The sequence below is a fragment of the Argentina silus genome (assembly GCF_951799395.1).
Source record: "Argentina silus genome assembly, chromosome: X".
Classification (NCBI taxonomy): domain Eukaryota; kingdom Metazoa; phylum Chordata; class Actinopteri; order Argentiniformes; family Argentinidae; genus Argentina; species Argentina silus.
Genome location: NC_139653.1, coordinates 33,398,146 through 33,516,118, shown reverse-complemented (window position 1 = coordinate 33,516,118; position 117,973 = coordinate 33,398,146). Strand labels below are relative to the sequence as shown.

The 117,973-nt window shown below is 40.8% G+C and overlaps 9 protein-coding genes across 13 annotated transcripts; 6 read left to right on the top strand and 3 right to left on the bottom strand.

Moving 5' to 3' along the window:
* The first annotated feature begins 7,991 nt into the window (after positions 1-7,991).
* On the top strand, positions 7,992-12,434 carry serpinh1b (serpin peptidase inhibitor, clade H (heat shock protein 47), member 1b). Of its 4 annotated transcripts, XM_083694476.1 has the most exons (6): positions 7,999-8,087; positions 9,766-9,803; positions 10,199-10,812; positions 10,932-11,030; positions 11,126-11,358; positions 11,472-12,434. In XM_083694476.1, the coding sequence occupies exons 3-6, from the start codon at positions 10,230-10,232 to the stop codon at positions 11,772-11,774; spliced, it is 1,218 nt and encodes a 405-aa protein (XP_083550602.1). In that variant the 5' UTR covers positions 7,999-8,087; positions 9,766-9,803; positions 10,199-10,229; the 3' UTR covers positions 11,775-12,434. The 4 variants fall into 4 exon arrangements, with proteins under 4 accessions (XP_083550601.1, XP_083550604.1, XP_083550602.1 ...); XM_083694475.1 differs by having other exon boundaries at positions 7,992-8,087; positions 9,766-10,812; XM_083694478.1 differs by lacking the exon at positions 9,766-9,803 and having other exon boundaries at positions 7,994-8,087.
* A 9,080-nt stretch (positions 12,435-21,514) lies between these two features.
* On the bottom strand, positions 21,515-32,619 carry gucy2f (guanylate cyclase 2F, retinal; the record flags this gene model as incomplete). Its single annotated transcript, XM_083695104.1, has 18 exons — positions 21,515-21,599; positions 22,333-22,418; positions 22,527-22,621; positions 22,885-22,983; positions 23,192-23,366; positions 23,663-23,855; positions 26,600-26,763; positions 27,008-27,156; positions 27,306-27,455; positions 27,769-27,925; positions 28,211-28,387; positions 28,957-29,037; positions 29,148-29,276; positions 29,410-29,506; positions 29,718-29,802; positions 30,067-30,421; positions 30,601-30,902; positions 31,878-32,619. 18 exons carry the CDS (start codon positions 32,617-32,619, stop codon positions 21,515-21,517), a joined length of 3,321 nt encoding a protein of 1,106 aa, XP_083551230.1.
* An 8,079-nt stretch (positions 32,620-40,698) lies between these two features.
* On the top strand, positions 40,699-50,538 carry tsku (tsukushi small leucine rich proteoglycan homolog). Its single transcript, XM_083695124.1, has 2 exons — positions 40,699-40,996; positions 48,202-50,538. The coding sequence occupies exon 2, from the start codon at positions 48,208-48,210 to the stop codon at positions 49,246-49,248; it is 1,041 nt and encodes a 346-aa protein (XP_083551250.1). The 5' UTR covers positions 40,699-40,996; positions 48,202-48,207; the 3' UTR covers positions 49,249-50,538.
* Positions 50,539-56,955: 6,417 nt separating this feature from the next.
* Positions 56,956-60,617, bottom strand: mmp13b (matrix metallopeptidase 13b; the record flags this gene model as incomplete). Its single annotated transcript, XM_083694547.1, has 10 exons — positions 56,956-57,536; positions 57,702-57,805; positions 57,939-58,098; positions 58,286-58,419; positions 58,692-58,812; positions 58,948-59,103; positions 59,192-59,317; positions 59,521-59,669; positions 59,873-60,111; positions 60,522-60,617. The coding sequence occupies 10 exons, from the start codon at positions 60,615-60,617 to the stop codon at positions 57,436-57,438; spliced, it is 1,386 nt and encodes a 461-aa protein (XP_083550673.1). The 3' UTR covers positions 56,956-57,435.
* Positions 60,618-64,075: 3,458 nt separating this feature from the next.
* Positions 64,076-77,665, top strand: mmp20b (matrix metallopeptidase 20b (enamelysin); the record flags this gene model as incomplete). Its single annotated transcript, XM_083694689.1, has 11 exons — positions 64,076-64,127; positions 71,844-71,923; positions 72,647-72,885; positions 74,282-74,430; positions 74,616-74,741; positions 75,026-75,184; positions 76,257-76,428; positions 76,567-76,700; positions 76,837-76,993; positions 77,119-77,222; positions 77,565-77,665. 11 exons carry the CDS (start codon positions 64,076-64,078, stop codon positions 77,663-77,665), a joined length of 1,473 nt encoding a protein of 490 aa, XP_083550815.1.
* A 1,847-nt stretch (positions 77,666-79,512) lies between these two features.
* mmp20a (matrix metallopeptidase 20a (enamelysin)) lies at positions 79,513-82,991 on the top strand (the record flags this gene model as incomplete). Its single annotated transcript, XM_083694688.1, has 9 exons — positions 79,513-79,836; positions 80,091-80,282; positions 80,703-80,834; positions 80,937-81,098; positions 81,285-81,390; positions 81,894-82,036; positions 82,214-82,370; positions 82,614-82,717; positions 82,891-82,991. The coding sequence occupies exons 1-9, from the start codon at positions 79,662-79,664 to the stop codon at positions 82,989-82,991; spliced, it is 1,272 nt and encodes a 423-aa protein (XP_083550814.1). The 5' UTR covers positions 79,513-79,661.
* Positions 82,992-83,778: 787 nt separating this feature from the next.
* LOC310822906 (collagenase 3-like) lies at positions 83,779-87,845 on the top strand. 2 transcript variants are annotated; one of them, XM_083695481.1, is made up of 10 exons: positions 83,779-84,031; positions 84,324-84,568; positions 84,807-84,955; positions 85,042-85,167; positions 85,252-85,413; positions 86,035-86,233; positions 86,354-86,484; positions 86,590-86,755; positions 86,874-86,977; positions 87,173-87,845. In XM_083695481.1, exons 1-10 carry the CDS (start codon positions 83,909-83,911, stop codon positions 87,274-87,276), a joined length of 1,509 nt encoding a protein of 502 aa, XP_083551607.1. In that variant the 5' UTR covers positions 83,779-83,908; the 3' UTR covers positions 87,277-87,845. The 2 variants fall into 2 exon arrangements, with proteins under 2 accessions (XP_083551607.1, XP_083551608.1); XM_083695482.1 differs by having other exon boundaries at positions 83,846-83,900.
* A 3,982-nt stretch (positions 87,846-91,827) lies between these two features.
* Positions 91,828-95,684, top strand: siae (sialic acid acetylesterase). The gene is made up of 10 exons (XM_083696148.1): positions 91,828-92,296; positions 92,633-92,794; positions 93,007-93,164; positions 93,264-93,402; positions 93,530-93,713; positions 94,034-94,152; positions 94,283-94,416; positions 94,610-94,764; positions 94,889-95,075; positions 95,199-95,684. Exons 1-10 carry the CDS (start codon positions 92,239-92,241, stop codon positions 95,445-95,447), a joined length of 1,545 nt encoding a protein of 514 aa, XP_083552274.1. The 5' UTR covers positions 91,828-92,238; the 3' UTR covers positions 95,448-95,684.
* Positions 95,448-102,347, bottom strand: tbrg1 (transforming growth factor beta regulator 1). The gene is made up of 15 exons (XM_083696147.1): positions 102,065-102,347; positions 101,666-101,838; positions 101,420-101,477; positions 101,229-101,311; positions 100,962-100,998; positions 100,459-100,521; positions 99,917-100,153; positions 99,494-99,564; positions 99,064-99,296; positions 98,766-98,905; positions 98,383-98,529; positions 98,157-98,254; positions 97,954-98,064; positions 96,215-96,363; positions 95,448-95,939 (listed from the first exon to the last, which is right to left on the bottom strand). The coding sequence occupies exons 1-15, from the start codon at positions 102,146-102,148 to the stop codon at positions 95,845-95,847; spliced, it is 1,779 nt and encodes a 592-aa protein (XP_083552273.1). The 5' UTR covers positions 102,149-102,347; the 3' UTR covers positions 95,448-95,844.
* Positions 102,348-117,973: the final 15,626 nt, after the last annotated feature.

The following is a 117,973-nucleotide window of genomic DNA, read 5'->3' as shown; positions in this document are numbered from 1 at the left end:
ATGGTTAATAAACGATTGGGTTGCAGTGATGGTACAAACATCATACAACATACCATTCCAAGTTCTAAACAAAATGTGGCCAAGTACTACAGGCATCTTGAGGGTATGGTGAGTAGGCTACCATTAATAATGATGTGAGTTCTCCCACTCATTCAGAGAGGCCACCCAAGCTGACAGTATTTCAATTTGTAAACCAAACTTTCAACAGAGTGGCCATTACCTTTTCCCAAATTGATTAATGCAAATTGTACACATCCAAAGAAAGCCAAATTATAATAGCTTTCTGAAAAGTATCAAATACATTGTGTTCATAGTGTTTTATTTTCCTCCATCATAATGCATTTCTATCTGAGTGGCTATGGTTGGCATGGCAGTGGATTGTTATTTCAAGCGGATTGTGTCAAAACTCAATATCTATTCACATTGATCTCTTAGGAAACAGCAGATGCATCTATTTTTTGTAGCATTCTGGAGGCAATCTAATTTGGCAGAGGGGGAACCTTGAATCAGATTTAACTTTACTGTGATGTTTGTGAAGATGTTAGCAGTGGATTAAATGGATGGCGCCCAAGATGACTGAACATCATGTTAGCACTAAAAGATACTCTTGATGCATTCATCTGTTAATGTATGCTGTTTAATTCTCAAACAGGCAGAGAATGTGGACAATTCATGAAAATCATGGTAAATTAATAATTGAAATCCAATAAATCCTCACATTAAATTATGTGTGTGAGTGGATCCATCTGCATTTCAAACACAGACTCAACCCCCGGTTCCGAGCACGGTGGGGAAGGGAGGCATCATGTTCAGAAGACTTCCTGTGACATTTCATGACTGACAAAGCTGAAGCAGACCCCCTGCCCTCCCCAAGCAGGCATTAATCAACAACTCCAGCTGGTTTGTTCATTCTGTACTTCCCCCTCCAAAATGCCAACCAGCACAGAGGGTGAGGAAGGCACTGGGGAGGTGACTGACTGGAGGTTCATGTGAATGGAGATGTGGGTGTGTGGGTGTGTTGAGGGAGAGCCTAGCTGTTACAGTAGGTAACACATAGGCAAGGAGCAGCTTGTGACCACTCATGGGATGGAGGACAAGAATGGTCCTGGACCAGAAGAGGAGAAGAAAGGCAAAAGAGCAGGAGTAATGAGAAGCTACCAGTTATGTTGCCTAAACACCCACACAAAACCAAGCCATTAAACACTTTGCCAGTGATTGTGTAATCACTACATTCCTCATAGAGAATACTGGGAAATATCCCTATTCCATGCAGACTAGCCTACATGTTATGTGTTGACCCAAGTGCAAACAACTCTCATACCTAAATAACATTATTTAAACAAGTATTTATTTATTTTGCACACCATCTAGTGGTTATGAATAGAATACCATGGGATCAGTCTATTCTATTCTAAACGTTTTAGAAATTAATTCTGAGACCTTTAGACATTAACTTATGAATTAATGCGCGTATGTAGACAGGAATAAAAATAGATTAATGAGTTAGAGACTAAAAGATTAAGTCTTTGGCAATAAAGACAGTCCAAACAGAGCCAACCTCAGGATTGCATTAAAAACTTAAGATTATGAAAACGTCTTAAACAAATTTGACCTCAATTAAAACAATCAAGACGTAAGTCTGCCTCAATTATACCACTTGCCCTGTGAGGAGGAAACTTCGCCATTCGGAACAAGGCAAACCACCAGGGGGCATGTCAATCCAATAGCTAAAAAAAGTATCCAGATACAATCATTAGCACACTGCGCCAAGTCAACACGGTCAAAGGGGCAAAAGTTAATTAAACTTTGATTAAGACAAATTAGGTTTGATATTCCAAGCTGAGCAAAAGAGTGACAAATAAACATATATATATATATATGGAACATTGGGTAAAGGAATTACTGTATAAGCCAAGGAAGTTTATATGTTTATCTTCTTCAACTTGAATGAGTATACTGTCGATGTAATGTAGGTCAAAAGCTTGTGATAGAATGTAATCACCAACTTTCACAAACAGTATTCAAATGTGTTGACAAGGCAGGAAAAAACTTTTAGTCTTGTCAAATTCCTGCTCCAGACAAAGAATATCTGTTTTGTAGACCTCAATAAAAAAAAGAATGATTGCACACCTTTGTTTCATTTAAATTATTTTGCTTACTTTAAATGTTCTATGCAAATGTATGCTTCATAAAGTTATATCATACAGCAGAGTTGAAATATTACTGAGGTCTTACATCATACAGGCAGCACAAGTGTGTCTATCATCTTAGTGAGTGCAATGTATGGAATCATGGATTTGGCAGTGTTTTCCATGTCACCTCTTGTAAAACAACATAACAGCCCTCATAGTACACAGTGGTATTTAACATCAGGCATGGGAGCAATGTTGCAGTTCAGCTGAAGAATACATAAGTGATATTTGTACACTGATTGAGAAGGAAGTTTTAACAGGAAGTGGTTTGTTTAGTAAACTTCTCCATTAGCAGTAACAACAGCAGTTGTTTAGAGAGCTTTACACAGATGGTCATAAGAGGGAGTCTAAACACAGTTTGTCATGCACAGATTCTGGAACAGGCTAGGCATGATCGATAACCTCATAGTCACCTTTACATTACATTTACGGCATTTAGCAGACGCCTTTATCCAAAGTGACTTACAGCAATCATCTATCCATCAGTCATCATAAGATAAAGTAATCAATGCTCAGACCAGGGGCCATTGGCAGTCACAATGCTAGAAGAAGATTTCTTTTTTTTTAACATGAGAAAGGTACAAGGGGGGAGTGGGGGTGAAGAGGTCTCTAGGGTTAGGGTTGAAGTTAGTACAGGGGGGTAGTGGGGGTGAAGAGGTCTTTAGGAGGGACTGTTAAGATGTAGCCTGAAGAGATGGGTTTTCAATCTACGGCGGAAGATTGGTAGTCACCAGAGCTTCATAATATTGCAATGCATAGGTCAGGTATAATTTACTTTATCATAACATTATTCTGTATTGATTGATATGGTGTCAAATCAAAAGTTTTTAAAAGCTTAAAGTTAAAACTTGTCTTGACTAACTTTTCCACTTTTTACCAACAGCTGCTGTATTTAGATATTTAATTGTCAAATTGAGCAAAGCAATTATATTGAACGTTGAGAAAATGTAGCTTGTATAACAAATCGTACAATTTGAACCCGATGTAGGAATCTGTTACTTTATTTAGGTGAGACTCCACCCTATGAGACCTGTCATTTATGCTTTTACATCTGGATCTCGTGCAGTAAGCTGTGTTCTCTGAGCTCCAACTAGCTCCATCAGGCTCCATTAAGATTTCCGGTTTCGCTTTTCGCCGTATTCGTGTCTTCAAAATAAAAGCGCGAGTTAAAACATGAATGGAAAGTGATGGGATTACAATATTTTCTCTTATTTTTCCTGAAATAAGGTTTCAGCAATACAAATTACCCAACAGAAAGTATATACAATTGTGAAAAAGTATTTGGGATCCTTAAAATGTACATATTGGTGCAATTACATGTAATTTTACACATGTACACTGGACTGACAATAGCCTTGTCTAGATTGCATAGGGAACACATTATGGACTGTACATTAAAAAAAATTAAAGGCTAAACATGATTTTTACTATCACTGGAGTACCACCCAATCAGAGACATGGGCCACCTGTATCCCAATCGAATGTGTTCATTGGTAATGCAAATTATATTGTTACCATTTGCATTACGAAGATCTAGGCCACTTGATCCTAACATTGGAAATTAAAAATATATATATTATCAAGAATTTGATTGTGTGCTTGTCTTTCTCTTCATAAATACATTTTAGCCCTGCTATAAATAATAATGATAATAATAATAATATTATTATTATTATTATTAATAATAATAATAATCAGAGGTTCACATATTACTTTTGAAAAATCTTATTTCAAATAAACAATACTGGCTGTTGAGAGAGTCATCATGGAAATGGGCAGAAATTAGCAAAAATTGTTACCCATATGTAATTATGGATATTCTTCACATTTGGGAAGGAAATTCATTCAACAGTACACATAAAAGAAAACAAAAAACTGTGGAATTTAACTTTTATTCCAGTCCTTGAACTTCAATTTCCCTACTATTTCTTCTTTTACTGCCTCCGGCTTCCCCACTTTGCTCCACTTCACCATTTTTATCTCTCCCAGTGATTTCAGTCACACGATTTCTGTCAATTGGACTGGTAGCTCTAGTTTGACAAACTACAGTATATTTCTCTAAAGGGTAGTTTTAGTGTAGTTAAACTTTTTTCCTTGTAAAGTTATTGGTAATCTAGTTAAATATATTTTCAGAATAGCTTCCACAACACTGCTAAATTATTACTCTAATTATGTATGGCTAGCCATGGCAATGATGCCAACTATTCACACTATCACACAGGCCTATTCATATTCAGATTGGTCCAATTCATTAGTAAGTCATTAAGTCAAGAGTAGTGATAATTCCCAATAATAGCCAATAGCTAATAGACAATCAATCTTTGTATGACACCCCTCATGGTTGAAACTCATATGTATACTAGAAGTGTTGTGGAGTACAGTGGTAGTGAAAATCATGTTTCGCCTTTGATTTTTTTTGTACAGTCCATAATGTGTTCCTTATGCAATTTAGAGGTGTCACTTTTAACTGTTGGGACACAATAAAATGGCAATAATTGTTTGTATGACATCCCTCATGGTTGAAACTCACCTGATATGTATACTAGAACTGTTGTTGCTCTCTATCCACAGGATCTGTTCCAGCTGCCTTCAAGACAGCCAGAGTCAACCCTCTTCTCAAGAAACCAACTCTTGACCCATCTGCTGTCCATAAATGCAGACCGGTATCCCTTCTCTTCTTCTTATCTAAAACCCTTGAACGTGCTGTCTCTAACCACGTGCTGTCCTAAAGACCGCTTCACCCTCACTACCCCACCTATACTAACCCAAACCCCGAGACCTCTTCTCCCCTGTTACCCCCCTGTACAAGTTCTCTCCTGCTAATAAAATATATTTTTAAAAATAAATAAAAAGAATTAGCCTACTGGCATTACGACAGCCAATGGCCCCTGGTGTAAGCATTGATTACTTTGTCTTATGATGACTGTTGGATAGATGATTCACTTACTTAAACAAATGTATTTGTCGCTTTGGATAAAAGTGTCTGCTAAATGCCATAACTGTCAATGTAAATGTAACCAACTGTCTCACTACCTCCTTCAGAACAACCTCCTTGACCCTCACCAATCTGGCTTTAAGGCTGGGAACTCTACTGAGACTGCTCTCCTTGCTGTCACGAAGGCCCTCCACTCTGCTTGAGCTTCCTCCCTCTCCTCTGTTCTCATTCTTCTGGACCTGTCCGCTGCATTCGACACAGTAAACCACCCGATCCTTCTCTCCACCCTCTCAGAATTGGGCATCTCTGGCTCTGCACTCTCCTGGTTTGCATCCGATCGCTTGTACCAGGTGACGTGGAGAGGATCGCTGTCCTCTTCACAAGTCCTCCCCACTGGGGTCGCCCAGGGCTCTGTCCTAGGGCCCTTACTGTTCTCACTCTATACCAAATCTCTTGGCTCTGTAATTTCTTCACATAGTTTCTCTCTTCACCACAGCTACGCAGATAACAGAGTTGAGCTCTTTCTCTCTTTCCCTCCTTCTGACTCACAGGTGGCAACACGTGTCTCTGCCCACCACCTCAAGCTCAACCTTAACAAGACTGAGCTCCTCTTCCTCCCAGGAAAAGCCTGCCCTCTCCAAGACTTCTCCATCACAGTAGAGAACTCTACTGTGACCTCCTCCCATACAGCCAAGAACCTTGGGGTGATCCTTGACAACCACTTATCCTGTGTGGTGAACATCACAGCAACAGCACGCTCCTGTAGATTCTTCCTCTACATCCGAAGGATACGTCCATTCCTTACCAGAGAAGCAGCACAACTTTTGGTTCAAACACTTGTATTCTCTCGCCTTGACTACTGCAACGCACTCTTGGCCGGAGTCCCCACCTCCACCATCAGGCCTCTGCAGCTCATCCAGAATGCTGCTGCTCGTCTGGTGTTCAATCTCCCCAAATTCTCCCATGTCACTCCCCTCCTCTGCACCCTTCACTGGCTCCCGGTAGCAGCTTGCATCAGATTCAAGACCCTGGTGCTTGCCTACCGGGCAGCAAAGGGAACAGCACCTCCCTACTTTCAAGCAATGGTCAGCCCCCAAACCCCTGCAAGATCACTCCGCTCTTCCACCTCGGCTGGCCGCCTGGCACCGCCACCTCTACGCGGATGCAGCAGTCGCACTACTCGGTCACAGCTTTTCACTGTCCTGGTGCCCCCCCTGGTGGAATGAGCTTACCACTGTTGTCATGACTGCAGAGTCACTACCAATCTTCTGCCGTAGATTGAAGATCCATCTCTTCAGGCTATATCTTAACGGTCCCTTCAAAGACCTCTTCACCCCCACTACCCCCCTGTACAAGTTTCTCTCCTGTTAATAAAATAAATAACAAATATTAAAAACTCCTTCTTCTAGCATTGTGGCTGCCTATGGCCCCTGGTCCGAGCATTGATTACTTTATCTTATTATGTCTGATGGATAGATGATTCACTTACTTACTTACTAAGTCACTTTGGATAAAGGCGTCTGCTAAATGCCATAAATGTAAAATGTAAATGTTGTTGAGTACAGTGGTAGGGAAAATCATGATATTTTTTTTGTGTACAGTCCATTATGTATTCCCTATGCAATCTAGATAAGGCACTTTTAACTGTTGGGCCACAGTAAAGTGGCAATAATTGTTCGTATGACATCCCTCATGGTTGAAACTCAGCTGATATGTACACTAGAAGTGTTGTTGAATACAGTCGTAGCAAAAATCATGTTTAGCCTTGGAAAATATATTTATATTTTTGTGTACAGTCTATTATGTGTCCGCTATACAGTGCAGCAAGGTTAATTTGGACATTAGAAGGATTACGAACCCTTAAAAACACAAATAATACATTGATATGATTAAATGTTTATTCCCAGATGTAGATACATATCATTTGTGGTACCTTTATCCAATTCTTAAACAAGTTTAACGTGGGCGCTTTTATTTTGAAGTAATCGTCATTTACATAAAGTTGCATCAACCGGAAATAGGTGGGCGGAGTTCCACTATTGGAGCTCAGAGAAGACAGATAGTAAACTGGACTAGAAGGGATACAGGACCTTTTCTCATGTCACCCTGTACTTCATTATTTCTCTGGGAATTCTGCTAAGAAGGTAGACAACTGTAAATATCACAAATGAGAAAATATTATTTTATTGAGTGACAGAAATGTGTGACATGCCTGTCCTTGTCCCATTGCTACATCTTTCAAGTGGAAGAATACATTGGTGTGCTGAATTCAGATATGAATATGTCTGAGACCCTTTCCAAAAATGCAAATCGCTTACAACTCTTGGAGCCAGTTTGCATGTAGATGACTTCCATAGAGGATGGTGCAATTTACACACACACATGCCAGCTGATGATGATGATGAGGAGAAATAAGGAGTAACAAAGAGGAAAGACCCTAGGCTCGGAAATACATACATGCAGCACATATCTATTGAACACACTTGCATTTACCTAGTGTGAGAATGGGATAGAATAAATACTGAGACAACTTTCTTTGGGTTTTGATTTCAAAACTGAAACTATTAGTTTCTTTATGACACAGTCTTGTCTTAAATTAATTTCAGCATCCAAGAAGTGCCAATCAAAACCTATGGCAATAGTGGGATTTATTACTCTATCTCAGTCATATAACCAACAGTTTGAATGATGCAAGACGCTTGTGTGGGGACTAGGGAGGGTCTATCCAGGACATGACATGATCCATAGCTGGTTTATAGCTCTATACTCTGGCTCTAACGCCCCCATATGGAATAACCCTGCAACCAGCTGCTCAGCCAGAAGACGTGGCACTCATTTGAATAGCCCATTCCCAACTTCTAGAAGTTTCTTTTCCAGGGTATATAAGCCAGAGGAAAGAGTCGGAACACTAGTCAACAGAACACATAACTCAGAGGAGAGACCGTATCAATCTGTACCAGGTAAGGGCTGGGAAATAGTGGGAGATGACGCTATGTTTTGACCAGGAATGTAGAGGAAAAATGTGTTGTTTTTCTTTTGTGTAGAGAAACAGTACAATACATCTGCATTTAGAGACTGAATAGCTCTCATATCAGCATAATTCCCTGTAAACTCATCATACACTGTTAACTGGAAGAAGACATTAGGATGCATGAGGATATTACACTGTTTTAAGACAACTTATATCATGCAGTTATACCAGTGCGTGTTACCATATTTTCTTGCTATTTTCTTTCTATTTTCTTTGAAATGGGTGAACTACAATCTGTTATTCAATTGAAAAGAGAAAACTATGAAACACTGCATTCATTTGATTAGGGAAATTATTTGGTTGTGGTGGGAGGTTCAAATGAAATCACTCTTTTGGAATGTTGTTGCTGCTCCACTGTGGCACTTTTGATTGTATATACGTTTTATTCTGGGATACACACTAGCCAATGAGAGGTTTGTCTGTATGACTGCATGATGTACAAATAAATAATCTTGCTTGAAACCATAATCAATGCATTAAGCAATGGCCCCTGTGGTGAGGGAAGATGCAGTGAATATACAGAATATACATAAATTAAATGAGACAAATATTTCTCCATATGGGCATGACATGTTTTATTACCTGCTCAATGTTGATTGCCCCATGCACCTTTCATATTGCAGACATCAATATGAAAAGCTTTCAAAGTATCCCAAGATGATGCAAAGTGAAAATACCATGAGTGAACCAATATACAGCCAGCGTAGGGCATTAAGTTATCAACATGCAGTGATATCAGAAGCTGGATCAGATGCCACTCCTGATTTTTAGATGTTGTTCCTGGGCATACACATTTGGTCCTTTGTTTGAACAAGTGGGATGCTGCTCCTTTGCCTGTTGGTTCACGTCCACTGCTGGCAAAAGATACATCAGAAGGTTCTAGAACTGTTCAGTACTACAGATACTATAAACACATGGCATCATATTCAAACGCACTGATGATACAGTATTGATGCCAATGCAACAATAGACACACATGCACACACAATGCAAATGTGATAGCTGTGAACAAAAACAGGAATTTCTATTAAGGTTAATACAGTTTCCTGATTCCCTGTAAACTCATTGTACACTATAACTGGAAGAAGACATTTGAGGATATTACACTGTTTTAAGGCAACTTAAATCATGCAGTTATACCAGTGCTTGTTACCATCTTTGCTTACTGATGCATTATTTGAAATGGGTGAACTACAATCATTGATTCAATTGAAAAGAGAAAATTATGAAACACTGCATTCATTTGAGTAGGAAAATGATTTGGTTGTGGTGGGAGGTTCAAGTGAAATCACTCTTTTGGAATGTTGATGCTGCTCCACTGTGGAACTTTTGATTGGATATACATTTTATGGGGTATGCACTAGCCAATGAGAGAGGTTTGTCTGTGTATGATTGCATGAAGTACTTACTGTATGTATCCATATCAAAGAAATAATCTTAACAAATACAAAACAATAACCATAACCAATGTGTTAAGCAATGGACCCTGTGGTAAGGGAAGATGCAGAGAATATACATAAGTTCAATGAGACAAATTTCTCCATATGGGCATGACATGTTTTATTACCTGCTCAATGGAGATTACCCCATGCACCTTTGTCTTTCAGAATGAAAAACGCAGACATCAATATGAAAAGCTTTCGAGGTATCCCAAGATGATGATACAACAGCAAAGAAAGTCATATAATAACTTCCATGGGCATAGAGCACACACTGGATGGCTGGCTGCTGATACAGCTCAAGTGTGCTGCTGATGTGGCAGGATAAATGGCTGCCTTTGATTGGAAACTCTTGATTTTACACAGATCTTGCCCTCTTATTCTACAAGGGTTTAACATTTGTAGTTCTTGTGGTGGTTATTTTCATACATTATCTAATCATAAAGTGTCAGTCAATCATGCTCTAACAACACAGTAAAGATCGTTCTGTCTTTAGCAGACAAAAAATATTTTGAATTATGTGCCTTTGGGTTTCATGACCAACACAAGATAATCAACATCAATAACATAATTCCTCTGTTATTTTCTATTTTTCTCTTAGGCTTCCATAGCTGCACATGTAGACGGAAAGGATGTGGGTGACCAACCTCGTAGCTCTGTGTCTGCTGGCCCTGGCTGCCTCCAGCCAGGACCAGAAACTGAGCAGCCATGCAACCACCATGGCTGAAAGCAGTGCCAACCTGGCTTTCAGTCTCTACCACACGGTGGCCAAGGAGAAGGGCCTGGACAATATCCTCATCTCACCAGTGGTGGTGGCCTCTGCCCTGGGGATAGTGGCCCTTGGGGGCAAGGCCTCCACTGCCTCTCAGGTGAAGTCCGTCCTCAGTGTTTATGCCCTGAGAGATGAGCATCTGCACTCTGGTCTCTCTGAGCTCCTGACTGAGGTAAGAGACGTCAAAGCGCGTAACACCACCTGGAAGATCAGCAACCGTCTATATGGCCCCAGCTCAGTCAGCTTCACAGATGACTTTGTGAAGAGCAGCAAGAAGCACTACGACTATGACCACTCTAAGATCAACTTCAGGGACAAGCGGAGTGCGGTGAACTCCATCAATGAGTGGGCTGCCAAATCTACAGACGGCAAGCTACCAGAGATTACCAAGGATGTACAGAACGCTGATGGTGCCATAATTGTCAACGCTATGTTCCTCAAGCGTAAGTTCCGTTAAAGGTACATTATATACTGTAACTAGTTATTTTAGGGGTAATACAGTGTGAATTGATAGACTCATTTGATTATGTTTCAGTTAACAAATTCCATTCTCTCTCCACAGCTCACTGGGATGAGAAATTTCATGAAAAAATGGTGGACAACCGTGGCTTCCAGGTGACTCATTCGTTCACCATTGCTGTTCCAATGATGCATCGCACAGGTGGGTTTTGCTTTATACCATTTAGATATCAAATGATTATTTACAACACCATTGAAATGATCTCATCTCATTTCATTGCTGTATTCATTTCATAGGTTTGTATGACTTCCATGAAGACACTGAGAACAGGCTGTATGTACTGAGCATGCCCCTGGGCCAGAAGCAGTCCACCATGGTGATCATCATGCCTTACCACCTGGAGCCCCTGGAGAGGCTGGAGAAGTTGCTAACCCGCAACCAGCTGGCCAACTGGATGAGCAAGATGGAGCAGAAGGCTATAGCAATTTCCCTGCCCAAAGTCAGCATGGAAGTCAGCCACAACCTTCAGGTAAACACCACAATAATTAGGACACATTTGCATTAGGTTTGATGACCTACAGGACTTCACTTCACTAGATAGACTTTATAAAAACTCATTCACTCTCTGTCTGCTTCTTCTAGAAACATCTAGGTGAGCTTGGTCTGACTGAGGCTGTGGACAAAGCTAAAGCTGACCTGTCCAAGATCTCTGGTAAGAAAGACCTGTACCTGTCAAATGTCTTCCATGCCTCTGCCCTGGAGTTGGACACAGAGGGAAACCCCTTTGACACCGACATCTTTGGCACAGACAAGTTGAGAAACCCCAAGCTGTTCTACGCTGATCATCCCTTCATCTTCATGGTGATTGACAACAAGACCAACTCCATCCTCGTCATTGGCAGAATGGTCCGACCCAATGGCGACAAGATGCGTGATGAGCTATAATATTGTAATTAGCTGTGGTTAGTTTGCCAATAACAATTGAAACTTGGCAGGAAAGAGTATATGTACATGAGTGTATGTGCATTATGGTATGACTGTTACCGCTATGACATTCTAATAAACTATCTGAATATCTGGGCCTATTGATAGATCACATACAAAGGGAACATGTGTGTATACGTTTGAATGCATGACGTTTTGCCTCGCTATGTCAAACCCCCATTACGTGCCTTGTCAGAGAATTTAATACAAAAATGGCAGATGGCACGACAGCATGCTTATATCAAGCGTGATCTCACCAATTTTTGCCTTCATTGTAAAACATGGTGTGGTATAAGTTGGATACTTCCTGTGGGCCTTTTCTTGCACTATCTTCAACATTTGTAGAAATAAAAAATAATAAAAAATTGCACAAGTTTATTTTATGGTGCTTTCTTCCACCCTGCAAAACCCATTCCCCATGCTTTCACAGTTGTTTTTGCCACCCATCTGTACTGTAGTGTAATTGTTGCTCTACACTAGCTAGACTTACAATAGAGAAGCAATGCATATCAGCTGCATTGATTGAATGAACTACACTGTTGCTGTAGGGTTTTGTTTTTAATGGTGTGATAATTCAGTATTGTGTACCTTTGTCTCTTTTTGAATAAAAAATAAATAAAATCTAAATTAGTTTTTGAGTTTTATATATATTGTTGATATAGTAAGGCCCGCCCGTTAGCAGCTCCGCCAAAGAGTTAACTGTTGGTGTTGTAGCTATCACAGCTGGTTTGTAAGTGAAAAAATTGAGAGTTCAATACTTGCTTAGGGCAAGCTACTCTACCCCGCGTTCGCTACATTGGTGTTAGCAGTAGGATGGCGCCCGTGAGGCCATCGGAGAGACGTGTCCATGTGAGGCACTTGGTATAGTGAAGTGTGTGTGTGTGAAGTGAAGTGAGGGCACACTCCCGAATGGAGGGGATAGTGTAACAACCATGTGTAAGGCCTCTTAGCAGCTCCACCAAGGGAGTTAACTCTGAGTAAGCTAAAGATTGTGAGTTCGACACCCACTTAGGGGCAAGCTACCCTGCCGTTCTCTACAATACACACACACACACACACACACACACACACACACACACACACACACACACACACACATATATATTTCATCTTTGCCATTTATCAACATTGTTAATCCACTGTAGACATCTGAATAGTTTTTATCAAAGAAGTGAACCTTAAATTATCAACAAAAGGTTTTGCATAATAATCAGCAAGTCCTCTTCAGAGTTGAAAGTTGTGCAGTGTTCTGTCTAACCAGAGTTCAATGAGGAAAGTGATAACAATCTTTCCAGTTGGCAGGATGGCTAACATTCAGGCATGTAGGGACTGACAATGAGGGCTTTTCCTCCCTGGGGACCCAATGTTATAAACCTTTTGCCTTTTAGTTGGTATGGCCCAGAAGGAGTTATTGTTCGGAGGGATCTAGGGGTTACATCCTTGGTAGTAAAGGCTGGAGTGCAGAGGTAACATGGTGAGACAGAGAAAAGCAAATGCAACATTTCAAATCCAGTAATAAGGATAAACCTATGATAATGATAAACCTATCACCAAACCTTGAATCTATTGTAAATGTAATGTCTTGTAAATGTAAATGTAAATGTAAATGTTCAGTCTGAGACTAACATAATATGAATAGGGAATGCTATCTTATTAGAAACAGTTAAACAATTTTGATGAAGATGCTTTAAAAGGCAACATATGTAAATTAAAACTTACTTGCAAAAGCACCTGCAGTGACAATATCAGGTATGCAGACATTTTTTTTTATTCATTGACCCCATTTCAGTTAAAATGAAAGTCTTCATCACAATATTACAAAAGAAACAGTCGAGTGATAAGAAGAGAGAGGGGAGAGAGAGGACAGAAAGATCAAGAGATATGTTCTTAGCACCATCTTCTGGTTCATTGTGGAACAATTATTCGGACTCAATAGCTGATTTCAATGAATTTCCTCCTATTTTGTCTTGGGAACGATTACAAACAGGCACATGCACATGCACATCATCATTCATCATCACTAAAAACGGACAGAAAAAAAGGCAACTCACTTAAAAAAAAGGAACCTCCCCCTCCGCTAGATGGTTGCGCCGATTTTCACCTCAACCAATCTCCAGAGAAAATAACATCTCTCGCGACTCATGCAGTTACCGAGTGTTATTGAAAGTTTCCGACCAGCAGTGCCGATCAGCGTCTTTCAATATTGCGCGATCAGGATTGAGTCGCGAGATCGATGCTCGCAGTTTTTGGAGCGAGGCACAGTGGATACCCGCAGTTACTTCTCATAGACTGCGTGAAACATTGTGGAAGGCATTTTTCATGGCCAATCATGAATGTTTTCTTGACGCATGTGTAACTGAATAAGGAAAAGCCCTATATGCTGCGATGTGTCGATTGTGGTATGATATAAATCCTTATGGTATTTGAGAGATCTGTTGATTGCACATACAGTAGAGTGCCCTGCGAAAGTTGGCTATCTCCACTGAAATAGGAACTATTTGTTTAAGTGTTTTTCCAGCCAATCAACGCTATTTGATAACATCATGCCTTGTTTTGTTAGACTTTGTACTCCATAAACTATAGTGCCCTGCCAAAGTAATGGGACAGTGAAGCATTTTTTCTTCTTTTGCCTCTACACAAAGTAGAGATTATTCGCTTTTATTTGATGGTATTTGTGTACATTTTGGTTTCACCATTCAGAAATTACAACACTTTGAATGCATAGTCCCCCTATTTCAGGGTACAATTGGCTTGATGTGTTTCTGGTTCAGGTGTGTTCCGTCACATAATTTGTGCAGTCATAAGAGGGCTCTCAATGTCTAGTATTGATTGCAGGCTTTGCGTTTGCCTTTGGAGTCTGCTATTGGTGTCTGTCAATATGAGGACCAAAGAGATGTTAATGTAAATCAGAGAAGATTATTAGGCTGAAATATCAGGAAAAAAACAATCAGAAACAAAAACCTTAAAGCTAACCAAAATCAACGGAGTGAGCTCAGAAATCTCAAATGGTCTGGTAGGCCAAGGAATAATTCTACAGTAGATGACCGAAGAATGCTCAACATGATTAAGAAGATTAGATTAGATTAGATTAGATTCAACTTTATTGTCATTGTGCAGAGTACAAGTACAGAGACAACGAAATGCAGTTAGCGTCTAACCAGAAGTGCAAAAAAGCAGAAAGTGCAGTGTGAGCAGTATGTACAGGTAGTGCAGTATATGAGCAGTCTAGTAGTGCAGTATAGTAGTGCAGTATAGTATAAGTAGTGCAGTATATGAATTAGCAGTAGCATTATAAGCAGAATAAATAAATAGGATGCAGTATGAACAGTGTAGCAGCGTATGAGCTGTATAGGCAATACAGTCTAGCAGTATGTATGTATGAACAGTAACATTAGGGTAATAGCAGAATAAATATGGAATACAGTATAAACAGGTATGTACAGATATGTGCAGTGTATTAACAGTAGTATTAAAGAAAATATAGGGATATGTGCAATATGAACAGTATAGACAGATTATGTACAGTATAGACAGATATGCACAGAAGAGCAGTGGTATGGAGTAGGAGCAGTTTGTACAAGTGTGGATGCAGTATGTACAGTTTATAGGAGGGTAGTGCAATTGTCCGGGGGGGAGGGGGGGGGAGATGCAGTGGTTGGTAGGCTGTCACCTAGGTGCAGAGTTCGAGTTCAGTAGGGTGACAGCCGCAGGGAAGAAGCTACCTCTGAACCTGCTGGTTCGGGTGTGGAGAGACCTGTAGCGCCTCCCGGAGGGGAGTGGGGTGAACAGTCTGTGGTTGGGGTGAGAAATGTCCTTGACGATGCTGCGTGCCTTACGCAAGCATCGTTTGCCCTGGACAGCCTCAATGGAGGGGAGTGAGGAACCGGTTATGCGTTGGGCAGTTTTCACCACTGAAATCTTGCCAAAACCCCCAAAACAACTGTCCCACAGGTCAGGAAGACTCCAGGATGTAGGAGTGAATGTGTCAGACACTACCATCTGCAAAATACTTCACCAGCAGATCTACAGAGGCTACACTGCAAGATACAAACCACAGGATGGCCAGGTTACAGTTTGCTAAGAAGTACCTAAAAGAGCCTGCAAAGTTCTGGAAAAAGGTCTTGTAGAGACAAAGAGACAAAGATTATCATGTACCATAGTGATGGCAAAAATAAAGTGTGGAGAAAAAAATCCAAATCTCCACAGCATAACACCTCATCTGTGAAATATGGTGGAGGGGGTGTTATGGCTTGGGCATGTATGGCTTCCACTGGAACTGGCTCACTTGTCTTCATTGATGTATGGCATCAGCAGGATGACTTCTGAAGTATATAGAAACATCTTGTCAGCCCAAGTACAAGCAAATGCCTAATTGGACGGCGCTTCATCATACAGCAGGACAATTACACAAAGCAGACTGCCATAGCAACTAGGGATTTAAATCTTATTGAACATGCATTTCATTTGCTGAAGAGGAGACTTAAGGCAAAACGTCCTCAAAAGAAACAACAATTGAAGATGGCTGTAGTACAGGCCTGCCAGAGCATCACCAGAGAAAGAAACAGAAAATCTGATCAGCTGTTTTCATTAACAGATTGTGTGAAAATCTAGCATTTTTTATAGCAAAAGTTTTGCGGACCAATAAAAAAACCCTAAAAATATTTGCTTACAACAAGAGGCCACTAGAAAATGTGGTAGTAACAAAAACACTGCAGTGCATAACCCTGTCTATGCTAACATGGGACTGAATGGACTGGAAAATCTACTGGAAACTAATTATGTTTCTATGACAACAAATGCCACCATATCTAGGTTGCACAACTCGGAAGTTGGTGCTATCTAGTCAACTCCAAGGTTATAACCATTGGTTACAACAATAGCCAACCATCTAACTCATGAGATATCAGCAAAAATTACAGTGACTGTTGTTGGCAATTATCAACTTAATTTCCATGGCTTCCCACCATAACAGGGACCATATTGGCAGTGGTCTTAGGTGTGTTAGCTACAATTTAAGCTAGCAACAATGTAGCTAACCAGAGGTCAACTACTTCCAGTTGAGATTTGCCATAGCCAGCAAATGATATGAATGGAGAGATTACAGCTAGTATTGGCCAAATATGCTACAGCCTAGATCTGCCTAAAACATCCAGTATGGCAGTACACCGTTGCAGCCAGCATAGTAGTCCCAGGCTTTATATGATCAAACTAGAATTACTGGTCCTACCTGTAACCTGGCAACCTTTTCTAATCCACACATGTTGGGTTGTTGAAGTTTGTCGTTCAGTTTTAGCTTTCTGAGGTTTACATTGTCATGAGGCAGTACTCTTTGGTTTTCTGTCTAATTAGGGTTAGGATTAGGGTCTTATTTGAGGTGATGTAAAATGGTCTTTTAATCACATTATCAGTTCTCCTTATACTCCCTTAGTCATTAGTTTTGCCCACCTGAATTAGTTTTAGTAAGAACCAAGGTTCTCTAATTTGCCCAATTCACATGATGCACTACTGACTCTGTCGAGCAAAGATTCAGGTGTTATTGGACAAATAGTAGGGTATCCATTTACAAATATAACAGTACACAGTATCACTGTGTGGGTATTGACCACATTTGGAGTGTTACAGAGTCAATCGATAGAGCCAAGTAATTGTCAAGTCAAAGCAATTGTTAACTCTCTATACACAGGCAATTTAGTAAACAAATCAATTTTTTATATGCATTCTCCTAAGAATCTGAGGGGCCATGAGTTTATTAAAGACTTCAGATGGTCTGCCACAGAGAGTTTTAATGATCTTAAAAAGAATGCTGCCAACGAGGGCTGGGCAGAATGTCAGGGAAAAGATAAATGGAATCAGTGGTGGTCTGGGTTGAGAGAGAGTATAGGTAAGAGCACATTCGCAATAATGTTAGTGACCCTGGAATATAAAAGGAAAATTAGGGATTATGATGAATTGAAAGGCAAATTTAATAACAGGTAGAAGTGTTCTCAAGTGTCAGGGGTGAGTTCAGAGTTGGCCGAATCTCATTCCAATAAACCTATCCTAATGGACCTTACTGCAACCCCTGTGCTTGTGCCTGTGGTCCCTGTGAAAGTGGTGTATGTCCCAAACACCCAGGCTGCAGTAGAGGGACAGACTATCATTCAGCTTCAACATTCCCCATGCCTACAGTGCATTCGGAAAGTATTCAGACCCGTTCATTTTTTCCACATTATGTTATGTTACAGCCTTATTCTAAAATGGATTAAATTAATTGTTTTCCTCATTAATCTACACACAATACACAATAATGACAAAGTGAAAACAGGTTTTTAGAAATTGTTGCAAATTTATTAAAAATAAAAAATTTAAATATCACATTTACATAAGTTCAGACCCTTTACTCACTACTTTGTTGAAGCACTTTTGGCTGCGATTACAGCCTCGAGTCTTCTTGGGTATGACTCTGCAAGCTTGGCACCTGTATTTTGGGAGTTTCTCCCATTCTTCTCTGCAGATCCTCTCAAGCTCTGTCAGGTTGGATGGGGAGCATTGGTGCACAGCTATTTTCAGGTCTCTCCAGAGATGTTCGATCGGGTTCAAGTCCGGGCTCTAGCTGGGCCACTCAAGGACATTCAGAGACATGTCCTGAAGCCACTCCTGCGTTGTCTTGGCTGTGTGCTTAGGGTCGTTGTCCTGTTGGAAGGTGAACCTTCGCCCCAGTCTGAGGTCCTGAGCACTCTAGAGCAGGTTTTCATCAAGGATCTCTTTGTACTTTGCTCTGTTCATCAATCCTGACTAGTCTCCCAGTCCCTGCCGCTGAAAAACATCCCCACAGCATGATGCTGCCACCACTACGCATCACCGTAGCGATGGTATTGGCCAGGTGATGAGCGGTGCCTAGTTTCCTCCAGACGTGACACTTGGCATTCAGGCCAAAGAGTACAATCTTGGTTTCATCAGACCAGAGAATCTTGTTTCTGATGGTCTGAGAGTCCTTTAGGTGCCTTTTGGCAAACTCCAAGCGGGCTGTCATGTGCTTTTTACTGAGGAGTGGCTTCTGTCTGGCCACTCTACCATAATGGCCTGATTGGTGGAGTGCTGCAGAGACGTTGTCTTTCTGGAAGGTTCTCCCATCTCCACAGAGGAACTCTGGAGCTCTGTCAGAGTGACTATCGGGTTCTTTGTCAACTCCCTGACCATTGCCCTTCTCCTTCTTGCTAATTTTAGCTGGGCTCATTTTGGCTGGGCTCAATTTAGATTTTTGGGACATGATAAGGGGGTTTAGTGTGGAAAATAATCTCCATCCCTATGATGTCGTTATTTTGACCAAAGCCAAGCGCCCTCCCACTTCATGGGCACAAGTCTCTGATAACTACAATCAGAGTGAATGGTCAGTGGCTGCTTTTCTGAGCACCGCTGAAGCAAAAAAGGAAATATACATTTCTGGAGGGCAACTGAATTTCCAGTCTTTTACAGCTATGCAATCTTATATGTCACTTAAAACATAGTTTTTTGCAATTAATATCATCAAAGGCATTGTGGCAACGTCAGGTGACATTATCCTATTACCAGTCTTGTAACAATGAGTAATGAGTGGGTGAGCTGTAACATGAGTGAGTTGTCTTTGCATGTCCAATTCATTACCTGTCCTGTAGCAGCATGGTCATTCCATGTAATATATACAAACTCTGCACGGCCCTGATTACAGATAATCACACATTCCAAATAAATAGGACAGCTTCATTACAAATTCATGTTTTATTTAATTCAACATACCATATTTACATTAATATTTTTGTGTCTTATAAATATCAAGACAAATGTGAGACAAATTACAACATGAAATGCATCTTAACAATTTAGTTGCATTCTGTATATGTTCTGAATTCACCCTGTCCTTTATGGTCAATGCCATTTCAAGAACTAAACTATATACTTGTACATGTGCTCTGACTCCCATAAGACAAGAAGAACTCAACAATGTTATTTGATCAAACATCCGCATGTATCATTGCTCTGTAATGTTTCTACTAATGTTTTGCATTGTGCAGTTTATTCTACGAGCTCATTCTGCCAATGCACTCTTTAAAGACAGATAAAGGACATTCAATTAATTCACACAAGTAATAACTTCAACTGATCAAGAGATGGTGCTCTTGTCTATGAAGGCAGCAATAAGGAGGGGTGACAGCTCTTCACTCATTCTGTATGCAGCCTTATCTCTGGGCATTGGCCACACCTACCCAATATCCTCCTCCACCTGTTCCCTCTCTTCCTGACATCTTCTGATGAATAACAACATACCCTGCAGCCCTGCTAAACCATGACAAGGTTTGAATGGATCCTATTCACACATTTCACAGAAATATTTATAGAATCTACAAAAAGCCAATAAAATATGTATATAAGAACAATATCTACAGGTCAATGTAACGTAGAATTCCACAATTCCAATGAAACATTGAACATACAGTACAAGCTATAGCATGTGCGTGTCTGACCTTAATTGTATTTCAATTCAAGTGTTATTCTGATAATATCATATCATTTGCCCCATATGCACTCATTTCACTCATACAAATACAATATACGGTAACACTTTACATTAAGTTGCCCTTAAATGTATATAACAACCTAGTAATGACTGTGGTATAAACATTATACTTAAATAGTAACTACTATGTAAGTGCTATGTAATTACATTCTAGCAGTATGTTATTACACAAGTGGTTATACAATTGGCCAGAGTCTGCTAGATCAATGTCAAAACTCTCTCCCTGGCAATAAATAGTATAACAGTATAACTCACTTCAACATGTTAAAAATGGTCAAATATCCCAGTGTATTCCCTGTGTGTAATAACTGATACAGCTACACAGTAATTACATACAGTAGTAACTATGTAAGTACAATGTTGATACTACAGTTATTACTACGCAACTACATACATTTAAGGGCAACTTAATATAAAGTGTTGCCCAATAGACATATACAGAATTATTTCTCTAGGCGACAATAAACCCATAGTTCGTACAATACAGTCAATACATAGCAGCTTTCAACTCCCAATCTTGCTGTGCTAACCCTTACAAAAGCTGTATGGCCATACATAGAATATAACATTTAGCCATAACTAACTTGCCTGGCTCCATACTAAATGTCGAAAACGATAGCTAGTCATAATTGGCTAAAGCACATACAGTATGGAGTCAGGCAGATAACTAACTAACACTCAGTCTCCCTACAGCTCTGTCCAAGTCGCACACTGCACTCCTCTCAAGATGTCTGTATGAGTCGCACCACATTACCAACAAGGCAAAACAGAAAATAACTTCCATTATGTATTTAAACCTATAGTAGGTGAGTGGATAGATCATCCTATGGAGCACTGGGGTCCTCCATTCTGATGTGAAGCCACTTAGTGGCCAATGGGGGCATAAATGTGTAAGTCCATTGTTCATTAGGGAGACATGCACTTTCCCTGTTGCGTGATAATACAACAACCTTCATTTCATTAGTGCACTCCCTTTCTGCTGAGCTGGCAGAAAGCACAATCAGATTAGCCAGACGACAGGCAATCCTATTAAAGGAGTCCATGTAAGCCATAGTGAGCAGGCTAGTGTGATGACCTCTGTCCACTGCCTGGCTTCCAGTCATCCCTCATCCCTTTCTCACTGTGGCTATATCCTCTATTCTTTTATGTCTCACTCTCTCTCTTTCGCTCAGATTTTAGGCTTGTCCACCTGCCTGTTGGCCCTCCGAAATATCGTCTTGATCTCCTCAGTAACCATTTCCTGCCAGTTGTCACTGAAAATAGAGGGAGAGAAATAGGTTCAACATCATAGTCTTTGACTGATTGCTAGTCAAGCACCAGATAGTCACAAGCGAAACGGCTGACAATAGGAGACATAGAGGAGAAAGAGGACATAGGAGAAAGAAAACTTGTGAAATTTCTCTCTGGAAGCGTTGTCTTAAACAAGCATGCAAGATTAAAGTGAATAGTCAAAGTAAACCCCCACAATAGAAATAAATTAACTAAATGAATGCAGCTTTCCCAGAATGGTCAAGCTCTAGTTTTAATTGTATATAAGGTGATAAGATCAGAGGATTAAAGAGACTAGAAGAGATCAAGAACCTATGGATGGACAGGGTAGAGGGGGCTCACAATGTACCCACAGATTGTGAAAGCAGAAAAAACCACAGCCAACAGACGACACAACACAATAACTAGCTTTCCCCGACAACACACACTACACAGCAACATGCACAAGATGCTAGCTACCTCCTTGATTTTGAGTCAAGTCAAGCCTTTTTCTCTGCTTTCTTTCTTTTGTATGCAGCTATATCTTCAGGGTTCAATCCATGATTGTCTTCCCTAAAGTAACATGTAAGTTATATGTAATCAAATGGTATCATAAGAGCCTCAATCACACAATCACACATAATCAAACAACATTATACCAGCTATACCAATACATTTGCAATTGTTCATGACACACTGCCAAATAGTTTTAACATGCTGTAAGTTCTGAAGTCTTACCCTTGTTTGATCTCTGGAGGCTTTGGTAAAGGCTTTGTGAAGTTAGCTTTCCCAACCAGCCAGTATGTCTCCTCGATGCCTTTACCCTAAACAAAAATATGTCCATTTACTGTTCATGTGACTTTTATATTCACAGTACATCTGAGTAAGACACCAACGTAAACTAAGAGGATTGTTCATAGTGAGCTCATTACCTTTAGTTCTGTCTTGCCCCTGACATCTATCTTGTAGCCCTCATTGAGAGAGTGAAGGATCTTCACAGTGCTCATATTGACATGAATTCTATAAGCTGAGGGAAATCATTTTGTCACTGAAACACATACTGGCTTCTGTCATTGTGACAAAATGCCAGCTTTAGGTTATTGACGTTGGGTGATTAAGAGAACAGTATAGTGGAAAAAGACCAGACCAGACTAACACTAACATTTAACTGAGCTGCACAAGATTAGACTAGACAAATAATATGTTTTATAAGACTAGATTAGACTAATATAATATAATATAATAGAGGACAATGAAGTTGAAATGGTGAGCAGGGGGGTAGACACTTACGCAGCCCAGTGGATTCCATACGAGAGGCGGTGTTGACGGTGTCTCCAAAAAGGCAGTATCGAGGCATGGTCAGACCCACTACCCCAGCAACACATGACCCTGAGCACACACAGAGACTGCATGAACACAACGTCACACTTAACTATTGAACCCAGCACTGCTGCAACCTTTCAAATCACAGTAATAAATGCAGCAATATACAGTCATTTATAAAAGGAATAAGAATGGAGGTTGTGACCACATGCTCATCAACACATAACAATGGCATTCAGCCAATGAGAGGGACTGGTCAACAGTGCCACCTCACCTGAGTGGATCCCTATCCGTATCCTGACGGGTACGTCGGGCATGTGGCGCATCTGGAAGCTGCCCACAGAGCTGAGGATGTTCAGGGACATGTTGGCAATCTCTGCTGCATGTTTGTTCCCATTCCTCTTAGGTAGACCTGATGCCACCATGTAGGCATCACCAATGGTCTCCACCTACAGAACAAGGGCATGATTGAAACACATCACCACATGTTGTTGCACTGTGGGGGCTAGGACTACACGTGAATGGTCTATTACTGTAAGTAACTAAGGAGCTCCTTTCTGGAAATCTTAAGTGTAAAATATTAGATATAATTGATATCACAAATGTAAAACTTTAACGACTGCTCCTCTGTTGTGCTTGTCTCCGTTGGATCTTGCTGCTAGTGGATGACTAGTCAATTCCATGGTGTATTAAAATTCAACACCCTTCCTGCTGTTCTGATCCTCTCCTATGAGTAGCAACTGACCTTGTAGACATCATGGTTACAAAGCACAGCGTCAAACAGTGTGTAGAGATCATTGAGCAGGTCCACCACCTCGATGGGGTCACTGAGGGAGGAGATGGTGGTGAAGCCAACAATGTCACTGAAGTAGATGGTGACCTGGTCGAAGTATTCTGGCTCCACCGTTGCACCCGTCTTCAGTGCCTCAGCTACAGACCTGCAACAGGGTACGAGATAGGACTCAAATGGGTATATGACATACAATACTTGTACTGTGCCATGATACACTGTATATACTTTGTATAGTATCATGGTGTGCATAGTAAAATACAGTATTTGTCAGTAAGTAACATACAGTATGTCCCTAAAATGTATACAGGGAAACCTGACTGAGACAAGGGTCAGCAGGGCCCTGTTACAGAGAACAAATACAGTGGGGGAAATAATTATTTGATCCCCTGCTGATTTTGTTAGTTTGCCCGATTACAAAGAAATGAGCGGTCTATAATTTTTATGGTACTTTTAGTTTAACAAATAGTGACAGAATATCAACAAAGAAGTCCAGAAAAAACACATTATATAAAGTTATAAATTCATTTGCATTTGATCGAAGGAAATAAGTATTTGATCCCCAAGCAAAACATGACTTAGTACTTGGTGGAGAAACCCTTGCTGGCAAGCACAGAAGTCAGACGTTTCTTTCACCAGGTTTGCACACATCTCAGGAGGGATTTTGGTCCACTCCTCTTTACAGATCCTCTCCAAATCCTGAAGGTTTCAAGGCTTTTGCTTGGCAACTCGAAGCTTCAGCTCCCTCCACAGATTTTCGATAGGATTAAGGTCTGGAGACTAGCTAGGCCACTCCATGACCTTAGTGTGCTTCTTCTTGAGCCACTCCTTTGTTGCCTTGGCTGTATGTTTTGGGTCATTGTCATGCTGGAAGACCCATCCATGACCCATCCTCAGTGCTCTGGCTGAGGGAAGGAGGTTCTCGTCCAAGATCTTATGGTACATGGCCCCGTCCATTGGCCCCTCAATGCAGTGAAGTCGTCCTGTACCCTTAGCAGAGAAACAACCCCAAAGCATAATGTTTCCACCTCCGTGTTTGACGGTGGGGATGGTGTTCTTGGGATTGTAGCATTCAGCATTTCTCTCCCTCCAAACACGAAGAGTCGAATTTATGCAAAAGAGTTCAATTTTGGTCTCATCTGACCACATCACCTTCTCCCAAGCCTTCTCTGAATCATTTAGGTGTTCATTGGCAAACTTCAGATGGGCCTGTACATGTGCCTTCTTGAGCAGGGGGACCTTGCGGGCACTGCAGGATTTCAATCCGTTACGGTGTAGTGTGTTACCAATGGTTTTCTTGGTGACTGTGGTCCCAGCTGCCTTGAGATCATTACCAAGCTCCTCCCGTGTAGTTCTGGGCTGATCCCTCACCCTTCTCATGATCATCCTTACCCCACAAGGCGAGATCTTGCATGGAGCTCCAGGCCGAGGGCGATTGATGGTTATTTTGTATTTCTTCCATTTTCTAATAATTGCACCAACAGTTGTCTCCTTCTCACCAAGCTTCTTGCTGATGGTCTTGTAGCCCATTCCAGCCTTGTGCAGGTCTACAACTCTTACTCTGATGTCCTTTGAATGTTCTTTGGTCTTGCCCATGGTGGTGGAGAGGTTGGAATGGAAGAGATTGATTCTATTGACAGGTGTCTTTTATACCCATAACAAGCAGAGATTAGGAGTACTTTTCCTAAAGTGACAGGACTAATCTGTGTGCCTCATGGGCATATAACCGGTCTGTATGAGCCAGAATTCTTGCTGGTTTGTAGGGGATCAAATACTTATTTCCTTCGATCAAATGCAAATTAATTTATAACTTTATATAATGTGTTTTTTCTGGACTTCTTTGTTGATATTCTGTCTCTATTTGTTCAACTAAAAGTACCATAAAAATTATAGACCGCTCATTTCTTTGTAATCGGGCAAACTAACAAAATCAGCAGGGGATCAAATAATTATTTCCCCCACTGTAAATAAATACTCAGATTCCGAGTACTGAACTTTGAATATCGGCCAATATTACTGATCTGATAAAAGCCTTTTTTGTTTTGTTTTGTTTACAGTATACAAGCTCTGTGTGTGGATGTGCTATGCTTGGCATCATTCTTGTCCATTTTAAAACCAGTAAACACCATGGGAAACATTAACTTATTAATTAAAGACCCCATTTCATAACTTAACATAAGGAGAAATACGTACATGACTGAATTATGCCATACCACTTTCTTTTAATTCCAGACTGTAAACTAAAGCGGAGCAGTTAAAATTAGGATTTCTTCCACTACAATTTCTGAAATAAGTGTGACTTGCTCCATCATTTTCAGTCGATTGTGCCATTAAACATATTTTCAGTTTGCATGGCTGAGAATGTGTGTCTCAACTCCCAGTAATGAGCGAGAAAGAACCAGTTACACTGATTTGGAGAAATCCACTCTTCTCTATTTCTGAGGTACGGCTGTCACTCATGGCAGCGTGGACACTCGCACCGTGGCTCTAATAGGACCTTTTGTCCGACATTATCTCACCTTGAACTGAATTCTATCCACCTACTGATACTCTGTATTGGATCAGTGGATCTCTAAATATAATACTAGAGTTTATAAGAACACCTCAATTAGAAGACACAGCACGATCCACATGTACAATCCTCCCTAAACAGATCCCTCACCAAAAATGTGGAATGACCCAACTGCACCATGGTGTCCATTTGTAAAGTAACCTGTAGGTCATTCCATGTCCAAGGAGCAGAGTAACTAAAAACAGATGTTGCCACTATTGATTGCTTTGTGTTGCCGTTCAATTTCAGACAAGACATTGGACTGAATTAAAGTGTAATTGGAGTCCTCAACTTAAGCTTTCATCAAACAAAATGTGTAAAAGGAAAGGTGTTTGACTCACGGAGGGAGCATTTCAGACAGTAGTTTCTCTGTCCTCTGTTTCTCCACCTCCAGCTCCTCTGTTCTCTCTCTGATCAGGTCTTCCAGGTTGGAAGAGTACTGCTCCAGCATACGCAGCATGGAGTCTATGATGTTGGTCTTCTTACCCTTGTTGATCAGCTTGAACTGTGACACAAAACACGATCAGAGCTGTGTTGCAGAGGACTTCCTTTGTACATATCAAGTAGTGTGAAATTAATTAAATCACTCCTTCGGTGAAAACTACATTTTCTACGAACCATGACAATGAACCTGAACCTTTCATCCACTCCTGAAAGCCCATTTCTATTCAGCTTATAACTCAGGCATATTTCCTGTACTACTCTATTTAACCTTGGCTTCTATGGAGGACACAGATGATGTTACTGACCTGGTCAAAGATCTCGTCAAAGGCTGGTCTGCGGTCAGGCTGCTCACCCCAGCACAGCTTCATCAGCTGGATACACTGCAGAGGGGCTTGGTCTGGGGCCACCGTGGGCCTGCACATGGGTGGAGGCTTCTTCACCTTCCTAATGATCTCTGACATTGAGCAGAAAGAGATGGGAAATGTTTTATCTGCACTGGAACTAATTCAAATAAGTTGTCATGCCTGGGACATTATTTGTCGAAGCAAAGCAGAGGCACTGTTAGGAATAGTAACATTTTGCTCATGCGTCCTCCAGACCTACCCTCAGGAGTCAAACCCAGCATGCAATATGGGGGTCCTCGGACGACCACCTCTTGGAGTATAATGGCAAAACTGTACACATCTCCTTTATAAGTCCCCTTACGAGAGTTCTCTTGGTCTCTGAGGAATTCTGGAGCTGTCCAAAATAGATCTGAATACCAAAGGTGCAGGATCACTAATTTGATATAATAATACCCTACAATACAACACAGGATAATGATATGCTTTTGATAGATGCTGTACTTGAAATAAATACAACTAAATAACATAGGTTTTATGATTATCTTTTTTTTTTTTTAATGATTTAAAAATCATTAAAAAAAAGATTTTAAAGATTTTAATGATTTTTATCATTAGATACACTAGAAATTCTCTCTGAATTCTCTATGAATGCAAGTGACTGGATGTCTTACATGGGCTAAATTATATTAGAAATTATAGTACATTTTGGCTTTGGACATTACCTTCCGGTGGAGGTAGATTTTGCGAGGCTTTCTGGGACTCTAGAAGCTCGTTGAAGCCATAGTCTGTGATCTTCAGGACGAAGCGGCCATCCACCACACAGTTTCGAGACTTCAGTCGGCCGTGGGGGAACTCCCGGTGGTGTAGGTATTTCATTCCCTGAGACAGATATATATCATCAACAGGAACAACCACTAGTGTTTCTCATGTAAAAGAAAATCACACAAACTTGAACAAACAGAACCCTTTAGCTTTAATCCACAATCTGCAGTATAATATTTAAAGATGAAATATACATTTCAGATTATGGATTTAAGTAGGCTTTAAAAATAAATCTCAATTGAAATTCCTTAATAAAATAAAGGATAAAATAAGACACTGCATATGGTGAAGCTTCTCTCCTGTTACTGAACATGGTACTTTACTGTAAATACCAAAACCCACCTTGATGAGGTCCAGCAAAAGAGAGGACTTGAACATCCAGTCCAGCTTGACGTCATCATTTCTCAGAAGGTCCTGCAGACTGCCACGCGAGCAGTGCTCCGTCACCACAGCAAACATGTCACAGTCGATAAAGAAACCCAGGAATGGGTTGACGTTCTCATTTCTGAGATCTTTCATCTGGCAAAGATCACATATAAAGAAGACTCTGGCATTAGCTATTAACTCCTGGCGGCAGGTAGCCTGGAGGTTAAAGAGGCCGGCCAGCAATCGGAAGGTTGCTGGTTCGATCCCCGCTCCAGGAGGGATCTGGATGTGAGCTGGTGACTGGAGGGTTGCTGGCATCATATCCAGGTCCCTACCACTGCCGTTGTGCCCTTGAGCAAGGCACTTAACCCTGAATTGCTGACTTGGCTGACCCTTGGCGCTGACTTGGCTGACCCTGTGCCCAGAGCCCAGCGCTCTGTTCTCCCTGGGGGGGTATGCACGTGTGTTGTCTCGGAGGGGGGGTGTGCAGTGCGTGTGTGTTGTCTCGGGGGGGGGTGTGTGTGTGCAAAAAGACCCATTCCAACAATTGATGTGAATTGATTGCATGGCAAATAAACAGTCTTTCTTTTCTTTCTTTCTTTCTTTTGAACATCCAGACTTCCCTTTGCCTTTGACTATGCATAGGGCCAGGGTTTTTCCTGATCATCTCACCAGGCCAGGAAAAACGTCTTGCACAAACTATGCATTATGTATTGCATTACCTTTGTAAAAATCTTGGTGGTACTCTGCTTGACCTCCTTGAAATGGCCCTCCTCAAACTTTTTCAGCCACACCCAGTCACCCTGTGAAGAAAAACCCCCATCTCTATCGTCTTGGTATATATATAATGTAATGTTAAATCATGCTGAGGTAGTGTTGAAAAACAGACTATTTTATGCAATGGTCAACCTACCTCATAGACAGCCACATTGGTGGTTTCATGTGTGGCTGTTTGAATGCTGTTCTGGGACAGGTCTGCAGACTTCATACTCTTCTCTTCTATCGCACTTTTAGATTCACTGAGATCCTCTAAGGTGATTTTCTATGAAAAATCAAAAGATAGGATCACCGATAGAGGTAAAGCCTAAGTATGTTATATCAGGTTAAAGGTCCAGTACAAGTCATTTATAGGAAATGTAATTCTCAGGCAATTGTTTGTAAGAAAAGTTGCTTACCCTCTTGCTAAGCTGTGGGTTGATAAAAGTGAGGTCCTCTAATGTCAATAGGATCCGATTGGGTCCCTTGACTAACTGGATCTGCTGGATCCTCCTCCTACCAATCAGGGGGCATTTTAGCCAAAATCATAAGTAAACTTAATTTGTATGTCTCTGTGGATCTAAACATCATAAACAACATTTGAATTATAAGTTTTTTTTTTCTTGATGCTGTTTAAATCCAAAGAAACAAAAATGTATTTTATAGACAGTTAGTTTTGTTATCATAAAGACAGGTAACCTATAGATAGCCCAGTGAGATGTGGTACCTTATGAACAGACTTAGACCAAGCGCTCCCACAGCCAAAATGAAGATGACAGCGAACACCACTATAACATAAGTGATCTCAACACCTGAGAAGTGGGAAAGTTCAGTTGTGATAGTTTGTATGATGGAAAGAGAAAAATAAAATGGAGAAGCACATGATTCAATCTGGATTGTTACATTTCCATTGCTCTGATGACTACAATCATACAATAGTCCTAAGTGAAGGTATGGGTTATTGTTGGTTAGTTATTAGTTCATTAGTAACTGATAAAAGATGACAAATGACATGCAGAAACATTACCCAACTCCAATGAAGAAAAAAGACAGATGGTTAAGTTAAAGTATTCTACCTCCAGTGCAGATAGCGTTGGGGTTGAACCAACAGCTGGAATCTGAGGAGGGAGGCGAGCCCCCTGGGTAGTGAATGGACCTGCCCGCAAATCTGATCATATTTGCATTCAAGTCCACCAGATAGGACAGGTACAGCTGACTCGACCATCCATCTGTATCCAGTATGACGTAGTTTGTTTGGCCATCCCCTTGAGTGTCTATCTGAATATTCTGGTTGAAACCAGTAAAGGTCATGTTCTTGGTAAAGTAGGCTAGGTTGGTCCCAGAGAGCCACTGGCCAGCTTGCCTGGCATTGTGCATGGCTTTGGCAAGCAGGTAAATACCATTATAGATGGTTCCAAACAGGGGATTGACCTGGAATGCAAGAAGGTATATGGTCAGATGTAATATGACAGCAGAGAATTTACATATCAACATACATGATGAAAATAAATATCATATTACCTCATAACATAAAGATGTAATGCAATGACATGTTTTAAGCACATATAGGACAGCGTCATACAGTATATATACTGACAGAGTGCTCCAACCTGCTGTGGCTCCAGTGCTATGGGGAGTTCCTCAGATCTCTTGGCGATGTTGAATGCCTCATTGAATGACATCAGCTCAGATGCCACAGTGATGGTGAGCACAGCGTCATAGGCCTGGCGTAGCTTGGTGTTGTTTTGCAGGGGGAAGTAGGTGGTGTTGGTGTAGGGCAGGCTGTAGAGCAGAGTGTCGTAGGGCACAAACACGTATCTGCCACTTGTCAGATCCATGTCATGGGCCTTGAGCAGGAACTTGGCCTGCTGCTCTCCTCCAATTAAGGCAGAGTGCATACACATGATGATGACTGGAACACACAGACCGCAGATATTTTATATCAGCAATGCTAAAAGAGTAAAGATGTGTTCCATAATACTGAGACTAATTGAGAGACACAGTAGCTCTGACAGGCCATAGAGAGATAATGTATGATTGACCATGTCCAGCAGTGAGAGCATTGAGTTAATTATCAAATGTTCGTACTGCCTCAATAATGAACTCACCAATATCTTACCAAATTGATAATCAAGAGGCCAGGATTCATTAACTACCTCATTGAGTTATTGAAGTTTCCTAATTCATGGGTGCATCTCAGTAGTCTAAAGTATCTTCCTCTCCTCATCTCCTTTAATCTGCATAGCTATGAGAACAGGATAGGGGGGAGCAGTAGGGTGTTGGATGAATGGACACTCATATGGACATTTGTGTTCACCTGTTCTCTCAGATCAGTGTCGATGAAGGGAGGGAGACATGGAGAGGAAGCCACTTAGGATTATTGAGATGTGCCGATGATTCAATGCAGCCATAGTGTGTAGAGTGTTCTCTAACTAAATGACTTCCATGGCTACAGTCAGGTTGTAAAGTAGGCAGTGATGTAGTAAACCCAAGTAAAGTCAGTTTATCCACCATTTTATTTGGGTCAATAGGGTTTATCCACCTTTTCTGCTAGGTCAATGTTTTTTGCATTAGGGTTTACCCACCTATGAATTTGGGTTTAACCACCTGTTTATTGTTGTTTACCACTACATCCCTGAATGCAGGCAACATGATATAGCCTACATGCCATACAGGCTATTAGGTTGCAAGCAGATGATGCAACCTCAGACTTTATTTTGTAGGTTTTATTTTTTATTCTATTATAACCATAAATATTTGGAATACTAATTAATACAAATCACTTACCCTGTAAAATGCTACCTTATATGACCTCTCCAAGTTGGTCAAAACAGCTTAGTTCTTGTGATTGACGCTTCATAGTTGAACTAGTTGCTGAAAGGCTTACCTTTTATCTCCCCTGCTGCCTGAATGTCCCTCAGTGTATTCTCCATCTCAGTTTCATTGGCTCCAACGGACGCTACTATTCCAACGGGAAGTCCCTGACTCCTGAGAGAATTTGCCACTTTACCGGCGGTGTCCATCCATATATCCTCATTGGAAGAGACAATGCCAATGTTGGCCCACCTGAAATGCCTCAACACGGTGTACAACACCCGTGTGGGCGAGGGCAATGTCCTTGCGAAGGTCGGATAGCCTTTAATCCGATCCAATTCATAGTTAATACAAGACCAAGAGAAGACAGCTTTATCCCAATTTTTCCCCAAAAGCGAGGCCGCGTCACAGTAGCCTGGATTCGTGGGTCCGACGAAAGCATCGACCATCTTCTCATAGTAAATAAATGTGGTCAAGGCTTTGGACGTTTCGCAGGCCTCCTGGAGAATAACGAAGTCCATTTTGCAGCCCAGATCTAAACTAAAGTCCTCGTTTATCCTGCCAATAGCGAGTTTCGCGGCAGCCGCAGGTAGGGCCTTGGAATAGACTGGGTCGCAGTTCCAAGGCCCAAGAACCCCCACTTTGAATATCAAACACTGAACACAACATGGGAACGTCAAAACCCCAAGCAAGACCCATAGAAAGTTGTTGAATGGCAGCGTCGCAAAGCTGTGCCTGCTTTTGAATGTGGGGCTGCATGGATAGTTGGCTAATTCCCCTAGCGCACCTCCAAAATTAAGAGGAATATGTTGCATTTTGCTGTCTTATTATCCGTATTGGTGACTGGGGATGTTACATCAAAGCATAATTAACCAGACAAAAGACACCTGCAAAATAAATGTATATGGTCACAATCTAATTATTGACATTAATATGGGCCAACCTCAAAAGAGTTTAGGTAAACTAAACTCTTAGCTGACTTGGTAAAGTTGTAAAACAAAGCATCGACGTCCCCTCACAGTGGCTGATATCCTGTTTTTCAAAAGAGGCACGACTGAATAGGTGAATCCAAATAGACACTTACCATCGCTTTTCCTGGCCTTCTTTAGAGCTGATAAGTAGGACGAGGGCGATCTTGTGCTTTCAAGCCCGCTCCTATTCGTTTGCTGTATTTTCCCAGTACTCACCAAACCATTCTAGTAATCTACTATATATTTCGTTACCGAGTTTAAGACACAACAACTCATTATCCCTCTGTTCTGTCTCATAGGATGAGAGTTGAGGCAGAGGCTCCGTTGCGTCTGTCACGATGAGAGACAACTTCAGCACCCTGGAGAGCTACTTAGATCCCGCTGTTAGCACTTCGCGAGGCATTTACCAGCACACCCTAAACAGGTAGCCGACACTACACTCTCAGGTAACATTTTTTCACGTTATAATGCTAGTTCATCATTCAAATTAAAACATGCTTGAATTGTAGGTCTCTCCTTGTCATCTCCTTATCTGAAAGTAATCTCATGTCTAGGCCTACCAAATGTTCAACAGGATACAGAAACAAAACAAAATCATTCCGAATTCAGCGATACAGGCCTAAACTACAAAATCTTCCAGTTAATCATTTAGATGTTATAAATGATTTAGAATATAGCAGGTCAGGATCACCTACGCCCATTCAATCAAAGTCCATCCGAAGTGACCCGTAGGCTAAACGTGGGCGTCACACTCGGACCTAATCCATATTTGGTGGTAGGCACAATATAAGAGGATTGTAAACGTACGTTGGAGTCTCAGAAACACGTTACCTAGCCACAAAGCCTTGTCAAGATAGATATAAGGGTGTGTAAATTACATATTTCTGAGTCCAAATGATATTCTACTCTGTAGGAAAAAATGTTTCATTTCCAATCATTGCTATGTTTTCTCAAAAAAAATCTATCACAGACTTATATTTATAATTATTATATTTTCTTGCCCTTCACAATAACGGATTGGCAATGTGCCTTAACAGTTATCCAAGGTCAGATTTTTTTGCTATGGAAACATCTTGTTGCATGAACACACCTATGAACCATGCAATAATTGGTCTAATGTGTTTATGTGACAACGATAGGCCCCACAGTTCAATTGAATTTGCACCATGGCGGAGAGGGAGTAATTAAAGTTAACGAACGGCTCTCCCTGCACGCGTCCCCTGAGCTCTACAATATTTGCGGCGTCAGGCCTTTCATGTGTTTTGATGACACGTTTCAGAGTGCCAATTTAGACAGACATACATCTGCATCGCAACACCTACAGTGGCTTTGGAAAGTATTCAGACCCCTTCACTTTTTTCACATTTTGTTGTGTTATAGACTCAGTTTAAAATGAATTAATCCACCATCAATCCACACACAATACCCCATAATGACAAAGCGAAAACACGTTTTTAGACATTTCTGCAAATGTATTACAATTGAAATACAGAAATACCGTCGTCAACAAGTCACTCAATAAGTCCATCCATCTCAATAAGTCCATCTTATAATAAGGATAATATTTTTATTTTTATAGGGTTTCTGATTTGCATAAGAATAATTACACACTGTGTGGATTACCTTGTCATTACAAACTGAGCAAATGGAGAGGAACAAAACTGCTCAGGAATGCGACCCCAAGGCATGGGAAGACTTACAAAAATCTACAAAGTTGAATGGTGGAGAGGAAAAAGCACAGTTGATGGGACAACATAATCTCAGTCACTCTACAAAATTGGTCTATAACCAAGTGGTGAAAAACAATTCCTTAATGGAAAATAATCAATTTCACATCCATAATTGGATTTGCAACAATGAATTAAAGTGATACAGCAAATACTGGAAATGTGTTTATTTGGTTTTAGTTTAAAGCATTACGTTTTGTGCAAATCCAGCACGTGCAATGCAGTTTCTGCACTATCCCTCATATGAAGAATAGTGGTAGCTACATCATGTTATGGGTATGTTTATCACCAGCAGGGACTGGGGAGTTTGTCAGGAACAGAAAATCATGAAATTTGCTATGTTGGTATTGACATCATAATCCACACAGTGTGTAATTGATTCTATACAAACCAGAGACTATAAAAACAAAAGATATTCATTCTGAAATCACATGAACTATTATCCTTGCACTCAGATGGACTCAATTCTATTTGTTGAGTGACTTGTTGCAGACATTTTTGCATTTTAGCTCATTTTAAGAGTGTCATAGCACTCTTAAGAGTCTGAATACTTATGTACATGAGATATTTCTGTATTTCAATTTTAATACATTTGCAAACAGTAAAAAAAAAGATCAAAGAATACTGTGTAATTAACACATACAATGAACATAAAGCAACAAACAAACATAGGTTATAAGTGGTGAATGATTATATACAGTATATATACAAATTCATACACAATTTAGAGCAACATAGGTGAGATCAGAGAATAATGTACAATTTTAACAATGCCTTTTACAAGGTGAAATGTTAAAAAGGGTCGGCCAGGCCTCATTAGGGTGTATGTTCCCAAAAGATTGCAGATGTGCAGTGTGTGTGTGTGTGTGTGTGTGTGTGTGTGTGTGTGTGTGTGTGTGTGTGAGTGTGAGTGTGAGTGTGAGTGTGAGTGTGAGTGTGAGTGAGAGAGAGAGAGGGGGGGGGGACACTGTTTGTGCTGGGAGAAGGAAACTGATTACACCTTTGCTGACCCATATCCCATATAAGCTGATGAGCCTCTTAAATATAACACCTTGACACCTCTGTCCTGAAAGAGGGGAGAAAAATGAGGGCTCAGCTGAAATCTACACCATGCACCTGAACATACTGCTCAGGACTGCTCCTGACCCAACAGTGCAATGAAATATGCAAACAAAAATAGAAACCTTTTAGTCATCTTATAGCTACTACTGCAATTTCTTGAATCATTTACCATCACATAATTTGGAGTCTATTATACAAAATACAATAATATACTGTACAGTATGAGCAATTAGGGAATTTGATAATGAAATAAATATGTGTAAATATGTAAATATACGTTTATTTCATTAGACACAATGTTAGTTATGTGTGGTGATGCCATGTGATGTACACTCACCGGCCACTTTATTAGGTACATCTGTTCAACTGCTCGGTAACGCAAATATCTAATCAGCCAATCACATGCCAGCAACTCAATGCATTTAGGCATGTAGACATGGTCAAGACGACCTGCTGAAGTTCAAACCGAGCATCAGAATGGGGAAGAAAGGTGATTTAAGTGACTTTGAACGTGGCATGGTTGTTGGTGCCAGACGGGCTGGTCTGAGTATTTCAGAAACTGCTGATCTACTGGGATTTTCAGCACAACCATCTCTAGGGTTTACAGAGAATGGTCCGAAAAAGAGAAAATATCCAGTGAGCGGCAGTTCTCTGGGCGAAAATGGCTTGTTGATGCCAGAGGTCAGAGGAGAATGGCCAGACTGGTTCAAGATGATAGAAAAGCAACAGTAACTCAAATAACCACTCGTTACAACCAAGGTATGCAGAAGACCATTTCTGAATGCACAACACGTCAAACCTTGAAGTAGATGGGCTACAAAAGGGGGTCCAACCCAATATTAGCAAGGTGTACCTAATAAAGTGGCCGGGGGTGTATATCACATGGCATCACCACACATAACTAACATTGTGTCTAATGAAATAAACGTATATTTACATATTTACACATATTTATTTTGTTATGTTACTGTAGTCTTGAATAGAAAAGGAATTTAGAGTCATTGAATGGACTGCAGTCAATGGAAATTCCCTATCTGCTCATACGGTACAGTATATTAGAATTGCTGCACATGTGCATTGGCAGCTTGTGTTCTTGGGATGTTCTTAGTTCTAGCACCATCTGGTGGAGATGATATTACAATGCCTGACAGAGAGGTCTGAGGTGAAGTTGATCTTAGGGTCTGATCTAGCTGCTTTTTACCATCTCCAAATCTTATACTTAACCTTTCTAGGGGTAACACAAACTAACCCAAGACCAGTGTCTAGGCTAGGGGAACTACTCCTGAGAGAAAAGGGAATAAACTGATTGTACACACAACAGTGGTGGTACATACAACTCAGTAGCCTAAAGTTACATTTTTGTAATATATATATATATATATATATATATATATATATATATATATATATAGATAGATAGATAGATAGATAGATAGATAGATAGATAGATAGATAGATGGATATAGATATAAGTATTGGATGGATGGATGGATGGATGGATAGATAGATAGATAGATAGATAGATAGATAGATAGATAGATAGATAGATAGATAGATATATTGCAATGTATTGCCATATGTACTGTGTTGCAATAGTATCGTATCTTGACGTATGTATCGTGATACTTATCATATTGTGAGGTCCTTGCCAATACCCAGCTGTAGCAATTATACATCCATATTATCTGGATTTAGACAATGATATACAGTGCCTTCAGAAAGTATTCAGACCCCTTCACTTTTTCCACATTTTGTTGTGTTATAGACTCAATTTAAAATGGATTAAATTAAAAGAATTTGCCATCAATCCACACACAATACCCCAGAATGACAAAGCAAAAACAAGTTTTTTGAAATGTCAGTAAATTTATTAAAATTGAAATACAGAAATAGCTCATGTACATAAGTATTCGGACCCTTTGCTATGACGCTCTTAAAATTTGCTAAAATGCAATAATGTCATCAATGAAACATTTACATTTATGGCATTTAGCAGACGCCTTTATCCAAAGCGACGTACAAAAAATACATTTGTTTAAGTAAGTGAATCATCTATCCAACAGTCATCATAAGACAAAGTAATCAATGCTCACACCAGGGGCCATTGGCAGTCGTAATGCCAGTAGGCTAATTCTTTTATTTTTTATTTATTTATTTTAAATATATTCTATTAGCAGGAGAGAACTTGTACAGGGGGGTAGCAGGGGAGAAGAGGTCTCTGGGTTAGGGTTAGTATAGGGGGGATAGTGAGGGTGAAGCGGTCTTTAGGAGGGACTGTTAAGATGTAGCTTGAAGAGATGGGTTTTCAATCTACGGCAGAAGATCGGAAGTGACTCTGCAGTGAGGAATGGACATACCCGTCTGATGTTGGAGAGGAAGAATCTACAGGAGCGTGCTGTCGCTGTGATGTTCGCCACACAGGATAAGCGGTTGTCAAGGATCACCCCAAGGTTCTTGGCTGTATGGGAGGAGGTCACAGTAGAGTTTTCTACTGTGATGGAGAAGTCTTGGAGAGGGCAGGCTTTCCCTGGGAGGAAGAGCAGCTCAGTCTTGTCAAGGTTGAGCTTTAGGTGGTGGGCTGACATCCAAGCAGAAATGTCTGCAAGACATGCCGAGACACGTGTTGCCACGAAATTACAGAGCCGAGAGATTTGGTATAGAGAGAGAACAGTAAAGGCCCAAGGACAGAGCCCTGGGGGACACCAGTGGTGAGGGGTCGTGGAGAGGACAGCGATCCTCTCCACATCACCTGGTAGGAGCGATTGGCCAGGTACGATGCAAACCAGGAGAATGCAGAGCCAGAGATGCCCAATTCTGAGAGGGTGGAGAGAAGGATTGGGTGGTTTATTGTGTCAAATGCAGCAGACAGGTCCAGAAGAATGAGAACAGAGGAGAGGGAGGAAGCTTGAGCTGAGTGGAGAGCCTCCGTGACAGCGAGGAGAGCAGTTTCAGTTGAGTGCCCAGCTTTAAAGCCGGATTGGTGAGGGTCAAGGAAGTTGTTTTGAAGGAGGTAGTTAGACAGTTGGTTAGAGACAGCACGTTCAAGGGTTTTAGATAAGAAGGAGAGAAGGGATACCGGTCTGTAGTTATGGACAGCAGACGGGTCAAGAGTTGGTTTCTTGAGAAGAGGCTTGACTCTGGCTGTCTTGAAGGCAGCAGGGACAGAGAGGAATTGATTAAGGTGGTAAGGAACGGAAGGAGGTCTTTGGAGATGGATTGGAGAAAGGGGGAGGGGATAGGATCGAGGAGGCAGGTGGTTGCCTGCTTGGATGTGACCAGCTTTAGAACATTCTCAGGGGAGAGGGGGGAGAAATCTGCTAAACCAGGGACTGGGAGTTGCGCAGTGGGTTTGGGAGGAGAGGTAGCATTGTTGGTGAGAGGTAGAGGGAAGGAGCTGTTAATGTCATCAACCTTCTTTTCAAAGTAGGTGACTAAGTCATCAGCAGACAGAGAGGAGGGAGGAGGGGGGGAAGGAGAGTTGAGGAGTGAGGAAAATGTGGAAAAAAGTTTCCTTGGGTCAGAGACAGAGGATTGATTTTTGGAATGGTAGTATAAGGCTTTAGAAGCTGATGCAGATGAGGTGTAGTTGAGGAGGAGAGAGAGATAAGAGTCTAGATCATCAGGAATGCCAGATTTTCTTCATTTCCTCTCAGCTGCCCGGAGCCCTATTCTACAAGCTTGCAGGGTTTCAGACAGCCAGGGAGCGCGTGGAGCGGATGGTGCCGGCCTTGAGATCTGTGGACAGAGAGAGTCGAAGGATGAGGAAAGAGAGGACAGGAGGGTGGAGGAAGCTGCATCAGTGGATAGAAGAGAGAAGGATTCAACAGAGGGTAGGGCAGATAAGACAGAGGAAGAAAGAGTGGAGAGTGAGAGGGTTCGCAGGCCGCGACGAGAGGACACAGTGTGTCTAGAGGCTGGTTGGGAGGGTGAGCATTTGAGAGGGAAGGAGAAGGATACAAAATGATGGTCCGAAACTGGAAGAGGGGTAACAGTGAGGTTTGAGGTATGGGAGGATCTAGTGAAGACAAGGTCAAGCTGATTTCCCGCCTTATCAGTGGGAGGAGAGTGGGACAGGGTAAGGCCGAAGGAGGATAGAAGGTCAAGCGTTCCAGATGAGTGAAGCTTCTCCGACTGGATGTTGAAGTCTCCCAGTAGTGTGAAACACTCAATAAGTTGAATTGAGTCCATCTTAATACTGACATTTCTAAAAACCTGTTTTCGCTTTGTCATTCTGGGGTATTGTGTGTGGATTGATGGCAAATTCTTTTAATTTAATCAATTTTAAATTGAGTCTATAACACAACAAAATGTGGAAAAAGTGAAGGGGTCTGAATACTTTCCAAAGGCACTGTACATTCCCTTTTCTTTTGATGCCAATACCTTCACACCATATAATAATAATGACATAATGAGCTACACAAGGGGCTCATTCTCTGAGCATTACCTAATAACTTAACAAAACCACACGATTTGCAATGAAGGTATTTAAGTCTTTGCAGCCACTTCACAGTTTAAAGTTAAACAGATAGTATGAGAAAGGGAGGGCCATTTTAGAGCTGTGGTGTGTTTTTTTTGTGGACATCACTATGCATCTATTTGAACAATAAAACAGGGCCAAACCAATGGGTGTTATACATAAAATGTTTGTATAGGCAACTATTTAATCTGGATTTCAACTAAATTTTACAACCCAGAACAATGCCAGATTCTTGTGAGCTGCCAGTTTCCTATATTCTGCTGACAAAATGGCAACCAAAAAAAGTGTCTGTAAGTTTGTCGTTCGATTTAGACGTCTAAAAATATCACACCTCATAAGATATATATATGTTAATTTTCTTATCCCTTGACAAAAAGTTGTTTCGCAGCATAATTAAATGTCGATTTTTTAGTTAATATAAACAGAAACAGCAAACAGCAACCACCATGACAAGCCCAGACTTGCTTTTCGTTTGGCATTCTGTTTTAGGCTACAAAAGTAAAACGCCTAGCCCAAAAGTGTCTGAGTCAAAAGGTTTTTTTTTGTTGTAAAAAAGCCGCGACATTGCATAATATTTTTCGTGTCAATAACAATTGCGTCATTTCAAGTCGGTCCCCGCCTAAGCAGTGTCCACTAGAGAGCGCATTGTGAGTGAAACTCGAAATACCGCTTGGGAAAGAAGAGGGGTGCGGAAAGTATCAGGATTTTATAAGATATGTGGGATCGAAGAAGTGTTCGAGTCTCTCTTCCTCACGTCACCATAGGTTGCAGTTTTGACAGTGAACGATGTACAGCAAGAAACCGCAAAGACTTTACTGAACTGCACAATGCCATGGGACTTAGAAATGGGAGCGGTGGTTGAGTCGCATGCAACATTCTGTGGCTCGGTGAAATAGACTAAAGCGGAGACTCCGGTGTGCGAGTCAATTCTTCAGATTCCCGGTTGAGGGTCAAGGTAAGTCCAAAAGTGTGAGTGACTGAATGATGACATCTCTAGACTACTTATTGGAATGCCTTGACAACCATTTATTGGAACGCCTTGAGAACCACTTATTCGGAGGTGGTTAGATCACATTTCTGATTTGCCTAAGCTATTTAAGAAATCTGCGCTCCTCATTTAAATCATACATGGTATGACCATTTATTTTACAAAGATATTCTAAATTGATAAAAAAAAAAAAGTCACTATAACGAAAATAAGGCAAACTATTCGAGTTGTACGCGAGTGAGTGACAAGTCGAGTTGAGATTGACAGAGGGAGGGTTGGGGGGGGGGTCTACATGTGAGATTTGATTATCAAGGAATACCCCACGCTATGAGTTTTACAGAGAAGTACATTAGGTATGGAAAGGTAAAAGGCCCGGTTTGCCACGGCTGCAAGAAATTTGATCCGCAGCGGCACCCAAAATCATTGCCCGCCTTAGAAAAGGCAGGGCTCCTTCATCAGTTAATATTACGCATTTACTTTTTCAGCGATTGAAATGGGCGGGTATGTCAGCAAGTAATAAGGGACAGCAAACATCCATTGTCATTGTTATAATAAGAGTTGTACACTTTATAGGAAGTGTAGTCTGTTTAGAAACTTGACATACACCACTACTGAAATCTCAGTATCTCACTGGAACCAGTCAGGCAGGTAAACAATCGGCCGTCTGGCAGGCACGCCGCAAAACCTAGTGGCCACTAGTGGTACCGTTGTAATTTTCACTTGTAGTTTTGCCCAAAAAGACAATTCCCAATGCAATTCCCAATTCCAATGGTGAAGTCGGTATTGTTCCTGCCCAATTTCCTGCCCAAATGAGGTCCATTCCAGGGTGACTTTGATGTTCTACAATTACTTGAAATATATAAATTCATGGCTTGGCCGTCTTCATTTTTTAATTTCATCGGACGATGAAGCATTTCTCTTACCGCTATAAAGCGCTGTAAGAGAAATAAGATAAGTAATAATCTGAGCCAACTAAGAGGCGGGAACGTGCAGGGATTCTATCAGCACCGAGCATGGAAACCTTATGAACCATGCTAGACTTTGGCGCGTTGCGTCCAGAAGCGCCGCAACAATTTAACACGAACACTAAAGTACATAAAATCACATTTTGTGTGCAATATAGGCCAGTACATGCATTATTCTTTTGTATATTCTCAGTAATAGTTGTAACATGTAGCTATATCACACGATCATGAATGCAAGATGGCAATATAGGAGCCCAATAAAAATGTGGAGTTTAAATTATTATAATAATTTGGCCTACTAAAGAGTTAATAAATGATGTCAGCGATGATTAGGCTGCACGAAGTTGTAATAATTAACCGTGTCCAACTAATATAATAGTGCCAAAATATGTATAACTGCATATCATTATCATATCCTCATTATTATTAATTTACTGTAATTGCTACACAATGTGTGATTGGTCTACCAAAAAAATGTGTGTATAAAGCTTGGAGAATTTGTGCGTCAATTTCTTTCAAACGTTTTTTTTTTCATAAAAGATGGGACAAACTAAGCAACATAGACTATTGCTCTATGGCCTTCAGCGTGACATTTGGCTATTGGTAACGTGAGTATTTGTCGTCTTGCATCTCAAATTGTAGGCATAGACATATTTACTGTACATTAGCCTACACATCGTTGAGTACACCGAAATTAGCAGCATAGTTTCTCTCTAATGACTCGTGTGTTTGCCAGGTTTGTGTAAGTTTATATACTACGACAGGTTAATTAATCTTTTTTCTACATCCATTTAGTGGAAATACCCTTTTAGTTATGCAGTACGTCATGTCTTCACATAAATCCATAACATTTACATATGTAACCTCACTCCTTAAATTCAAAAACCCCCACCCGCGTTGTCGAATTGCTAGCTTTTTAATAGCTTAGCTGGTTCGCATCGGGCATTTGAGTTGATGGTCAGGTGTGTTGGCGAGACAGCGGTAGGTCGCAAGTTCGAGGCTCGGTCGGAGCAAGTCAAATACGCTTTTAGTTATACAGTACGTCATGTCTTTAAATAAATCCATAGCATTTACATATGTAACTTCTTGCAACAACTTCACGTCTGTTTCACATACCTGTCACATACAGTAATAGTGAAATGCTAATCAAGGCTTGATAGAACTGATGGACGCTGCCATGAGCAAGCATTATGAGATGATGAGATCAGCAACTTGTCAATCGTGGCTGGTGATGGAAGATATTAAGAAGGCTTCTTTGGCTATTTAAAATGTTGTGATATTTAGACCATGTTTTCTGTGTGATGGTAATTTACTTCGGATGATGATATCAAGTGGATAATCACTGTACATAAGCTAAGACTTTCTGTATACTTTACCATCATCTCGTGATCGATATGCTTTGGATCAAACAGTTAATTAATTTCTCAAATAATTACAATTTGAGTCAATTTCGAATGTGTGCTTCTCGTATTGTGCGCATGGTCGATTGGCAGAGGCCTGCACGTGACTGCCCAGGGGTCACCTTTTGCTGACACGTTCTTCTTGTGTTGTTCTACACGGGAGCAAATACTGAGCACATTCAGTGGGTGGACAGACCAAAATGGTGATGAGGAAGTATGCATTTCGTTGGCGACACAAGCTACTATTAATTGAGTGACATTAGACTTCAATGTGTCCATTCATTTACAGTCATTCGTCCCAGGCCACACTAACAGATCACCATGCACACTTGTGTCACCTAAGAGTTTGATGCAAGGTTTGATCACAGAGGGAGGGTGGAGTGGGCCACTTTTGATATAGACTGCTGCTGTAACCCATGCTTCATCAGCCTTTGTAAGTACACTGAAAGACACTGATAGTTGGTTTGGTTAATCTATCCTTTCTTCCAACCTGCATCCTCTGGTGTAGATTTACTCATAATCTGCTTAAACATATAAGGTTGTCTTTTAGAACTGTGGTTGTTCTGATGCTACTGTTTTAAGCACCATTACTTTAAGTTCACTGTAAACTATTTAATTAGAAGATCGAGGACACGCTAATCATTTTAAGACAAATTAATGTATGACATCAAAAAGAGGCAGTTCTTGATGTCATGCACTAATTTGTCTAAAAAAGGATTAGTGTGTAGTCTATCTTCTAATTATATTGTTTGTAGGCTCTGACTAAGGGATTAAGTTGCGACAGTATACTCTCAATAACATTGAGAATGCTTCTGAATGCTTTGCTATTTGCTTTTTATGTCCATGCACCAACCTCTGTGTGTGCAAATATACTTGGCCAAATAAAAGAATTCTGATTCCGAGTAGTGGTGGATGATTAATGAGCTTCACAGAACTCTACTGATCAGGCTCAAGTAAACAAATGTGAAGAACATTGAATAACAAAGAATGATATTATAAACCAAGAGGTAAGGGCTAAGATTTACTTAACATGTGTGTGAATATTTAATAAATAGTGAAACATGAGGTGTGTATGCTGTTCCTTACGGATATTAGGGTGTTGAAACTTAGACAAAATCGTAAAACTAAGATGTGTTTAGTGGGTGGTCATCAGGTCACGTCCATTGGCCACAATAGTTGTTGTTATCAAGTAATTACAATGGTTAAAGTTGGGTTGATTTGAAGTCAGTGCCAACAGCCGTTTGCTATTTTCTGAGATTTATTGGTGAAAGGATGAGAGAAACACCTGGTGCAGAAGGTTCACGGTCCCCAGTAAAAGAGTAGATGTATGGACATAGCTACTAACACCAATGTGAGACTTATAAATAAAATGACCACTTGGTTTTAGTGCGAGACAGTTTATCACATCTACACAAGGCCTTAGATTGCCCTCTCATGGGTTTTCTAATATACCCAGTCACTGAGGATGTAGTCAGTGAGAGGGGGATATGTGGTGGAAGGACGATGCCCTAGTAATTGTTTATAAAAGGGCACATGAGTTAATGCTAAATGTTAATGCTAAAGTTCAGCCTGTATTGTGAAAACCAAAAAATAACATGCTTCTTATCTTAGAGGCAGCCAGAGGAGGAATGGTAACTTGAATAAGCTTACAGGAGCACAATACATTTTTTTATTTTGTTTAAAAGGGAAGTACTGTATTTACTCAACTTCATTTGATTAACAAAATAAGAAGACCGGCCCCTTCTTCTATTGTGAAACCACTGAAGGGATGACTCATGCTTTGAGTCAACAAAGCACAACAAAACACACATTTATGTACTCTTCCCTTTCTTTTATTTATCACTGCAAAAGAACAGAGAGATTACTTAAGACAGTAAAACTGTGCTCTTACAGCAAATCCAAGTTAGAGTCAACTGTTTGATAATGTTTTGATAATTCATTGTGCTTGAATGAACAACAGAGGCAGTCATTGGATGAACAATGAACCTGATATTCCGGATTACTTTTTTATTATGCAACCTTACATAACTCCTCTCTGTAGACTTTTCAGGCCGTATAGGATTAGGATAACTGATATCTCTTAACTTGCGATGCAATAAGTGGTCTGCCACATAACAACCTTGGCCCACTGCACAAATTAATGATCAACCTTTTTTTGGGGGGGGTTTTGGGGGTCATGCCGGGCTACACTCTTGGCCGGTTGTCCGTCTGTACCTGTTATACAACTCCAATTGTTAACCTCTGTCCAATTTCCATGTGTGCGTGTGGGTTCTCCAGGTCATTATGACTCGGCTTCTGTATGGCTTGGCTTCTGCCAAGTGCAGTAATAGGCTTAAGAGCAGTTCATTTACCTGCCTAAGGGACAAGGGCTAGGCTGGTTCAAAAGTCTTTGAAGTGCTGCTATTTTACTCAGAGAGTGCTGTGCGTAGCAGGTGGGAGAGAGAGGGATTAAACTGGACTAAACTATCGACAACAACAGCAAATAGAGGTATGCAGTATATTTCCCATACAGAAGTAGATAGTAGATGTGGTAGATGTATTGTAGATGTTCTGTAATATAACATGAAAAATGTGTGACCAAAGACCATAGTGATAACTACACATAAGGTATCCAAATAATTATTGAATGCTGCTACGCATCTCTTAAATTCACTGAATTGTTCTTAAATTCGTAATTTGAGTGTTGAACATTTCATCTCAGTTTCAGCCACTAATAATTGCTGTTTCACACCAGTCTATCCAGAATAAGTAATTTTTGTACAGTCTTGTACCCATTATATTTGTATGAATTAAAAATCCTTGTGTGGTTTCTTGTATCTCATTAATAACACAAGGAAGGTTTTGAACAGTCAAATTGTTTATTTAAATGAAATCATAGAAAGTTCAAAGCCTTGATGGGGCATCTCCTGTATAAATTCTTACTTCTGGTACCAGCACGTCATACCAGCTTAGGGGCCCATAATAGGTTGAGCTGGTTCTGGATGGAGGAAATAAAGTTATCATGGTGACTCCAACATTTGTACAAATGACTCATAAGATGCATACAGTAGGTTTAATAATTTAGGAAGAGTTTAATATTTTCACCGATTCTAAACATCAGCATATACAGTGCCATACGTAAGTAATGGGACAGTGAAGCATTTTCTCTTCTTTTGGCTCTTCACTCCAAAGGTTTGGATTTGCAATCAAAGAATTACTGTGAGGTTAACAACATTTTTATGGTCAGGTGTGTCCCGTCACATCATTTGTGCAGGCATAAGAGAGCTGTCAATGTCTAGTATTGATCCTAGGCTTTGCATTTGCTAGTCTGCTATTGGTGTCTGTCAACATAAGGACCAAAGCAGTGTCAATGAATGTCAAGGAAGCCTTTATTAGGCTGAAAAATCTGGGAACATAGCCAAAACTTTAGGCTTGCCAAAATCAACAGTTTGGAACATTTTTTTTTTTTTTTTAAAAGCACTGGTGACCTCAGCAATCACAAACGAACTGGTAGGCCAAGGGAGACTTCTACAGTGGATGACTGAAGAATGCTTACCATAATTAAGAAAAAAGCACAAAACAACACTTTCCAGGAGGTAGGTGTGAATGTGTCAGAGACTACCGTCTGCAAATATGTCACCAGCCAAACTACAGACGCTTCACGGCAAGGTGCAAACCACTAATTATTCTCAAAAAGGGTGGTCATTTACAGTTTGCTAAAAAGTACCTAAAAAAATATTGTGGACAGATAAGATGAATATGATCATATATCAGAATAATTGCAAGTGGAAAGTTTGGAGAAAAAAGTATCTTGCAGCATACCACCTCATCTGTGAAACATGGTGGAGGGGGTGTTAATGTTAGGGCATGTATAGCTGCCACGAGAACAAGCTTACTTGTCTTAATTAATTATGTAACTCCGGACGGCAGCAGCAGAATGTATTCTGAAGTGTACAGAAATCATACAGTCATACAGTAAGACAATGACCCAAAACATACTTCCATAGCAACCAGGGAGTTTTTCAGGGTAAAAAAAAGTAATGTCCTTGACTGGCCAAGTCAATATTCAGATTTAAATTTACTGATGATAATATTTTAGGCAAAAATACCTCAAAACAATCAACAGCTAAAGATGGCTGTAGTACAGGCCTGGCAGAGCATCACCAGAGAAGACAACCAACATCTGGTGGGGTCAATGGGTCACAGACTTCAGGCAGTTATTGCATGCACAGGATTGTCGACCAAATACTAAACATGAGTGCTTAATTTGGGCATTTGATAAATCCGTCCCATCACTTTTGGGTACCCTGTAACATGGTGATTAAGCATAAAAAGTGTTGTGATTTCTGAATGGTGAAACCAATATGTACACACATACAATCAAATAAAAGCTGAGAATCTATACTCTAACCTCATAGTAGTTGTTTGATTCCAAGAGTGTAGAGCCAAAAGAAGAAAAAATGCTTCACTGTCCCATTACTTATGCAGGGCACTGTATATTTTGTATTTAGTGTGTATGTTGTATCTCTGTGTGTATGCATGCATGCGTTTGCTTACTGTATACTCTATATAGAGTTTAGTGCCATAAAGTATCCCATTTATGGAATGCATATCAATGTTACTCACATATGTTTACCTTGAATGAATAGACAGTGATGCTCATTCACTAAATGGAGCCCCTAGCCCTTATGCCCTATAAGCCTGTTCTCTATTCACTGAATGATACTAAAGTGCTTTTATGGCTCTATGTATGCTTTTCCTCATATATACTATATGTACAGTAGAAAGGACTTTCCGCTTTTTAAAATGTATTTTTATTTCCCCTTAGATTGCCATGGTGCTCCTCCTGTGTGTTAGCATGTCGCTGCTGCTGGCTGTCCATTCTGGCACGGTGAAGAACTGCCACCCGGGTTGCCACTGTGAGGTGGAGAGCTTTGGCCTGTTTGACAGCTTCAGCCTGACCAGGGTGGAATGCAGAGGAGTGGGCCCCAGCACCACCCCCATCCCTATCCCGCTGGACACTGCCCACCTCGACCTGTCCTCCAACTCCCTGGATCTGCTGACTGACACCATGCTCTCTGGGCCTGGATACACCACACTGGTCAGCCTGGACCTCAGCAGCAACCACATCACCCAGATCAGTCCCAAGGCTCTATCCAGGTTGCGTTACCTGGAGACCCTGGATCTGAGCCACAACGCCCTGGAGAGCCTGCCCCAGGGCTGCTTCTCTGGCCTCCCGCTGGCTGAGGTGGATCTCAGCCACAACAACCTCCAGGAGTTTGACCTGGATGTATTCACTACCAAGGGTCACGGCGAGCCTGTTAGTGTGGACCTGTCTCACAACCGTCTGACCACAGTCTCCAGCCCACATGGGGGTGCTCTTCATGTACAGAGCCTGACTCTGGCAGGGAACTGGCTGAGGACTGTACCCAAGCTAACAGGCATTCTGCTAAGAGACCTAAACCTGGACGGGAATCCTATCTCCAGCATTGAAGATAGTGCCTTCGCGGAGCTCAATGACTTAGTTTACCTATCCCTTAGTGGTCTCTCTGAGCTCTCCACGATCCAACCCAACAGTTTCAGGGGCCTGCCGAACCTCCAAGTCCTGGACCTGTCCAACAATGCTAAACTCAAGACATTGAGCCCCTCAGTTTTCAGTGGACTTGTCTACTTGCAAGAGCTCAATCTGTCCAACTCTGAAGTGACATCATTGCCAAATAACACGCTAAGCCACTTGCCTAGCATCAAGAGTATTACCCTGGGCAGGAATGTCCATTGCTGGAGGATGCATAAGCAAGGGCAGTTTCACAGGCAGCTGGGACAAGCCAAACATGATGAGGTGCTAACCTGTAATGTTAAAGGAATTGTGTCTTGAGATTGTGCCTTCAGAATGGATCTTCCTTAGCACATTTTCTGCTAAAACTGTGCCTTTTTACACTTATCCAACATGTTTCTGTTATTCCTGCCAAACTTGATAATTACTCTTTGAATTGTTTATTGCACTTATTCCAATGGTCTGAGGGATTACTACTAATCCACTTAAACATGGACAAATATCACGTAGTATCACAGAACACTTTCTATGTATACATTGCTTTCAATAACCAAGCTAACATTGAAGTTTGTTTTGAGGGTGATCCCTGGATCTTGAAATTAACACAAATGAAAAACACTAGGAATCATTTGTTATGATCCAAATCAATTAGAAGTTTCTCAAGGGTACAAGGGCAAGGGTTACTCTTCAGTCATGTCAGACCAAAGGTTAACATAAAATAGTAGTCTATGCACATGTAGTAACACTACACAAAATAGCTTTTAGACAGTACCTGTGTAGTACCCTGTAGAAACATATCCCTGTCAGACTGACATTGTATGACAAACAACGTTTTACCCAATCTTGTGTTAAATAAAATTGCTACAGTACAGTATCTAACAGGATAGTAATGCAGCGTAGCATTTTTATTTGTTGCCATTACACAACTGAAAAAAATGTTCCTATTCTAATCCTCCTAACCCTAACCCTCAGTAAGCACTGCAATGACCAAGTCATGTTTACATGGCCAACGACCTGACAATCACCATTACCTGTTTTGTTTCAAAGAGCAACCTGTACAGGTTGAAATGTGATTAAAAAAAAAAATCTATGCATAAACAAAGCTTTGAATGTCACCGGTTTCCCATGACCATAACATTTACTTTAAAGCATAACTGAGACTAATCTATTAGTCAATACAATCAAAACAGGTTTACCTTGTAAAACATGTTTGGTTGTGAATTGTTACAGTATATCTCTGCTGACAGACAAAAAGTAGCTTTGTGTTCAACTGAAACACCACACTATGTTGCATTTGATACATGATACGGTTCATCCTTCTTTGACATATTGTGAATGTTGCATCTAAAACAGTGCTTCTGCGCTAGGCAATAAGTATAGATATGTTATGTAATCCCAGCTAAAATCATTGATATTCTGTGTAACAGTTATATGTTTAAACCTGCCTTGGTATCCCTGTGGTATGTCATGGACCTACGAGTTAATTAGCCTCATGACTGCAAATGAGGTGTTTTGAATGTCAATCATCTGTAGATAGTTTATATTTGTTTATCAATACTGTATATAACTTTGTATAAGTCATGAACAATAAATGTATTATTGTCAGATTTACAGCTGTTGAACTTTTTAGAGATTTTGTATTGTCTGTGTACTTTTATACCAATTTCTTAACTTTCTCAGACATTCTTTTTAACCTTGTTTGCTATACGTCGTATGCTGTATCCACTGCCCAATGCCCTAAAGATTGAAGGCCACTTTCCTCATGCTCCCCAAAAGTACAGTATTTCACAAGTTCATAGAAATGTTTTTATTTCAGAGTTAGGAGGGAGGGTTAGGGTTATAATATATGTGTCATATAATATGTATGTCAGTGTGGCCCTCTGTTGATGACCCCATTTATAGAGCACTTCCAGATGTCACTTCCACTGGTCCATCTCCTGGTCTCCTAGAGAGAGAAGACATGTTGAGGTGTGGAAGGCAGCCTGCTAGGATCAATTCTGACTTTAAAGGGGTAGTTCACCCTAATTATAAAATCACATATTTTGTTCCTTACCCTGAAATTAGCAGTCTACATTGGTTCTGTATATCTGGGCACTGTGACAGCTAATTAAAAGCATTTTTAACCCCAAAAAATTAAATGGACCGTAGGTTAGTGTGTTTCAAATTTCATGCCGAAATCATGTGAAATTCTCTGAAGAGATTCAATTACTTGATTTAAATCACTGAGATGATTTGAGCAAGACATTTTAAACATGCTTACATTCGGTTTTGGTTTTGGTTTTGGTTAAAAATGCTAACAATTCACTGTTAGTTACAGTACAGTGCCCAGGTAAACAAAACCAAAGTGTGAATTGAAGTCTGTCCTTATCCATAGACTCCTTTCAGGGTAAGGAACCAAATATGTGAGTTTGTAATTTGGGTGAACTATCCCTTTAACAGAGTGACGTTGCAAAAACATCTCTGTAATTTAAGAACAACAAATCCGTTTTATTTCAACCTTGTTCCATTTACTGTACTGTACAGTGAGTGCACACCCCTCATATTTACTGTGACTGTACCTGTGATTATGTCATAGACTGATAGCTGCACTTATCTTCAGGGCAAAAAACAGGCTGGAGGAGTGTGAGAGGTAACTGTGGGCTGTATCACTGTAGCTCAGTAGAACATAGTTCAAGGGCTCAACTCTCCTGGGACTGGTCTAATGCTAAAAGTATTTGCTTTCTGAATTCTCCTGAGACATGTTGAATAACCCTGAGCCACTTAATAATGTGTGATAGAATAGGATACAGTGTTCATTATCTAACATGCACACACACACACACACACACACACACACACACACACACACACACACACACACACACACACACACACACACACACACACACACACACACACACACACACACACACACACACACAACAGATGGTCATGGGCACCATGTATTATTGATTATCAGGCTGAGGAAATCAATGCACCTCAGTAAATGTGTAGTCCCCATGCAGATCAGTTAGCACTGATGTAATGTATAAAAAGAGCTTTGAATGGGGCATACAGTGATTCTGAGAAGGATCAAATGTATTTAGTTTACAGTAATTCACAATTGTCCTGCTGTCAAGAGCTTTCCATTTCAAAGATCACAGCAATGCACTCAACCACTTTTACCACTTTCTATACTGTACAGTTGAGACAATGAAACAACATAACAGTAAACAATGAAGGGTTTGATTATCCAGTCATCTGAGAGGAGGAAGTGATACCTCTTTGGCCAAAGAGAGCAATGCCGTGCTTAGTGGCTAGATGATGCTAATGCCATGTGAACAGGAAACCTGATATCTCTCAAAGCCAGGGATGGATGAGATCCGAAGAGCTAGACTATTAATCACATATGAAGTGCCTTCTGTCTCACCCTGTTCCTTAGTTTATGTTTGTTTTTGTTCCATGTTATTTCATTCATTATTTCCTGTTTATTTTACACACCTTGTCTCTCGTTTCAGACACTTCACCACCTGAGTCTGTGTGTTCCCCTGTCTCTGTGCCATTGTCTTTGTACATTGTGTCAAGGGTTCCAGCGATTTTTCCTAGTGTTGAGTATTCCTGGTTATTTTGATCTCTGATGTGTTTCTGACTTTGCTTTTTGTCTACCCCTTTTCGGATTATCTGCCTGACTTTTTGAACTGCCTACCTGTGTACCAAACCCTGCTTTGCCTACCCCCTTCCTGGATTATCTGCCTACCCATTGACTGCCTACCTACCGAACCTTTTTGATTGTAAAGACTATTCTATTGGAAGTTTTTGCCTCCGAGTCGTGCATTTGAGTCCTCTGCCTAAGTACTCCAGTCATTACACCTTCTTTGTTCTCCTTTAGTCTGTGTTGATGTCCTTTCTATGTCTGAGCTCTAACATAAAATGACACATACAGTACAGTATAGTGAAGCGTTGTTCATCCTCTCTTTAAGTGCATACATCTGTTAATTTATATGATACAAATCTCATAAAAATCATTGCTTTTTACTGTACGTAATCCAGAAATAACACCAGTCTTACCCCAAAGTGCCATCAGAAGGATAGTATTTCTACTTTATTCAGGTGAAGCGAAGAAACAACTAGAATGAATTTGGCCTTTTCAGGTTACCCCTGCTGGAGTTGAAAACTGGGACAACATAGACCTGAAGGGCTGAGGTTTTCACTGAGATAGTGAGAGTAATACGATCAAGAGCACAATCAGCCTTAACACAGAAACATCTTGGGACTTCAAACATGCCTTTAAAGAGTCTGGCAAAGCGCTGTGCATGACCCCGGAGGGATATTGGTTACACTGCCATATTTCATGTGTTGTTGATTGCTTTTTGCACAATAATGCAGCTGCAAAAAAGGAGGGAAAGTTGAAAAGGAGGGAAGATAAAACTGAGGGGAGGATTGGCACGCAAGCTGCTAAACAATACTTGCTCTCTCTCTTTCTCTCTCTCTCTCGCACACACACACACACACACACACACACACACACACACACACACACACACACACACACACACACACACACACACACACAACAGACCTGATTATAAAACATTATAGCTTATTCAGTTTGATTGAAATAGGCTACAGATAATCATTTGTTCTTCATAATGTAGGCTATGCAGTGGGTTGGCTCCAAAATGTAATTACTAGTGAACTTTTGAAGTGTGTAATTATTTCAGGAATGCAGGACCAGGGTGTCTTTATTACTGTAACTTCTCCACACTCACTTGAACTGCTATCTGATCAATGCAATCTAGCCTTATTGGACAGATCTTTCATGGAGAGACTTAGCAGATCATAGCAGTTAATTGATTTAGCTCATATAATGCCATGCAGTTTGCTGAAGGGAAGCCTCAGTTTGAGTGTTTTTCATAAAACCGTGTTTGTGTAGATGTTGTGTAGATAGCACAAGGCCTTCTAATATTGTCATAACAATGGAAGCCATCGCACAGTGTTACTGCTGGTGACGGGGTGGGGGTATTGTTGTGTGTCAAACAACAGATCACTGTACTTCTCACGTCTTGCTTTCTGGTGGTGAATGCTATGACATTTTGGCTTAGCATTGGTTGTATACAATAGGCTATGTAGAGACTTTTTTTATTTGTTTGTATAAGCACACAAATTACGCTGATCAGTGATGTACACTGCATATGTATATCAATCCCATGTAGTTTCGTATGACCATGACAATAGCTATAACTAGGTTCCATGATGCCTGGTCAGGTGTGTGTGTGTGCAGTTGCCTGACAGGCTGGCCATGAATACATCTCTCACCTCTAATCCAACTTTTCATGTTGTTTGTATATACCTCCCACATGTCTAGTTTTGCAAATTAGTATGTGGATGAGCATTATGAGTATGTGGATGAGGATTTACCCAAATTCAAAAGGCAAATGTTGACATTGATTTGAACCACACATTTTGTATTGACACTTCCTTTGTATTCCCTGGTGCACTAGAGAGTACTACTGAACAAAGTGCTACGATATGATGATCCATTTGATTTGAGCCAAATGATTTTACTGCTGGCTACAAGCAAAACATTTATCAACTGTTCATGTATCAACTTTACAACAACTTTTTCACTGAATTGTTTTTTTTCAGTGTGAAACTAAGTTCATGTTCAGTAAATCTTAAACAGACATTTCAGACATGCTTGTTTGTTTTTTAAAAAGAAAATACAAACTTGTACCCCCTTTGTTGTCTGATAGCAACTATACAAGTCCTAAAATAATATAGCAATATCAGTATGTTTGTTATCTAATACAGTGCACTCGTGCCACATTGAAATGAAGCCAAAGGCAATTTTTCTCATTACTTTTTTTCTGTTTGATATAGATTAGATTAGATCAGATTAGATTCAACTTCATTGTCATTGCACAGAGTACAAGTACTGCGACAACGAAATGCAGTTTGGCATCTAACCAGATGTGCATATGTGCAAGCCCAAATAGTGGCATAAGTGCAAATTGTTATGAGTTATGTATTTGTGCTTCCATGATAAAGCATAGCCGATAATCCTAACGCAATAAGATAATTAAATTTGCCTCTTTGACTAAAACCTCTTCTGAAGTCCAAAGCCTATTTTTTCTGGGAGTTCTCTATGGGTCTCATTCAAAAAGACTGTTTCAAATTCTTGTTGGATTTTCCTCAAACTAGCCTCAGAGAGCATGACCTATGCAGCTGACAGTCCTTAATGGGGAAAAATGCAGTTGGCTCTGGGAGTGTCATATCAGAATTTACTATGTGTTGTGCTGATATGTGTGAATGTTACAACTCGATAAAAATGTAACATTTTAGTGCAATTTTAAAAGAAAGTGTCTTGAAACACCAAACAGTTTTGCAACTTGTTGCCACCACTTTTGGCGGTGTTGGGAAACAGATTTTAATGCATATGTATATGTTTTATGCTCTATTACAGGTAATTGATGTATTGTACAGTTTCATTATCATTCATTCATAAAAGTGCCTAACCTGCAGCATAAAACATTACGAAGCGTATAGAAAACAGAAAAAAACCCATTTGAATATCTTTTCAGGTGCTTGCCAAGACTGCCAAAACCATTGTTATTGGTATTTGGTATTGGTTTGGTATTTTAACATTCAAGCTGAGCCAAATTTATAGAGCTCATAACAACCATTCTAATAGAGAGAGTTTGTTTTCTTGCTGTGTTGAATTCCTTACTCTCAGACATCCCCATTTTCTTGGCCATATCTTGGCCAACAGTTCTAATGCTTACTCACTTTCAAAACAATCAGCTCCACCAAATGTTTGGGAGTTTAAAAGGGATTACATTACTTTGAGTATTGGTGGTCTAAGGAGGGAGTTTTCCTAAGGAAAGCGGATATATCCTGAGATTGTGTGCCCTTTCTGACGTGTTCTAACATCTGGTTTCCATAAGAGGTGCTACAGCTGGAGTTATTCCCAGCAGGAGACAATAGCAAAGCTATAGTTAACGGTTTGTGGCCCTTTCCCTGCCTGCATGAGGTGTTTTCTTAACACAACTGACTCTCTAGTTAGCATTGTAATGCTTTTGTGATGTTTCTTTGTGCTGTCCCATCATACGGTGCATGTCCACAGCACTCGGATCACTTTGATGTATGCTGAAAATGAAATGGCCAATGTCAGACTCAGGATGCTGAGTTTGTGATACATTAGAGGACGTAAAAAGGTTAAAGGGGAACAACTGCAAATTTGGGATGTGACTTAACCTCTCTGACTCAGTGGAGGACTGTCTGTCAATGTGCGCACTTCTCTTACTCAGGGAGAGCAGAGCTAGAGTGAAAACAAGGTTGTCACATGGTTACCCCCCCCCCCCCCCCCACCCCCCTTCCCTCACTGCTGTTAGCAATGGCTTTTTGAGTTATGTGACAAGACCTCAGATGACTCTGCAGAGGGACGTTCCACAGGCCAGCAGCAGGACCCACAGATCTCAAGGAGCACAGCTAACTGACTAGGAAATGAGAAGACAAGGGGACTGCCCTGTAATTGCCTCCACATGATCAGGCCTCATGATTAAGCTGCTTAGCTCATAAGTTTCACCATTATTTTATGTGTCAAACCCTTGGTTTACAAAGGTTCCACCCGGTGTCTTGTCCATGATGATGCATCATGAGAACTCATTATGAATCATCATGAATCCTTCTGAATAGTTCCAAAGTCATTAGTTGTTTGGTAAAAAAAAAAACACATAACCTTTCTTTGAAGACCATTTCTTTCCAAAATCACAGTATCTGCCTTCAAATCTCCAATCAGTCTGAGCTCATTGCATGTTCACAGTAAACCTTGTCTACTCAGTGCCTCCCTTGTGGTGTAAACACAGGACTGCCATTCATCTGGCTAAGATCTACGGGTCAAGTTATTTACAGGACATTGCCTGAAGAACCCTATAAAGTCAAATACACAATATTTTCACATTTTAGATAAAGACTGCGGTCAGGTATACAGTATAAGGTCTATCCTGGTTATTTACAAACACACACTCAATGATAACACAAGTAGCAGTGACATTTTTTGTATTATCTTTTCATGAAGCTTTTAAAGTAACTTCGTTTTTAAACATTCACAGTCCATAAAACATGTTAGCTCATACACAAACTCTTTACTTTGTTTATTTGTCGATCACCTATGGGTGGACCTGCACAACCCTCTTTCATTTTTCCAGAATCAATATGATTAATTCCCGAATGCAATTATTTTTCCTTTTATTTCTTAGACAATACATCTGTCATGCTCCTGTCAATATATTACAAAAAATAATATGAATAAAACACACCTTTTTTTTGTTACAGTATAGCAATGCCCTGCCAACCGGTTTCTGCATTAGTTATAGACATTACGTCTTGCATAAATATACAACATATATCAGACATGAATTTTAACATAGAATTTTCCAGCATTCTGAGTCAGATGAATAATAGATATGAATAACAAGGTGTCCTGCACACATGACCAGAACCTCAGCCATGGAATGCATCTCCAGTGCATCAACAGTTGAGAATTGAGTTTGTTCTCAAAATGCGAATGACCTTCCTTGAACTGTAGCTGTATTCAAAATTCACATGTTCATGAAAGAAGTTCAAATATCCTGTAGGGAGAAAGAAATTAAAATCAACTGCTGGCCAGAGCTTTTGCCTATTTCATTCATGTTTTAAACAAGAACAATACACAATGCAAGAAAAATACAAATTGGAACAGTATATGAAAAACACACCACTAATACTATAAGCTATTTTAGAGGATAATGGAATACCGTAATGATATGCAGCAGCATCCACCTCGTCTCCCATTCCAGGGAAATCAATTTCAATAGATCTTGGGAAGCCACTGTCCATTGTGCCAGTCTTCTCGTCATAGCTGTGGATGAGATACAACCATTTGTACTACCTGTTTTCCACTGAAAGTAAAATCATTTTAAAATGTAATTACTGAAGTGCTATGCAACATTTAACAAGAGTGATTTTAGTGATTCAGACTAAAACAGTCCTACCTCCAGTACTCCTCCTCTGTGAAGAGCAAGGTCTTCTCCGTGTCTGGTATGTACACGGCTGCATCAACCTTACGCACAGTTTTGGGAAAGCCCAGTTTGTGAATGTATTTAGGGTAGCCCTCCACCAGGTTATAGCCATTGAGGGCCCACATTTTGATACCTGTGAAAATAAGGAAATAAAGTAGCATATACTTTTGACACTGACATGAAACTGTATTAGAAATCTACCACTGTATAATTGATGAAGATGAGTAAAGATCAACTCTAGCCAGTGAACTTGAGTGGTTACAGAGCGTAGATTTAGAGGGATAAAGGAAAGGGCAGTGTGCTGTAAGCATGTAACCCACCACTGAATATGAAGACCAGGTCTTTTTTTTGGTTCTCATAGGCAGCGTCCACTTTGTTAGGAATGGAGGGCCAGGTGAACTTGATTAGGGTTTGCTCAGGCTCTGGCATCTGGGGGTGGAGACGCCAGTAGAACCTGACAGGCAAAAAAAGAAGAATCAAGCAATATAAAACAAATCAGTACTCAGTAAACCCCTGAGATGGACTCGGTAATACATATTGTCATTGAGGTCTAAAAGGTTTAGTTGAATGATGTCAGTGTGCGCTGAAGGTGTGAAATCAATAGGTGAGGGTGTAACTGGCCATTTTCTCTGGGTGAAATCACAAATTTGATATAGCACAATGTGAGTGTGCTTGGAATTGGTCTGTGTCCACATTTTAATTTTCATGAGTGGACTTGATTCCTACCTGTCTTTGAAAATGATCGTTTCTCCTCTGAGCTCAGTAACAGCATCAAAACCCAACATAGGATCACATTTGTTAGGAGCATCTGGCTTGGGCTTCCTTTTCCTGGGGTTGGGGTTGGGGCCTATATGATTCAATGACATAATGGATACCTTTCACAATGATAATTCCATTATGAATGGGATAGTATGAATTATGTTACTCATGTAAGCTACTTTAGATTGGGCTAACCCAGTGTGGAATTGAAGGGAACACTCACCATAGAGAGCTTGAATACCATCGATATCATCTTCAGACAGTGGGTAACCCTCAGCATAGGAGTAGACGGGGTACATCAGAGCTCCAGGATCAGCAGAATGGGACATACCAAGGGCATGGCCAAACTCATGGGTGGCCACCAGAAACAGGTTATATGCTATAAATATGAGTTAACAAGTCAATATATAATCAGTGCTCAAATATTAATATAATTTTCCCTGGTCTATGAGCACTCAAACATTTACCGCTTGAGTCTTTTGACCAGTGTTCATCTTCATCAAAGTGAGTGTCTCCTCCAATATCCTTCCCTGGAGGGTAGGCATGGGCTAAGAGTCCGTCTGGTCCGTCAAATGGGTTGAAGTCTCCATGTTCTATATAGTCAAGGAGAGGGTGAGAAAAACACATTTTTATTTACCTGAATTTGAAATGATCCTGGACAGTCTGAAATATGAGATGATAAGATATACTGTATCAATACATTTCTCTCTATTTTCTGTACCATATTCTTGTTGACAATATCATCTCTTTTTTACAGTGTCAATTCTCTATGTCAGAATGGATACAATGGGAATACCTTTCGTCCCAAAGCCTATCATGATGTCAGCATTGCCCTCATATAGTTTCTTGAAGGTCAGAGGAGTGACTTCGGCCCATATATTGAGGGCATTACGGATGGCCCTGTCCACATCAGTCTTCTTCAGATCTGGTGTATAATTCACAATCCTGCAAAATCATTCAAGGGACTGTTGATAAAGTTCAATTCAACTCAAAAATGATTTTTTTTTTATATACCCAATGAATCCAAGGCCATAGGGAGTATGTTAGTTCACATTTGCATAATTCATGTGATACATCTTTACTATGGTATAAACATAATACCTTCTGTATCACATAGAGTTTAACCTAGTATGTGTGAGAAGCATCACCTGAAGGTCACATTGGTGTTCTGCCATTTGAGGTCTCTGGGGAAGTGGTTATATTCGGCCACGTCAGGGACACCACATCTGGCCATACTCATTAGCTCCAGGGTGTTTGCGTCCAGGTTCCCTGTCACCCTGAGATTAAAGAACGACTGCATCTCTCTGATCTTCTCCCGCATGGTGTCAGATGACTTTTGGGTGCCTTGGAGTCCAGCTGGAAGGTCATAGTACCTGCGAAGGTATTTCTGAAGATAAAAAGAATAGGATAAGTAAAAAAACCTTTACTAAATAAGTATGTGTGCTGTATAAACATGTTCTTAAAAAAGGAATACATCTTAAAAGAGGTGACTCATATATATGCACAATCTTGCAGATTAAACACATCAAACTAATCAAATTACATTTAATGTTACTGCATGCTTGAAAGTTATAGCTTAATAATAGCATCCAAGAGGCTACGGTTATATGTTTAGGCAGCTTATCCATACTTTACCATTTATTCTCAAATAAATATTTCAGAGTGTTATAAACACTCTAAATGTTGTTCCCTGTTGTTCCCTTTAAAATTATGAAAATCATAGAATCAGAAACATGAGCAATCTGAACAGAAATTGCGCAAACATAGGACAAAAGACCAACAGGTAGTTTGGCTTACCTCTGCTAATAGGAACTTGTCTGTCTCCTCTGTAGACAGAGGCAGAGCAAATGAGTGAGCAAGCATCACAAGGAGCAGCAGACCTGTCATTTCCATGTTGTGGTGGTGGCATCCAAGCACAGTGACTGGGGTCCAGGAACATGGAGCCGTATTTATACTGTGTTTTTGGTGGGGGGATTTTCCTGAGTGCATGTGATTCATGTAAAAGCACCTAGCCACTTCCTCTGAGAAGAAGTGCTTGTAGGTCAGAAAATGAACTGTTTGTGGTCCTGTGAACTGCTTTGAACTCACCTGAAAATGCACTGATGTCGCATTTTTCAGCCCAATGGTCATGACTTGAGGGTTTCTTAGATTTGATGAATCCATAAGGCAAATTATCTAACAGTTTTCATGAATGTCTCTCTTGCTTGTCGTTGAAGGCAATAATGTATTGAATAATCTCAGTTTGAATGAGGCTATGCACAACAATTGCAATGGAACTATAGATGCTATTTATATACAATATACAGACATTAGTGGCACTCATGACTGTGATACAGTGTATGCTATTTTGAGGATATGAGTGTCAGATGACAATTTGTTGTCTTATATGATCCCTATAATGTAATTTGATCTGTCACTTCTATACAATAAATATTTGTACTGAAAATTATGAAGATTCAGCTGGCTGATTGGAGGTCATTACTCACTTTGGTGAGTAATTTGGTCATTGCTTATTTGGTGTCAGAATTAGAGCTGATGTAAGCAAACTAATCAAATTAATCATAAATTAATGTCAAGTAATCATTCGCCAGATAATTTCACAACCCACTTGAATTTCTAAGAACAAGCATCCTTTCTCACCATGGAGGAAGACCTAATGCAATTCAAGGTGTGCCTGCTTCTATAGTTTCTAGTTTTCATAATGTCTATCTAGTTGTGACACATTTAGTAACATTAATGTTGCAGATACTGTAGTGATCACTAAAACAAAAGACAATTCACAACAGAACCTCTACAGTCACTGGAATAAGTTGTAGGTTACTTTATTGATGTGGTGAATGACATACAGTATAGCCTATAGTATCTTCTATGTCAGAGCAGTGCGTAACATGTTAAGGTTGAAACAGGTCAAGACATGCCAAGTCTCTAATGCTATACATGTGTGTCTGCTGCCTGCTGCCTGTGAGTGTGCACACGTAGGCATGTGTGATTATGCTACCTATTAGTGTCTGCAATGACAATGGAATTCTACCAGACACAGAGGCAACAAACCGCAAACATGACATGAGCAACCTTGCATTTAGAAAAGGTATGCAAATAAAAACCCATTCTTAACTTCCATCAACCCTAAGTTCCCGATTCAGCATATGGGTATTAAAAGCATGTCAGACACATCAAGTACACCTTCTGAAGATACTAAGATAGTCCAATGTCCTCAGCTGTATTTATGAAAATGGCTTTGTGCTCTGTTGAAATACGTGTGTAATTACAGTTGAGACAACTGGCTTTGTCCAGAACTACAGGATGGTGTGGACAGAGGTCAACATAGTGGTACTTAGTCACAATAACGAGAAGTTGTAAAAGGGGATTCTGATTCATTCTGACCAGCAGACAAACAACATTTACACAAACATAGCTTTTAAAGTGGTATTATACACACATGCAGATTCTTTCAAAATGTTTATTGATGCTGCTTGGGAGGAATGTGCATGGTTAGTCAAATTGCATAAAAAATATAAATAATGGCTCAAAGTATATGAATGTAATGGATCACTCCAAAATCAAAGTGTCACAACAAATTGTCAATTCTTGGGGTTAGTCCAACCCCAAATTAATGGAAACAATAGCCTTTGAATACAGGCAACATACTGTATGTTTCCTTCATTAATTTTGTGTTGAGGCATGTAGCTGGATCTACACAACAAATTATACAAGATATGGACACATATAGATATCAACACCACTTTTGAACTCTAAAGACATTACACTCACTGATTTCAGAGTGAGCGAACACCTACCCATTGTGTGTGTGTCTATGAACATTCCTGGCCAATAGAATCTTGCAGCAATGTCCTGCTGGGTTCTCTGAACCTCACAGTGAGCTCGAACAGAGTTGCTCTAGCAATCTGCAAATATGTAATTGGCCTCTGCTCCAGTTTTGACCATCTTGGCCAGATGAGGGTTATTTTTAAACTTCCTCATCTAGTCAAATGTGATTCAGAAAAAATCATATAGGATGTTCAAAAGGTAGCTATATTTATGCAATTGTGCGCTATTGAATAATGCTATTAGGCTTAGGCTTGTACTCATAGGTGAAGGGGGAGCTATTCTGCCCCCCTACATTGAGAGCCCTTCCCCCGAGGAGACAGATGGCTGTGAGCTCTGTGGGATGCTTTGAGAGGTGTCGGAGCTGTGATGTCATAAGGATAGAAATGATGGGATGAATTCTGGTTGAGTCTCCTTGAAAATTTAAATTTAAATACTGAGGTTGTAGAGTGATGTAAAAGCAGAGGTCAGGGAATAGCTAGTTCTCTTTTCTTTGTCCTGTTGTGAGGTTCTCGTCATGAGTTGTGAGCAGCATTGTCTGAATGACCTGTGGTCATCTCTCTATCTCTGTCTCTCTCGCTCTCTCTCTACTCTTTCTCTATCTATTATTTACCATAGAGGGTAGACTGTAATTTTTTTCTATGAAGTATTTGCCTTGTAATAGTTGTATAAGTATACAGTATTATTAAAGCCTAATTTGATTCATTCTATTTGACCATTCTTGCGCTGAATCAGCACAAACTCATAGTGGTACATAGTGGTAATTACATTACTTGAAATCAGATTATCAATATTAGATATGCTTTGCTATTAACAAAATATAGTCAGAAGCCTCAGCCAAACCTTCACCTAGAAACTGAGATTATTATAAATGCACTACATACATTTACATTTACATTTATGGCATTTAGCAGACGCCTTTATCCAAAGCGACAACAAATAAATTTGTTTGAGTAAGTGAATCATCTATCCAACAGTCATCATAAGACAGTAATCAATGCTCACACCAGGGGCCATTGGCAGTCATAATGCCAGAAGGCATTATTTTATTTTTTTTATTATTATTATTTATTAACAGGAGAGAACTTGTACAAGGGGGAAGTGGGGGTGAAAAGGTCTCAAGGGTTGGGGTTAGGGTTAGTACAGGGGGGGTAGTGGGGGTGAAAAGGTCTTTAGGAAGGACTGTTAAGATGTAGCCTGAAGAGATGGGTTTTCAATCTGCGGCGGAAGATCGGTAGTGGCTGGGAGCTCATTCCACCAGCGGGGCACCAGGACAGTGAAAAGCTGTGACCGAGTGGCGCGGCCGCTGCATCCACATAGAGGCGGTGATGCCAGGCGGGTAGCGGAGTGATTGTGCAGGGGTTTGGGGGCTAACCATTGCTTGCAAGTAGGGAGGGGCTGTTCCCTTTGCCAGGATCTTGAATTTGATGCGAGCTGCTACTGGGAGCCAGTGGAGGGTGCGGAGGAGGGGCGTGACATGGGAGAATTTGGGGAGTTTGAACACCAGACGAGTGGCAGCGTTCTGGATGAGCTGCAGAGGTCTGATAGTGGAGGCGGAGAGACCCGCCAATAGTCAAGGTGAGAGATTACAAGTGTTTGGACCAAAAGTTGTGCTGCTTATCTGGTGAGGAATGGGCGTATCCTTCTGATGTTGTAGAGGAAGAATCTACAGGAGCGTGCTGTCGCTGTGATGTTCGCCACACAGGATAAGTGGTTGTCAAGGATCACCCCAAGGTTCTTGGCTGTATGGAAGAAGGTCACAGTAGAGTTCTCTACTGTGATGGAGAAGTCTTGGAGAGGGCAGGCTTTCCCTGGGAGGAAGAGCAGCTCAGGCTTGTCAAGGTTGAGCTTGAGGTGGTGGCCTGACATCCAAGCAGAAATGTCAGCCAGACATGCCGAGACACGTGTTGCCACCTGTGAGTCAGAAGGGGGGAAAGAGAGAAAAAGCTGAGTGTCATCTGCATAGGTGTGGTAGGAGAAACCATGTGAAGAAATTACAGAGCCGAGAGATTTGGTATAGAGAGAGAACAGTAAAGGCCCAAGGACAGAGCCCTGGGGGACCCCAGTGGTTAGGGCTTGTGGAGAGGACAGCGATCAGCCAGGTAGGATGCAAACCAGGAGAGTGCAGATCCAGAGATGCCCAATTCTGAGAGGGTGGAGAGTGGTTTACTGTGGTTGGGTGGTTTACTGTGTCGAATACAACGGACAGGTCCAGAAGAATGAGAACAGAGGAGAGGGAGGAAGCTCAAGCAGAGTGGAGGGCCTCCGTGACAGTGAGGAGAGCAGTTTCAGTAGTGTGCCCAGCTTTAAAGCCGGATTGGTGAGGGTCGAGAAAGTTGTTCTGAAGGAGGTAGTTAGACAGTTGGTTAGAGACAGCACATTCAAGGGTTTTAGATAAGAAGGAGAGAAGGGATACCGGTCTGTAGTTATGGACAGCAGACGGGTCAAGAGTTGGTTTCTTGAGAAGAGGCTTGACTCTGGCTGTCTTGAAGGCAGCTGGGACAGATCCTGTGGATAGAGAGGAATTGATTAAAGTGGTAAGGAACGGAAGGAGGTCTTTGGAGATGGATTGGAGAAGGGGCGAGGGGATAGGATCGAGGGGGCAGGTGGTTGCCCGCTTGGATGTGACCAGTTTTAGAACATCATCAGGGAGAGGGGGGAGAAATCTGATAAACCAGAGACTGGGTGTTGCACAGTGGGTTTGGGAGGAAAGGTAGCATTGTTGGTGAGAGGTAGAGGGAAGGAGCTGCTAATGTCATCAACCTTCTTTTCAAAGTAGGTGACAAAGTCATCGGCAGACAGAGAGGAGGGATGAGGGGGAGGAGGAGGGTTGAGGAGTGAGGAAAATGTGGAGAACGGTTGAATTTTGGAATGGTAGTATAAAGCTTTAGCAGCTGATGCAGAAGAGGTGTAGTTGAGGAGGAGAGAGAGATAAGGGTCTAGATCATCAGGAAGGCCAGATTTTCTCAATTTCCTCTCAGCTGCCCGGAGCCCTATTCTACAAGCTTGCAGGGTTTCAGACAGCCAGGGAGCATGAGGAGTGGATGATGCTGGTCTTGAAATCTGTGGACAGAGAGAGTCAAAGGATGAGGAGAGAGAGGATAGGTGGGTGGAGGAAGCTGCATTAGTGGAAAGAAGAGAGAAGGATTCAACAGAGGGTAGGGCGGATAAGACAGAGGAAGAGAGAGCAGTGAGTGAGAGGGTGCGCAGGTTGCGACGAGAGGATACAGTGTGGGTAGAGACTGGCTGGGAGGGTGAGCATTTGAGTGGGAGGGAGAAGGATACAAAATGATGATCAGAAACCGGAAGAGGGGTAACAGTGAGGTTTGAGGTATGGGAGGATCTTGTGAACACAAGATCGAGCTGATTGCCCGCCTTCTGAGTGGGAGGAGAGTGGGACAGGGTAAGGCCGAAGGAGGAGAGAAGGTCAAGTGCTCCAGATGAGTGAAGCTTCTCCGACTGGATGTTGAAATCACCCAGTATTGTGAGCAGTGTGCCGTCCTCAGGGAAGAAGCTGAGAAGGACATCCATCTCATCTAAGAAGTGGCCAAGCTGACCTGGAGGACGATAGATAACTACAATGTGAAGTTTGACAGGGGAGGTGATAGAAATAGCATGGAATTCAAAGGTGGAAATGGACAGGTGTGACAGGGGAAGGACATTATGTGACCACTTAGGCGAGATGAGGAGTCCTGTTCCTCCTCCTCGACCAGAGTCTAGGGGACCGCAGACTGGCAGTTCCAAAGTCCTCCTGTGACAGTGAGGTCGTGGTTAGTTGAGCATGGTGTGTAGATTAGATTGGAATGGTTGCGGGTGGAGGTGTAGTGTCGATGTGTCCTCCTGATGGATGAAATAACAAACTATTTGTTTGTTGAAATTATCATATAGACCACAAAATGAATGGCTGCATACTTTACAACTGAGCAGTGTTTAGTGGTAGCCCCATTTGTGACTAGACTTCTACAACATCCAAATGTAAACAGTAATATGTCTAGTCACAGACTGATGTGATGTGATGTGATGATGTCACAGACTGATAGGCACAGACAATGAAGTGACAGCTTCAAAGGTAGCAGACGGCTAAACAACAAGTCACATAGCAGGTTTGAAGACATTTCAATGAGTAAAATTGCCTCACATTGCCTCACATTAGCGTCTGCTCATTTGTTTTTAGATAGGTGTACAGTAAACTGGAATGAATTACCTTGTCTCAGGCATTTCCCAATTTCAGTCATCATTCTGAAAGATGGCCTAAAAGACTATCTTGCATGTTGACATACTGTAGGAAGAACCAATGTTCCCTCTAAGCTGCGCGCCTGCGCAATCGCGCACTGCTCGCACATTCTCAGCGCACAAGAAAATATATGCAGCGCATAAAATAAAATTCACCATAAACGTATTAATTAATATCTAATATTAGACCTAATCTAATCTAATTAATTAGACCAATAATGTGTTTTTTGTACCATTTTTCAATGTAACACAGTGAGTGACAGGTGTCCAGCCAATGATACGATACGGTTTACTTACGCTACGCAGCCAATCATAGCATTGATAGTGCTTGCATATGTGCCCTGCCCATACGCACCATGCAGGTTAGCTAGCTAACAACAATGCGGCGGAGTTAACCCATTTGTGCCGGATTTGCATCTACCGCCGGTTGCTGCGTTACGCACATTTGAATTTGCCGCCAGTTGCTGCGTAGCGCAACTTTTTTTCAGATGTGCACAGCGTGCACATCTGATGTTGCTCACAGTGGTCCTCAGTGTGCTCAGGGAGCTTGTGTGTATGCCCAGACACATGAAAAATTAGAGGGAACATTGGGAAGAACCCCTTTGAAACACACAACAGTGTAAATATATCCTGGCATAAAAAATACTATGATGAGTGCAGACAGAGGAAAACTCTGGAATCAGCATATCATCAAACATATCCATAGAATATGATCAAGATCATTGATTGTTCACTAGCCTTTTCTCTGCTTCTCTATGGGCACCTCAGTGGCTGGACAAGTCTGTCTCTGCCAGGAGGTTGAGACAAACAAACACCAGGAGAGGGCAGCGGAGCATCACTCCACAATGATAATCCTCGGCAGTACCCTGACAGAAAAACCTTTAGTGTTGTTCTCACAATCACTTAATATGTACCACATTCAAAGATATGATGTTAGGGATGGGCTGTGAAATTTCTACAACTAGGCTATTGCTTTCTGCATTCTTTGCATCTTGATAGATTGATATCATTGTGCACATACAAGTAAAACATTTAGAACACTGTAAAAGCGTTTATTTGGAAATTACCTTTAGAAATAATGTCACGCAAAAGAAGATTGCACAAGAGACCACAATAAAATCAGGAGACTTACAGACAGTCCTGTATGGCAATTAAATACAAAGCTATCTACATTTCCCACCGTAAGTATTGGAAAGAGGAAGCATTTTGCAAGCAATAACTGCCTGAGGTTTGCGTCCCGTTGACCCCACCAGATGCTGGGTATATACTCTGCCAGGCATCTTCAATTGTTGTTTGTTTTGAGGTCTTTTTTGCCTAAAATCATATCATCAGGAAATTAAATGTATGTTCAACCGGATTTAAATGTAAAGATTGACTTAGTCTAGAACTTTCAGTTTTTTGCCCCTGAAAAACTCCCTAGTTGCTATGGCAGTATGTTTGGGGTCATTGTCTTACTGTATGATGAAGTGCCATCCAATGAATTTGGAGGCATTTGCTTTGTACTCAAGCAGACAAGACTTTTCTGTACTCTTTAGAATACGTCTGTTGCTGCTGTCAGCAGTAACATCATCAATTAAGAAAGTTAACCAGTTATTGTGGCAGCTGTACATACCCAAACCATAGCACCTCCATGTTTCACAGATGAGGTGGTACTGTATGCTCTAAATTTTGGGCAGATCCCTTTTTCTCCAAACTTTCCTCTTGCAATCTCTCTGGTACACAATATTCATCTTGTCTGTCCACAAGACCGTTTTCCAGACCTCTGCAGGTTTTTTAGGTATTTTAGTGGTGCTAGTGGGGTTTGCACCTTGCAGTGAAGCCTCTGTTGTTCGGCTGGTGACGTATTCTGCGGATCGTCTCTGACACATTCATGCCTAACTCCTGGAGAGTGTTCCTGATATGTGGGACAGTTGTTTTGGGTTTTTTCTTAATTATGGTGAGCACCAGGAATGGTTATGGTAATTATATTGACAGTGTTGTTGTTTTACTGTTTTAATAAAGTGGTGACATTTTGTGTGGAATTGAATGTGTTATTGTTTTGGTGGCAAGTGGTTAACTGCCCTGGATCAGGATTGTGCAATGCATGACAGCCATGTGTATGTAGGGAGTTTGCATGCCCACTCTGGCTCATCTGCCTTAAGCTATGAATTGTGAAACCTCTGAGTAGATCAAAACATTCTGAATTGGTGGAGCAGGACTTTGTGGCCATCATAAACATCATTATGGCTCAATTGTGCTGTGTAGTAATCTTAGCCTCTATCATGAAGAATTTTAACAAATAAAACAGATTATTGTGATCATCTTAACAATGGTCCATTAAGTAGATATGAGCTTTAAAATAGTGCTAAATGGCCATGATAAGTCTGTAGTGCTCAAGTAATAAGATGACATGACGTTTTGGTTTTTTTCTTAATTATGTTAATTATGGTGAGCTCTCTTCAGTCACCCACTGTGGAAGTCTTCCTTGGCCTACCAGGCTGTTTGCGAATGCTGAGCTCACCAGTGCTTTCTTTCTTTTTGAATGATGAAATACTTATGGAGGGCACTGTATATCAGGAAAGGGACTGAAATAATCCAATAATCGAGTAAAATTTTCAAAGGTTTATAAAGTGAGGTTTTCAGAAGTCAGTGTAGTATGATGAAACTACTGTATAGGTACCTTTGTAAACCACTCATCCTGTGCGGCGAACAACAGCATGCTCCTGTAGATTCTTCCTCTACAACATCAAGAAGGATACGTCCATTCCTCACGAGAGAAGCAGCAAAACTCTTGGTCCAGACACTTGTGATCTCCCGCCTTGACTACTGCAACGCACTCTTGGCTGGGCTCCCCGCCTCCGCCATCAGACCTGCGCAGCTCATCCAGAATGCTGCCGCCAGTCTGGTGTTCAATAACCCCAAATTGTCCCATTTCACCCCCCTCCTTTGCACCCTTCACTGGCTCCTGGTAGCAGCTATTATCGTATCGTATTCAAGACCCTGGTGCTCGCTTACCGGGTGGCAAAGGCCCTCCCTACTTGTAAGCAATGGTCAGCCCCCAAACCCCTGCCCGATCACTCTTCCACCTCAGCTGGCCGCCTGGCACCGGCGCCTCTACATGGATGCAGCGGTCGCGCTATTCGGTCACGGCTTTTCACTGTCCCGGTGGTGGAACGAGCTTCCCACTGCTGTCAGGACTGCAGAGTCACTACCTATCTTCCGCCGTAGACTGAAGACCCATCTCTTCAGGCTACATCTTGACTGTCTCACCTAAAGACCTCTTCATCCCCACTACCCCTCTGTACAGTTTCTCTACTGTAAAAAAATAAAATAATACAATAAAATAAAAATAAAAAAGTCATTCTTCCGTCTTCTAGCATTGTGACTGCCAATGGCCCCTGGTCCTAGCATAGATTTGTGTTTCTTATGATGACTGATGTATAGATGATTCACTTACTTAGACAAATGTACTTGTTGTAAGTCGCTTTGGATAAATGTCTAAATGTAAATGTTACTGTAAATGTACATGACAAACAACGTTCAGTGAAGAGCGCTATTTTTGTTGTTTTCAAATGTTCAGGACAAGAAGGGCAAAACAACATGCTTCACCTTTAATGCTATGTTGCCATACAGTTATATTAATTCATAACACGCTTTCACTTTGAAGAAGGCAAATTGCATGTCCAGTGACTCTATTCACAATGATCTTTCCCTTTTTCATGGGACAACAAGGCTTGTATTATATGACACAATTACATTTGACAATCTTTGCCCTTCAGGATGATTTGGAAACGATCCTTATTAGATGTAGAATTGTAGATGATTTAAGATTGCACAGGGGGATTTTGTCTAACATCAGTTGCTTGCTTTAAAATACTGTAATTTACTGAGTTGTGGCACCCTCAGTGTTAACTAAGTATCTTTGGACTCAACTATGCTCCTTCTTGTTTAATTACCTGTCTGTCTGCAGTAAGTGCTCAACTTGTAACTTCTCTACCATAGAAATCTACCCAAAACGACTTCACCACCTCTACTGTTCACCCACAAACCATCAACATGAATTCTTTGAATCCTCCAGAAGTACTCCATGTATCCTACAACAGTATATTTTTTAAGCAGAGGAATTTTGCTGATGCTATAAAGCTCCAAAGCACCCAATCAAGCCTAATTGTAGACTGACTTTACCATGGCACCACCCTCCCGACTGCAGGCATCCTGGCTGGCGGCCCTTCTCTGTTTCGATGGCCTAAAGCCAACCCTACAATTATAGCCAGTTTGAATTCCTTTTTAGACTTTCACAGAAAAGACATGCATTGGTTAAAATAGTACAATAATTTACTTTGATTATGTATTTTAGGATAACTTGCAAAATGCGTGGTTGGACAGTGGTCTGTAGATCATTTAAACATAAGCACTGTATGCATGTGTTGCAGATGGCTAAGTTAGCCATTCCATACAATGTCTGGGGAAAAAAAAGAAGTAATTTTTGCCAAGATAAAAAAGAAAAGAAATGGTTGATCCCCTGCTTATCATGTTGGGCAAAGATATTAAGCATAACATAGGCAACACATGTGTTGTTCACCGTTTTGTTTTGTTTTGTTTCACCATTTCTTTAGGATTATCTGTATGTCAGCAACTTCTATTTCACAAACTGGGTCTTGGGGACTTATTCACATCTCAACATCAGTTACAAGCAAAGATTAAGAGGTAATAGAGAGGAACCAATCATACATAAAAGTTAAAATTACTCTTACCATTTATATGAATTTCAATAGCCATAGGGGCAAACATATCATATGATGTAAAAATGTTAATTGCTTCTCACATTTGATATAATTTTGATGTTTTTTCCCCCCTTTGCTCAAACTAAACCCCTCCCTAATTCCATACTGCTGTTTGAGGCTTCCTTGGCTTTGGCGGAGTATGACTCACAATAACCAGTTAAAAGGCATTCCCATTAACCAAGACATGCAACTCTATGCATTCTCAAACAAAACCACTTCAATGCTGTATTGTTAAGTTTGGAAATGCATCTTTTGTTTTGTTGGTCCTGTGTTTTGGTCTTGGTTCTGCCCGGTCCAGGTTTGACTGCTCCTACATCAACTTCTGAGGGAGAGAGGGTTTCTGCAAACCAACCCCAGAATGACCTGAAGATAGCCACAGTAAGTGTGTTATTGAATTAACTAAATAACTGACATTTGAGAGTCTGGATGTTACTTTGAATTGAGCATATAAAGAGGCTAATTTGAAGGACTTTTTTGCAAAGACTGTGGTTGCGGAAGAAATCCCCATGCCGGGAAATGAGGTTCTTCACTGTGTGAGATATTGAGATAATCTTTATCCTTTTTATTTCCGTGAGTGGGGGCGGAGGTTAGTGTAATTACCTCAGAATGTACAGCCCTCAGCATCTTGAATTGCAATTATATGTTTCCAAGTTCTGTCAAGGTTCCTTAAAATGTTTTTCACTTTTGTTTTTTATCATACTTATCTTAAAATCTGTTTCTGAAAGTTATTATTTTAATGTTGGGTTTAAACCAAACTTATTTTAATGTTGGGTTTAAAGCTATGCATTATGTTAGACACACAACTATGAATGAAGCTTAGCATGAACAGTTCTGGTATGCCAATTTTCACTCTGTTACAGTCTGTGTGGATGCAGCAGTTGAACAGAAATCACATAGACTAGGATAATGTTAAAATGGTGAAAATAATATTGGCTATTTGCTTAAAATTGCTTCATCATTGGCACAGTGCTACCAAAGGTGTATCAACCAACAAGTTGTAACATGTCCAGGAGCTTGAGAGTAATCTTTTAGCATTATTTACATTTATGATGTTATGTAAAATGATACTGAATGACTACAGAGGCTTTCATTTGTTTTTAGGAATACCTCCGGCACTATTATAATCTCAAGAAAGAGCCTTTTGGTCGGAGTAAAAGAAGTCGGCCCTCAATGACCTCCAAGGTAAAGGACATGCAAAGCTTCTTTGGCCTCAACAAGACAGGTGTTCTAGACTCCGAGACCATGGAGGTAATGAGGACCCCTCGCTGTGGGGTTTCAGATGTGGAGGACTATAGTGACAACCAAGGGACCAGGTGGAAGAAGAACACCATTACATACAGGTAACATAATCCGCTCCTCTAAAATACAATCCAATAGTGGTGTCACCAGGTCTGGGCTTCCAGGGCTTCAGCCCCAGATGTTTCTGGTCCAACCTCCATCTTTTTGATGGTCCAAAAATTTCACAAACATCCAGTTGTGTCCCCTATACCAGACTCAGCCAGTGTGTCTAACCAGTGGGAATAGTCATGTAGAAACAGGCCACCAATGCTATGGCCGGATAATCCCATTTCACTCGTTTTAGCGATGTCCTTTGATGTCAACTATGATCAAGTCAAGATAAATGACAAATACATGAAGTTAGCCTACTTGCTGCAATAGCCGGTAGAGAAGAAGAGTCAACAGTATAATTGCAAATGGATATCTATATCTATATCTATATCTATATATATATATATATATATATATATATATATATATATATATATATAGATATATAGATATATATATATATAACAATACCTCACTTACTATACTAACCATTGGACCACAGTGTGTACTTCCATCGGTACATTGAAGACCCATCTCTTCAGGCTACATCTTAACTGTCCCTCCTAAAGACTTCTTCATCCCCACTACCCCCGTGTGCAAGTTTCTCTCCTGTAAATATATATATATATTTTTAAAATCTTCCTTCTAGCTTTGTGACTACCAATGGCCCCTGATCCTAGCATAAATAATTTTTTCTTATGATGACTGATTGGATAGATGATTCACTTACTTAGTCAAATGTATTTGTTGTAAGTCGCTTTGGATAAAGGCGTCTGCTAAATGCCATAAATGTAAAAACATTTTTTTAATAAACTTCCATGTTGCAGAGTAGGTCACCCGGGGGAACGTAAACAGGGTGGAGTGATAGGGGCAAGGTGTTGTTGGAGGTGACTGGTTGATAGATTAAGTTGATTAAGCAAATGGCTATGCACCATGGTTTTTGATGGAAGAGAGGCAAAGAAAACGAGCAGGTTGTTGAGCACGAGCAGGCAGAAGTGAATGAGGTGGAGAGAACAGAACAGCCAGAAAGAGCAGCAGCATTTTTAGCCAGAGGTTTGTGCATGGTTGGTGGTAGCTAACTAGCTAGCTAGCTAATCTCCCTCAGCATAAGGGTTGGCTAATGCTAATGGAAAGTTTTTTAACAGTATATAATGAATGGGCAAGCTAAGGATGTTGATATTGTATTTATATTGTATTATTGTATCTTTTTACAAACATCTTAGCAGATCTAATCTTTCAAAGTGCACCAGATTGCTGCATTTATCCATTAACAACGAAAAAGGTTCCCCCGCACCCTCCTGAGCTAAGGCCCCAATGCCCTCTATTCCTAGAAACGCCCCTCCTATCATCTTCAAGGCATGAACTCATGATTGGAGGATTGATTTACTGTACTTTTTGATCTTGCAGCATCAGCAGGTACACCAGGGATTTACCCCGCAGCACGGTGGACTCTCTAGTTGAGTCAGCGCTGAGTGTGTGGGGCAGGGCAAGCACTCTAACCTTCGTGAGGTCACGTACCCTGATTGCCGACATCATGGTGGAGTTCGCTACCTATGGTGGGTAGTCATTGGATACTAATAGAGAATAGAAATGTTACTTATTGTGTTACTTATTACTCTACATTAATATCCATATTAATGGCATAATGCCATAAATCCACACATATCTTATGTCACATGTGGTCTAACGGCGAAATGCTGTTTTCTGTTGTTTTCTTAATAACAATCTCTCTTTGATAAAGAGCATGGTGACTCGTACCCGTTTGATGGGCCAAAGGGTATACTGGCACATGCTTTTGGCCCAGGCAACGGGATTGGAGGGGACACTCACTTTGATGATGATGAAGTCTGGACTGCAGGCCCAAAAGGTGTGTTTTTATTGAGGAGAATAATTTCATAGTTTAGATATCTCTACATCAGTGGGTGTGCACGTACCACATTCCTGAGAATTGATTGCATGGCCAAATAAACAGTCTTCTTCTTCTTCTTCTTCTTCTTCTTCTTCTTCTTCTTCTTCTTCTTCTTCTTCTTCTTCTTCTTCTAAATGCACAGGAGAGCAAAAACAAATGAGTTTACTTGAGTCACAGACCAAAGTTACTTTTGTATAATTGATTGGTTGGGAAGTAATATGTTAATATTTGTGAAATTCCAGGGTTCAACCTGTTTCTAGTAGCAGCACATGAATTTGGCCATGCTTTGGGCTTGAGGCATTCTAGAAACCCTGAGTCACTGATGTATCCCACATACAAATCCCGCAGTCCACACAACCTACTCTCCAAAGAAGACATAACGAACATCAACTCACTTTATGGTAAGGAGGAGGCCACTGAGCATCTCACTGGATTTGGCTGATTATGACATCAGGGCTGGTAGTTATCATGCCTCTCAGAGACAACCATCACAGACCATTACCAGTGCAATAACTCCAACGTTAATTCTCCACCACTTAACATCAAATTATCCGCAAACGTTGTAACGGTGTAACATAACCCCTTAACTGTAATGAAAAAACATTGTGGGGTATTGTTGTAGGCCTAGGCTACTATTGTATTGTGATACTATGATTAAGCCTATACCAAAATAACCCATACAAATTATTTACCCTCAAGTTGAACATCGAGTGGTATCAGTCATGAATTATTATGTTAGTTTTCTTGTGTTAATATTTAAATTTAGAGAGTGCCACTATGATTGCATTGGATATGCAATGCTTGGAGCAAAATGTCCTTTGCGGCTTGAAATATGAAATTCATTCATAAGAGTTGGTCCTACTCATCGCTCAGTGTTGTGACTCATCGCTCAGAGTGAGTAAGAAGGTTGATGAATTAATTATAGCACCACACATCATCTGAAGATTTTATTGACTTCCCCACAACTCAACGTGCATATCGGTGTGTAACATAATCCCTTTACCGTGATGAAAAAAGATGATAGGGTATTGTTGTAGCCTACTATTTGATGATGATGCTATGAACATGCTATTGAATATTATTTACCTTGAATTTGAACAAAAGGTGGTATCGATCATACATTATTATGTTACTTTTGTTATAATTTAAATGTCATGACGACTGCATTGGATTGTCAATGTTTGGGGCAAACCCAACAGCCTATATGGGAACCAACTAAGGAACATAATCAAAATGTAATTCGCGGCTCCAAATATGTTGTAAAATCAAGAAGAAATTAATTCATAAGAGTTGGTCCTAATCGCTCAGTGTGAGTAAGAAGCTTGATAATGCACTCACTACCTTACCTACTCTGAGCTGTGAATTTCTTTGTTGTTGTCATATCTGCGCTTTTAGCACGCTTCCTTTAAGTAATTCTGAGAGGCTTAATATCTATGGGCCCTGGTCCTATGTGTTGCTTCTTGTCTGCTTTAGGTCCAAAGAGCAGTAGGCCATATTACTACTCTAGGTATGGCTGGAGTCCACTCTACAACCCCTGGTTCATGGGCTCCCATTTCCCACTGTTGATGCAGAACAAATGTGCTCCTGACCTGTCTTTTGATGCTGTGTCAACCCTTGGTGATGCTACTTTCTTCTTCAAAGATAGGTATGCCGATCCTGCTGATGAATGAAAGGGCTAAATACACTGTGTGTGGTATTGGATTTGCTTTCTAGGATCATTATATGATTTTAATTACTAGATTTTTTTGTGTGGAAATGCTAGAATGTGTTTTCTCTTGTGAAGGTATCTATGGATCAAACATAACCAGCAATATGACATAAAAGAAGGCCCTATTGACAACTTTATGCCAAAGATTAACTCCAAAATTGATGCTGCCTTCTGGGTTCCTCGGCGATCTACTGCTTATCTGATTCATGGTACAAACAACCCGTACTCTGTATAGCATAGCACCCCATTATGTTTACTGTATTATTGTATAGAATGAGTAGGTTTGGTGTTTCTGTTGGGGACGAAGTCAAGATGAGCCTTGTCTTTGTGTTCTGACCAATCCAGAATCCATGTATTGGACCGTGAAGGGTTCCCTTGTAAAAGGCAGGCCAAAGCAGATCAGCAACTTTGGCTTCCCGCCTTGGGTGCAGCAAGTAGATGCAGCAGTGCACATTGTGAAAACAGGACGCACCCTGTTCTTCATTCATGATATATACTGGAGGTGAGCTGGGAATTAACATGAACACATTTTTACCCATTCATAACTTTACATAAGAATGATAATAGTGAAATGAAAGTCACTGCTTAATAATTAGTGTATTTGTCTATATGTGTGTTTTTGTTCAGTTACAATGAAAACCGAAGAGTTATGGAGGATGGATACCCAAGATACATCAGTGAGGGATTCCCAGGGATTAATACAACAATCAGTGCAGCCGTCTATAAGGATGGTGAGCATGCTTCATATTTATTATTTCTACAGTGAGACTAGTTCAGCAAGTGCAGTAATCAGATAAAACAAACCTGCGTTTTTGGGTACAGTGTATTGAGCTTGAGGCTATTTTGTACCTACTCACTCAACGCACTTCAGTTGAAGGCATCAAAGAACTGTTGTGTTAATTGCCACATATTTTCAATGATGATGATGGTGTTGATTAATTTAATGTTCAAGTTGTTGGAAGTACAGCATTTGAGGTTACCATTTACCATTTTTATCTGTTCAGGAATAAAACATACATTTCAAAATAAAGTTTAATGAGATGCCTCCTCATGGTTTAATTCTGTTATCACAGGTTTCATCTACTTCTTCGTAGGACCACAAGTGTATGAGTACAATAACACCCAGAATCAGGTTGTTGGAGCTGAGAAAGCAAATACATGGCTTGGATGCTAAGTGATGTCTATGGAAGAGATCAAAGCTTTATCTGAGCAATTTAAGTTCTGTCAAACCTACTATAAATATTGTGCAAAACTGTTCAAAATTGTGTAATGCACACATCATATCCAGGCCTGGGCCTCCGGGACTTCAGCTTTGGATGTTTTTGTTCCAGCCCTAAACATTTTGATGCTCAAAAAAAAACAACCCAAAAAATGTTTTTAAATGTTTTTGATGAGTTTCCATAACGGTACATCATTGTGCCATGCAGTATTACATTTTTTATGATAAAAGTCGGAGTCTGCAGCATAGCACAGGGTAAATATGGATATTCCGAATTTCTTTTGAAAGAGACGCAAAGAAAATGAATATGTTGTTGAGCACGAGCAGGCAGCAGCGCTTAGGTGGAGAGCAGAATAGCCAGAAAGAGCAGCAGCAGAGTTAGCCACAGGTTGGTGGTAGATAACTAGCTAGCTAGCTAGTCTCCCTCAACATAAGGATTGGCTAATGCTAATAAGTTAGTGTCAGTTTAACAGTATATTTAATGAATGGGCAAGCTAAGGATGTTGATATTGTATTTATATTCTATCTTTTTACAACATTTTTAGTACATGTTATCTCTCAATATTAATCTCAAAATGCATTACATTTCTCTATGTATCCATTAACATGCAAAACAAATGTGTTCAAAACAATCCCGCACCCCCCTGGGCTAAGCCCCACATGTTGTAATAATGCTTTTATCCTGAAGGACAGATAGATTTGGTTAGGAATAAAAACAAACTAATTACGGTATGTGAGTGTTTCACTTCTGTGGCAGAGTTGATGGGGAATTTCATAAACATCCTTGGATCAAACATATCAGTTCATACATCAGCAACTGTGGTTGTGATTGAAATGCAGATATCATACCAGACTGAGAACTCAACCATTAGTTATTTCTAGATCATCAAATGTTTATGAATTGACACATACAGTAATATCACTAGGACACGTTTTTGAATATCTTTTCAACAGGTGACATGACACAGGTAAGCCAACACATTTGTTTGTTTCGGTTGTTATTTGCTAACATATCTGATCAAAGGTACTTTTTTTGCCAACCCCAAAAACCTTTTGTGAATTTTAGATAAAGGATTAATGTATAAACAAAGAAATCTTAATTATTTTTGGCAACCAAAGTAACATATAGTGTTGTTTGCAAATACAGGGTACAATTCGCCGCACTTGCACACTCCCCTGACATACAGTAAGCTGAGGTAAACCAGACTATGGTATTCCATAGTACTATAGGGCATTCCATAGAAAGTTGCTCATCACACTTCTCTTGAAAATAGGTGCAGGTAAGCTGTAACTGCTGGATTGCGGGTTTTAAAGCCCACGTGATTCACCGTCTACCTCAAGCATGCTCCCATCTATAAAGCCATGAGATAAATGAAACCGATCTTGCTGTGGTGCTCATTTAAATATGGAGTTGTTTTGGACTTGGATCCCAATGCTGTGTTCCCTAGTGTTCACAGACATTTTGTGGACTTTACCCATCACTCAGGAACAATGGCTAAGACCTGAGGACGTTGAGCTTGCTGAGGTTTGTGACTCCATCAGCTGTTATCTTTTGAAAGAAAAATCTATTTGATTGTGCATGGTAAGCTTTGAAGAATTGTGAAGATTAAAGTATGAATATAACATTTTACTATCCTATTATATTAGGATTGTTTCTGCCACTCTACTAGGCCATAAATCGATACATTTTTTTTTTTTCATATTTCATTTATTTATACATAGAGACAATTTCAGGTCAATCATTTCTGAAACACATTTTAGTTTTGCTCACTTCTCCAGAATGATTGTTTTACTAACAGCTCACAGCAAACATCTTAAAACACAATAGGGCAAATTCAAGTTGACTGTGTGGATGTTCAGAGACAAATCGGTTGTATGACAGGGCTACCTAGGGAGGTTCTATGACCTGAGACTCAGCAGAAGTTCCCGCAGTAGGAGAGCTACATCAGGTATGGAGGAGAAGTACAGGGAAATGCAGGACTTCTTTGGTCTGGAGCAGACTGGTCGGCTGGACCCCCAAACCCTCTCTGTGATGAGGAGGGACAGGTGTGGGGTGCCTGATGTGGAAAACTTCAGCTTCTACCCTGACAAGCCCAAGTGGAGGAACCGCACCATCACATACAGGTGCATAACAAACTTAAAAAGACAACTCTAGTCATGGGAGAATCTGCCATCTTTCATTTTGCATTCACTTTTAAACAGCTTTGTTCAGTGGTATCCAAAAAGCTGTGATGGGACTGATTTGATTTTTAACATCTGAAAATGATGCCATCCTCAACATGAGCAAGATGTTTTCTTTTGTCGTCTTGCACAATTTAGTTGCCCCATTCAATAGATTACAATCTCTGGAGCTAGTCCAGTTCTTGATGCTATTGTTCAGCCTGCTGCATGAATATGTGTGTGGCTTTGCTAACACTCTTCAGGATTGTGAAGTACACCCCTGACCTTAAGAGGGAGGAGGTGGATAGCTCAATCCATTTGGCACTGAAGATCTGGAGCGATGTAGCCCCACTGAAGTTCATCAAAGTCAACCATGGCAAGGCGGACATCAAACTCTCCTTTGCATCAAAAAGTATTCTGACTTCAGATTTAATTCAGTTTAGTATGTTTACAGTCACAATTTAAACATAGTTGATTATAACTTAAAAATAGCTCAAACATCATTAAGGAGCATAAGGATTATATCACATTTGGCAAAGCACTGGATGTACTGTTTTTCACACCTTATTTGACATTAGATTATAAATTACTTGTGAAGCATATAGGACCCTATAAAGGTTTATAAATGTGTTATATTGCCTTTATAAAACATTTTGTTTAAATTGAAGTGGGACTCTTCTCAGAAGTTTCAGAGAATGTGTGTGGCTGCACAATTATAGTAACTACACTATAATTATGTGCTTTGGAGCTAGCAACAAGGGACATTACTAATGTTAGAAATCCCAAGGCTCTGACTCAGTCACTGTGGTCTCTCTCTCTATGTCCCTCTTAGCTCATGGAGACTTCTTCCCCTTTGACGGCCCCAAGGGTGTGCTGGCTCACGGCTTTGAGCCAGGGGGCGGCATGGGAGGAGACGTGCACTTTGACGAGGATGAAATCTGGACAATGGGGCATCGCAAGCCAGGTATTGCTGTTCAAAAGAGAACCAACTGTAAGCGTCTGATTCTAATACAAGCACAACAACATGACCCAAGACTAAGAAACCTCTGGTTGGATGATGTTTCAGGTTACAACCTTTTCACAGTTGCTGCCCATGAGTTAGGCCATTCCTTGGGGCTCTCCCATTCCAAAGACCCCTCTGCTCTCATGTACCCCAACTACAAGTATTGTAACGCTGCACAGTATACACTGCCAAGAGATGATATGCTTGGGATCCAGTCACTGTATGGTGAGTTGACTTGGGGAATAATATCATTATCAAATAAACAATGACAAACAATGACAAACATTGACAAACAATGATAAACATTGATACACATTGATAAACATTGATAACCATTGATAAACACTGATACACATTGATAAACATTGATAACCATTGATAAACATTGCAGACGGTGCTTTTATTTCTCAGGCACAAAAAAACAGAGCACACTGATCGTCCCTAAGAACTGTGACCCCAACTTCTCTGTTGATGCAGCAGCAGTGGTTGGGAAGGAGATTGTTTTCTTTAAAAACAGGTAAAGAATGTTTACCTGCAATATGATTCTCACCATCTTGTTGGCTGCACGTTAATACTGACACCTCAAACACACAGACTGCATGCTAGGTCCAGTGTTAGACCTTTGTTTGCAATGGGATGCGATGGGCATGATTGTGACACAGCGGCTGCTTTGCATGCTACACACTGCACAAGTTGGATTCATCCAACCTGTGCAGTGTGTAGCATGCAAAGCAGTCCAGAGCAGTCCATGCAAAGCAGTCCATGCAAAGCAGTCCAAAGCAGTTAAAATGCCGTCCAGTGCTCTAGCAGACGTCAGTTACTTTGTTATCTTCTATGCTAACTGCTACCACCACAACAACACGTTTGTTTTTGCTTGATTGAATGTCAAAGTGCAAATCACCCAGCTCAAGCTCCCACTCACCATACCATGCTAGCGGAAAAAAAATTCTGCCAGATAGCAAACATTTTGCCGGAGTATTTCTGTACGAGGCGTGAAACATGACCACGTGTTTGTCTCAGGTACATGTGGATGAGAACAACATGGCCGAAATACTGGAACCGGCTGAGAGAGGGCCACAGTAGCACATATCTCCCTAGCATCAACTCTCCTGTGGACGCAGCATATGACATCCCCGCCAAAGGCATAGCATACGTCTTCACTGGTAATGTGTAGTCTCCAAAGCATCACTTATGCCTCAAACACAGCATGTCTGAACCTAAATTATAGAGCCACGTCAAAGGTGTCGTACTTCCAACAAGAAACTCATTGCATTTGGCAGTTCTGTATGTTTATGCTTTTTATAGTGTTCCAAATGCAGTGACACAGCTATGTCTTCCAGGTCCAAAATACTGGGTGGTTCAACAGCTGAAGATGAAAAGCCATTTTGGCTCAGTCTATGAGTTTGGATTCCCAACCAGAGTAAGGCACATTGACGCTGCTGTTCATATCAGTGACTATGGAAAAACATTCTTCTTCATAGGACATGTTTATTACAGGTAACTGTTCCCTATTGAATAGTTTAGTTTTGTAACATTAAAGGTGAATTCATTTCATTGAATACCCCAAGTGGAAACTACCAAACAAACGCTGTTACATTTACCGAAATGTTTGGATGACTTTGTGAACAGTAACTAAAAGTCATAGTCTGCCACCTAGAGTTTGCTGATAAGATATTTGTTAGATAAGCAACTGCACTCATTCGATGTATGTACAAAACATATGTATAATCCATTCCACAGGTATGATGAACAGAAAAGTAGGATGGATCCAGGATTTCCGAGAAACATCCATACGAACTGGCCAGGCATTGGGAGAAAAGTTGATGCAGCATTTGAGTTACAAGGTATAAATACACCATGTCACCACTCAACCATATTGCCTGTCACAGTTCCAATCACAGTAGCCAACAGTAGCCTCAATCACACATGGTAGCACATTCATGTGTTAATGTAAATGTTGTTCTGTACAGTATTCTCCTATTCTCTCTGATTTCTTCAACTCTTCGACTCTCTGCAGGTAGTATCTACCTCTTCAGTGGGACAAAGGCATATCACTTTGACTACAGGCAAGGAAGGGTGCTGAATACAATCCAGGCAAATGCATGGCTTGGCTGCTAATAGGACTGCCAAAAGCACTGGGCATGATCAGCGTTGTTGTTACTATATTTGTTACCAAGTGCAACTGCAAATGGATGTTTTGGACAATTCAAAACAAGTGTATAACTGTTCCATTTCCAATTAATTTAATCCTGATGTGCTTTTGGGATGTATGTGCCAGCGATCAGTTTTGTGTCCACATTTGTGTCTCTTACTGCGTGTGAATATGAGTACAGAACCATACAAGTTGATTAATTGTGTTTTAACTATACTTTTGTTCATGAAATACTTTTTGAATTGTGTTTAATTAAAATCATGAAACCTGGTCCTCTTTGGCTCATTTGGTAGAGCATGGTGCTAAAAACACTTAGGTTGTGGGTTTGATTCTGGCTGGGACCATATATACTGTAAAATGTATGCACTCACTGCAATGTAAGTTGCTTTGGATAAAAGTGTCAGATAAAGGGCATATATTATATGAAACAGAGACAACAGTCGTCAATGTCACTTGATTTTCAATGTATTCCCAGTGACTCTCTAAGCACAAGTATATTCAAACTAAATACTTTATCAGCATAACTTAATACCTAAGTCTTGTATCTTGTTATAACTATTGTATCTACAGTACACTATTCCTACAGTTTACCTCACCCTACTATATCACCACCCCCAAACTCTCTACCTACAACCTCCCCCAGTGTTATCAGGGGCAGATGCCTCTTTCTTCAGGGTAAGGGCTTGTCCTAACATTCACAGGAATGTACTAGATCACATCTACCTTTGCAACTTACTCAAGTTCTGATTAGAGCCAGCATACCTCGGGCTGTTAGGCAGGCTATAAAAGAGAGGATTGACAGGGCAGAGGGAAAGAAAGACACAGAAAGAGAGAGAGAGAGAGAGAGAGAGTCAACCACTTCTGCACTGACATAGGTGTGTAAATGATGAGTCTTTCTACAGGTTCTGTGATCCTGTTTCTGGCCTCTGTGGGTCTGTGTTGGGCTGCCCCCACCACAGCTCCAGAGGTCCAAACATCACCAGTGGAAGAAGAGACAATTGCTGAGGTAAAGTATCTAAGGCATTTAGCACTATGGGCCAGTTTTCTGGATCCATATTAAGCCTAGCCTTGGACTAAACATCATGTTTGAGGACATTGAAGGTGCTCTCTAGTCCAGGAATAGGCTTTATCTGGATCTGGTAAAGCATGTCTATGTTTCATCACAGTGTCTGTTATGGTTACTATTTGTAAAGGAGTGGCACTTTGTCATGACCAGACTATGCAAAAAACATCAATGTTTGGAGATTCATAAAACACGATTTTTTCCCCCAAAAAATCCAATCCTTCCCCTGTACCAGGACTACCTGTTTCAATTCTACACTAATGTCGGGGTCACAAACTCAACATCTCGGAGCATTGAGAAGTCCTCCATCAATAAGAGCCTTGAGGCCATGCAGGCTTTCTTTGGCCTGGAGATCACAGGGATCCTGGATCAAAAGACTGTGCAGGTGATGAAGGAGCCCAGGTGTGGAGTGTCTGATATCAGCAGATATGGACACTTTGCTGGGAGACCCAAATGGAGAAAGCGGACTTTAACCTACAGGTATGTGAAGGCTCTGAATAGCCAAGTAGTTAACTTGATTGTGTTTGTTATGGATTAAGTTGATAACTACAGCAATGATTTACAGCTAGTTTGGGAAGAAACATTGTTCAGTGGATAATGTTCTGCCTCTTAGCATACATTAAATTCTATTGACAATTTATGAACTGTTGAAGGACTGTTTTACCTGAACAGTAATGTCAATGAATTGTTTGAGAACTGAAATTACTGTTTCACCCAGAATCACCCAGTACACACCAGACCTGAGCCAGAATCAAGTGGATGCAACCATAGCCCAGGCATTCCAGATCTACAGTGATGTCATCCCCCTGGACTTCAAACAGATATACACTGGAACTGCTGACATCATGATCCTCTTTAAGAGCAGATGTGAGTATGGACTCAGTACCCTCTCCATATAGGCACTCTCGCACTGCTGATAATAATTAGCTGAAATCTCCCATGTCCAAACACAGATCATGGGGACTTCTACCCTTTTGATGGGCCTAATGGTGTCTTGGCCCACGCCAACTCACCTGGTCTGAGAGAAGGTGGAGACACACACTTTGATGATGATGAAACTTGGACTCTGAGTCAGAGAGGTAACCATCTATGCACATACAAATGTCTAAGTCAACAAACATCCCTATGAATTGATTTAACATGATCACAAATATTGCCCTCAGGAGTGAATCTGTTTTTGGTGGCTGCTCATGAGTTTGGCCATGCACTGGGGCTGGACCACTCCAGGGACAGGAGAGCTCTGATGTTCCCCACCTATCAATATGTCAACACCAATGGATACAAGCTACCTGATGATGACAGACTCGGGGTGCAAGCTCTATATGGTAACCTCACATCTACAGTTAACTGTTTATACAGAATATTACCATCCACACTACACTGTGTGTTTGTACAACAAGATATTACCCTTAATTCATATGAATTCTTACAAAACGCAGAACACAAAATTTGTATGAAACCTTACAAATAGCTACGTATGTGAAAGCCACAACCATTTATAATGGCAGTTCAATACGAAAGGTAGAACCTGGCAGTTTATTATGAAAGGCAGAATGCCTCATAAGAAGGTTGGTCGGATGGTGGAGGCAGCACCCCGACTTGAAATCTCAACGTCTCTGGTTCAAATAGTGGCTGAGAAACTTTTTCACGTAAGAGCCCAGTCCAATCAAGAACCTTAACCACTCAAAGTTAATGCCTAATACTGCCTAACCGCCATACAAGTATGTGTAGCTTTTTATACAAACTGGGTCGTAAGATTTCATACTAATTGGGTGTTCTGCTTTTTGTATGAATTCATATAAATTAAGTGTGAGGTTCTGTTGGTTTGTACTTTAAATGAATCAGTAATGTCTGGCTATAGAAGCTACAGTATGTCTATATCGTATTTATACTGTATGTTTGTGCATCTGTTAAATGTGTGTTGTTGTACATGTGTTGTCTTACAGGTACCCGTACACCAGATCCCAAACCAAAACCAGAACCCACTGTTGCTCCTGAGCCAGAGGAGCCTGAGCCTACAGAAGACCCTGAGTCAGATCCCAAACCAGATCCCAAGCCCAACCCTAAAGACGAGCAGTGTAGCCCGGATCTAGCCTTTGATGCAGCATGCTCCATTAGAGGAGACCTGTATTTCTTCAAAAATGGGTGAGTTGGATGGAAAGACTTCACTATAATCAACATGTTCTTATCAATTATCAATATCTTGAATAACAACCATGTGTGAATAACAACATGTTTGCAAGCTATTCCTCTATGCTGTTATAGGTACTATTGGAGGAAGAGTACATCTTACCAAGGAATTCGCCTCACTAAAGTTAGCACCAAATGGGCTCAGATTAACTATGTTGATGCCGCCTATGAAATCCCATCTAAAGACATGGTTTACCTCTTTGAAGGTACACATAGTGATGATGAATAAAATCAAGTCAACATGTTATTGTCAGTGCCCTGAAAAGCACCACTCAAAATTATGTGTGTTACTTTGCCCAATATTTCCACAGGTGATAAGTACTGGGGGATAAGGGCTTATGCAAAGACCATCATCCCTGGCTATCCCAAGTCTATCTCCAACCTTGGTTTCCCTTCATGGGTAAATAAGTTAGATGCATCTGTTTATGTGACCACCACAGGAAAAACCCTCTTTTTTGTGGGCACCAGATACTGGAGGTGAGCATTACAATGTGTTATTAGCTTTGCAAATGCCTAAGTCACTATTCTGGATTTGCCGTTTGGGTATGTTTCCTCTGCATGAAAAAAAACAATTTGATGGATAAATATGTTTCAGCTATGATGAGGCGCGTGGCCAAATGGACAATGGGTATCCCCGATTCATAATTCAAGATTTTCCAGGCATTGGCTCAAAAGTGGATGCTGCCTTTGAGAATTTTGGTAAGAAATGTTTTTTTTTTTTTTTTTTTAAACTTGTATAGTATGGTAATGGTATGGGAAACCAGAACTCCATAATAACATTCCTTTTCTTCAGTGAACAATTGTTTCCTCTCATTAAGAAACACTCTCAAGACTCTTGCTATTTACACAATGTATTGATGAAACCGTTGATAAAATCTGTATTTTCTCCCATAGGTTACCTTTATTTCTCTGATGGTCCAAGGCAGAGTGAGTATTACTTTGCATACAAAAGAGTGATACGTGTTCTCCTGAACTACGGCTGGCTGAATTGCTACTGAGATCGGCCCTGAACATTCAACAATGTTCATCAGTGGTTCTCAAGTAAAACCTAAAAAGATCCACCATATTTCTCAATACTTAAATGTCTGTAAATAACCTCTGCACTGTTGTAAAGTCATGTTCCGTGGCATGTATATCATCATCACAATCGAACCAAGGAAATGTGATTGCTGTCTCTATGATTTATTTCAAATGACGTGCAAACTTTTGGCTGTCATGTATATTGGATCATTTGTTGTTCATCATCTGAACATAGCCTAGGGATTCAAATAAATGTGAAACATATGAGTTGTGTAAGCACTCCTGAAGTTTTTACTGTGTGGCTCCAGGCTTTGACAGGAACCTACTCATTTTTGTTTAAGGACTGATCAGGGAACTTGGATGAAGTTCCCTGATCAAACACAAAGATAATGTGTTTTCCTTATATGTTATGTTATACAGTCGAGGGGAGGGTCCTGCAATTAGCAATTTATGAAATGTCATTATTATCTTTCAGTGCTTCAGATTTCAACAATGTGCATGCTCCTGGATTATTAATAAAGGGGCCATGTAGCCAAATATAACTAAATACAGTTTTTCCAGTGTTTTATATTGTATTTGCACACTATGAGGTACCCCCAATGGTTCCTGTTATATCATTCATGCTTGTCTTACTATGGTCACAGACTCACTGTAAATCCCTGAAGTCACTTCTCACAGGCTACATGAAACAGCCAGCACCTTCATTGTGTCATGACTAATCATGAATTTCTTGACATGTTCACGTAAAACTCTATATGCCATGATGTGTAGACTGTGGTAGGATATAAATCACGATCATCACAGTATATTACATATATGTCCAGTTGATGGTTGTATTATACGGTGTGATTATTCAAAGAGAATTCATAGGAGGTTTTATTGAGGATGTCATAGCAGTCATGTTGTCAACGCCATGTTTTCAAGCCCTGCAGTCAGAATTGCACTTCAATTCTCCAACTTGAGACTGCACAGATACACTCTGCCTTGTTTCCTGCCTGTTCTCGCCTAGCCTTGCCAGAATTCTAGTCGGGTTAAATTTTGAAGTCAAACAAGCCCCTTGGTTTGACTCAGGTTTAGGATGCCGATAACCTGTGCATTTTACTGGGGCCATACAGTTCAGAGTGCCGTATTGGGACTGCATAGGGCACCTATAATGGACCGTACAGAAATATTTTTCAATAATTTCAACTCATCTCTGGTACCAGTCTACTGGGAACACTTCTAGAATATGGATAATGTAAGTGTCAGTCTAAAGTGGTGTCTTACCAATTGTTGATGGCTTTTTACTGTGGCTATACAGCTCAAAGTACCCTATTTTGACTGCATAGGGCACATATAATAGACTGTATAGAAATCTTTTTTCCTTTTCAAAATATTTTTTATGATTTATTTCAAATGACGTGCAAACTTTTGGCTGTCGTGTATATTAGATCATTAGCTGTTCATCCTCTGAACATAGCCCAGGGATTCAAATAAATGTCAGACATGTGAGTTGTGTAAGCACTCCTGAAGTTTTTACTGTGTGCCTCCAGGCTTTGACAGGAACCTACTTGCTTTTGTTTGGGGACTAATCGAAGAATTTGGGTGAAGCTCACACGTATCCAATTTCAGTCAGGGAGAGGATAATGTGTTTTCCTTATATGTTATGTTATACAGTCGAGGGGAGAGTCCTGCAATTAGCAATTTATGAAATGTCATTATTATCTTTCAGTGCTTCAGATTTCAACAATGTGCATACTCCTGGATTATTAATAAAGGGGCCATGTAGTCAAATATAACTAAATACTGTTTTTCCAGTGTTTTATATTGTATTTGCACACTATGAGGCAGCCCCAATGGTTCCTGTTATATCATTCATGCTTGTCTTACTATGGTCACAGACTCACTGTAAATCCCTGAAGTCACTTCTCACAGGCTACATGAAACAGCCAGCACCTTCATTGTGTCATGACTAATCATGAATTTCTTGACATGTTCACCTGTATCAGGAAAACTCTATATGCCATGATGTGTAGACTGTGGTAGGATATAAATCACTATTATCACAGTATATTGCATATATGTCCAGTTGATGGTTGTATTATACGGTGTGATTATTCAAAGAGAATTCATAGGAGGTTTTATTGAGGATGTCATAGCAGTCATGTTGTCAACGCCATGTTTTCAAGCCCTGCAGTCAGAATTGCACTTCAATTCTCCAACTTGAGACTGCACAGATACACTCTGCCTTGTTTCCTGCCTGTTCTCGCCTAGCCTTGCCAGAATTCTAGTCGGGTTAAATTTTGAAGTCAAACAAGCCCCTTGGTTTGACTCAGGTTTAGGATGCCGATAACTTGCGAGAAATCTTGGAAATCATGTCACGTCTGGCGCCATATTTGACAATGTTGTAGTTCTGTATTATTATTATAGGCGCTGGCAACAGAAAAGTTTACTCTATTACTCTATTGTGAGTCATGAGGATGAAATGTTCCTTGTAAAATAATCTAACCAAAACATTGAGAGGATATATTGCAAACATAACAGCCTACTGGTATTCAGTCATACTAGGCTTATAAACATAACAGCAAGGCATCCCAATTTGTATCTGTGTTCTCTGAGCTCCAATAGAGGAACTCTGTGTGTGGGTTACAGAAAAATGGGAAAAGACGTTACAGCACATGGGGAAGGGTCTGAGGCTTCATGTACCAAAGACTCCAAGACTGGGTTTATTGGGTGACAAATCTCAAGTGAAAGGGTGGAACCAGACAGAATTTAAGACATTATGTATAGGGATTGTTGGAATGTTGAGGCTGGTCCTTAAATGCTGGAAAAGTTCTGATGAACCAGTATTTGGGGAGTGGCTAGACATGTTGATAAAGACCTCCTCATATGAAATGATGTTAACTAAATGCATTAAGAAAAATAAGGATGCTATTGGGAGATGGGAACAGTTTTTAAAACTGTTAGGCAGTGCACACTGAGGACCCTGATCTACAAAAGTGGAAATTATCAAGAAATCCCCAAAAAACCCAACCTGATGTGTGTGTGGGTTTTTGTATGTGGTTGTGGGTACATGGAGGCACGTGTGTGGGTATGTGCAGGTGCATGTGTAAATGGCTCTTCATGCACAACATACACAGATATATGTGTGTATGTGTGTTTGTGTGCATGCATGTATGTGCATATGCGGGTGTGTATGTGCTATTCGTGTATGCATGACACATATGTGTCACAAAACACACAAAAAAAGGAAAAAAGTGGGGCAACATTTTTTTCCCCAAAATATTCCAAGTTGTCTTGTGCTGTTTTTGTGATGTGTATGTATATTTAGGTAATATTATTTACAAAATAAACACTTCTAGAATGTAGATGAGGTGAGTTGACTATAAAACTGTGTCTTACCAAATGTTGCTAGCATTTTACTGGGGCCATACAGTTCAGAGTGCTGTATTTGGACTGCATAGGGCACCTATAATGGACTGTACAGAAATATTTTTTCCAAGGCTAAACTTGGCAGAACCATAGGAAATAAGCATAGTTTGACCGAACATTCCAATGTTTATGGTGAAATGTCTTGTCAGTCCAATTTATTGATCCCATCCTGAATATACTATAAATCTTACACATGCAATATAATATTGACTTCTTTCAATTAACCTGAATTTAAAAAATCTAGTTTATCGCAGTGCCAAAACAACTTATTTGCACACCATGATTAACCTCATTACTTATGAGTCAAATTTAGCACCTCGATTAGTCATTCAAATGGTCCAATCCAGATAAGATTAGGCCTGTGTAACAGTGTGAATAGTTGGCATCATTGCCAGGACTACCCATACATAAGTAAAGAGCCTCTATTAGTAGCTGATTCTAATGAAACAGTTGTCTTGTAGTGTCTCCAGTCCACTTTGTGTATTTTTTTTTCTTCAGTTCAGGAGCTTTTCTCTACTATAGTTATAGCAACAACTTAAGTAGTATACAGTGGCTTTAACAGAAAAGAAGTTCGTGTACTGTTGAATGAATTGCCTTGCCGAATGTGAAAAATATCCAAAATGACTACACTTCTATAATGCATATCAGGTGAGTCTGAATCTAAAGCAATGTCTTCGCAAAGATAGTTTTGTACAGTCCATTACATGTGTCCTACACAGTGCAGATAGGGCACTTTGAGCTGTACGGCGCCAGTAAATAGCCAACAACATTTGCTAAAACATTGCTTTAGATTCAAACTCACCTGATTTGCATTCTAGAGAGTTCCTGAGTAGAGTGGTACCAGATATTAATTTAAATCAGTTCAGTACAGTCCATTATATGTGTTCTCCACAGTGCAGATAGGGCACTTTGAGGTGTATGGCCGGAATAAATAGCCAACAACATTTGTTAAGACATCGCTTTCGATTCAAACTCACCTGATATGCATTCTAGAATTGTTCCTGAGTAGAGTGGTACCAGAAATCTTTGAAAAATATTTTTTTCAGTCCAGTTTATACAAATATAATCGCTTTTTTTTTCTTTACTTTTCATTACTTTTTCAAATTTGTATATACTTTCTGTTGGGTAATTTGTAATTACTGCAGCAAAAATAAGAGAAAATATTGTGATCCCATCACTTTCCATTCATGTTTTAACTCGCGCTTTTATTTAGAATCCGCGAAAACGGCGAAATGCGAAAGCGGAAGTCTTAATAGTGCTATATGGAGCTTATTAGAGCTGAGAAAACACAAATCCGACCCGGTATGCAAGGAAAATTTACATAGTGAACATAGGGTGTCAGACATTTGTTGATCAATATCGCAATGACCTTCCGGAGATTTTTAGAAACATAACGAAAATGTTCCGGGTGTTACACTCAGGAATCTAGGAAGTCATCATGTGATGTTTTTCTCTGCGTTTAAAAATGCTTGTCGCCACCTCGACGCTACTGCTTAGTTCACACAGGACGTCGACATCTTCTTGACAATATGCGTCTTAGAATATCTGTATGTTTTTTGGCTCTTTTAGGGTCTGTGTGCGGCTTTGGTGAGTAACCTCATGTTCCAGAATCTCATATTTTTTCGACCGTAATTCTTTTGAAGGTTAGAATGAATCGCTACCTGTCCGACTACGCACCTGCGCGAGTATTTCAGTGAAACATAAATGTGCGTGAATACATTGTATCCTATCAAAAGAATAGGCCACTGTACTGTCACTAGGCCTACTGTAAGCCATATGTCAAACTAACGTTAGTATTTTTTTATTTGGATTTCAGTGACACTGTCAATTTGTGTATGATTAATTCATTTGTTAAATGTCAGATACATTCTAAGAGAAGGCTACAGTGACATAATGAGTTTTAAATGTTCTCTCTGTTTCTAGATGGGAAGTTTTGCTTTGCTTCCTATTATGGGGACCACATGGTCTTGCAGAAGGCTCCAGAGAGGGCTGTGTTGTGGGGCTATGGACCAGATGACTCTGAGGTCACTGTCTCTCTGTCAGGACCATTCACAAATAAAACACCAGCTGTCAATGTGAATAAAGGTGAGCAAATGTTCAAAACAATGTCCTTACCTTCAAGTGATGTCCAGTCATGGGAAGTTAATGATCAAATCAAGAACAGTCATATCCAGAGTACAGTACATATTTTACATAAGTTATTACAAATAATACACAGTTATTTTTCTAACTTCTCTGGAATTTTAAAGACCTTAAGGGTAACCGACACTGATCCACAGTTTGGGGTCTCTTGACAGGGATCTGGAAGGTGACCCTTGGCCCAATGGAAGCTGGAGGTCCCTACAATGTGACTGCAGTCCTACAGAACAAGCAAACTATCACCCTTACAGACGTGCTGTTTGGGGATGTCTGGCTGTGTGGGGGGCAGAGCAACATGGCTTTCACAACATCTCAGGTAATTGCTGGGGGAATACATTGTTGTGCAAGTTATTCTGCATGGTGAACTGCATGGTTGACAGCATGGCTTTGACTGTCTGTGTGTCCTGTCTCCAAGGTGTTCAATGCCTCTGAGGAGCTAGCTCAGGCCTCTGAATTCCCTCATGTGCGGATCTTCATGGCTGCCCTGGAGCAAAGTGCCACAGAGCACACTGACTTGGCTGGAGTTGAGGTCCCCTGGTCAGTCCCCACAGCAAGTATGGAGAGGGTCACAACAGACTCATATTTTCCCAATAAGATTTGAAATCTGAATCATGTCAAATGACTGCAATGAGGAGCAATTATTTGTTGTTGATAAGTTTTCATTTTGTTCCCCTTGAGCAGAATTGCTGGGTGCTGGGGATTTCACACACTATTCTGCAGTGTGCTGGTTCTTTGGCCGCAACCTGTATAAGACACTGAAGTACCCCATAGGCTTGGTGGAGTCCTGCTGGGGAGGCACACCTGTAGAGGCCTGGTCCTCCACTCGAGCATTGAGCCACTGTGGGCTGGACAGAGCTCAGGACAGGTAAGGCAACAGGGACATTACTAGAGCTTTATAACTATATTATCAACTTCAAACTTTATCTGTCCCAGAGGGAAATTAATTGCACAGCAAGTGTCTTACACACAGTCCACAAAGGCATACATAAATAAGTATGAGAATGAGGAAAATACATTTTTAAAAGGATAATAACTATATGTGTACCGTATAACTACGTTATACAATATTTATACATGGCTTTTCGACTGACAGTTTATTATTTGAGCATTCTTGCAGAAACACTACAGCATCAATATCAACACACTCTCTCAGATAGCACTATCTCTGTCCCCATTTTCCCCAAGGTCCCCCCTGCCATATGACACCACTTTATTGTCATCACAATGGAGTAACTCTGTGTTGTGGAATGCCATGATCCATCCACTTCTCAATATGACCCTCAAAGGAGCAATCTGGTATCAAGGTAAGAATATTTACAAAGTGGTATGTATCATAGTTATCATTTATATTCTCAATGCTTTGAGTGTACAGTTAGAGCAGCTAGACACAATGACAACATCCCCCACAGTATGACCTGAGCTGTCATACTGTAGGTGAGGCCAACACTGGATACCATCAGAGGGAATACTCCTGCACCTTCCCCTCCATGGTTGAAGACTGGAGGATGGCTTTTCACCAGAGTTCTGGAGGGCAGACGGCCTTGGACTTCCCCTTTGGATTTGTTCAGGTACTCTACCAACAGAACATGACAGACTAAATTATATCATGAAACAACATTACATGTCCGTTCTCAACAGTCCAACAAATACAACATCTGTTCTTTAAATTGTATTTATTGTGAACACTACATTCCGCTGACAGAACAGTACATCACAGGGTATTATAAATAATTCATTCTGACACAATGAACTTGTCTTCAGCTCTCTGCATATAGAAAGGCTTCAACAGATGAGGCCTTTCCAAATGTGCGCTGGCACCAGACTGCAGACTATGGCTTTGTGCCTAATCTGCGGATGAAGAGAACCTTCATGGCTGTGGCTATGGACCTGCCAGATGAAAAGTCACCCTATGGCAGGTAAGGATCATAGTCATCACATCAACATTTTTACTTTCACATTTTGGTCATTTAGCAGATGCTCCTATCCAGATTGACTTGCAAGAAACAAATTCATCTAACAACCAATTGCTTTATGTTCCAGTATCCATCCTCGTGACAAGCAGGACGTAGCCCACAGACTGACACTGGGAGCGAGAGCTGTAGCTTATGGAGAAAGAGGTGTTTCATTTCAGGGACCCTTCCCCAACCAAGTCCTGGTCACTGACCTGTACATCAATGTTACCTATGATCAGAAAATCTCTGTAGCTAATTCACAAAAAATCTTTGAGGTAAGTTTGTAATTGTAAAGGTTTGGTGTGGAGTTTCTGGAACAGCATTAACTGGATTGTTCTGAATTGAAATTTTGTGTCCACAGCTCAGATTCCTTATGTGTGTTTCTGTTTTTTCCCCAGATATGCTGCTCGATGGTGAGAGTGCCGTGTGGGCCCAAGTCCATTTGGGTTCCAGCCCCCATCCTGCAGTGGGGCCTGACCAATGTCCAAGTGTCCACCATTTACTGCACATCCATGAAAAATGTGGCTGGCCTTCGCTATGCATGGAGGGACTGGCCATGTAACTTTAAGGCCTGTCCCATTTACAGTGCTGATGGGGTTTTACCTGCTCCACCCTTCACTCTCAACTGCTTGCCAGGCAAAGAGTGAGATGTGAACCCCCCCCCCCCCCCCCAACACCTTATATATGTCTTTGAAACCAAATATGCACAATGACCTGATTTCTGAAGTTTACAATTGCACAGATTTTTTCTTTTTCCATAAACGTTTTGCATACTTTATAGCATGTTTGATACAAATAGGAAATGTGATTGAATGAGTACACTGACAATTATACCAAAAACCTTATTTTCTTATTCAATGAAATAAATGTTTTATTGAAATACACAGCCTCTGCAATTGTCCACCAGATAAACTAATACACTACACAATGCTACAGGGGCCAACTGCTCTAATCCAAGAGACATGCAGAGGGCACCCAAATTAACAACTGTTCCTTTCACAAACATTTACATAGTCTGTATGGAGGTTTAGACTGGGGAGCATCTCAGGGGCTGAAGTAAGAGGCAGATGTAGAAGGCTGCAGGGTGGGTGAGCTCATGAGGTGCTGGTGAGGAGAAGCAGGGGACTGTGGAGTCAGACCTGAGAAAAAGAGGATGATGTACAGAGTGGATGTACTGCTTGGAATAATACAATATTATCAAGGCTATGAGGTACTTTCACATCCTTAAAAATCTCATTCAAAGCCTCATGCAGACTTTGACCCCTGTGGTAGCCAAGTCTGGTTAATTGTTATTATTTACACTGGTTTGTTGAGGTGACAAAAATGAGTGATGGACATTATAGCCCAAGTACCCAGGCTAAAGGTTGCCAAACTCAGGGCAAACTCAAGATGCTTTGATACTGTAATTTCTGACCTGCCACATTGTGCTCCACCTTCACACTGTCACCAAACCCCTGGTGTCGCTGGTAGGCCTCAAAGTTTACAGAAGCGTCATCCTCCGACAGGCTGTGCGGAACTTGTCCATCACCCGGGCGACAGACTTCAAAACGTATCCACTGGTAACTGTGGAGTGACATGTCATATTAGTTCATATTTTTTAATAAACAGTCAATCAGTACCAAAGAAAAGGAACCCCAGTGTTCTGAATGACTATAGACCGGTAACCTTGACATCCCATATCATGAAGACCATGGAAAGACTGGTGCTAGCACACAAGGCCCCTGGTGAAGACTTCCTTAGACCCCCTGCAGTTTGCCTACCAGGCAGACACTAGTGTGGATGATGCCATCATCTACCTGCTACACAGAGCTCGCTCCCATTTAGATAAGGCTGGCAGCACTATGAGGGTCATGTTCTTTGACTTCTCCAGTGCATTTAACACCATACAGCCCTTACTACTTGCGGATAAGTTGCTGACGATGCAGGTGGACTCCATTGTTTCCTGGATTACGAACTACCTGATCAACAGGCCACAGTTGGCTGAAAGGATGCGTGTCGGACTGGGTGGTGAACAACATTGGCGCCCCCCTGGGGACAGTTCTGGCTCCCTTCCTCTTCACCCTCTATACCTCGGACTTCAGGCACAACACAGATACTTGCCATCTGCAGAAGTTCTCAGACATTTCTGCTATTGTGGGATGTCAGTGGAGGCCAGGAGTACAGAGGACTGGTGGACAGTTTTGTTGAGTGGTGTGAGCAGAACCATCTGCTACTCAACATCGGCAAGACAAAGGAGATGGTGGTGGACTTGAGGAGGACTACGGTCCCCCTGTCTCCTTTTTCCATCCAGGGAGAGGATGTGGAGGTGGTCCAGAGTTACAAGTACCTGGGGGTGCACCTGGACAATAAACTGGACTGGACTGGTAACAGAGGCGTCCTGTACATGAGTGGCCAGGTTTATTTCCTGAGGAGGCTCAGGTCCTTTGGCGTGTGCAGGACTCTGCTGAACATGTTCTACCAGTCAGTGGTGGCAAGCGCAGTACTGTACGCGGTGGTATGCTGGGGGAGCAGCATCAAGGAAGGTGACACCAAGAGGCTGAACAAGCTTATTAGGAAAGCTGGTTCCGTCCTCAGTGTCAACCGGGACACTGTGGAGGAGGTGACCAATAGGAGGATGAGGACCACCTGGAGAGAACACATGGCTATCATGGACAATCCCTCCCATCCCCTACATGACACTGTGGCAGAGCAGAGAAGCTCCTTTAACAACAGACTACTACAACCACGTTACGCTAAGGAGCGCTATAGGAGATCTTTTCTGCCTGCGGCAATAAGACTGTACAACTCCTCCGCCGGCTGGCTCGATCATCATACTGGACTGTTCTTACTGTACATAATGTTTCAGATAGCTATTTTATTTTTTATTATTCTAATGTTTTGTTGCTGTTGTTTGTGATGTGAGCTGCTGAAATGCTTTAATTTCCCCTCTGGGATCAATAAAGTACCTATCTATCTATCCATCTATCTATGAACATTAGGAAACATGAAAACAATACTCAAACAAGCGAGGGCTATAGTCAGTACCATTTCAATTCAGGAAATGCATTAATCACAATATTCATACAGAATTGTGAGCCATGTCACATTTTCAATGAATGTCCTGAATTTGTAAAGGAATGAACCACCTCTCTGTAGCGAGGACAGGATACATACTTGCTGCACTTGCGTGCCCCTGGACAGCTCTGGATCAGGTTTTGGATGGTGGGGTGGGAAAAGCCAAAAAAGTCTGCTCCTGATGGCACAATGGGTGCCAAGGGCTTTGACCTAGAGGTGGAGAGGGCCATGATAAGGAGCTATGACAGACCACTAACACAATGAAAACTATGATGACAATGATTCTATCAACAAGACTGTACCTCATAGCTCCAATTGCCTTCAGTAGGTTAGAATGGCAAGTCAAGGCAGAGGAGGCAACGATGGCATTTTGCGGGTCTTCCTCAGGCACAATCTCGAACTGAGAAAAGATTTGATGATGGCACACTACTGGTTTGATCAGGGAAACACTTCTCATGTCATTGTATAAGATGTATATATGTATAATATTGTGTGTGTGTGTGTGTGTGTGTGTGTGTGTGTGTGTACCTGTGGGCCTGCAACCCCGTCCTTGATTTGGCAGGTGTAGAGGCACTGTTGATCGGGGTTCTTCATGCTGGCGAATACGCGTGTGCTGCAGAAGCCCACTGGGTAGATGGCACACTGGTCATGGAACAGCATCCTGTCAGTAATGATCTGGACAAGGACACATCAATCACAACGTTAGTCTTCTCTACCCACTCACATGGGCTGTGTCTCATCAGTGTGAGAGAGCTCCACTTCCTACAAATTGTCCTGTACAGACCTGTATCAATCCTATTTGAACTCTAAGCGGTCATGCAATTCTAGAGGCAAGGAAAGCTCACCATTTAAGGGGATTTGGACACAGCCTTTTAGACAAATCTAAGAGAATAGTACACTGAGACACTGACCTCCCCTAGGCTGTACACAGTCAGACCACCCAACACTATGGGAAACACAGGGCGTCCAGAGGAGTCCAGAGGAATGGGCTGGACCAGTTTACGAGACCCACCATCTGCAAGCTTCCTTTTTTTTGATATCTTCTTTGGAACTGAGGGAAATGTAGATGCTTACATATATGGTGTAAAATAGAATATAGTGGAGTACAATAAACATTAAGCCCTGTAATCACAAACATATAGCTGTAAATTGAATTTAACTGATTTAAAACAGCCAAACAAAAGGGAGACAAAATGTGTCTCTACCTACCATCGTCTTTCCCATTCTCCCTGCCTCGTTCCTTTCGTTCTTTCTTGGGCTTTTTAGGAAGACCATCCTCAGCTCCAGAGGGCCCGGGGGCTAGGTTATGACCCCCAGACAGGACTAAGGCCCCCGCTGGGCCAGAACTGAAGGTCACAGGGGTATGAGTGCTGGTACTGGTGGCAGTGAGCAACTCACCCTCTGACAGGGACTGGTACTGCAACAATGACTTCAGCAAGAACCTTGAAAACAAGGCATACGAGAAGTCTGAATATCCACACAACAGTGTGTAACAAAGTACAGTAGGTTTTCAAAGTTCTTGCTTTGATATACCTGTTGGTCAGTGACCCATAAAGCCATATTGCATATGATAAATAACTCTAATATGACACCTCAGTCAAAAAAATGATACTGACATACAGTTCATTGTCAAACTCACCTACGCTCCTCTTTTGCTCGTACAAACTTTTCCTCTAGGTGGGCAACTTCATCACAGAGGGCCGCATTCTCCTGTGGGTGAAATACCGTGAGAGTATAACAAGGTTATGATAGGATAGGATAAACTTTAATGTGTATAAAACATTGTCTTAGACACCCAATACTGCTGTATACAAAATAACACTGTACATTATGTCCTCAACATATAACAATACATATGTTGCATGTTACCCATGACTTACATCTCATCTTGTACAGTCACACACATAATGCATATTTCGCACACTGCACTTACACCTTCTGTCAGTGGTGTACTTATCCAGATCAGTTCAAGACTCTCTTCATTTGACTGTCAAATTATGAAACAAACAACTTTTAACATTACTGACCCACAACAGCTGTCTTTGGTGCCAACTCTACTCACAAATATCATTGCTCGTGCAGCTTTGCACAGTCTGAGATACTTCAGCCGGTACTTTTCATTCTGGTTCTTGCGTGGGCCTTTCTTGACCTTGGGCCTAGGTTCAGAGTTGCTGGAGGGCGATGGGAAGGGGGTGAGAGAGGCTGCAGAGCCCGAGCTGGAGAAGGCTGTCTGGGGGGGAGACCCAAGGAAAGACTGGGTAGTGTAGGCCTGTAAAGCCTGCTGCCGCTCCTCATCTGTCTATGAATGGAGAAAGACCGGTCAATGAAATAGGACGGCACCACATCCCAAAGATGACAATTAAAGCCATAATGCACCCTTGACCACATGAGTATGCATTCACTGAGGATGTTATATGGATGAGATCTCTCTGACAAAGTAACTGAACATGTTACTGAAAATAAAAACTTAAATATAGCAAAGTATACAGCAAAATGAACATAAATACACACAAAAAATGCAAAGAATTCTCCTGAATGTCTATCTCTGACAGATCAGCAACTAAAGGGATTTCCGCTGACACCTTACACCTGATGAGAACTTACCAACAGCGCAAAGACTCCATTTCTGTTCTCAATCCTCTTGAATCTCCTGCTCCCTTTCTGTGTCTGTAACATAGCGGAATACTGAGGCAAAGGCTTGCTGTTGGGGTACCCTGACAACTACCCCAGGGTGGGACTAAATCTCAAAGCTTAGATCAATGGCTAAGGTTTGTGTTCACTTCTACTTGACAGGAATATTTGTAGTATCCAGGCAAACTAAAGTAGTGTGAGTATGTTGTTCTGTTCTACTGATAAAAAAAGGAAGGAAAGTAATAAAAAAGCAACACGAGTGAAATGACGATATGCAGAAAGCAAAACAATTATTTCTGATAGTGTATTATTCACTTTGATCATGTACACCACAGATGTTGAAAATAACTTATAGGCTGTAGTAGTATAATGTGACCATGTTATATGTTAAACAACAAATAAATGTAGATGAAATTAACTTTGCTTTTTTTGCAGCACCCATGGATGATAGTGTTGCACCCATTGATTGCTCTTACCTCTCGATACATAACAGCTTCGAGGCTTGACTTCGCACTATCCAGAAAAAAGGATGGCATTTTTGTTATGGGAACATTTGGAAATAATAATGGGAATCATTATGTTTTTGATTAATTAAGAAAGTTGACAATCAAATGTCATATCATGCAAGATTTAATTAAGAATTTCAATTAGCAATTGTTAGTTAATCTATTGGTGGGTATTTTAAAACCACTGTTTACATAAAAGAGAGTTCAGTGTCAACTGATAAGGATGCTCTACAGTACTTGGACTGAACCAATCCCCTATCGATGATCCTCTGTTTGATCTCTTTGATGTGCATCGGGCGCCCAGCTCCCTCAAGGACAATCTGAAAAGGAGTTGACAAATAATGTCACCATTAAAAAACTCAACAAGGCACACACAGCCCGGTAATGCAACCATGACTGAATTATAAAGACATATATTGCTACTGTACCTGAGCAGCATCGAGCCATGTGAGATTTGGCTTGTCTGCAACATCATTGGGTGGTTCCCTGCCGATACACTCAGACATTTGGCCTATATTTCAACAATCATCTTGGAGTATTCATGAAACCCAGTCATTACATAAGAGACCTTACCAACATCATCTATTCTCCAGTATCATGCATCACGTACAAGACAAGTCTATGTATTTGGTGACATTTCCGATCGTCACTAAAATGCATTTGGCAGTGCTTACGTCTCTAGAGTTTCTGAGGTCCCTGACAGACTGGCCATGTTGTCCAAGGCAGGGAACAGTGAGTAGTTTCCCTGTCCATCTGGCTCCATCTCTGATTCAAAGTTGGAAAGTGTATTCAGTGGGTCCATAGGAGAGAGAGGGGTGCCTGTGGTCTGATTACCGCTGGTAGAGGGCTGTAATATACGAATATAAACATCAGGTATGTCCTTTCAGATTAAATTTCTAACTAACCTGCACAACGTATCCATTAAGCTAAACATTATGTCAAACGTATACTAGCTTTTAGCATGTTTGATCCCCCCCATCAGTTCCCGTCGTGTTCATTGCGTTCAAATGACCAATTTGAAAAATACGTCGGGAACTAATGTCTGTTTTGTCAACTGTTTGTCAAAAGCTTACCCCACTCCTATCAATTCGTGATCTAGATTGTTCTTTGCCGTGGATCATTGGGGAACCCTGAAGCACTTCTCCGCTCGTGTCCATTGCATTGTTTACATTCGCGAGGAAAAGGCGTGATGCAAGGCTAGCAAAAAATGCATGTTTCCACAGTGTATGTTTGCTGTCTATGTGTTACTCGTGTCAATTCACTGTCTACCCGACTGTTATGACTAGAATTGTGCCAAATACATACAATATTATCGATAGCGTTTGGAAGGCGTCATATTTCTTACCGGAACTATGACAGGATTGTACGGATATATTAGGAGGTAGCACTTTATGTGCCGGATATCCTCCGGGGCTGTACCAGGGGATCAATCAGCCGTCTGGTGGGCACGCCGCAATATGTAGTGGCCACTAGTGGTAACAACAATTTTCACTTGTAATTCTGCCCAAAAAGACAATTCACAATGTAATTCAAATGGTGGGGGTCAGTGTTGTTCCTGGCCAAATGAGGTCGATTCCAGGGTGACTTTGATGTTATACAATTACTTAAAATATCTAAATTGATGCCTTTGCCGCTGTCATTTGTTTTATAGCCCAGATCGGAAGATCGAAGCATTTCTCTTACCTCTATAAAGCGCTGACGTCATATGTAAGAGTCTGAGCCAGCCAAGGAGCGGGAACGCACAAACACATGCGAGGCACTGAGAACGTAGATTCAGAGTAGCCCGGGTCAAGTGCAACAGGAGTAAAAAACCCTTTCATTCCCTGTGCATTGAACTTACTTAATTTGCACATGTAAAGTTGCACTTTACATCATTGATGTCCTCCATGATTGTTCTGTTCTGCGTAATTCTAGATTGTATTTGTATATCGTATGTTTTTAATTGTGACTCCTGACTGCAAGCCAAGTTTCCCATCTGGGACAATAAAGCAGATTGAACTGAACTGAATTTATGAACCATGCAAGACTTCGGCGCGTTGCATCCAGAAGTGCCGCACTGAACACTAACACTAATGTACATAAAATCACATTCTGTGTGCAGTATAGGTCAGTCAGTACGTGCATTATTCTTTTGTATATTCTCAATAATTGTTTTTGTAACATGTAGCTATACCGCACAATCATGCAAGATGTCAATATAGGAGCCCAATAAACATGTAATGATGATTAATTGATTTTAATGATGACTATGATGAATAGTAAATAGTTCATTATGACAATAAAGACACTGATGTTGAAAATGATAAGAGTGTTATAATATGTGATATAAGTTATGAATTTGCAAAGGTTAGTTAGTTAAAGTTATTATTATGATTTGGCCTACTAAAGAGTTTAAATTAATAAATGATGAGTTGTAATAATTAACCGTGTCCAACTAATATACTAGTACCGAAATACTTATAACTACATATCATGTGTGTCATTATTATTCATTTAGTGTAATTACTACACAATTTGTGATTGGTGTACCACATTCACCCTCCCAAAAAAATTGTGTATAAAGAATTGAGAATTTGTGCATCAATTTCAATAGTTAGAACTGATCAGCTGTGTGTCAAAATGCCGTCTTGTTGTGCTTATAATTGTCCTAATCGTAATGGTGTTGTTTTTTTCATGAAAGATGGGACAAACTAAGTAACATATTGATCTATGGCCTGGCTACTTATAATGCCCAGGTAATTCACCGTGTCATGTGTTGACGTTCATGTTGATGAGCAGTGGTAGCATTAGCCATTGGTAACATGAGTACTCGCAACCTTCCGCTTACAAACCGGCCGCGCTAGCCACAACACCAAGAGAGTTAACTCACTTGGCGGAGCTGCTAACGGGCCTTACACAGGGTCGTTACAATATCTCAAATTGTAGGCATAGACATATTTACTGTACATTAGCCTACATATCGTTGATACACTGAAGTTAATAGGATAGTTTCTTTCTAATGACTCGTGAGTTTGCCAGGTTTGTGTAAGCTTATATTCTACGACATATTAATTAATATTTTTTCTACATCCATTTGGTGGAAATACGCTTTTAGTTATTAAGTATGTCATGTCTTTAAATAAATCCATAGCATTTACATGTTGACACAATTATAGTGAAATGCTAATCAAGGCTTGATGGAATTGAGGGACGCTGCCATGAACGAACATTATGAAATGAAATCAACAACTTGTCAATCGTGGCTGGTGATGGAAGATATTAAGAAGCCTTCTTTGGCTATTTAAAATTCTGTGATATTTGGACCATGTTTTCAGTGGGATGATAATTTACTTTGGATGATGATAGCAAGTGGATAATCACTGTACACATCGTGGGTGAAGGTAAGAGTTTCTATAAGTATACTGTAACGAACGGCGGGGCAGAGCAGCTTGCCTTAAGCGGGTATCGAACTCGCAACCTTCCGCTTACAAACCGGCCGCGCTAGCCACAACACCAAGAGAGTTAACTCCCTTGGCGGAGCTGCTAACGGGCCTTACACAGGGTCGTTACACTATCCCCTCCGTTCGGGAGAGCGTGCCCTCACGCTTCACTATACAAGTCTCTCACGTGGACACGCCTCTCCGATGGCCTCACGGGCGCCATCCCACTTCTAACACCAATGTAACGAACGGCGGGGCAGAGCAGCTTGCCTTAAGCGGGTATCGAACTCGCAACCTTCCGCTTACAAACCGGCCGCGCTAGCCACAACACCAAGAGAGTTAACTCCCTTGGCGGAGCTGCTAACGGGCCTTACACAGGGTCGTTACAATACTTTACCGTCATTACCATTTGAGTCAACTTCGAATGCAGTACTCAAGTTTCTCACATTACCTAACTCCTATACTTTTCTAATTAGGCTACGTTGAGAATAAAATAGATTTAGTTGGCTAGATGGGATTGACAATGAATTGGTTGATGATGAAATAACTTGAAATATCGTGGCCATATTGAAACTAATCACTTTATTTTGAACACCTAGGCAGATTAGGAGCTTCTCATAAATAATACAAAACAGGATTTTCACAGAATCTAAATAAATTACACTTTCCTTATTTTACAGCCATTGATCTTAATAGGGCATAAATGATTAAAATAAATACGATCAATAATTACGATGTAGGCTACCCATTAAGGTAATTGCAGTTTGTCTTTATGGGCTTTAGCCTTGGTTAAAGAAAAGCAACTTCTATAGCGGGTATTGTTTTCTCAGATGAATGATGTGCGGCCACTTTATTAGGTACACCTGTTCAACTGCTTGTTAATGCAACTATCTAATCAGCCAATCACATGGCAGCAACTCAATGCATTTAGGCATGTAGACATGGTCAAGACGACCTGCTGAAGTTGAAACCGAGCATCAGAATGCAGAAGAAAGGTGATTTAAGTAACTTTGAATGTGGCATGGTTGTTGGTGCCAGACGGGCTGGTCTGAGTATTTCAGAAACTGCTGATCTACTGGGATTTTCACGCACAACCATCTCTAGGGTTCACAGAGAATGGTCTGAAAAAGAGAAAATATCCAGTGAGCGGCAGTTCTCTGGGCGAAAATGCCTGGTTGATGCCAGAGGTCAGAGGAGAATGGCCAGACTGGTTCGAGATGATAGAAAGGCAACATTAACTCAAATAACCACTCGTTACAACCAAGGTATGCAGAAGACTATCTCTGAATGCACAACACATCGAACCTTGAAGCTGATGGGCTACAGCAGCAGAAGACCACACAGGGTGCCACTCCCGTCAGCTAAGAACAGGAAACTGAGGCTTCAATTCGCACAGACTCACCAAAATTGGACAATAGAAGATTGGAAAAACTTTGCCTGGTCTGATGAGTCTTGTTTTCTGCTGCGACATTCAGATGGTAGGGTCAGAATTTGGCGTAAACAACATGAAAGCATGGATCCATCCTGCCTTGTATCAACGGTTCAGGCTGGTGGTGGTGGTGTAATGGTGTGGGGGATATTTTCTTGGCACACTTTGGACCCCTTAGTACCAATTGAGCATTGTTTAAACGCCACAGCCTACATGAGGATTGTTGCTGACCATGTCCATCCCTTTATGACCACAGTGTAGCCATCTTCTGATGGCTACTTCCAGCAGGATAACTCGCCATGTCACAAAGCTCACATCATCTCAAACTGGTTTCTTGAACATGACAATGAGTTCACTGTACTCCAATGGCCTCCACAGTCACCAGATCTCAATCTAATAGAGCACCTTTGGGATGTGGTGGAATGGGAGATTCGCATCATGGATGTGCAGCCGACAAATCTGCAGCAACTGCGTGATGCTATCATGTCAATATGGACCAAAATCTCTGAGGAATGTTTCCAGCACCTTGTTGAATCTATGCCACAAAGAATTAAGGCAGTTCTGATGGCAAAAGGGGGTCCAACCGGTACTAGCAAGGTGTACCTAATAAAGTGGCTGGTGAGTGTATATTGCCCTGTTGGTTTGCTGGCTGTGGGCTGAGGTCTGTTCCTGTGTGCGCATGCTCAATCTGCAGAGGCCTACGCGTTCCCGTGTGTTTCTTGCCTTGATAAGAGAGTGCGCATGCTCAATTGACAGAGGCCTGCACGTGACTGCCCAGGGGTCGCCTTTTCTTCTCGCGTTGTTCTAGACTATAGCGAATACTGAGCACGTCAAGTGGGCAGAGAGACAAAAATGGCGATGAGGAAGTTTGCGTTTTGCTGGTGGATTAGCGACACAAGCTACTATTATTGAAATGAATTGGGTGAGACAGGGAGGAACCTGCCAGCCCTGTTTCTCATAAAAAGGAAAACAAAACATTGGATACTATGTCTGTGAAAAAAAAAACCTTCAATGATAATTTCTGGATTCCCTTCTCTCAGCCCTACTCTTATTATCTCCCTCCCCCTCCCATATGCTCACACTGCATCAACACATCCACGGTTTCCAATTCTTGACAGCATTCACATCTCCCTGTAGGATACTTCCCTATGACACACAGTGATCTGGTCAGTCTGCAGTGCCTCACCCTCATTTGGTAAAACACCGCTTTAACCCTAACCCTAACCCTAACCCTAACTCATCTGATCTCCATTCTAGAAGTGTTGCTGAGTAGACTGGTACCAGAGATGAGTTGAAATATTCAAATAATCAAAACCAAAAAACCCTCTCATTAGGATGTTTCTGAGGGGGATGGTAAGCCCCCTGCTACCTTGTCTCGATATGACCCTCTTTCCCAGACTTTTTCCCGTCCAAGTGGTGATTCTCCCCTTAAAATACGTGTGGCCCGTTTACAGATTGAGGAGAGACAGAGCCAGGCTGAGTTCTGTCACCAGCTACAGATCCGCAAAATGGAGATTGAGGCAGAGAAAGAGGTAAATCCAATGCCAATGTGGAGTGTTCTACACCTGCTCACTCTGACACTCTGAGAGTTTCTGACAGTTTTGATGTAAGTAAGCACATAGCCTTAGTACCCCAGTTTCGGGAAACTGAGGTTGATTCATACTTTGGCGCATTTGAACGTATCGCAACCTCTCTGGGGTGGCCTGAAGATGTTTGTCCTCTTTTGCTGCAGTGCAAATTGACTGGTAAAGCTCAAGACATTTTGTCTGCTTTACCCTTGGAGGATGGTTTGTGTTACGAGGTAGTTAAGAGTACTGTTCTCTGTGCGTATGAGCTTGTGTCTGAGGCGTATAGGCAGAAGTTTCGCAATCACAAAAAGTTGGCTAATAGGACTTCTATGGAATTTGCCTGTGAGAAGGAAACATCAGACTTTTGCTTCCTATGTGAGTTAATCCTACTGGAGAAGTTTAAGAACAGCTTGCCTGAATGTTTAGTGACGTATATAAATGAGCAAAAAGTTGTCATTGGTGCAAGCAGCTGTGCTTGCCGACGAGTTTGTGTTGACACACGAGCAGACATTTGTATATCCCCGTTCTGAGTATAGGACTTTTACGCCCTCTGCCACTGTTAGGACGCAGTCTAGTCCGCCGCGACCTTGTCTCCACGCTCCAAAGAGGAGCGGGAGTGTTTTTATTGTCATCAAACCGGACATGTCATTGCTGACTGTTAAATGTTAAAGTGCAAGCAGACCCAGCCTGTGACCAAAGGAGGTTGGTTCAGTGCAGATGTTGTTGAATACAGTGACAATGATACCTGAAGTGGCTAGTGTGAATGACTCTCTGGATCTCAGTTACAAGCCATTTATGCTTGATGGAATGGTTTCCCTAAGTGGAGAGTTGTTGGACCAGCGTCCAGTCTGTATCATAAGGGATACTGGAGCTGCACAGTCTTTTATTCTGTCCAATGTATTACCTTTCTCTGATGACTCATTGTGTGGGTCTAGTGTTTTGGTACAAGGTATTGAAATGGGTTTTGTGTCTGTGCCTCTTCACCAGGTACACTTACATTGTAGCTTGGTCAGTGGAGTCTATAAGTTGGGTGTGCGACCAACTCTACTTATAAAAGGTGTCACATTTATTCTGGGAAATGACATTGCTGGTGGCAAGGTATTACCAGTTTTGGAAGTGGTAGACCACCCAGTAATTCTGCAGTCGTATGTATTGGCTCAGAATTGCCCTAGTGTATTTCCTGTTTGTGCCGTCACACAAGCTCAGGCACGTAGGTTGGGTGAGGTAGTGGACCTGTCAGATACAGTGTTCGCCACTGTATTGTCTGATGACACTCTTGTTTCCGCCCTGTGTTTTCTCTGCATCCTGCCAAGGAGGTTGACAAGCCTACTCTTGAGTGTGATAGCCCCAGCATGGAGACAAAACAGTGACCGATGACTCGTGAGAACCTTATTGTTGCTCAGAAGGACGATGCCAGCCTTACCAAGTGTTTTGCTACTGCTCTTGCTCCAGAGGTAGCTATTCTGAGACATTTCTTTTGACCAGGATTAAAGAAAGACAGATATTGTCGCACATGTCATATCTGTCAACGAAATCTGGTAACCAATTCTTGCTAATAATAATGTGTGTTGCTACACGATACCCCAAAGCTATTCCGCTTACAAAGATAACATCAGAGTTTGTAGGAAAAGCCCTGATCAAGTTTTTTGCTACATTTGGACTCCCAAAGATCGTACAGACAGATCAAGGTACTAACTTCCTTTCAGGCATATTTGAACAGGTATTGAAGTCTCTGTCCATTACCCACAGAATCTCATGTGCTTACCGCCCTGAGTCCCAGGGGGCGCTTGAACATTGGCATCAGACGTCCAAATATTGTATGGAGACAGGTAGAGATTGGGATGATGGTGTTCCCCTTGCGCTGTTTGCGGTGCGGTCTAGAGCCCTGCGCGGGACTGTTTTCTTCATCCCGCTCCCGCCCGCTCTCACTGAATTTCTGACCATTACCGCCCGCGACCGCAGGGTGCGTGTTACACTCCCGCCCGCTACCGCAGTGTGTATGTCCACTCCCGCCCGTGTCCGCAAAACTCTGAGAATTTCTGCCCCCACAATAATAGAGATGCATTGATTTTGTGTCTTCTCCCGTCCCGCAGGAGAAAACACGTAATTTTATAGGCTATTAATAAAGAGATTAATGGGGTTGTTTGTTTCGTTTCCCTGGCCTGCATGTATTTTGACGCGGTTAGGGAAAGCGCTTCTATTTCGTCAAAGCCCTACGTGAAATGTGAGCAGCACTTCCAGAGCTTCCGAAGCTAGGCTATAGTGTTTGCCTGATGATATCTTAGTTGTCCTATACAAATCTATCTGATTTAATGTTAACATGATAATTGTGGAGCTTGATGGATAATTTACAAAGTTCATAGGCTACCTGACCGAAAGTTAGATGCAAATCCTTCATTGTCATCATCGCAGCTGCTTTCCCCTTTCGCGCACGCATCAATTATGTGATTGTGGTTACAGTCTCTTTTCTAAGAGAGACCTGAATAAGAAGCATGATAATGAGAACACAGATACAACACTACAATCAATTTAAATATAACTTAGTTTTATCAAAAACTTTGCACCATCACACGGCACACACAAATAGACTGCTTTGCAAAATATCCACATGAACAACATAAAAAAACAGCAGTTTTAAAATTATTAGCCAGATCAGTCGCAGGTATTCTGTTTAAAAAAATAAAAATAAAAGAATGAAAACATTCAAACTTAGGCAGCCTATGCTCAATAACACCGGCAAGGCATCACCACGCCTCTTTAGGCTATAGGATCTAATTAACAACGAGAGTAGGCTGTGAGTGGCTCAAATAACACTAATAAATAACATAAAATAAACAAAGTTAACGAATGAATTATTTGTTTGTTTTAGTTTTTTTTGGTAAATGTCTTGTTTGAGTTTCTTTTCCACATAATTAACAGTGATTTCCATTGTCGCTAGCCTAGACTACATCCCGATCCCGCAGTGTTTTTTTTAGCCGCCCTTTCCCGCCCGCAGCAAAGTTCAAACCGCACGCTCTCGCGAGATTTGCGTTGGGTCCCGCGGGACCCAATCCCAATGCAGCCCTCTAGTGCGGTCACACATTAAGAGGGCCTTTGAACATTTTAAAGGACCAGCTTATGTGTGAAAGTTTGACCTTGAAAAAAAACGGTTGGCTTATGTGAGCCAATTCCATGAGCAGCTGCATGAGGCTTGCAGTGTCGCGAAAGAAAGTCTCTCTGCTTCTCAAACGAAGATGAAGCGTCAGTTCGATCCGAAAACAGTTCCGAAAACAGTTCCTTTGCAGTCAGGTGGCATGATTTTGGTTTTGCTGCCAGTCCCTGGCTCCCCTCTGTATGCTAGTTTTTCAGGTCCTTACTCTATTGATAGTCAGTATCACTTAACTTCCTATGTTGTCAGAACTCCTGATCGGAGACGGCAGTCTCATGTGTGTCATATAAATATGCTAAAGCTATATCATGCTAGAAGTGAAACCCAGCCCGAGACTCAAGGTGCGGCCTCTGTGACCACCATTGCATCTGCTGTGCCAGTTGCTGTGATTCCCAGCCCTTCTACTGTCACCGTGAATGATGACGGATAGGATTGACAGGGCAATCGTGGATGGACACCTGTATGACAGTGAGAGTGAGAGGAGGAGACATAGACGGGAACACAAAACACAGAACATCCACACCCATACAGGACGAGGGACGTAACACAGGTGCTTCTTATTATTTCATTATGACATTTCTATTTAAGTTTTATGTTTTGTTCTTCCTGTGTGGTAGCTTGACTCTTGCCAGTGGTACAATCTCTCATGGTCCTCTAGGACGTGTCTCGATATATGACTCTCTAGTTGTCTAGTTAAGTCTGTTTGTTTATTATTTTCTGAAGTTCGTTTCTGTCTACCCTGTGGATTACTTGAAGTAAAGTGGCTTTGCCTTTGAACTGCCTTTGAACTGTCTGGTCTGCTCTCTGCGCTTGGGTCCTACCCCACACATCTTCTCATACAGAGGATTAAATGTTTATTTCCAGAGAGTAAATTTAATTTGAGTTAAGTTATTTAAGTTCTATTTAAGTTAAATATGATTTGTGGTTCCTTTAATAATATTTACTATTTCTAAATGCTTAAACAAGTTTAATGTTGGTGCTTTTATTTTGAAGAAATCCTCATTTACATACACCTGAGGCAGATGAGCAGAGTTCCACTATTGTCAGATCATGTAATCTGACCACTTTGTATACATGCACATGCTTAACCAAACGGGAGCGACATGTCAATGTCACAACTTTTTCTCATTTAGTGTGTACAGTACACACTTTATAAACTAATGTATTTCATGTAGCGGAGATATCGTCTATACCACACACTTTGTGCATGCATATTTCATTATTCTTGTGCACACACATTATGATGTGATTTTTGTGGCAAAATCAGTTTTTCTGTCAAATCTGTCTGGTTTAGTTACATGCCCTTGAACCCACTGTATACTTACTTAAGAATGATTTGAGATAAGCCTTAAGATGTATGTTTAAAAAATAACAACTTTTTAAGAAATGATAACCTGAGGCCTGCTTTAGGCGAGGCTATATGAGTAGGCCTAAGCTATAAAGTCAGCTATAGCTTACCTTTGTGCCTGCAAAGGCGGCGCAAAAAGCTTAGTGGGGAAAAAGGTTATGTTTAGTCAAATCTACAAAATCTACTTGGCTCTATACTCCAAAAGTTTGGATTTTAAATCAAACAATTACTATGAGGTTCAGCATAGACTCTCAGCTATTTGATGGTATTTGTGTACATATTGGTTTCACCATTTAGAAATGACAACACTTTTTATACATAGTTCCCCTATTTCAGACAAAAACTGGAAAGTTCTTGACTGGCAAAGTCAATCTTCAGAATTAAACATGCATTTGATTTCCTGATTCCTGAGGCAAAAGACCTCAAAACAAACAACAACTGAAGATGGCTGCAGTACAGACCGGACAGAGTATCACCAGATAAGATACTCAGTGTTTGGTGGGGTCAGTGGGTCGCAGACTTCAGGCAGTTATTGCATGCAAAGGATTGTTGACCAAATACTAAACATGAGTGCTTAATTTTTACATCATATGAATCTGTCCCATTACTTTTGATGCCCTGAAATAGGGGGACTATTTATAAAAGTATTGTAATTTCATGTACAAAAATACCCTTACATAAAAGCTGACAATATCTACTTTAACCTCATAGTAATTATTTGATTTCAAATCGAAACCTTTGGAGTATTCAGCCAAAAGAAGAAAAAATGCTTCACTGGCCCATTACTTACATACGGCACTGTAGTCAGAATATTGGCGCAAAATTCATAGTCATAATTTGGACAGAAGGTGTTTCCTCTAGAATTCTTTTTAGGCAGGGCGCCGGTTGTCCACAGTAGCTCGGCGCGGCGTGTGCATTTGTCCAATATTGGTTAATACTGTCACATCATATGTCTACAGGGGGATCAGGGAACCTTCTAACCTTACCCCCTATTTGGGGTGAAGTGGGGCTGGAGAGGTTGGCAATGGCATTATGATAAAACAATGTGTGCACAAAACAAGATTAAATTACATTATCTTTGTCATATCTTTACATTATCATTGTTCCATGTTTTAACAAAAATCTAGATTTAGCGTACTTGGTGATAGTTGTTCTCAATGACAGCTGTAGCAAACTTGTATCATTACAACAGAGATCCAAACAAAACAACTCTCAGTTTTAGTGCATCTCTATTCACAGACCTCAGTCAAATATGCAATCTAGAGCCTTGAAGCGAACCAAAGTTACTATACATTACCACCAAAGATACAGGGGATCCCTACAGTAGGCCCGTAAAATAACTTTTTAAGCTGTTATTGTGAATCTTTAGAGTCACACATTTGACATGCTTATAAGTATGTATTGTATGCACAATGCAGTATATAGGCCTATAGCTCTCTCTATCACACTATATTCAGAGTAGTAGCATGGGACTGGCAGGGGAAATTCTCTTCTCCTGTCATAGATCCTAGGCAATTGTCCGATAAAATCTGTCTGAAATTCAAAACCCTGACTAGTCTTGATGAAAATGTCTCATTTCATTCTGTAATCCATAGGTTGCCATATCAAAACACATTTTGCACTATTCATTTCAAAATACTGATAAAACATTTCCACCACTTCTCAGGCAGCAATATCACCTGTATTGCTGCCCATGAGAGCTTTGGTATAAATAATGTGTGATGACTACAACAAACGCTATGAGTCTAAGGTAGACAAGGACCTTTTTCTTTTTTTATACACAAGTTGGTCCCCATTAAAATACCTTCATATTTAAACAATTTTCTCACTTCATCCCCCTGCTATAGCCTACTCTCCCTCACTGTCCCTCACTCTAGCCCCACCTGCTCGCTCTCATTATCCCTTGACGCCCTTCTCAGATTTATTCTTGTCATTGCAAATGGCACGTGTACCTTGGCGGTGCCTGAGCGGAAAATTCATGACACAAACTGCACTGTTTGAGTTGTGAACTCGCTGTGTCCATAGCCTACTGCTGAAATGCACAGAATCAACTGAGAAACATTATATTGCTGTGAGTGAATTAATATGCTATTTTGGATTTTCTGCCCACCCCGCCGATTTGATAGTAGGGGAAACACTACCACATATATTCCATGTCTGAAATAATTTCATCAAAGTGTCTGTGAATACATGATTTGTTTTAAATGAAGGTTTATCCAAGGACATCATTTAAAATGTCTCTGACCACACAATCATTTGTCCTTTTCCAAATTGATACAACAACTCATGGCCTACTCCTCACGTAATTAATCCAGGCTGCCATTATTGTTAATACAGAATGAAAAAAATACGCAGATATAAGCTACTGTTTCACAACAAGCCTATCCTTTAGAATTGCTCAATGATGCCCCCTGGTGGTTGCTTGTCAAGGTGAAATACCTCAAATAAAATGTGTGGAAAAGTCCAAGTGACTCGCTATTGCTGTCATGGTACCCCTGCGATATCGTCGCTCAACCATGAACCTTTTAAACACTGACTTACTGTATATCTATGGTTGTAAACAGGTACATAATATAATATAATACAAAATATAATGTGATTGAAGAAAAGCCACTAACAAAATGTTTTGCCTATAGGCCCATCTGAAACATTATGTTTCATTAATTGACAACTTTCTCTAGAGGTCTGGCTGAGACAGATATTTATCTTCAATGTAGTGAGTGTCACAAATGTTGCTAAAACATTGCGTGCATTGAATGTATTGTCAAACACTAAATACGGACCTAAACAATTTGAGGATTCTTAATTAAATGGGTTTGCTGCACAATTGTTGTGATTCTTCTCGTATCTAAATAATTTGCATTCTGGATTTCTTCCAGTTTGTCATTGTACAGGTAATTGTGCAGTGAAAAATCAATGAAGATAATTACCCAGCAATTTCAGCTGTCTTGGTCTTAGCCATGAACAGAGTTTTCCATCAGCTCTTGTAATGTGTTACCCTTTGATATATCGCCCAGTCTGAAGCAGTCTCCACAGCATTTACAGCTCCATGTCATACCAACCTGTATGTTAATTGGTTCTTGTAATTCTTGTCACACTTAACTTGATCACTCACCATCACTGGGTATTGTGAAAACAGTCTAAATCTAAACAGGTCTTTATGTAGCAAAATTATTTACATGGACATAACATTCTCAGAATAACATTCTACAGAAATGAGTGGTGGGTGGTGGGAAGATAATGGAAAAGCTGTTAACTTCCATTGAGCGATGACTAATGAGAGACTTCCTGTGTTCAGCTCCATGAGAGGCGGCTCACAGGAGAGAGTAGTTTATCTTCCAATTAATGCCTATATATTTGTGTTTATGATGGACATTTTAGATACTGATGAACAGCTTCAATGGGTTTTCACTCCAGAGATACTGCATGCCCATGTCTTAATAAACTTGTAAGAATGTATTACAAACTAGGACATCTGCCGAAGATGTTGGTTGATGTGTTGGTTGAAGTGTTCCTTTTCTTGTCTTTCTTTCTTGTCAGTGTGTTTCATGCTTTGCCATTCCACACAGACATCTCTGGTAATTGGAATTGCTCTCATAGCAAGCTTTATCCTTGTCAGTACACCTGAAAACCACTTCTAACACTGCATGCACTGAGTATGTATACCGTATGTCATTTAAATACACCAACATTCTAAAAAGAATGCAAGTAAATGGGACTGTGATGTTATTCTATTCTGTATTCAGCTGTTTCCCTTAAAAGGATTATGAATCTCAGATGACAGTATGTGTATGAATAATTGGATTTTCATTAACAGACATTGCTTTAAATGTATGTCTTTATATTTGCCTGAGAATAATCTGTCTATTCAGAGTCATCTTGCTTTGCTGCTCCCACACACTACAGTGTACAGTACAGTACAGTACAGTACAGATTCTGCAGGGGTAGCGGTAGCACATACCACAGTGTCATGTAGGAGGCAGATGCACACTCGCAATTTACATTACGGCTTGGAATAAGTGAGTAATAACATGGTAATAACCATGGTAATTATCATTACAGTAACAAGAAAGACAATTGCCTTTCAATTGGCAGGATAATGTGGACTGCAGTTTTCACATAATTATGTTGCATGAAAAATGCTTCTTTCTACATCGTTTCCAGTTTGTTCTTGAATCACTGAGAAGGTAGGTACTATTATATTAAAGGTATCAGAGAAAATGCTATATTACTTGTTAACATTTGGTTCTAGAGTTGTATCCAGCCAACACCTCAAACCTAGGAACATGGTTACTCAGTCAGTGGTAATACGTAGGCTACCTAGTATCAGCATGGTTACTCAGTCAGTGGTAATACGTAGGCTACCTAGTATCAGCATGCATGCATCCACCCACTGCATCATGTCACAGTACATTAAGGGTTTATGGCTCATTTTCTTGCAGTTAATATAAATGATGTACATTTTCCCTTTCAAAATTGATTTAAGACAATGCCATTTCTTAGTAATATACTGTCCAGTAGGTAATGTTGGTCTATAATGCACTCCATTTTGTGTAAATGAATGAATGAATGATGGAGGCAACACCAAGAAAGTAAAAACAATAATGTAATGAGGTGATTTGTATCACACTTTTCTGTGCTGTTGTTTTTGCTCATTTTGTTAGCTACTATATTCATTCATTAACAGAGGATGCATGCATACAGCAATACCACTGACTGAAGGTCTAACCATGGTAACCATAGTCTTACTTGTGAGGTTAAGACAGTGTACAACTCTAGAACCGAATGGCAACAGGTAATAAGGTATAGCATTTTCCAGCTCTGATACCATTTATTTCATAGTTACTACCTTCTCTGTTCGCCTTGTCTTGTTATAACAAGGTAATTGTCTTTCTTGTTACAGGTAACTACCGGTAATTAGTTATTCTGAGCCGTAATATAAAGTGATACCCACTTCCTTTCAGACAAACCATTTCCATGTGTAGCAAAACCCAAGGTTAGGCCTTACCCATACCATGAACAGGTAGGGACACAAGCACTCGTGGAGACAAGGGTGAGGACCAAAACATAGACATTTAACAAAGAAACAACAGCAATAGCGGAGTGATAAACAAACCCTGGCTGCTTTTGAATACTTTTGAAGAGCTTTTTTCCTTACATTGCAACTTTTCCTTGATTATGTTTGAAACCTATACCTGTACCCTTGTACCTATTTACAGTAGTAGGGTTTTTTATTATGCAAGATTAGATAAGATAAGATAAGTTTTGCAATATATACATACTCCAAAATAGAGTATGTACTGTATAGAATGCCAGGATCTCATACTAGATTTGCCTTTCCATGTAGCATGAATTCAATGCACACTACTCAGGAAGTATTTTCCGATTTTAGTCCGACAATTCAATGGAGCATGCAAGGGAGGCGGGCAGCAGCAAAATTGGATCAAACACCCCTAACATTTGCATCATCTGATACTGCAAACACCTTTAACCTTCCATCCCTTTGACTTTCCTGTGCAATGCATAGAGTGGTCTTTTTGTTTTGTTTAAGCAGAGATTTCATTAAAATGCCTTCGATAATTACATGGTAATATTTACCCATGACTGATGAAAGGAAAGAGCATACACATGGAAAGCCCTTTGACTACAACTTGGATATGGGTACAAACCTGGCACATGAAAGTTTCTTGGGTAGTGCTGTATGCAATTAACATTTCCATTAATGACAATAAGAACTGATGACTAAACTGTGCTGATAAAGTGTTTGCATGAAGTGTTATTGAGATCAGTACAGCACTCTTGAAAATGTTATTTTCATTACAAAACTGGTTTCAATGGCATACTGATGACAGCTAAAGAATAGATTGGATATCGTCATGCATCATCATGCATTTTAGGAACAATTGAAAACCAACTGAAACCAGTCCTCTTGTTCAGAAATTATTTCACAAAAGGCAAGATAAAATAATTAATTAGATAAGTAACTGGTGTATGACATTTTATAATTTAAATGGTAAATTTAATTATGTCTATGGTGCAGAGATCTGACTAGACTTTAGTGAAGTCTACT

Excerpts from the sequence above, each read along its gene's own strand:
- serpinh1b (XM_083694475.1), top strand. The coding sequence starts at position 10,230 with ATGTGGGTGACCAACCTCGTAGCTCTGTGTCTGCTGGCCCTGGCTGCC. Across the intron at positions 10,813-10,931 it reads CAACGCTATGTTCCTCAAGC|CTCACTGGGATGAGAAATTT; the intron begins GTAAGTTCCGTT and ends CTCTCTCCACAG. Across the intron at positions 11,359-11,471 it reads AAGTCAGCCACAACCTTCAG|AAACATCTAGGTGAGCTTGG; the intron begins GTAAACACCACA and ends TGCTTCTTCTAG.
- tsku (XM_083695124.1), top strand. The coding sequence starts at position 48,208 with ATGGTGCTCCTCCTGTGTGTTAGCATGTCGCTGCTGCTGGCTGTCCAT.
- LOC310822906 (XM_083695481.1), top strand. The coding sequence starts at position 83,909 with ATGATGAGTCTTTCTACAGGTTCTGTGATCCTGTTTCTGGCCTCTGTG. Across the intron at positions 85,414-86,034 it reads CGGGGTGCAAGCTCTATATG|GTACCCGTACACCAGATCCC; the intron begins GTAACCTCACAT and ends GTTGTCTTACAG. Across the intron at positions 86,978-87,172 it reads TGCTGCCTTTGAGAATTTTG|GTTACCTTTATTTCTCTGAT; the intron begins GTAAGAAATGTT and ends TTTCTCCCATAG.
- siae (XM_083696148.1), top strand. The coding sequence starts at position 92,239 with ATGCGTCTTAGAATATCTGTATGTTTTTTGGCTCTTTTAGGGTCTGTG. Across the intron at positions 93,165-93,263 it reads TGGCTTTCACAACATCTCAG|GTGTTCAATGCCTCTGAGGA; the intron begins GTAATTGCTGGG and ends CCTGTCTCCAAG. Across the intron at positions 94,417-94,609 it reads TCCCCTTTGGATTTGTTCAG|CTCTCTGCATATAGAAAGGC; the intron begins GTACTCTACCAA and ends ACTTGTCTTCAG.
- tbrg1 (XM_083696147.1), bottom strand. The coding sequence starts at position 102,148 with ATGGACACGAGCGGAGAAGTGCTTCAGGGTTCCCCAATGATCCACGGC. Across the intron at positions 101,839-102,064 it reads CACGAATTGATAGGAGTGGG|CCCTCTACCAGCGGTAATCA; the intron begins GTAAGCTTTTGA and ends CGTATATTACAG. Across the intron at positions 98,530-98,765 it reads CTGTGTACAGCCTAGGGGAG|ATCATTACTGACAGGATGCT; the intron begins GTCAGTGTCTCA and ends GTCCTTGTCCAG.